Source organism: Stenella coeruleoalba (assembly GCF_951394435.1).
Source record: "Stenella coeruleoalba genome assembly, chromosome: 4".
Classification (NCBI taxonomy): Eukaryota; Metazoa; Chordata; class Mammalia; order Artiodactyla; family Delphinidae; genus Stenella; species Stenella coeruleoalba.
Window position 1 is genome coordinate 33820565 of NC_137149.1, and position 144179 is coordinate 33964743.

The 144179-nt window shown below is 37.5% G+C and overlaps 1 protein-coding gene and 1 pseudogene across 5 annotated transcripts; both read left to right on the forward strand.

Moving 5' to 3' along the window:
- Positions 1-8678: 8678 nt before the first annotated feature.
- Positions 8679-93764, forward strand: PPA2 (inorganic pyrophosphatase 2). Of its 4 annotated transcripts, XM_079919484.1 has the most exons (13): positions 8774-8905; positions 9542-9732; positions 24904-24968; positions 28874-28918; positions 33229-33282; positions 34731-34850; positions 42279-42365; positions 49547-49673; positions 69611-69738; positions 71355-71440; positions 79186-79255; positions 92463-92499; positions 93563-93764. In XM_079919484.1, the coding sequence occupies exons 2-13, from the start codon at positions 9606-9608 to the stop codon at positions 93589-93591; spliced, it is 975 nt and encodes a 324-aa protein (XP_079775610.1). In that variant the 5' UTR covers positions 8774-8905; positions 9542-9605; the 3' UTR covers positions 93592-93764. The 4 variants fall into 4 exon arrangements, with proteins under 4 accessions (XP_079775609.1, XP_079775608.1, XP_079775610.1 ...); XM_079919482.1 differs by lacking the exon at positions 9542-9732 and having other exon boundaries at positions 8680-8905; XM_079919485.1 differs by lacking the exon at positions 28874-28918.
- On the forward strand, positions 13267-15828 carry LOC307185590 (26S proteasome regulatory subunit 8-like; annotated as a pseudogene). Its single transcript has one exon. The product of its transcript is annotated as a 26S proteasome regulatory subunit 8-like (transcript).
- Positions 93765-144179: the final 50415 nt, after the last annotated feature.

Consider the following 144179-nt stretch of genomic DNA (forward strand, 5'->3'; position numbering starts at 1 on the left):
GTGTTAAACGATGGCTTTCTTTAGTAAATGATGAAGAGAAGAATTTTCCCCAGAGAATTCTTCCTCAAATTAACACCATAAAGTTTCCTAATACTTGTAGTTACCCATTGGGAGAATCCAGCATATAGTTCTAAGGGCCCTTTTGCCAATGGCTTTCCTTAACTCTGGCAACAGATTTATTCGTAACTGCCAACAAGTTATGTGCATCCTGATTTGAGAAAACCGGCAAACGTATTAAGCATTTTTAGAATACGAAATGTTTACTCAAAATGAAATATTGACACTTGTTATTTTGTAAATTACATTTTAGAGTGTTACCTAGTTTATCTTGCATTCAGAAAAGTAAGTAAGGCATTTTATTAAATAAGTTTTCACTTATTGTTAATCATTTAAATCCTCATCTTTCATTCCCTACAATTTACTGAAGTATTAAAGAATCAGAATTAAGAGTGTGTTATAGCAATAAGAAGAAATAATAGGTAAACCAGGTTAAAGTTCTTTAAAGATTTTCAATATGCATTTCTGAAGGTAATATTTATTACATAATATTTAATTATTTCTAATTTAGCCCAACGATGGGCTTGCATCATTGACATCCCCTGCAATTGTCAGGCAGCAAGTCTCAATTCTAGGAGTTTACAAGTTGGAGAGTAAAGACAAATACACACGAAACCATTAAATAACATTGCCAGAGTTTATATTGATAAAACACGCCAGAGGTTCTTGAATAGAGGATTGATTCTATAAACTGATGGTTTAGGAAAACGTTTAGAATAGCACGCAGGAGGAACCAGAATAGGAAGGAAAAGACAAGGGGTGTCTAGATATTGACAATGACGCAAATATCAGGTGATAAGGACCCAGACGTTCCTCCTGGCAGTGGATATAGAAAGGAATGTTGGATTCGAAAAAATTTACAAAATTTGATGCCTGATTGGAAGTCATGGAATAATGAGAGAAGAGTCAAAAAAAATCACTCAATTTTCTCTACAGAAGAACAACAACAGCAACAAAAGAAAACAACATGTGATGTTATTCTCAGATAAAAGGAAAGAAAAGTGGGAGATTAACTTGGAGATAAAATGATAAATTTGCCTTGGGACATGTTGAGTTTGAAACAGTGCAGACAGCTCTTATTGAAGATGGAATGCTTTTCACTGGTTGGATTCTCTGAAGAGCAGACTTTGAGATCAAGTGTGGTATGTACAGTGTTTACTAGGTTGCACCCTTGGGACTGGTACGTGGAAGTGAAGGCAAGAAAGTGATACTGGGTAGAGGGAGAAGTTGAGCTGTGATGCAGGCCCAGCAACAAGTTCAGCTGACCCTGCAGGACACCCTAGAGCATAAAAGGCCAGTTAGATTCGCCCAGTGTAGGGTCAAAATCATCGAGCTTTATAACCCCAATGATTGGATGGGCTTCCCTGGAGAGGGGCATGACTTGGACAAAGCAGCTAAGGCTGTTCCTGGAGAGGCTGACAGCCAAAGCAAATAGCCCTTCATTAAAGGGGGCACATCCCAGTAACTCCCACAATTACAAAACTGTGGTGGAGATGAGAGTTGGAGCTAAAGCAAAGTTAGTTAATTAGTGAATCCAGTTCTGTTTCTGCTTCTAACATTGGTAAACGTAACACAAAATCTACCATGGTTGTAGTTGTCATTTTCTGAAATGCTGGATTATCCTAGCAGGAAATAAAAGAATTTTAGAATTGTGGAGTAGTCATTCATGTGTTGACTTTTATAAAAGCACATATGTCTCTAAAATGAATGATTATCCTTACCTACAACATAATAAATAAGCAAATTTAAAAACTGCTAATTACCGTTGCTCATGCTTGCTAGCCAATAGCTAGCTTCGGGGGCTGGGCCATGAAATACAGCAGTAGTCAATAAAAGGAATGAGAATTTTAAAACAATTCTGAACATTTCCTAACTTATCTGTTTAGGGACACATAGACTGTGATATTTCACTGGTTTTTGAATACTTTATCTAAAGGGGTAACTTTAAAAATATTTTTATGTTACCAAATGTTTAAATTTTTGTCATATTAATGACAAATAAATGTTCACATATATTTCTAAATATTATCTAGAGTACATGTTCATCCACTATTTGTCAGCCACACTTTTTCCTTCTAAATACATGTCAAAGTTCTGTATCATTTCTCACTTAAATACTATTATTCTATTGAGAGACAAGGTTATCACCATGACAACACAGAAACTTTGTGGAGCAGAGCTGCCATACTTATCTAGTATACATACCTTTGGATCTTTACATGAGAGAGAAATAAGCATCTATTTTATTTAAGCCACTAATATTCTTGTTTCGGTTTTTGTTTTCTGGTTCTCCCAGCTGAACTTTATTCTAATCTTAATTTTTTTCTTCTTGCATAAGAAAATATTTTAGGGTAAGTTTTGACTAACTTAAGGCCCCCTCTTTACTACCTATACAATTTTATTCAAAAATGCTGTAAAAATGTTACATGACCTATCATTATGATGTATTTAAAGTAAGAAGTTATTTGTACTTGAAAGAAAAAAAATGTAATATGTTCAACTCTAAAAACCGACTAAGATAATACTAAAAGGGAAGTTAAGTTGAAATCTTAAGCAGACCGGCAGAAAATCTTTGCAAAACACACATCTAATATATGACTGGTATCTAAAATATGCAAAGAACTCTAAAACCTCAACAATAAGAAAATAAGCAACCCCATTAAAAAATGTGGAAAAGATCTGAACAGATGCCTGACCAAAGATATACAGATGGCAAATAAGCATATGAAAAGATGTTCAAAGTTCATATGTCATTAGGGTATTGCAAATTAAAACAACAATGAGATACCACTGCACACCTATTAGAATGGCTAAACTTCAAAGCACGGACAGCAACAAATTCTCCAAGAATGGAAAGCAACAGGAACTCTCATGAATTGCTGATGGGAGTGGAAAATGCTAAAGCCACTTTGGAAGACAGTTTGGTGGTTTCTTATAAGACTAAACTACTATTACCATATGATTCAGCAATCATGCTTCTTGGTACTTACCAAATGAATGAAAAACATGTCCACACAAAAACCTGCACATGGATGTTTATAACAACTTTATCCAAAATTTCCAAAACTGAGAAGCAACCAAGATGTCCTTTAGCAGGTGAATGAACAAATAAATGGACTATTACTCAGTGCTCAAATGGAAAAGAGCCATCAAGGCATGAAAAGACATGGAGGAACCTTAATTGCATATTCCTAAGTGAAAGAAGTCAATCTGAAAGGCTACATACTGTATATTCCAACTATATGAATTCAGGAAAAGATAAAACTGTGGAGAGAATAAAAAGATGAGTGGTTGCCTTGGTTTGGGGATGGGGGAGGGTTGAATAGGATACCAGTCCTTTATTAGATGTGTGTTTTGCAAAGATTTTCTACCAGTCTACTTAAGATTTCTAAATAGAATAATAGTATTTAAGTGAGAAATGATACAGAACTTTGACATGTATTTAGAAGGAAAAAGTGTGGCTGACAAATAGTGGATGAACATGAACTCTAGATAATATCTAGAAATATTTGTGAACATTTATTTGTCATTAATATGACAAAAATTTAAACATTTGGTAACATAAAAATATTTTTAAAGTTACCCCTTTAGATAAAGTATTCAAAAACCAGTGAAATATCACAGTCTATGTGTCCCTAAACAGATAAGTTAGGAAATGTTCAGAATTGTTTTAAAATTCTCATTCCTTTTATTGACTACTGCTGTATTTCATGGCCCAGCCCCCGAAGCTAGCTATTGGCTAGCAAGCATGAGCAACGGTAATTAGCAGTTTTTAAATTTGCTTATTTATTATGTTGTAGGTAAGGATAATCATTCATTTTAGAGACATATGTGCTTTTATAAAAGTCAACACATGAATGACTACTCCACAATTCTAAAATTCTTTTATTTCCTGCTAGGATAATCCAGCATTTCAGAAAATGACAACTACAACCATGGTAGATTTTGTGTTACGTTTACCAGTGTTAGAAGCAGAAACAGAACTGGATTCACTAATTAACTAACTTTGCTTTAGCTCCAACTCTCATCTCCACCACAGTTTTGTAATTGTGGGAGTTACTGGGATGTGCCCCCTTTAATGAAGGGCTATTTGCTTTGGCTGTCAGCCTCTCCAGGAACAGCCTTAGCTGCTTTGTCCAAGTCATGCCCCTCTCCAGGGAAGCCCATCCAATCATTGGGGTTATAAAGCTCGATGATTTTGACCCTACACTGGGCGAATCTAACTGGCCTTTTATGCTCTAGGGTGTCCTGCAGGGTCAGCTGAACTTGTTGCTGGGCCTGCATCACAGCTCAACTTCTCCCTCTACCCAGTATCACTTTCTTGCCTTCACTTCCACGTACCAGTCCCAAGGGTGCAACCTAGTAAACACTGTACATACCACACTTGATCTCAAAGTCTGCTCTTCAGAGAATCCAACCAGTGAAAAGCATTCCATCTTCAATAAGAGCTGTCTGCACTGTTTCAAACTCAACATGTCCCAAGGCAAATTTATCATTTTATCTCCAAGTTAATCTCCCACTTTTCTTTCCTTTTATCTGAGAATAACATCACATGTTGTTTTCTTTTGTTGCTGTTGTTGTTCTTCTGTAGAGAAAATTGAGTGATTTTTTTTGACTCTTCTCTCATTATTCCATGACTTCCAATCAGGCATCAAATTTTGTAAATTTTTTCGAATCCAACATTCCTTTCTATATCCACTGCCAGGAGGAACGTCTGGGTCCTTATCACCTGATATTTGCGTCATTGTCAATATCTAGACACCCCTTGTCTTTTCCTTCCTATTCTGGTTCCTCCTGCGTGCTATTCTAAACGTTTTCCTAAACCATCAGTTTATAGAATCAATCCTCTATTCAAGAACCTCTGGCGTGTTTTATCAATATAAACTCTGGCAATGTTATTTAATGGTTTCGTGTGTATTTGTCTTTACTCTCCAACTTGTAAACTCCTAGAATTGAGACTTGCTGCCTGACAATTGCAGGGGATGTCAATGATGCAAGCCCATCGTTGGGCTAAATTAGAAATAATTAAATATTATGTAATAAATATTACCTTCAGAAATGCATATTGAAAATCTTTAAAGAACTTTAACCTGGTTTACCTATTATTTCTTCTTATTGCTATAACACACTCTTAATTCTGATTCTTTAATACTTCAGTAAATTGTAGGGAATGAAAGATGAGGATTTAAATGATTAACAATAAGTGAAAACTTATTTAATAAAATGCCTTACTTACTTTTCTGAATGCAAGATAAACTAGGTAACACTCTAAAATGTAATTTACAAAATAACAAGTGTCAATATTTCATTTTGAGTAAACATTTCGTATTCTAAAAATGCTTAATACGTTTGCCGGTTTTCTCAAATCAGGATGCACATAACTTGTTGGCAGTTATGAATAAATCTGTTGCCAGAGTTAAGGAAAGCCATTGGCAAAAGGGCCCTTAGAACTATATGCTGGATTCTCCCAATGGGTAACTACAAGTATTAGGAAACTTTATGGTGTTAATTTGAGGAAGAATTCTCTGGGGAAAATTCTTCTCTTCATCATTTACTAAAGAAAGCCATCGTTTAACACTACTCAGCCATAAAAAAGAATGACATTTTGCCATTTGCAACAACATGGATGGACTTGGAGGGCATTACGCTAAGTGAAATAAGTCAGACAGAGAAAGACAAATACTGTATGATATCACTTATACGTGGAGTCTAAAATATACAACAAACTAGTGAATATAGCAAAAAAGAAACTCACAGATCTAGAAAACAAATTTGTCGTTACCAGCGGGAAGGGGGAAGGCGGGAAGGGCATGTTAGGGGTAGGGGATTAGGCGATGCAAACTACTATGTATAAAATAAATAAGCTACAAGGATGTATTGTACAACACAGGTAATATAGCCAATAGTTCATAATAACTACAAATGGACTATATCCTTTAAAGATTGTGAATCACTATGTTGTACAACTGAAAATTATATAATATTGCACATCAACTATACCTCAATTTTTTTATTTTCAAAAAGAAAGTCATTGTGTTTAATGCTATGGAGCAATAATATGTCTAAGAATCAGACACCTGGAATGTTTGGTCTCATTCTAAGAATATATAGATCATTAGAAATTAGCCCACAACTTTATCTTAATAGGATTTTGTCTTGTTGAAACATCTGAATTTCAAAGGTTAAAAGAACAATTAAGCTTTTTTTCTACGTCAGGAAACAATAAAATGATACAACCATCATGGTATATGCACAAAAGAAATTTCCCTCTTTTTTATGGGAGAGTCTGCCTTATAGTTTGTAGCCTAATCAGGTTGACACATTACAAAGCCACTACTGTTGACAAAAACATCTTAGGATCTACGATCTAAGGAGGGAGTCTAACTAACTAGTGATGATATCTCCTAGAGATCTTTTTGGGAACTTGGGTAGACCAGTCTCCTAATTTTAACTGTCATGAAATAATTGGAGATGCTGAAAGAACTCAGGTGCCCCACAATGTGAACCTTGTTCACAACTGGAGTAGAAATATGTAAACCTTTCACCGACATTTCCAGGCAATTTGGATATAGGAAAAGAAAATGACATTTATGGCAGACTGCTGGTTATTCTCCAATATTCAGTTTCCATTTTTTCTGTAGTAGTATGGTTCCTAATTTTCATCTGGGCTTATGACCACCCTGAAAAAAGACTGCTAGTTTATAGTTAGTTCTGGACAGTCAACTAAGTGCTGCTCAATGGGACGCAAGTATATGTGGTGTATGCAATTTCTGGGATGTGTTGTTAAGAGAAGGATACATCCTTCTTTTATTTCTTCTTTCTTGCTAGGTAGATTGAAGATGCCATGCTTGGAGCTGTAGCAGTCACTTTGAACTGTGAAGGTTACCTCAGCAATGGAAATCGAATACATCAGAGCAACAGGATAGAAATAAGGTGGCTCCCTCATACAGGAAAGCCCTGTATCACTTACCTCCAGACATTGGTGTTGATCAAAATCCTGACCACTGCCTAGGTAGGTGTAAGTACTATCCTCTCTAAATAAAGTTACATGATGACTATAGAGTCATCTTGGTAAGATTTCTGCTTTCAGATTTTTGTGAGTAAAAGCTTGTTTCCACCAATTGTTAAAAATCTTGTCTATCTTGTTAACATTAATAACCAGAGGATGTTGTTTGTAGCCATGGAACAGAGAGAGGTTAACTAGTTTGAATTGGATCAGATCTTGTAACTGTGACTTAATTACTATAAATTAATTGACATAATTTACATAAAGATGTTTGTCTTCTCTTGCAAGGGCCAGAATTTTAAGTTAGAATTATATTTTTCATGAATTTGTGTATTCATTGTGCTTTTAACATTTCATTTATTAGTTACTTTTTATTACCGTAGTTTATTATTTTAAAAATGGCTTCTCTTTTAATTAAAACTCTTTCACTTAGATTTTGCAAAGATCATAAGTGAACTTTTTTGCCACTTCTTGTAAAATTGCTACTCTTCTCTTTTTATTTTTCAATCTATTTTTAATTAAAACATGTATTGAGGTATTGTTTCAGGTGTACAACATAAACTTACTACTCTTCTTGCTTGCACTTTTACAGATGAAACAACTGAAATATTTGATTTTCTTTAAAAGTTTTAATTTCTAATTAAAAAGTGTCTTATTTAATGCTCTCTTCTGGATTCTCTCATTCTGATTTGTTATGAGAATTGACCTTCATATTTGACAAGGAGGTCATTGATGACCCTGTGAAGGTGGAGGAAGCCGTTTGGAGTGAGATGAGGGAAGAATATGAAAAAGTGGAGATAGTGCCTGTAGAAGATGTTTTCATAAGTGTGTCGGAAAAGCCGATAAGTAGAATTTCATAGGCTCATGAGAAAGATCTGGTAGAGAAGGAGTTCCAGGAACAATTTAACTCAACACAAAGGAGCCATTATCTACGCAAGCCATGATGGATGTTCCATTCTTCAAAAATCTCAAGTGCTTGGCACGTAGACAATCCAGTGGGCCGGTCAGGGTGAAATGGGGAATAAGATAAGCTCACAAACATATAGGCACAGTACCCAGTGCCATTGTAGGAATGAAAATGTAAGAAAAAGGAAGGATAAATCACCTCTACTTGGGTTAAACAGAAAAAGGCTTCATGGAGGAGAAGGCATTTGAGGAAGTTACCGTTTTTTGGCTCTATAAGTCACGTCAAGGTCAATTCCTCACAAGGAGGCCTGATCATTATGTCTCAAAGTGATGTTTTCACGTGCGTGCATGCTTTTCTCCTACATTGGACAGGATCTAGAGCAGTGCTTGGCACAGAGTAACCATTCAATATTAAATCACTATAATAAAAACAATATTATGATAGTAAATACTGTCTGGATGAGTAAAGGAGTGAATGCATGTATGCATTAATAAGTGGCAGTGAGCTCCTCAGGGGCGGTGGACCTTATTTTGATTATCTCTGAACCCCGATCTCGCTGCGTGTACCGTGTGTATTACTGGCAGTTCACCGGGCGCTCTAATTTCAAAGAGCAGTCTCCAGGGCCAGCCTGGCTGGGGCGGGTTCCAAGCCCCGGGCCGGGAGCGACGACTCCGGGCGGTAGGGGGCGCCGGCGTGCGGCTGGGCCGGTCCCCCGGCACCACCCGCGCGAAACCGGACCCGGGTCTACGCCATGCGCGTGCGGCTACCACTGCTGCGCACCAGCTGGGCCTGGCGCTTGGGCGCCCCGGCTGCCGCTGCCGCCGCCCGCCTGCCGCGGGGAGCGAGCGCAGGGCCCGGGCCGCGCCGCGCCATGGCTTTTTACCGCACAGAGGAGCGCGGCCAGCCCCACTCTCCCGGTTACCGCCTCTTTTTCAGTAAGTAGCTCGAGGGGGTCCCACCGCGCGCCGCGCCGGAGGCTCGGGATGGGAGCGCGGCCTCCATCCCCTTCCTCTTTCGGGCCCGCCGCGATCGCCGCGCGGTTCTGGTCACTTTCCCGCACGCGGGGGCCAGCGCCGAGCCATGGGAGCTGACAGAGATGGGGGCGGCGGACTAAGTCCCCAAACGCGGAGCGCGAGACGCAGGGCGGCCGGCTGGGCCGCGCCCGGGTCACCCTGGGCGCGGCCAACCGCCCTCCCCGAGCCGCGGGCGGAGCGCGCGTGGGAGTGCGCCCGGTCACCTGGCCGGGTCGGCAGCCGTTAGCCCAGCCCGCGTCACTGTTCTGGGTTCGCGTTAGCTCCCAACGCGAGGAGCAGAGTCCACTGTTTAGCCGACCTCCCTTACCCTCCCCCTCCCCTCCCGTCCCCCTCCCCTCCCCTCCCCGTCCCCTCCCCTCCCCTCCCCGTCCCCTCCCCTCCCCGTCCCCTCCCCTCCCCTCCCCGTCCCCTCCCCTCCCCTCCCCGTCCCCTCCTTTCCCCTCCCCTCCCCCTCCCAGTGAATGTAACAAAACTCCTGCTGAGGGCCGCCCATGAGGCGGGACTTCGGAGATGACAGGTCCAGTGGTTCTTTTTCAGGGCAGGGACTCTGATGAAGGGCCTCCCAGCAGCGTGAATTTATACTCACGAGTTTGCACCTTGAATGCGATCCACGATCAAGAGCCTCGCTGGTTGCAAAGTAGCTCATTCAACTCCGCAAATTGAGCAAACCCAGAGGGCGAAGCGACTTGGGGCACTGACCTGGCCGACTAAGATGGGAAAACACCCAGGTCTCCATTATTCTCATTTTTCTTTGCATCCTGATATTTCACTGTGTAGGTTAGCTATGATGTGAAATAGCCAGGTTGGTTGAGTTGCTTTCATGCCTCACTGATTTCAGAGCCCCGAGGGGAGTAGTACCTTTTTTTCTGTAAAGTCGACCTTGCCTTATCGCCCACCTGTTAGGAACACCAGCTCTAGAGAATTTCAGATCTCAGCTCGAATCCTGGATTCTTTAGCTCTTAGCTCTGGGACCCTGGACGAGTTTCCTAACTTGCTGAGCCTTAGTTCTTCTCATCTGTAAAATAGGGCTGTAAGACTTACATGGCATAGTGTATGCAAATGATTAGTCACCAGGTCTAGAATATAAATTCTATTGTTAATAATACTTGTGATCATTATTGATACCTGTAATTTATAAAATGTTTATATGTATGCTATCTGAGCTTAGGGTCGAGGAGTATTTTATGGAAGAGAAAGCTGAATTTGAATAGTTTTGTGGTTATAATGCAGTTGATACTAAAATTCCCATTTTCTTCAGAATTGACTCCATATTCTTTTCCATCCTAATTTGGTCAAGACTGATCAGGTAGAAGGGGACCATTAACAAGAAGACCCAAATTTCTGAATGGATTGTTCCAAAAGGTTACAAAGCAATGGTTTGAGGAACAACTTTCCATAGAAACAGTGTTACAAAATGGCAGTTAGGTTTTTAAGTAGATAAAAGCTGTCTAACTCATAAAATGGTGAAAGTAATACAGTAATAAATGATTGACCAAAAAGTCAATAAATATTTATAAAATGTGCTGGACACTGTTAGATGTGGCACTGAGGAAATTTTAGTTATGGGCCCTGACCTCAAGAGATTGGTGATATCAATATAATTAATTAAGGAAAGTATAAAAACACTAAAAAATTCAAATAAAATTATTTGAATGTTGGCTGAGAAAAAATAGTCTTGAGGCTCCTAGAGCATATGGTGTAACCCACTGAGCACTGACTTTGGCATGGGGAGTCCTAGGCCTTGGTTCTCACTCTGCTGTAACTCACTGTGTGCTGATTGGCCAGGTGATGGCTTCATTTCTTACATGTTCAGTTTCTTTAGCTGTAAAATGAAGCAGTTGACCTACCAGTGATCTTAAAGGTCCTTCTTAGTGATGATAGTCCTTGGAGACATTGGATGAATAATAGATACTCTTAACATTATGTATTGGGGCCGGGCCTCTGTTAGGTATTTTTGAGGCTATATTGGCCTCTCGCTGTGGTTTGTTTCTTTAGCTGCAAGTGTATTTCAGACTCACGATTTTCTTTAACTGGAATGCCACAAATAAAATACATATATATTTTTTTCACTCAGTTGGAACAAATGACAGAAAAGAAGAAAAAAGGTTTTACTGAGGTAAATGGGCAAAAATTGGAAGAAAGGAGAATGTGGTTTGGGGGAGGGGCCAGGTGGTGAGATAGTCATTGGAAGGTATTGTTGGGTTGAACAATTCCTGAACTAAACGCCAGATGGCATCCTTGGCCCAAGACTGTTTACTGCCTGCTGGAAGGGGTAGGACAAAGTGAAAGGAAGCCCCTTTAGGATTAAGGGGTAAGGGGTAACAATGAACAATTTGCTCTTTATAAAGGTGGTCACAAATTGTATATTTTATACTCTGGCAGTATCTATGTGCAGTAGTATGGTGCAGTTCGCTCCCTTCAAAGAAAAACATGAATATAGCACTACTTGGCTGAAAAGTATTATTTAGCATTATTACAGTGGAATCATTTCCCACATTTCCAAATATATCCCAAGCCTCTGAAATATGAGTGCAGTTGGGAGGTAGACTTTTTGGCATTTCATTTCTGTAAATGGTTCTCTTTACCATCATTCAGAAGAATTAGAATAAATGATAGATGCAGTACTTTTCTTTTCCTTTTAATTGGTGTTGAACTTTGTGGGAACAGTATTGAAGTGGGACAGGGTGACAGAGGAGAAAAAACATCCTGGTGGGAATCATGAGGCGTCCTGGCCCTGTAATGAACTTTTTGTGTGGCGTTGCATGAGTAATTGAACCTCTCTGTACCTCATTTTATTAAACCACGGAAAGAGGAGATTGGACTTGATCATTTCCAAACTGCTTAGTTGAGCACAAACATCCCATGGTATGTTACTAGGCTTTCTTTAAAGGAAGAGCTTCATGGTTTAATAAATTAGCAAAACACTTCTCATTTTATCACCGTGGGGAGTCACAATGTGCATATTAAAGTTGTTGGAAATTCTTATGTAAAGTAACTTGTCCCAACTTTTGAATCCAAGAGCCCCTGTTTCTCAGAACATTTGTTGACATCTAAGTAACTCTAGAGTTTGATGGAATTCTATTTGAGAAGCATTGGGTTCTACACTAATAGTCAAAACAGTTAGGTTGTAGCCCTGGCTTGACTAGTTTAGGCATCGCTTGACATCCCCTAGCTCTGTTTCTCCATCTGTAAAACGGGGATAGCACTGATGATTTTATAGAATTGCTGTGGCAGTTAAATGAGACCATGTTTGTAAAGACTATCACTGTCTCACACATGGCACATGGTTAATGTTTAATATGAATTATTTCTTTTTCCCTTTTGACTTTAAGACCAAAATTCTTGTTACGTTTTGTGAAGGATGAGAACAATGGGATATGGATAGAATTGCATACTTAGAGTAAGTCCTGATTTATTAATTCCAAGTCTTACAGTTTTCATGGGTACCAACTTGCAGTCTTTTGAATTAGTTGTGAAATCATAACGAAGTAAGACTTGTTCATATGGGACCAAAGACATAGCACTGCATGCCAATATTCTTTGGTAGTCTACATGTTTTTGTTTTGTTAATAACTTGAAAATTCATTATTTTCGATTTTTTAACTTTTCCTAAAGGATGAGGAGAAGCTACACTTTTCATAGTTTGGATTTTTTTTTTTACTATGGGATAGGTGACTGGTTCACTTAGAGAAATAGTGCTGTAGATAATTCAGATTGCTTTTATTTAGTGTGAGAACGAATCATGCAGTTCTTTAACAATGAATTTATCATTTTAGTAAGACTGTGCTTATGTTGAAGTTACTGTATGTTTTGTTTTTTACGTATGTCGTTTGAATAGAAGGAGGGACCTGCCATTGAATGTACCACACATTAGGACTTAATAAAATTTACTGAGTTACATGAAACGTGTGTTTGAGTCTTAAATATGAGTTCCTGTAACTTTTTTTTTTTATTTGGCCCATATCATAAAACTTGAATTGACACAGTAGATGATAATAGTTATTGTGTGGATATAGAAATGTTAGTTATATTTACTTGGTTTTTGTCATTGCTACAGCTTCCAATAAGAATCTCTATAAATGCTTTTAGTAATGATACGTAATAGTATGTTGGTACTTAGCATACATGTAACTATTTGATGTGTATAACATATATAATCAGGTATAAGTTTTGCAGTCCATTCAGTTTCCTCACTTGCTAATACAAGTAATAAACTTTCATCCTGATACAACTTGCTGTTATAAGAGAAAAACATATAGATTACTTACAAAATGATAGAATAAAATCTCATTTTAGTCCAGTCGAAGGGAAAGTTTTGACACTGTTTGGCAATGTCTAATGTATATTGATGGGCCGGATAGAATTCATTAGCTTATGCCCAGTAGGTGTGTAGTCTGATTTTTGACAAAGTGAAATACCAAAACGAGATGGTAGGGTGACTACAGTTGTTTGTCTTATCTCCCTCCTCATAAATATCCTATTAAAGTGATAGTAGGTGGATAAAAAAGGATAACCCTGAAACAACAAATAAGAAGGAGCCATCAGAGCCGGTGATTTCAAGATATTTATAAAGGAAGAAAAGCAGATGGAGATGTGGTTATTGATGAAGCGGCATGGAGGCAGTCCCAGCTGAAGTCTGTGTGCTGAGGGGGCTGTAGTTTTGGAAGAAGCTGAACTGCTTTGCAGAACCTTAGAGAGTTTGTGGACATGTTGATGTCAGATTGGAGAGAGAGTAAGAGACATGTGGAGCCTGACACAAGGGGGAGCAGTTTACGTTTTATCATGGAATAGCACACAGATGTTTACCATGCAGGCCTGGGGCTTAGGCGATGTGCTGGTTCCTTCTGCAGAAATTGAAGAAGGTGTTTGGAGGTCAGTAGCCCAACCTGATGGTGTCGCTGCTCAGCGGAGCTCTGGGCTCTGTGACATTTAGGGAACGCCCCAGTGTCACAGCCAGCTTCTTACCCACACGTCTCCGAGGGAAGCTGGCCGTTCAACAAGCCTTGCTGCATGCACATCAGTCTTTTCTAGCCTCTTATTAAATATAAGCCAAATTGTCAGGGATCACTTTCAGCCAGGGTTTCATCCTCTGTCTGCCAAACTGCTTTGCCAAAAGGTGTCCTCGGCCTGGTGCCATGGCGGCTCTGATGCCCGCGGTCTGCGCGGAAGAGGGAAGATGGCGCTTGATGGACCAGAACAGATGGAGCTGGAAGAGGGGAAGGCAGGCAGTGGACTCCGCCAATATTATCTGTCCAAGATTGAAGAACTCCAGCTGATTGTGAATGATAAGAGCCAAAATCTCTGGAGGCTGCAGGGCCAGAGGAATGAGATTAATGCAAAAGTTCGCCTGTTGCAGGAAGAGCTACAGCTGCTGCAGGAAAAGGGCTCCTATGTGGGGGAGATAGTCGGGACCATGGATAAGAAGAAAGTGTTGGTTAAGGTACATCCTGAGGGCAAGTTTGTCGTCGACGTGGACAAGAACATCGACATCAGTGATGTGACACCCAGTTGCTGGGTGGCTCTCAGAAATGACAGCTACACTCTGCACAAGATCCTACCCAACAAGGTAGACCCACTGGTGTCACTGATGATGGTGGAAAAGGTGCCAGATTCAACTTAAGAGATGATTGGTGGACAAGCAGATCAAGGAGATCAAAGAAGTGATCGAGCTGCCCGTTAAGCATCCTGAACTCTTTGAAATGCCGGGCATCGATCGCGCAGCCCAAGGGAGTGCTGCCGTAGGGACCCGCAGGCACTGGGAAGACACTGTTGGCCCGGGCTGTGACTCATCATACAGACTATACCTTCATTCGTGTCTCTGGCTGTGAATTGGTATGGAAATTCATTGCGGAAGGAGCAAGAATGGTGAGGGAGCTGTTTGTTATGGCCCGAGAACATGCTCCATCTATCACCTTCATGGATGAAATTGACTCCATCGGCTCCTCACGGCTGGAGGGAGGCTCCGGAGAGGACAGTGAAGTCCAGCGCACGAAGCTGGAGCTGCTCAACCAGCTGGATGGCTTCGAGGCCACCAAGAATATCAAGGTCATCATGGCGACTAATAGGATTGATATCCTGGGCTCGGCACTGCAACGCCCAGGGTGCATCTACAGAAAAATTGAATTCCCACCCCCAACGAGGAGGCCCGGCTGGATATTTTGAAGATCCGTTCTTGGAAAATGAACCTGACCCGGGGGATCAACCTGAGAAAAATTGCTGAGCTCATGCCAGGAGCGTCAGGGGCTGAAGTGAAGGGTGTGTGCACTGAAGCCAGCTTGTACTCACTACGGGAGTGGTGAGTCCATGTCACCCAGGAGGACTTTGAGATGGCAGTAGCCAAGGTCATGCAGAAGGAGAGTGAGCAAAGCATGTCCATCAGGAAGCTATGGAAGTGAGGCAGATACCCTTTGTGTGGATCCCTCAAAGCTCTGTAGGACAGGAAAAGAAAAAAAAAGGTGACCTCCATGTGGCAAATTTAATGATCAATTTAAAATTCTCATCTCATGTGAATTCTCAACAGTATTTTCACAATGAAGCCCTCTTTCTTCCTTGAAATGTTTTCTTTTTCCTTCTGGGACGGTGCTTTTATCTTCTTTTGATGGCTTCTCCTTCAGCAGTCTCCCTTGCTGGATCCTCTGATCTGAACTCTAACCTTTGAAACGGCTCAGGACTCTGTTCTTAGCCCACTTATCTATCGTTCTCTCTCTAGAGCAGGGGTTGGCAAGCCCTTTCTGAAAAGGGCCAGATAGTAAATAGTTCAGGCTTTGCAAAACCTGTGGTTTCTTACAACTACTTATCTCTGCGTTGCAGGGCAAAAGCAACCAGAGAGTAAAAGTATGGGTATGGCTTTTGTTCCAACAAAAGGTTATTTACAAAAATAACAACAGGCCATGTGCTGGCTTTGGCCCATGCTCTGGAGTTTCTGTTGTTGTTTTTGCTGTAGATGATCCCATCCAGTCCTGTAGCTTGAGATACCATCTATGCCTCCCAGATGTGTAACATTAGCTCTAGTCTCTTCTTGAGCTCAAGATTTACAGATGCAGTAAATGTACTCTGTATTTCCACTGAAACGTCTAAGAAGCATCTAAAGGTTAACGTATACAAGACAGAGCTCCTGGTCCCCTACCCCCACCCAACTATTTCTTTCTGTCTTCTCACCTATAAGCAGTAACTTAGGAATCACTGTTGTGGCCACCACTACTCTTAGCCCATATCTAGTTCATTAGTTTCTCCCTTCAGTCCAGCTTTTTTTTTTTTTTTTGCGATATTCGGGCCTCTCACTGTCGTGGCCTCTCCCGTTGCGGAGCACAGGCTCCGGACGCGCAGGCCCAGTGGCCATGGCTCATGGGCCCAGCCGCTCTGCGGCACGCGGGATCTTCCCGGACCGGGACACGAACCCATGTCCCCTGCATTGGCAGGCGGACTCTCAACCACTGCGCCACCAGGGAAACCCCAGTCCAGCTTTTGAAATGTATGCAGAAGACAATTCTCTCCACTCCCACCCTTGCCACTATATCCATGTCACCATTGTCTTTCACTTGACCAATTGCAGTAGCCTCCTGATTCTTCACCTTGCCTCCACCATTGTCCCCTGAAGTCTGCTTTCCACCAGAAGTCATCTTGATTCTTTAAGATGTACATCTGATCATGCCAGGTTCTGCTCCTCGTATACAAGTTCCTGTGTGGCCTGATACTGGGCTTCCCCTCTGAATTCATTGCTTACCACTCTTCCTTTTGATCACTGTGCTCCAGCCATCCTGGCCTCCTGACTGTTTCTCAGACACGCCGTGCATATTCTTGCCTCTGAGCTTGCTCTGCATGCAGTGTTCCTGTCTAGATGTCTGCTTGACTCACGTCCTCACTTCATTCAGCTCTGTGCTGAAGTGTTACCTATCAGAGAGATCTTCCCTGGCATTTCCATATTTCTCTCTTTCCCTCCTTTCTTGCCCTGTACCTGCTAGAGTTAAAAACATCTTCATTGCTCCTATGCATCGCCTCCCCCACCGGAGTATAAGTTCCGTAAAAGCAAGGAATTTGTATACCTAGTACCTAAAACAGTGCTTGGGATACTGTATGTGTTCAGTAAATATTTACTGAATGAATGATTTTAAGAAAACCTCTTAAGCTAAATGGGAAAAAAAGAAAGTAGAAAGAGAACTTGAATTTTTCAAAGTCGCATGGGTGTCCTCTGAGATTTCAGAAGCGATGGCGCCCATTAAGAAGGAAGAGGAGGCTGTGAAGAAAAGGCAATCAAAGAACAAGAACTCTTGGAAATTAAAATTGTGATGTTAAGACAAAGATGTCAGTGGATGGTGTAGTGGGTTGAATGGTGTTCTGTTGTTCTAAGCCACCAGGTGTGTGCTAATTTGGTATAGCAGTCCTAGAAGGCTGATACAGAGGAGTTAGAACATAAGGTAAATAAATCTACCAGAAAGTAAACAAAATGTCTGAGACAGCAAAAAAATGAGGAAGAAAGAAGAGACATAGAGATTTAATCTAGGAAGCCTAACATTTGGCTAATATGAGTTCCAGAAAAAAAAGAACAGACAAAACGAAGAAGAATTTTCCAAGGAATAGTGGAAGAGATCTAAGAATTTAAGTACCCAAGTGTTCTGAGTCCCAGACACTTTCTTGTGAAATCTCTGAAAACTGACGCTTTTATAAAGAAGACGCTAAAAGTCCCTGGGGTTGGGGTCGGGGGTGGGGAGGGAGAACAGGTCACCTGCAGAGGACTGAGAATCAAACTGGTATCTGACTGACCCAGCAGCGCTGAAAGCTCAGCAACTGGACTAATGCCTTTGAAGTTCTGAGAAAATGATTTTCCTCCTAGAATTTACCCAGGCAACCATTAATCTAGGGTAAAGATTGAATCAAGACGTTTCAGACGTTTAAGGACTTGGGAAATTTACCTCCCATGCATCCTTTCTTACACAACACAAGTTAGGGATATGCTTCTGCAAAACATGTAAGTAAACCAAAAAAGGTGAATGCATGGGATCCAGAAAACAGATCTAAGCTGGAAACCAACAAAGCAGAGTCTAAGGGTGCCAAGAAAGCTTCCAATCCAGATTGCAACAGGAAGAATGAGATTTCCAAAGGGAGCCGCTTGGGTAGAGAGAGAATTCCATAGTTTTTATGGAAGCTGTGAGACCTTTGAATAATTGATAGATATGATTATGACTGACAATGGAAGGAAGAAAATTAGAAGCACAAGTCATAGAAGCTGAACAAGAAAGGAAATTTATTTATGACATTCTACCTGGCCAAAAATCAACACACAGTGTTTCTTAAACTTGCCTGGCTATATGAATTATTTGGGGGTGCTTGCTAATAATACAGATATCCAGATTTCTCTCCTTAAGATTTTGATTAGATATGGGGGTCCAGCGATCTGTTTAACAAGTAATTCAGATTTTTCTTAATCTTAGGAAATATACTAACAGGAAAAGCATAGAAAACTCAGTGTGATTATAGAACATTTTATGAGCCTTGAAAAAATAAAAGTGCAGAAGATAAAATTAGAAGAGAGAAGGATGAAGAAAGAGAGGTAAAAAGCCAGTTAGCTGAGTCAAGAAATACTGTATATGTTTGGTGGAGCAAGGACTAAAGCTGTGAAGTATTAAGATTGGCCAATAGAGAATTTAAAGGGAAAGGTTGGGGTCAAATTAACTAAACTTACCTCTCAGAGCTGAAATCAGTAGACAATATTCTAAAATTGTAAATTAAAAACTAACCATATAAATATATTATTTAGGGAGATGAAGATAACATCTAGATCTAAAGTAAGTTAAGGAGGCCTAGGTGGGTGGCTCTAGAGTGGAGCTGGATTGGAGAGAGGTGGGGACTTTTTTTAACCATGCACATGCATTGCTTTGTTTAAATAACAACAAAATAGATATTTATAAAAGTAAATTGGCAACGACTTGGTTTCAATTGTAAAGAAGCAACCAGTCTGAGATATAGATAATGAAGTTCAAACTTAAGATTTATTGCTAGTTTTCTCTGAGGCTCTAAGAAAGGGCTGTTTCTAATCTGTGCTTCAGTTGTATCTTTACAGGGTGATTACCACAGTGCTTGCTGCATGTACCGTGTCTGTCTGTCTATGCCTCATAGGTATAATATGGATTACCCTGTTCATTTTATAGTTGATCAGGATAGGTAGTACAGGTTTCTCCACTATCCAGAAAGGGAGCAGTCCTGTGAAACCATTCGTAAGCTGAAATGGCATAAAGCAAAGAAGCAATACCTTAGGATACATCTTGCTAATGAATGCACAAAATAAATGGAGAGAAAGCACAGGTGCTCACAGACACAGTTCAAAGCTATGGCAGCTTGCTGCTGAGATGATGAGTGTATAGTTCCCAGGGAAGGAGCTTGGCTGGCCACTCTCACTGCTCAGGGGTGCTCGCTGCCTCTATAAGAGCTGCTGGAAAACACACCGAGTGCTGTTTTCGATTTTTGCCTTTTTTTGTAAAAGTGAAAATCCTCTTAGGATTTCTTTCTGTTAGCAAAAACAGGTACTAATGTAGGTCTTTTGTAAAAGTGAAGTGGCATAGAGCAAACTTTTCAAAAAGCAGGGGATACCTGTACCTATCTTTAAATCCACCTTTAGAGAATCTTAATACCCTTTAAGTGGAGCCTAATAGTATACTTATATCACTGACTCTAGAAAACTTTTAATGGGTTCTCAGCCTGCCTTTGTGTGTTAGGTCAATGGTTAGCTCTCTAATTGTGCCAAGAGGACTCCTTTATTTTTTAAATTTACAGGATGATGCTGATCCTGATAACATGTAGTACTCGCCCTGTCTTATCTGTGGGCATTGCTCACATTTTAGCACTTTTGTATTCTGGCATCTAGTATGTTGCCTTTTACATAGTACTAAATCGTATCTTGCTTAATTGAAGAAAATTGAGAAAATTAAGTTTCAGAGAAATCGAGTGGCTTAATCAGGCTCAGCAAATAACGTGGCAGATTCTTGGCCTCTGTGTTCGTTGCTCCTGTGCAAATTTATTGGCATGTTGCTCATCAAAGCATTATGATTATCAGATATCTAAGGCCCTATTTTATTTTCCCAGAAATTATTCTTTTTTTCTTTATTATTATGTTTTTATTTAAACTATTTCATGATCCAAATGGCTTCTAGTAGGTTTGGTTATCTGAGTCAGACCACTCACTTACATTTATATATTTTTTACCTTCCAAAATGGCAGTTAGAAAACAATTTTAATGTATATATTGGCATTACCTTAGTGTTTGAATATATTTAGATCCCAATTTAAAGAAAGAGATATCGCATGCTTCTCACAGATCTTTAGATTTTAGTGATCACAGCCTGGTCTAGTCCTGTTTTTCCTCATACTTGAGTAGCATGTGCTCCTCTTAACATCTTAATAAGTTTGTTGGGGCTTGTCCCCAGTTAAGGAGAGCTTTAGGGAAACTTAACACAAAATCAGTGTGCCAAAGGTATCATTTACCCTTAATTACAAAGGCAGCCTAGCTATTCTGTCAAGTTTCCTGTACTTCATTAATTTTAATAACAAACTTTCCTGGTTTGTACAACTTCCTGAATTCTTAGAGCTGCGATTATTGTTAATTTCCATCACAATGATAGGTTCCAAATGTAACAACTGAAGTAATATGCTAAAGGATTACATCTTTCTTCTCTTCAAAATTCTACCTTATCTTTGTGACTTAAAGTGGAGAAAAGGATCACAGATGGTTGATTGTTATTTGGAATAAGTGTTTCTATTTATATGTTAATATACTATATTTTTCTTAATTGCCATCTTTTTTTTATTTGCTCCGTATATACTTATTTTAAAAATTACATAGGATAAAATTCACTCTTCTTTTTGGTGAACAGTTCTGAGTTTTAGTAGAAATATAGATTCATTTAAATATCATCACAATCATGATACAGAACAGTCTATCACTCCCCAAAATTTCCTGTGGCCCCTCTTTCAAGTCAACTCCACCCTCTACCCTCATCCTCTGGCAACCACTGGTCTGGTCTTTATCCCTATAGTTTTGCCTTTTCCAGATGTCATCTAAATGGAATTGTTTGAGTCTAGCTTCTTTCACTTAGCACGTTACATTTTAGATTTTTTCATTTTCTTGTGTGTATCAATAGTTCACTCCTTTTTATTATGGACTAATATACTATTCTGTAAAGTGCCATTGTGTGGGTGTAACAGTTTGTTTATCCATTTACCAGTTGGACATTGGGGTTACTTCCAGTTTTTGTGGTTATTGAGTAAAGCCACTATAAACATACACTTAGAAGATTTTGTGCAAACATAAGGTTTCATTTTTTCCTGGTTAAGTACTTAATAGTAGGATTTCTGGGTCATATGTTTAACTTTATAAGAAACTGCCAAACTCTTTTCCAAAGTTGCTGTACCATTTTCATTTCCTGCCACTACATTTTATTTTAATAAAAAATATGTAAATGTGACCCACTTAAGTACCCTTGTTATTTATAGAAAAGTAAATAATCAAGCAACAAACTGATAATTTTGTTCTTTCTGTTCTTGTGTTGCTCATAGAAGACTTTAAAATCAGGCACAGAATTTGAAATTTGATGTGGTATGCAAAAGAGAAGTTTTTTTTTTTCGAGATGCATCCTTTTTAACTGATGGAAAAGAGCTTTACAGATCATAGTGAGTTTTATACCCTTTGCCACTTGTGTGCTTTTTCTCATCTTTATCCTACTTTGTGCACCGGGGTCCTTCATGAGTTAGCTTGTTGCTAGGGTGGGAAGAGAAAAATTACATTAACAGCTTGTACAGAAAAATGAAATAGTAATAGAGGTATTTGCTCAGCAAATATTTACTGAATGCCTACTAAGTGCTGGAAACTTTTCTGGATGCTGGGGATCCAGTAGAGAGCATAACAGAGCAAACAGCAACAAACAACAACAACAACAATCTTCAAGAACTTTAGTCTATTGATAAGTGCTAAGGAAAACTCACACAGCATGAGAAGAGGAAATAAAATTTTGGTGGAGTGGAGGCCATTATTAAGTTATATACTTCTAATTTTATTGGACTGAAGCCATGGCTTGCTTTTCGTTTTTTTATTTAAATAAACTTTATTTTGGAATAGTTTTAGATCTGGCAAGGTTGCAACAGTAGTACAGAATTCCAGTATATCTCTTACCACGTTTTCCCTAACGTTAACATCTTTCATTACCACTGTACATTTGTCAAAGCTAAGAAACCAACATTGGTACATACTATTAACTCAACTCCACGTTTTATTTGGGTGTCACTGGTTTTTCTACTAATGTCATTTTTCTGTCCCATGATCCAATTCAGGGTACCACATTGCATTTAGTCATTATATTTCCTTAGTCTCCTCTAATCTGACAACTTCTCAGTCGTTCCTTGTTTTTTGTTTTCTAATGACCTTGAAATTTATGAACAGTATTGGTTAGGTATTTTGTAGAATGTCCCTCAGTTTGGGTGTGTCTGATGTCTTTCTCACGATGAGACTGGAGTTCTGGGTTTGGGGGAAGTGTACGACAGAAGTGAAGTACCCTTCTCATCATGGCATATCAGGAGGTACATGCTATGAACATGACTGGTGATATTAACCTTGATCACTTGGTTAAGGGTACTGCTTGTCAAGCGTTCTCCACTGAAATGTTTTCCCCTTCCATACTCTATTCTTTGGAAGTGAGCCACTAAGTCCAGTCCACAATTGGGGGGACAGGGTAAGCTTTACTTCTTGGAGGGGAGGACGTCTACATATATTGTTTAGAATTTTTCTGAAAGTAAGACTTGTCTCTTACCCCTCATTTATTTATTTATACAATCATTTATTTGTATTACTGTGGACTCACCTATATTTATTGTATACTTTGGGTTATGATTCAATACAGGCATACCTTATTTTATTGCACTTTGTTGTACTTCAAAGATACTGTGTTATTTACAAATAGTTTTGTGGCAACACTGTGTTGTACAAGTCTGTTGGTGCCAATTCCCAGCGACATTTGCTCATTCGGTGTCTCTGTGTCACATTTTCATAGTTCTTGCAATATTTGTTATGGTGATATGTGATCAATGATCTTTGGTTTTACCAGTACGACTCACTGAAGGCTCAGATGATGGTTGGTGTTTTTTTAGCAATAAAGTATTTTTTAATTAAGGTATATATATTGTTTTTTAAGATATAATATTGTTGCACACTTAGAAGACTACAGTGTAATAATGTAAGCATAACTTTTATATGCACTGTGAAACCAAAAATTTGTGTGACTTGCTTCATTGTGATATTCACTTTGTTACAGTGGTCTGAAACCAAGCCCACAGTATCTCCAAGGTTTGCCCATACCCATTATTTATTTTGTCACTCAACTTGTTCCAGCTTTGGCCTTTGGGAACTCTTTCAGGTTGGCTCCATTTCCCTTTGACATACCTCCAGCCTTTTGTTTTGAGCACTTGGTTGGTTTCTGGTAGTACAGGATATTCCAGGCTCATCTTGTATATTCTTTGCCCCAGGCTTAGAATCATCCCATTCTTCAAGAAGCCCTAGTTCTTTTCATTGGAGAATGGTATTTAGAAGCCAAGATTTGGGTGCTAGGTATACTCATTGCTACTGGAGTGTCAGCCAGTCCTCATTTTATTTATTAAGATATTTTTAAAGTCTGAATTTGAAAATTATACCAAAGAAGTAGCAGGCCAGAAGTAGAACATACCCTGACTTAAGAAATTGCAAAGTGAAAATTTTCTATGGCTGTATTAAGCCCAGCTTTTAGAAACATTCATTCCAGCAAAAGTATGCATTGGGTTATTGTATTTTGTTTAAATAATATATACTTTTAAAGGTATTTTATATATACATTTCAGTATGCAATGAGGATAAAATAGTTTCTGTTACTGAAATTTTTGTTTTAAGCTCACCTTAATATTAGCATCCTTATCACTTTGAGTGGAACAAATGATTCGTTTCTTTTAATTTGGTAGGACCTTTAATCCTTTGTTCATGTAAATTGTAGGTGGAAATTAGGAATTCTATTGCTAGGTTTCTCTTGGGAAAATTGACATCAGTTTTAGTCCATTTCACTTATTAATCAGTCTCTTTTCGAAAGTAAGATTTTTCATATTCGGGGTTTTCGTCTAATTTAGACATATTTTGCTTTGGATGTTTAAGCCACAGGAATAAGTAAATGGTTTCAGCAACTCAAATATGGTTGATTTGGTGTGTACAGCAGTCCCACTTGTCTGTGGTTTTGCTTTTCACAGTTTCAATTACCCTTGGTCATATGTGGTCTGAAAATATTAAATGGAAAATTCCAGAAGTAAATGTTTCATAAGTTTTAAATTGTGTGCCACACTATTCTGAGTAGTGTGATGAAATCTGGTGCTGTTCTGTTTTGTCCTGCCTTGTCCCTGTCCTGGGCATGAGTCATACCTTTGTCCAGCCTTAGTAGATATCTCGGTTGTCAGACCCACTGCCCAGGCACCACAGAGCTTGTGTTCAGGTAACCCTTATTTTCCTTAATAATGGCTCCAAAGCGCAAGAATAGTGATGCTGGCAATTCGGATATTCTCTTACTGTGCCTAATTTATAAATTAAACTTTATCATAGGTATGTGTGTATAGGAAAAAAAAAAAAACATATGTAGGGTTACTATCCACAGCTTCAGGCATCCATTGGGGTCTTAGAATGTATCCCCCGAAGATAAGGGGGGACTACTGTTTTTCTCTTTTGTAATCAGATTGGAGCAAGTTTTAAAAGTTGAATTAAACTTTAAATTGGGAGTTAAAGTTAATTTTGAAAAAAAACATTAAAAACGTGTTTAAAATTTAAAAGTGGGTAAGAGTATAATTGCTCTAAAGAACAAGATAGACCATTGCTTTAATTCTGTGTTTTTGTTTATTTTCCTTTGCAGAGAATGTAGCTGGTCACTACATTTCCCCCTTTCATGATATTCCTCTGAAGGCGGACTCTGAAGAGGTATTGTTTTAACTTGTTTGGGGCATGAAAATATGTACTTCTCGTATCACCATAAAATGCTTTTTGGAAGCATCTTGAAAGGAAAGAATGTGGTCGGAAGCTGAGAAGGGCAACAGAGTTATCATAACAGGATTATAAGCCTCCTTCGTGAATTAGAATTTGGATAAGAATAGGATTCTTCCAGGAGGACTTGAGGAGAAAGAGATGTTAGTCGATAAAGCTTAGAATTTGGTCAGAAATAAAGATTTAAGGTATAGAATTTAAGAGGTTAACAAGAAGCTTATTTTAAGTAGTAGTAACAGTAGTAGTAGAAGTAATAACATTTGTGAATTATTTTGTTTGCTAGCCACCATGTGAACATATGACATTTTATTTAATCCTTATGAGTTGCTATTATCATCTCTAAGGACACCGGAGCCGAAGGCATGTTATTGACTTGTCTAAGGTCACGCAGCTGGTAAGTGCCAGAACCAGGTTTTGAACTAGCATTTCTGACCACAGAGTTCATGCTCTTTAACTACTCTACGAGACAGATGCTAGAAAGATAAAGTTGGGAAGATTGTAGTCTTTGAATAGTTATTCTTTTAGAACCTAAAATTACTTGACAGGTGTGAGGGTGGAAGGGATGTAAGTCAGGTCAGAGGGAGATCTTCTGCTGAAGGTGGAACTAAGAGGGGCTCGGAATATTGGAACCTTCCGAGGACTCTCCTGACTAGCTGGTGAGATGGCATAATTGGCAGTGGATGTTAGTAGTCACCATGACGTTGGAAGTTCTTTTCTTGAAATCTGAGTAGTTACAATAATTGGCTGACTTCATCTGTTAAGTAAGTTAACCAGGACTATGTTCCTGGTTGAGATTATATGGGGCTAGTTAGTGGGGTGGGGTTTTCTAGAACTGTGGGGAGATGAGTGTGAGGGCAGAGGCCAGTGAAGAAGTGGGAAGCTGCTTCAGATGCAAGGCTGGTTTGACCTTTTTGTTGTTACCTCAGGGACTGAATTTCAGGCATCATCCAAAGGTTCTGGAACTCTGGAGTAGGACTTACGCTGCCTTGCAGCCCTTCACAGGGCTGGACTGTCCATAACAGTGGCAGCGGGGAGAATAATAGCAAAGATTTATTGAGCGTTTGTAGTGCTTAGGCAAGCACTGTGCCCAGAGCTTGACTTGCATTATTTCAAAATGTGCCGGGCTACTATTATCATCCTTATTTTGTTAATGAGGTTAAGTACCTTGCTCATGGTCACAAATCTAGTTTGCTGTGGAGGTGAGATTTGAACTTAGGTGCTCTAACTCCACAGACTGTATCTTTTTTTTTTTTTAAACATTTCTTCAGGCTTTATTTTAAATGATAGCAGGTTTGAGGTCAAGAAGACAATAGGTGATGGTGACTTGATATAGTAAAAAAAAAAAAAGCGAAAGGAAAGGTATTTTATTCTAAACTGTTATTTACAAACACATTTAAAACTATAGTCATTTCCTATAATGTCTATAGAATTTTCTATAAATAATTTTCCCAGAAAGAGCGAGGAAAAGGATGCTCGGCAACAGGGGTACCCTTTTCTACAAAGCCTGTGTCTTAACTGCTCTTGTGTAATTCTTCTAGCTCATTACTTCCGAGGAGTATTCAGCTACAGGACAAGGAGTCATGTAATCTGGAGAGAGAAAGAAACCAATGAGAGGGCAGAAAGAACTCCACAGTACTGTGTGTGTGTGTGAATGTGTGTATGTGTATGTGTGTGTGTCCATGTGTTTTGTTTTGTCGTGGCCAGTGAGCTGTCCAACCTAGATATCTCACGTCTCCCAAAAATTCTCTTTGATTTTGGCCAAAAGTGCGTGCATTCATCTATTTATTTACTCATAGACTTATTCATTCAGTAAACAGTTATTGCATGCTTATTAGGAGCCTGACAGTATTCCAAGCACTAGAGTTGCAGTGGTAAATAAGGTGAATATAGTTCCTACTCAGCCGGAGGAGACTAACAACCTGAAAATAAACAAGTCAATCCGATAATGTTATGTGCTCAAAAACTAGAATAGGGTAAGGAGGGTAGGAGTGACTGGTGGGTGCTGCTTCAGGTGTACTGTAACAAAATCTTTATACCTGATCACAGTAACAATGATAATAATAATATTTGGAGGAATCATGTAGTAGGTAGGGGTGGAGGTGGAACAAAGAGTGGGCTTTAAACATCCCAGTGGGCATAATATTCTGCCTAAGGAGGATGGGTTTTGGGGAACATGAGATTTGGGGTTATGAAAAATTGAGGATAGGGCAGGACAAAGTATAACAGGCTATACTGGTGAATTCTGGGCCTTTTGGAGACTGGTACACACAGTGGTTATGTAAATAGGTTTCCCTGGTTCCCAGTCCTAATGGGTAGAATGGTTGCACCTTATACTTTGGGTGGTGGTATTTTAGGAACAGGAATAATGTTTCCGGGCCGGCTTGGAATAATTGTTTTGCTGTTAGTTTTTGTTTCCTCCACTAGTTGTTTTGGTGTGTAAAAGTTACATATAATGTGTGAGCATTTGTGAATGGCATAATTTTTCTTCTCAACCCACCATACACTCTTAATTTAAAAGTGCTTGATGGAGGCATAGTAATCACACCTTGGTGGAAATCACAGGCAGGAGGTGCAGCCGAGTACTTTCATGGCTTGTTAGTCATACTCCCTGAAGTTTCATTCCAATAATGAAATGACTGTTTTAAGCATAGTCACTGGAAGCTGCCAGTCTTTCCTTAAAGACTGAACAGAGCCTTTGCTTGTTTTATAAAAACTAGGAAAGTATACTTGAAAGAGATGTAGCTTTTCTGATAATTTGTTTTGTGAAACACTTTGATGCTCATGCACTGGGGATGCAAATGCTGAGAGAAAAATGAAGTGGGCATTTGGTGGATTCTCTGTTGAATCAGGTTCCTGGAAGCCTCTGTAGTGGAGTGTTTATTCAATAGGCATATTTTCATTGCTCTGCAGTCAATGCAGCTGTATTCTTTCGTGAAATACCACAATCATAAATACTTTCTTTTTTAAATTGAAGTATAGTTAATTTACAGTGATTCAGGTGTACAGCAAAGTGATTCAGTTTTATATGTATACACACACACAAACACACAATATATATATATTCTTTTTCAGATTCTGTTCCATTATAGGTTATTACAAGATATTGAATATAGTTCCCTGTGCTATAGAGTAGGTCCTTGTTGGTTATCTATTTTATGTATAGTAGTGTGTATCTGTTAATCCCAAATTCCCAATTTATCCCTCCTCCTCTTTCCCTTGTGGTAGCCATAAGTTTGTTTTCTATCACTGTGAGTCTACTTCTGTTTTGTAAATAAGTTCTTTTGTATCATTTTTTTAGATGCCACATGTAAGTGATACCATATGGTATTTGTCTCTCTCTGTCTGTCTGTCTTCACTTAGTATCATGATCTCTTGTTCCATCCATGTTGTTGCAAATGGTATTATTTCATTCTTTTTTATGGCTGAGTAACATTCCATTATATGTATATACCACATCTTCTTTATCCATTCATCTGTTGATGAACATTTAGGTTGCTTCCATGTCTTGGCTATTGTAAATAGTGCCGCTATGAACATTGGGGTACATGTATCTTTTCGAATTAGAGTTTTTGTCTTTTCTGTATATATGCCCAGGAATAGGATTGCTGGATCGTATGGCAGCTCTATTTTTAGTTTTTTAAGGCACCTCCATACTGTCCTCCATATTGGCTGCATCAATTTACATTCCCACCAACAGTGTAGGAGGGTTCCCATTTTTCCACACTCTCTCTAGCATTTATTATTTGTAGGCTTTATGATGATGGCCATTCTGACCAGTGTGAGGTGGTACCTCATTGTATTTTTGAATTGAATTTCTCTGATAACCATCTTTTCTTTTATAGGAAAATGGCATTCCTACAAAGAGAGCACGAAATGATGAATATGAGGTATATCTAAAGGTTTTTATTTGTGTGTCTCACATTGTCTTTTAAAGACCTTGATGATAGTTTGCATTTGTAAAATGATTCTGAATTATTCTCCCTTGCAAAACTTTTGTGTGCATTCTGATGTTTTTCTGCTTCTAGTAACTCTTTAAGGCAGCTAGGGACAATATTACCATTTTACTTTTTTTCCCTTGTGGTAAAATATACATAACATAACACTTAGCATTTTATTTATTGTACACTTTTTAAGTATACTTTAAGTGACATTAAGTACTTTAGCATGTTGTGCAACCATCACCACCATCCATCTCCAGAACTTTTTCATCCTCCCAGACTGAAACTCTGTACCCATTACGCAAAAGCTCTCCATTCCCGCTTCCATGCAGCCCCTAACCACTATTCTACTTTCTGTTTATGAATCTGACTATTCTAGGATCCAGGAACAACTCTTTTGGGGGTAGAGAAGAAAAAAAAAAAGTTATACCAACTATATGCTAAAATAAATACATTCTAAATCAATCTTTCAAGTATGTGACTGTCAAGCTTTTAATATTTCTGGGCTTAGGATCAGCACATTTGACATATTTCTTGACTTACGATCATCCCATTTCTTGCTGTTGATAGCTTTATATCTTGCTGTTTCCAGGCAGCTTTTCCTGCCACTTCCTTAGCCTTCTTTTCCCTTTCCAACCTTACTGCTATCTAGTCTCTCATCTGGCTGAAACTTATGACCCCAGCCTTTGAATCCACTTCCAAACATAGCTGTGGGGCTGTTGAATTCCTGTCACCTTTGCCTGCCCTCCATCTTGTATTTTCCTAAACTGGCGTTTGTCAAAATGGTCCTAAGCCATCTGCATTGGAACTGCTTAGGGCCCTTGTTAAAATTTCTGATTCCTGGTGCATTCCATATCTACTAAATGAGAATCTCTGCTTGCTGGGGACTGGCTAGTCTACATGTTTAACAAGTGTTCCAGGGCATCCTATGCACCTGAAGTTTGAGAACCATTGCTCTAGATGTTGGGTGAATAGACATTCAGGGGCTCAAGTCTTTATAGATTCCTAGAGACTTCAAATGTTAAACTGGAAACAGTTGTTTCAGTGGGAGAAATGTATTCTGAGTACACACAGCCAACTTAACATTTAATTCTTAGTTACATAGTTTGTATGTCAGAGACTACCTGATTTGAGGGTTTTTTTGTATTTTGTTTTTTTAAATTCTCTCGTATTTCCCCCACCCCCTAGGCCCTGGCAACCACTTTTCTACTCTCTTTATATGAATTCGGCTTTAAAAAATTTTTAAGATCCCACATATAAGTGATGCCATGCAGTATTTGTCTTTCTCCTTCTGGCTTATTTCAGTGAGCATAATACCTTCCAGGTTCATCCCTCCTGTCACAAAGGGCAAGATTTCCTTCTCATGGTTGAATAATATTCCCTTGTATGTATACAACATCTTTATTCATTCATTTGTTGACAGGCATTTAGGTTGTTTCCGTGTCTTGACTATTGTGAATAATGCTGTAATGGGCACAGGAGTGTAAATAGCTGCTCAGTATCCTGTTTTCATTTTTTTTTTTGGATATATATCCCAAAGTGGGATTTCTGGGTTATATGGTAGTTCTATTTTCAAGTTTTTGAGGAACCTCCATACTGTTTTCCATTGAGGCTGCACCAATTTACATTCCCACTAACAGTGCACAAGGGTTCCCTTTTCTCCACATCCTTGCCAATACTTGTTATTTCTTGTCTTTTTGATGATAGTCATTCTAACAGGCAATGAGCATCTATCTCATAGTGGTTTTGATTTGCATTTCCCTGATGGTTAGTGATGCTGGCCATCTGTATGTCTTCTTTGGAAAAGTGTCTATTCAAGACCTGTGTCCATTTTTTAATCGGATTGGTTTTTTGCTGTTGAGTTACATGATTTCTTTATGTATTTTGTATATTAACCCCTTAACAGATTTACGACTTATTTTCTTCCATTCCATTGGTTGCCTTTTCATTTTGTTGATGGTTTTCTTTGCTGTGCAGGATTTTTAGTTTAATGTATTCCCATTTATTTATTTTTGCTTTTGTTGCCTTTGCTTTTAGTGTCAAATCCAAAGTTTATTTGATATTTTAAGAGAAAGAGGATAGAAGGGTGATTTCCTCTCATTTTTGTCCCCAAGTATATAAAATCTACTGACTGCTTTTTCATCTTTTTTTTCCCCCCTGCAATAAAAATAGAAGGGAATAATAGAAAGAAAAGAACTGAAGGAGGAAGTAAATGCCCCTGACCCATACTCAACTTTCTGAATTTGAAATGTGTCCCCTTGTATCTTTGTGATTTTCTAATAAATTGCAGCAGCCATTTTTGGTTTGTAATTAACACTAATCCTAGGATAACCAGACTAACATTGGCTTTAAAAAATTACAGGTCGTATGCATTTTAGCCAGAGAGAAGAAAAACAGGCTGGAAATACACTCCTAGTGATCAGAAACAAATGATGAGGGAGAGTGTAGTTTGTAGGCGTAAAATTCAAACCTGATCCATTGTTCTTTTGGTGTAATTCAAGTCTCCGTGAGTGCTTTTGGTAGGTGTCCTTGTGTAAAAGGATTGTCACTAGCTTTGTCTTCTCTGTCACCTCTGAGTATTCATCTGCATGCATTTGTTCTCTTATAGCCAGACTTTCAGGGATGAATAAATTATGTGAACATCTGTCATTTCCTTAGGTTTTTCTTTTTAACAGCTACTTCAGACATATTTAAACAGGTGCTGGGGTACCTCATGAAAGAGCATAGAAAATGAAACATAACAGCAGGCCTGTGTATAAGGTTGCTAAGATAGGTATGAGACATACTTCTAAGGAGCAATTGTTGAGAATTCATTCTCAGATTTGTTCCTTATCTCGTTATGAGTATGCAGTTTTGTCACTGGTAAACTTTAGTCTTATCTAGAAGAACTTAAAAACCATCATTATTTTTGTGGCTTGATTTATATTTAATTGTATAAATGGCATTCTTTGAATTAATAGCATTCATGTTTCACTAAGGAAGCTCCAGATATTGTTTACCAGTGCTTTAAACCAGAGGTTCTCAACTCTGGCTGCATATGAAAATTGCTTGGAATGCTTTTAAAAATAAGCAGTGCCCTGGCTCCACCTGCGAACCATTGAATTCAAATATGTAGGAGATGGGGCTCTAAAAATCTTTTTCTTTTTTTTTTTACTCGGTTACAGCTCTCCAGGTGATTTTGCTGTGTGACACAGTTGAGAATAAGTATATTTAATCACTGCTTCTCAAATGATCTGTGGTGAAGGACAGTTTTTTTGTTTACTTCTAATCTGTTGTGAACTGATACTTTAAAAAAATACAATCAAAATGAATTATTAGAAAAGTGTAATTCAAGTGCCAAATTTTTATTATTAGGTTCAACAGTCATAAAAAGTACTCTGTCAGATTGTTATAAATGTTTCTAAATGAACCAGTAACAGTCAGATTACAGATTAGCCCTGGTCCATGACCACACTTGGAGTAGGACTGTTTTAAACCATTGCTTTGATAAGTTGTTGGTTACTGATATCAGAATGGCATACAAGTCAACTTTACCTGTAAGACTTTCTCTTTGTGAGGCCGTTACTGTAGGAAATTATTTTTACCCATCACTGATGTAGAGTCTCCTTTGTTTTAAGTACTCTGCAAAGTTCAGAAATGCTAAAAAGAAGCAGTGGTCCTTTTATAACTTTAGGGAACCAGAGATCACTAGATATGCAAGCTAAGCTTTAAAACTCTTTGTAAGCTTTACAACTACCTATACCGGTAGCCTTAATTTTATATTATATCATAATAACTTGGATTTAAATATTGTTTTATAATTTTAAAAATACTTCATAATTGTCTGTATTTTCATTTAAAATATGTAATTCATCTTCACAACAACCTTGTGTGGGGTGAGGAAGGAGATTATCACACTTACTTTGTAGACTGGAAAAGTGACACATTCAGCTCTCACTCCTATTTTAGCTGGAAAATAAAAGTTTCCTGGCTCCATTCTGGTTCTTTCACTACCCTGCAAAGGTATTTCCAGAAATGTAGCAACTCCTAACACTGTACAGTAGTGGGCAAGTGACACGATCAGGTTTAAATTCTGTTGTGTTTTAAACAACTTCTATAATTTTTTAGAAGGAATTTAAGGCATAGGCAGACATATGATGCAGACGCTTGACATTTTTTGTGGGAAAAAGACTAAAGCATTCTCATGCAGGAGATAAGTGAAAAGATAAAGGAAGGCAAAATTTTAAATGTTTTTTCTTTGTTGTTTTTTTAAATTGCAGAATTTGTTTAATATGGTTGTAGAAGTACCTCGGTGGACAAATGCTAAAATGGAGGTATGGATATATCCTATTAATATCAAATGGAAATGATAATAATGATATAAAAACTTGGTTTCAAGTTGTTTGCCATAATATTTTGAAATTGGGATGGTTGACAAACTTCTTTATAATTAAAGCAATGGAAAACATTCTTGTGAACTTATTTTGAATCTAATTTCAAAAAGGAAAATATTATTCAAAGCTGAATTTATACTTTAAAGAAAATGTTTTCCATTTTTGCCTCCCTAGTTTGTTATACACGTATTTATTTAATTTTCCTTGACTCCTCTGTCTTTGAAAATGACAAATATTTTCAAGATTTTCTTAAATAGATTCTGAGATGTATTTTGTTCATAGACACAACTGAAACATATTATCTGGGGCTGATGATAATTTTGGTTTCTAAGGACTTAATTTTCCTTTAGATTTTATTTTAGTCTACTAGGAATGAAAGCATTTTGCTGGCCAACTTGGTTTCTGAGCACTTTCTAAGAGCATCTGCTGTTCCCCTGGTTAGCTTTTTTTTTTTTTTTTTTTTAAGTTTTTCCATGAGACATGAACCTATCAAGAACTTCCCTTTTGCTTTTCAGAATTTTATGATTTCATCTTCAGTTAGGTAAGATCCCTTATAGTTCCGAATGAAATTTGATTTATGGTACTTAGTTTGTTTAGTTATTTAAGCCTTCTCCTACAACTTTGGATGTGATGGCAAGTATTATTTCAAGTGTTTAAGGATTGTTATGTCAGTATATATTTCTGAGATTTTATATTTGGAGGATTGTCAGTAACTTCACCAAGTCCTGGTAGTATTTTGTTGTTGTTGTTAATATTTTAATAGGAAAAAGTAAAGATATTAGATTCTTCTTTTGTTCTTGCTTTAAATACAATGTTTTATCATTCTGGCTACTCTCTACCTCACTTGGGTATAGGATCAAGATTCTGTGAGATTCTGCCTAATTTAAGCGGTGTTTATTCATTCAAACATGGCTTCAGTTATTTTTTATTTACTTTATAGGATAGTTTTTTTTTTCTTTTTGCATGGCAATTTGGATATGTTTGATTGAAAGGTAACTTTGAAATGAAATCACTTGGTGAAAATCTTTAGGTTAACTTTATTATAAGATTGATGGTAGAAAGTCCGAGATTAGTAACAAAGAGGAAGTTGATTAATCCTTATCCTCTTGCCGTTTCAATAAGCTTTCTTATTTGTGTTAGAAATAATGAGTTCATAAGTAATAGAGTGCCTAAAAATATAGTCTGATGTTTCTTTTCCAGACAGTTTTTTTTAATACAGAACAGTAAATTAGAAACAAGAACTGGCTTAATTTATTTTAAAGTGTCTTTGATCAGTAAGTTGGATTATGAATACTTAGTCTGATAATGGCAGATTTAAAAAATACTATTTGAATATAGGATTAATCGTTTCTTATTCCCCACCCCTCTTTTTTCCATGACCTGCTTAGATTGCCACGGAGGAGCCATTGAATCCCATTAAGCAAGATGTAAAGGATGGCAAGCTTCGCTACGTGGCAAATATCTTTCCTCACAAGGGTTATATATGGAATTACGGTGCCCTCCCTCAGGTAACATTTTTGTTATAATGGTAAAACTTCTCTGTCTTCTGAAAAAATTGCCTTGTAAATCCTGTGAACTACTAGAATTTAAATTGGTTCTGAGGACATGTCAGTGTGAGAGATTTGTGAATATAAATTTTTTTAATGTGGAGTTTTGTTGTATCAGTAAATTTTTTTTTCAAAGTATATATATGTCTGTACTCAAGTTCTTAGAGTTAGGTATATAGAACAATCACATTTGGCATTTTGAATGTTATTTCTTTTTCTGGGCTTGGCTATTAAGAGTCGTGAAAAATGTTTTATCTCCTTTATCTGCAGTCATTTCTTTGGATATGACAAGTTATGCTTTTATATGCATTCATATATGACAGCATGAATTTTGTTTTTAAATTTTAACAGATGAACCTTTTAAATTGTTACCTCTTTCAGAACTCATTGTGAATTGAGTAAAGCAACTTAATTATATACTATTATGAATTTATAATTTTTAAGTGGGAAGCAATGGAAACAATGACTAAGTAATGGTAAAGCAGCATTCCTATTAGAGAGTAACACTATTTGCTTTTCTTCCTTTCTTCTCCCTTTTTGTTTTCTTCTCATGTTTCCTCACTCCTGGGAAGTGGTAACTCCTTCCAGATAATTTAGTGAGTAAAACTCAGAATATGCAGATTCAGAAGTCTAGGTTTGGGGACACAGAGAAGCATCTGCCTTTATGTTTATAAAAGCCATTAGAGCATCTGTCTATCTGAATATTTAATTTTGATTATTTAAATTTTATTTATTAATTTTAATATTTTGCATGAAATTCCAAGATGCTTTTTGGAAATTATCTGAGAAAAGGAGGTCTTGCTTTATCCAACTCAGAAAAACAGCTGCCCATGTAGAATAAACATTCACAGGAAAAGAAAAAAGAAAAATGTTTTCTAAAGAGTCAGGCTGTCTTTGATGCAGTTAGACCACCCAAGTAGATACATTCTTGGTTAAAACAGGCATTTCTAACATGGTGTGCTAAGAATGAGGATGTCTGTTGAAACCAAGAAGGCAGGTTCTCTGACTCCCCAGGTGCCTAAGTAGAGACCCTGTTTGACCTAGCAGTGAAAGAGCAAGAATATTTTTGTTAAGCTTGGGGGATAGGTCTGTACGAGAAGACATAGATGAGGGGAAGGCCAAAGAAGCCGTTGAATTAGAGAAAGACAAAAACAGAGCCATAAAAAGTATGTATTTGTTTATTTCATTAAACATTTATTAAGGATTTATGTGCTATGCTGTGTATTAGGTGTTGGGAAAACAAAGAAAAATGAGAGATACGTATAAGGTCAAGGCAGCATAATCGGTGACTAAGAATGTTGATTTTGGAGCCAGCTTGCCACTTCCTAGTAATGTGACCTTGGGCAAGTTCCTTTGTCTTTCGGTACCTCACCCTCTTTATATGTAAAATAGAGATGATAAAGTACCTACTGCACATGGTCCTGTTGAGGGTAAATGAGTTATTGCACGTTTATGTTAGAATAGCGCCTAATAGATAGTGATCCCATTATTATTACTGTTGGTACTTTTATTATTATATGGTCTTTATATAGACTCTTGGGGGTGGGGTGATCATCAACCAACTAGTGGTTACAGTGGAGCATAATAGATGCTACTAACTCATCTTTTGTAGTTTATCTATTTAAAGTCCTGACAAATTTTTGTGCTCCTCTACATGTGTTTGAATGTGCAAGATGCTCTTGCTGCTATTATATTGGTCTGTTAGGTGCAGTGGTTCTTATATTAGAGCAGAGTTCGACTGCCGCTGGCTCTTTGCCCCCTGCCTTCACCACTGCCTACCAAGATTTCATACTCCACCTAGTATCCAAAATACCATTTTGCCCATAAGAGAACCTTTTAATGGTCTCTTGTTGCTAAAAGGATAAAATAAAAAGTTCCTAATATGGCTCCCCAACCCTTCATGATGTGGCCCTGCTTCTCCAGCCTCGTTTTGCAGCCTTCGTCTTTCCTCACTTCCATCCCACCACAGCAGCTTCTTCAGTGTTTCGAGTGTCCCTTGGCGTTTCCACACCAGCCCTTCCTTCACAGAGCTGTTTATTCATTCTGTACACATTTTTTGAGTATCTAACGTTTGCCAGGCCATGTTCTAAGTACTGGAGGTAAAGCAGTGATAAAAGGGACAAAAATTCTTCTGGGACTTGTATTCTGGGCAGAGAGACAGACAAAAAAAAAAGTAAAAATGTACAGTACATCAGATAGTGGTAAGCGTGTTAGAGAAAAATAAATCAGGGAATGGGGCTGGGGTGTGTTGGGATTGTTGCGGCTTACACAGGGAGAAGGCCTCAGTGAGGTGGTATTATCTGGGGGGAGACCTGAAGAAAATGGGAAGGTGTTTATCTTAGTAAAGACCTGAGGAAGTGAGGGCCATCTAGGGCCATCTAGGGGAATTCATCAAGAAACAAGTATAAAGGTCCCGAGGTAGAAGGAGGCTTCTAGTGCCTGAGTAACAGAAAGGAGGCCAGTGTGCCTAGAATGGAAGTGAGGAAGAGGAAATCGACCTGTATTCTCTCTGCTGTTTTCAACCAGAGATCTTTAGTATCTTTTTATACCCAAACTGACGTTGTAGTGTGTGTGTGTATGTGTGTGAGAGTCTTCAGCAGAAGAATGTACTATAGACTGCGTAGAGGTGAAACACCAAACAAAAATAGCTACATAGATTCATGTTTATAAAAAGTTGAAATTAGGCCAGTTGATGGGCAAGGTACCATACCCAGTATCTCTTTGCTTCAGGTTGATGTTAAGACAGAGTGAGCCTGTTAAAATGCAAGCCAGCCCCCGGTTCCATTTATGTTTTTGGTCTCGTGTCTAGCTTCTCTTCCTGCTCTCTCACCTCCACACTGGCCTTCTCACGACTGCTCTATGCTCCAGGCACACTCCTGCCTCAGGCCATCACACTTACTGTGTCCTCCAGCCCGGGACACTCTCTCCCAGTGGTCACATGTCCTGCCTTCTTAAATGTTTGCTGGTCGGTTACCTCCTTCACGGTGTCTGCCCAGAACATCCTTTACAGCTTTAACCCATGTACTCCCATTCCTCCTTCCATACTTGTTTTTTTTTTCCCTTTTCCATTACACCTACCAACTTCTAACATGCTACATAATTTAGTTATTTAGTATGTTTATTTTTAATATCTTTTAGCTAGAATGCAGTCTCCATAAGGGCAGGGATTCTGTCTGTTTTGTTCACTGATGTCTTCCAACTGCCCAGCTTAGTGTCTGGCACCAAGTAGGTGATCAGTAAATATTTGGGGATGAATGAATCCATGAATGCACGGTGTATGTTGCATTTGCTTCGTAGGCATGTGTGGGTAATTGGATTTTGCTGTTCTCTTACGATTTGTCTTGTAACAGCCGGAAGTTTGTCCAGAGCGGTTACCAAGCCAACCACGCTTGGAAGAACATTTAAGCAGCAGAATACTGTTGAAGTAGCAGCCTCTCCATTTAGCTTGTAATCCGTCTGTGTGCCCTCATTTCAGACCTTCATCTGCCTAGACTGTTTAACCTTAATAACTTCCCTTGCAACAGCAATAATGCCTTCCTCAGAGTTTGAGTTTGGACTGGGCAAGAATCATCTTTGTCTTCCCCCTTATTGTGCATATTTCCCACATATTATTCAAGTGTAATAACTTTCTGTGTAAATATTTAGAGGACCTGTCTGAATAATGTTAAAGGACTAGAATCACTAACTTCAAGATTTCTTCAGTCTTAATGTAATATCATCGTATTTATTACTTTGAACTTCATTATAAATTTGGTTCAGTGACCCCAAGTTTCATTTAGTACTGCTTCTTAGCTTTATAATGTGGGACCAGTGACTAAATGTCTCTAGGCCTATTTGTTCATCTGTATCGTCCTGCCACCTACCCCACAAGGTTATTGTGGATATTGAATGAGATGATCAAAGCAAGTGTAGCCCCGTAGTGAGTGTTCAATAGTATTATCTCGATGATGACACTGTTGCCACTGATTGATATTAGCGGCTAATAGTAAATAGCTTTTGCTCCAGATTGAAGCTGGTGAACTTCAGGTAGCGGTTGAGTAGATCTTACTTCCTTTGACTTGATTATAGGAATTCTGATTGATCAGGAAGTAGTTCTCAAGAAGCATCTGTATACCCAGCTCTGTACCATTCAGTGATTTTTTTGAAGAGACTGAAGTACAAGATCATGGTGATTACAGATGTATTGGTTAATATTTATAAGATTGTAAGGTAATGATCTCAAAACCTTCATGAGGGTGAGTAAGGTTTGTTTTAGGCTAGATCAATAATCTATGTATTCTGATTTTTTTTCATAGCTTTATAGCCATCCTTTATATGAGTTTAGCATTATTTGTATTCTTCTTGATAGGTTTTTAAACTCTTTTTAAAGCTTTTCGTGGGTCCCTGCTAAAATTTTTCTATATACTTAACATATATACGTATATACTACTAAGTATATGCCTATGAGTCAGATTGCTAAGTTCTGAGTTACACACCTATTTACTTTACTAGGTATTCACAAGTTGTTTACAAAAGAAGTTGTGATAATATATACTCCTACCAGTAGTAGTAGGGTTCCAGGTTTCTTACATCATTACCAGTATTTAGCATTATCAGATTTTTAAGTTTTTGAAATAGCATCTCATTTTGGTTTTAATTTGTATTTCTCTGATCAGACTGGGTATCTTTTCATATATTTGTAAGTCATTCACGTTTCCTCTTTGAATTACCTGTTCCTGTCTTTGACCCATTTTGTATTGCATTGCTCTTTTTCTTATTTAACTGTAGAAGTTATCTCTAAATTCTGGATCTAATCTTTTGTCACTTTTGTGAAACAATTATTAAGATTTGGAATTTCCTCTTCTGGATATTTCTTTTCTAGCCTGACTGTGCTTTTCTAGTTGTTTCTCTGCCTAGTTAGATACTTAAAGCTACATTCGAGGGCATAAAGTTTTAAATTTGTCAAGATTTCCTCTCCTAGTGATTGTTTGAAATTATACTGTATTTTCAAGTTAAGTTAGAAGTCATTTAGTATGACTCTCTTTTTGTAGTAAAAAACTGAGCCCTGAAGGTATAGAGTGTTAAAGGCAGGACTAGAGATAGAAAGAACTCGTATGGTCTTTTTTTCTGGTGAGGGAAATCATGAACCACTCACTCGCCCTAAAATTGACAGCATTGTTATAGCTTAAGAATTTTGCCTGTATGTACTTGTTTTCTCAAGAGAAGGAACTAAATTGATAGGTAATGTTGAAAGTGGAGTTTCTGAAGGGAATGTAGACCAATGAACCAATCAACAAACAGAAACACTCACAAAAACCAAATGGAATACCACTTATATGAAGACAGTTTTTGTGTCAGTACCAGAAAGGACTTTTGTAAATATTAAATCCGACCAAAATGGGCTAAGTTATCTCATGAATTTGTGAGCTTCCTGTTCACTGGTAGTATTTATGTAGATTATGAATGACCACTAACAACCATAGAATTCGGGGCTGGGATGTATCTAGCAATTGTCTTATTTAAGCCATTCTTTTTGTAGGTGAGGAAACTGAGGTCTGGATGTTTTGGCCAAGGTAGTTTGTGGCTAAAGTAGGACTAGAATCTAGGTATCTTCCTTCAGGCCGGAGTGACTTCTAGCTTATCACGTTTGTTCCCTTCTGAGAGTGGGAGTGAGGTTAAGGAAGGTTCAAGAAAGGATTCCTGCATTAGGAAGGAAGAACCTCTCAGATATTTTCTGATTCTGCCTCTGGGTTTTCTAATTCCACTTATACTTCACTTCCATCTTGGCTTCTCCAGCACATTAAGATTAATTTTGTAGCATTTGTGACAAATGCTACACCATTTATCAGCATGGTGTTCTTCAGGGTGTTGACTGTGTCCTGTTGGTTTCTGTTCCTAACTCCTGGTCAAGAGTAGGTAATCAATAAATATTAACTCAATGAATGGATGCCTGGTAATAGAAAACAAGAAACAGTAAGGTCACCGTAGGAAAATATACTTAGGAGATTCTGAGAGTAAGAGAACTTAAAAGAAGAGAGTCATGAATAAGGTTATATCTGAAAGTAATTGCCATTCAATTACCAAATATTTGTTATCAAAATCTGGGCATCATAACATAATTTTTAATAGCATGTGTTCTAATCTCATTGCCACCATTTAGAATCTGAGCTTGGCAAATTTAAACTCTGTGCTGTAGTTTACTTATCTGTACAATGGGGTTAATAGTGGTACATTCTTCATGGGATACATGTATGTATATGTGTGTGTATATCACTGGGAAGGTATCTCTCACCTATAACCAATATGTAAACTTAACAGTTATTTTTATTATCCTTATATTTTATTAGTAATGCTAGTATTGGGGGTAGTGAAATGTTAGTCGTGGTTTACTGATTTTGCTTTCTGGTAAGGATGGGTCAGTTTATTCCTGAATATGCTATAATTATGATCAGAAGGGAAATACTAGAGTTTATCTAGGGTTTAGCTGTGAATAGGGTTCATTTTAAATTATCTACATAAAATTAGAGGAGCCAGTCTTGGATAATCTGAAGTTCTAGGTAACATTCTTGAGATGACACAGTCTCTGCACATCTTATAAATCTGAGAGAAATAATTTCAGGGAACTTCTACAGTTCCGCTTAGAATCAGCTGATTATGGAGCTTTTGGGGAAGGATGGTGCCTAAGGGATATTGAAGCTTGATAACAAATTTCCGTTATGCTGTTCATTTATAAAAATACTCAATGTGTATAGTTTATAGCCAACAGGGTATAATCTTTTCAGTAAACTAAAGAGTTGACACCTTTTCCTGGTTTTGTCAAACTTTCGAGATTTGATGACAAATGTAGAGGATTTTTAAAATGGAATGAAATGGGACAAAAATGGGTTTTTCTTTCGTAGATACTTGTTCTTTGGTTTATGAAGGGAAAACTGGGTTTGTTCTAGTAGAAGTTACTTAGAGTATAGGAAGTTTATTTTCAAACCTGGAAAGCCAGACCCAATGCTGTTCCATGTCAAAGGAAGCAGTGAGTAGTGGAAGCAGCAGTCCAGACAGTTAGTGGAAACAAGGGCACAGACAACGGGAACACCTGAACTGAAGCTCTAAATAAAAGTGAGCATGATTTTAGACACTGACTAAACTTGGAGGAAGAGTGTATTTGTAAATACCACCCACTTTCAGATGTGATTATACAGACAAATGAAAGACAGAAGGGAGGAAATAGTATGAATCTGTTTTAATTATTATGATGCTTAGGGATGTGCTGGCATGTTGGCATTGAGCCTATTTAATTTCTGAGAATTTTCCCCTCGGATTATGGCTATCTGTAAAACTTCATGGACATGTGGAAAGATTAAGATACATTATAGAGAGTATTAACCCATATTCCACCCCCGCCCTTCTGTTTTTTAGACTTGGGAAGATCCCCATCGAAAAGATAAGAGCACAGACTGCTGTGGAGATAATGATCCTATTGATGTTTGTGAAATAGGCTCAAAGGTTTGTTGCATAGACTGTTATTCTAACATATGTTCAACTTTATTCATGCCATAAAATTTCAGTTCTCTTTGGAAGGCACCGATTCTTCAACTCTTCAAAGTTCTAGCCTATTCATCCCTCTGATGTCAGTTCTTTTTTGTATCTTTACTTCCTTCTCTTAAACTAGGGGTTGGTAAACTACAGCTGGTGGCCGGTCAGATCCAGCTCGCCACCTGTTTTTATAAATGACACAGCTCCAGCCGTTCATTTACATATGGTCTACGGCTGCTTTTGCACCACAGCCGCAGTTGAGGAGTGTAGCAGAGACCGTACAGGCTGCGATGTCTAAATATTTGCTATCTGACCTTTTACAGAATAAGTTTGCTGAGTCCTGTCTTCATCGTCCTTGCCCATTATCCAGACAGGAAGTTCAACACTGATGAAAGCCAGCTGGTACTCTTTTTTTTTGTGCCTGTTTCCAGGGTGCAGGGTCCCACTGGGGACAAACAAAACCTGAGCTTTCATAGGTTACTGCTACCCATAGAATACTGTGTGTCTTTGCACACATTCTTCCTTTCTCCTATTTTCTACTGCATTTATTGCCAATATTTATTGTTCTCTGCAGACATTAAACTCCTTGTACTTTGTTCTCACTCCCAGCAGAACATGTTGTCTTTAATTTTGTAGAGCTCGTAGAAACCAGCATGTAGGAACCCCCTAACTTTCCCCGTTAGAGTACCAGACACCTGTGCCTGCAGACACTCCTTCTTCCCTTCCTTCTGTTACTCTGAGACCAGGGCTTCCCCCTGTGCTCTAGATCCTGTCCCTTCTTGCCTCTTGAGTGACACTATTTTCTTAGCTCTTCTCTGTCCTGTATTTACAACTTCTCTTTCTTTATTGGCTTCCTCCCATATGCCTGTTCTCTTTTTCCTTTTCATAGGAAGACTCGTAAAAATAGTCAACACTGACCTCTATCTCCTCCTTCCCGCTTAATCTTCAACCTATTTCAAAATTGTTTCCGTCCCCCCATTATTTCAGTGAAACTGCTCTTACTAAGGTTACTGGTAACTTTCTTTTAGCCAAATCCAACTGGCCTGTTTCACAGGTTTTGTCTAACTTGAATTTACCTTAGTATTTTATACTTTCACCTCATCTTCCTTCTTCAAACAGTCTCTTTGCTTGGCTTTGATTATATCATAGTATCTTGGATATCCTCCAATTCTCATTCCTCCTGGGTTTCTTTTGCAAGCTCCTTTCTGCTGCCTGCTCCTTAAGCATTGCTTCGCTTGAGGGTTGTGCCCTGGTTCACCTCTTCTTCACTTGGTGTCGCGACTCCCTTGGTGATCCAGTCCCAAGCGTTCATGGTCTTGCTCTCAAATTAATGTCCAGCTCAGACCTATGTTCTCAACTACTACACCTACACTTGAGTGTCTCCCAGGCACCTCAAACTCATTGTGTCCGAAACTGAATTCATTGTTTCCTCCTGTCCACATGAAGGACGTCTCTCCTCCTTCCCTCCTCACCTCCAGGTTCTTGAGCCAGAAACTGACGGGACATCCTTGATCGTCCTTTGCTTCTCTTTATCCTATTAGTCACGAAATACTGATTCTATTGTTCTAAATGGCCTTTAAATCTCTTTCTTTCCATTATCACTGCAGCCAGCTTTGTCTAGTCCTCAATTATATTGCACTTGAATTATTCCTACTACTGACCAGTTTCCTTGCCGAGTCTTATTTTCCCTCCCGATTCCAGATTCTTTTCCGGCTCTACTCTTTTTGAGTCCCTGTCCCCTCCTTTTCTGACTTCCTCTCCTGCCACTGTTCGTCTGCAGCTGTACCAAACTTCCAATTCCTATAATGTATCTGCCGTCACTCGTGTACAGGCCTTCACACAAGCTGTTCCCTTTATGTAGAATGGAATATTCTCTTCCTTCACTTCATTTGACTTCCCCCTTCTTTTCACTTTACCCCCCCCTGCTCTTCCTTCGGATCTCAGCTGTAATATCACTTCCTCTCAGAAGTCTCCCTTTGCCCTCTGTACACTAACATACTTGCTCTCTGGTCTGTGCTTCCTCAGTACCAGTAGTGCTGTGTTTTTGGTCTAATTGTCTCCTCCGAGATGGCAGTGAGCTCTGTGAGGATGGGACTCACCGTTACAGCGTGTAACTCAGTGCCTGGCACAGGGCGTATGCTTAATGTAAGACGTTCCAAATGCAATCATTACTTGAGTCATATTCTTCTAGCTGAGGTTAAATCGGTTTTCTCTGGAAACTCATATTAGCACTTTTAGGCTTCCAGAATGTTATTCAGTGAATAGTGTCCTCTGATTCTTTGTCACTTTGTTTATTTACTGTGTTCTTCTGTTACTCTTCTTTTTTCTTTCTCGTCTTCTTCCTCATTCTCCTTTCTTATTCCTCCTCCTTTCCTCCTCTTCTTCAGCCTCTTCTTTGACTTTCTATTCCTTCTCTTTTTGCTTTTTCTCCTTCTATTCTTCTACTTCCTTCTTTTTTTCTTCCTTGTACTTTTATTCTCTTCCACCACCCTGCCCTTCCCCCACCCCTCCCCCGGCGGCTTTTCCTTCCCTCTGTCTCTTACTCCTTTCCTGCAGGGGAGATTCCCATCCAACTTAGATTTCTAGTTTACACCTAGATAAGGACAAATAGGGGCTAGAGTTCATGCTTGTGTTACTCTATAATTCCTTTATCTCTCCAGCAGAAATATGGCCAAATTGTTTGCTTTATTTCAAATTTAAGCTATAGTTTACAAATTTATTTTTTGGCCTTTTTTCTCCAGAGGGGGTAGGTAGTGAAGTGTGTATGAAATGAATAGATTAGAAGGAAGAATATAAATATTTCAATGAGTACCTCCTTTGTTCCAGATGCTATGCTATATACTTTGGGTCAGTTTCCTGTGTCTTATTTTATGATAAGAAGAGTCACTAAATTAAATAACATTACATCGATGGAAAGGTTATATAGTAGAAAACCCTAATTCTTTTTATTTTATTGAAGCATAGTTGATTTACAATATTTTGTGTTAATTTCTGCTGTACAGCAAAGTGATTCAGCTATACATATATATACATTCTTTTTCATATTCTTTTCCATTATGGTTTATCACATATATTGAATATAGTTCCCAATGCTATGCAGTAGGACCTTGTTGTTTATCCATTCTATATATAATAGCTTACATCTGCTAATCCCCAAATCCCTATCCATCCTTCCCTACCACCCCTACCCCTTGGCAACCACAAGTATGTTCTCTGTCTGTGAGTCTGTTTCTGTTTCGTAGGTAAGTTCATTTGTGTCATATTTTAGATCCCACATATAACAGATCGTATGGTATTTGTCTTTCTCTTTCTGACTTACTTCATTTAGTATGATAATCTCTAAGTCCATCCATGTTGTTGCAAATGGCATTATTTTGTTCTTTTTTTATGGCTGAGTAATATTCCATTGTATATATGTGCCACATCTTCTTTATCCATTCATCTGTCAGTAGACATTTTGGTTGCTTCCATGTCTTGGCTATTGTAAATAGTGCTGCCATGAACATAAGGGTGCATGTGTCTTTTGGAAATTACAGTTTCGTCTGGGTATATGCCCAGGAGTGGGATTGCTGGATCATGTGGCAACTCTATTTTTAGCTTTTTGAGGAACCTGTGTACTGTTTTCCATAGTAGCTGCATCAACGAACATTCCCACCAACAATGTAGGAAGGTTCCTTAGAAAACTCTTACTCTGAAGGTGTAATCCTTGGGGCCACTCAGTTTATATTAAGTGCAGATTATTAAGTTAATTTAAATCCTTGTGCCAGATATTAAGTGTAAGCAAAAAGATTAAATGAAAGTATCTTATTTTCACTGATGTAAAAATTTGTCAGTGAGCACGTAATTAATGAGATTGGTAACTGGAAATCATGAAGATCTCGGTACCTGATAAACTGATTTGACTTAGTAACACTAAGTCATTATTGACAAAACAAGGAAATCTAAGAAAACTTGATATACAGGCTTTTAAATAAACGTATCAAAGTCACTAAATATGTGGAATAAAATTAAAGGTTTTAAATGTAAGTGATTTGTAACAAGGTATACATCATTAATCTTGAAAGCATACTTTTGTATACAGAGAGCAGTCCCTGGTTGACAGCCAGCAAATTTAGGGGGACCTCAGTCCTACAATTGCAAAGAATTGCATTTAAATGGGTTCTTTCTTAGAACCTTCAGATCAGAGCCTAGCCTGGCCAACACCTTGATTTTGGCCTTGTCAGGCCATGAGCAGAGAATCTAGCTGTGTTGTGCCTAAACTCCTGACCCATGGAAACTGTGAGATAATGTACATTATTTTAAGCCTTTTGATTTATAATAACTTGTTACACTACAGTAAAAACCTAATACACAGGATAACAGGCTTTAAGCAGTTTTACTTTCCATAGTTTTTTATATTGATTGGGTCCAGTTGAAGTTTTACCCCTCATTCTTCAAATTCTAAATCAGCACAGAAGTTTTGTTGTAGACCACTATTACATTCTGCCCATTCCAGGTTCCCAGGAGTTAGCAGTTGACAAGTGTGAGCAGATAAGTACAGGTAGAGCCCAGAGAGAAAAAATATTAATATCTGTGGAAGACCTCTTGTGTTCTAGTTCATGCATCTGTTGTTTCCTTTGCTCTTTATCTTTACATCAAGGAGTAAGTCATGTGATCTCCATTTTACTGTGGAGAAACCAAGTCCTAAAATATTGTGTGAAGTAGTTGGCCTCAGTCACCTCTAGGAATGGTGGAGGAAGAATTTGACCCCGTATATTTGTGACTTAAAAATCCTACCTTTGAAGTATTTTTATAATAGCTAGAAAAGTCTGTAATAACCCTAGTCTGATTCTGCCTGAAATCTTTGAGGCATACCTACATTCTTGTTTCATAGTGTCGACTCATTTTTGAAACATGGTCAACTGTATGATTCCCAAGGAATTAGTATCAGAATCTTCTGTGTACATTAATTTCCTCGCAGGGTAGACTGAGAGTTTTATAATGGAACTGAGGCAATAGGATTTATCTTATATCCAAAGCAATTTATTCTTTTAGTTAATGAGGCCCGAAAAAATATTTAGTAAACATGAAGTAACTACTTAATTGCATTTAAACAATAGGCCTTTGTTGGGACTACAGCTCCTTTATCTTGCTTCGGGCTATGCCTGGCTAGTCCTTAAATCATCTATAAGGAACATCATAGAAGAAAGCCTCTTTTAACACCACATATGTAAATGGACAAAGGAAAAGGAGCAGAGTCCTGGAAGTTGTTAATAGACTTAGAATCACAGATACAGAAATTTTTAAGTTAAGTTCTTTGAGAAGTGTTATTCATTTGGTATCTAACATTATGTGTTCTGCAAAATTTGTTGAATTGCTTTAGACTGAATTGAATTGTGGGGTATTCAGAAGAATTTTACCATCTGTTTTTAAGCATCTTATCCTGAGTTTTTGGTTTGATTGAGAGAATTTCCTTTCCAGTTTTTAAAGTGTTATTGCAAGGCAGTGGTTTGTCTAATCCCTTTCTGTTGCTTATGAGATCAGAGGGCATTTATCATTCTGATGAAATTTGGTAATGCCCAGACATGCTTCCTGCTTGCCCTTGTAACCATAAAAGTCTCAAATCTGCTCTTACGTTGTATGAAATTTCAAAGTAAATTAATTCTTGTGAATAAAAATAAAACAATTTAGAAGGTGCCTTTAAAAACTATATATGATTCCCAGTAATTCTGATAAACACCCCTGTCACCAAAGTCTGCTGCAGGCTCCTCAGCTTTGGCACTATTGACATTTTGGGTGGATGATACTGTAATAGGAGACTGTCCTGTGCAGCATCCCTGGCCTCTTCCCCGCTAATGTGCTAATAATACCCCCCCACTTGTGACAACCCCAAATGTCCCCAGCATTGCCACATGTCCTCTAGAGGGCAAAATTGCCTCTGGCTGAGAAGCAGGGATGCAGTTCATCACTGAGTTAACCAATGGAGCCACCTTTCATTGATGATTATGTGATAACTTTGAACATTTTTGTTTTATAAAGGACCTCCTGGCATGAGGTGTGTAAGTCTCCCCAACAAGATTGTAAACCTTTAAGAAAGGGGATGCTTTCTTTTTGTATACATAGTGTCTAATGTAGTGCTGGGCACTAAATAGAGCCCAAACATGTGAGAGTCTGGCTAATATAATTGTGCATATTCTCCTAAAAGTGGTATTTCAGTTTAGTTTATACAGTCACATTAATCTGTTGGATAAACTAATTTCACTTTCATGCAGATTTCTATTAAGATTTCAGATTCATTTTGCAAATGTTCTGAAAGGATTTATTTGACTTTCTGGTTTAAGATCTGTTGTTTTCTCTCAAATAATTTCAAGATACAACAGTGACTTTCCTTTGCATACCTTGATTTCCAGATGTAAAGCTGAATTTTGAAACATGAAGGAATTATTCTGAAGCATGTGTTCAGATTTCAGCTTACAGTGAAATTCTATAGCCGACTAAACCTTTAAAAATAAAAGGCTATAGAAAGAATGCATGCATATAAACTTGGCATTGGCAACTTGAGGGAACCACTGAAATAACTTTCTTTAGTACAAGGAACATCTGCTTCAACATCATGCTGTTTCTTGGTTTCACTTAAAATCTTTTTAAAGCATTTTATGAAACCTGCTTTGTCTCTGTCTTTAACATTTTAATAATTCTTTCATTGTCATTCATTATCTTAAGGCTGTATTCAGATATGATAAAAATTTACTTTTCACTAGTAACTGATAAATATAGTTTGCAAAAAAGGTACTATAAAGCAGTTTCAAAGGATTCTCATGTCTTTTTACCCCCAAGTTTCAAAGGATTCTCATGTCTTTTTACCCCCAAGCAGCAGAAGCCAGATTTATATTATAACATGATATACATGACTTTATTTTCTGCTTATTAGTATGAGTTTCTAGGCCTAGTACATTAAATTTTAAGATCTATAAATAATTTCAGTTTCCAGAAAGGGATCAAGACATCTGTTCTAAGAAGGATATCATAAAAGGCTTTAGGACTGTGTTTACAATAATTTTAATTATTAAGTTTCAGTCTATAGTGCTTTTAATCTTTCATATAGATTTTTATGATATATGAGTAAATTTCTCCAAAGCCTGGCAAATGCTGAATTTCTTTCCTCTTTAAAGGTTCTTTCTCGTGGAGATGTTGTTCATGTGAAGATCCTTGGAATTTTGGCTCTTATTGATCAGGGTGAAACAGATTGGAAATTAATTGCTATCAATGTGAATGATCCTGAAGCCTCGAAGTTTCATGGTAAGTCTGTAACTTTCCAGAAACAGAAGTAAATCAGTGTGTCATTGGAATTCTTAGAATTTAAAAGAGGCTCATGTAGAACACAGTGTATATTTTGGGAGTTAAACGTATACGTTTTGTTTTCTAATTCTCTCTCCATGGACTATAAAGGGCAATTCAATATGATTGTGTCTGAGTTATGTCGTACTGATGGGAGGAGCAAGAGAACGAAAAGGAGTGCAGACAGACAGACGATACTTCAGATTAAGAAAGTACAATCTATGGGTTCCCTTCCCCCTCACCTCCTTCCCTCCCGCCCTTCATTCTTTTCTTTCTTAAGTCTCTCTTTTATTCACTTGAGTAACAGGAAAAATAAAAAAACAAAAAGGGGAGTGTTCATCAAAGACATAAGCTGTCTTTGCGGTACCCGGGCCTCTCACTGTTGTGGCCTCTCCCCTTGCGGAGCACAGGCTCCGGACGTGCAGGTTCAGCGGCCATGGCTCACGGGCCCAGCCGCTCCGCGGCATGTGGGATCTTCCCGGACCGGGGCACGAACCCGTGTCCCCTGCATCGGCAGGCGGACTCTCAACCACTGCACCACCAGCGAAGCCCCATAAGCTGGTTTTATACCTAGTTTTTGTTCTGTCTTGTACAGGTGAAGGGAAAGATAACGGCCCTCTAACAAAATTTTGATGTCCCAGAAATTTAAGTTCCAGAAGTTTGGTATGATAAAGAGTTAACTTTCTTTGGTGTCGGACGGACTTCAGTTTGCGTTCTGGCTGTGCTACTTTCTACTTGAGTGACTTTGGATAGATCATTTAACCTTTCTGAATTTCAGTTTGCTCATCTAATAATGTAGGTAATTATACCTACTTGTGAGCTTGTTGGCAGTATAAGAGATGATTTACTTAAGCATCTGGCTGTCATATGAAGTGTTGGGTATATGGCCACTATTATTATTCTCTGACCAATTTTTTCCCCTAGTTTTCTAACCTTTTTCCTTTCAGTTTCATCCTTATTTGGGATCCTGGTCTTTTCTAGACCTCAATTCTTATCTCAATTTGAAAATATACCATTTCTGAATTGACTGAAACTCATTAACACTTACATTTTAAACTGTCTTAATTTATGTGCATTTAAAACCTTTTCTTCACCATGGAGCAGGAAGGAGAAGTACAGAGAGGGAAGCTCCTGATGCAGAAAACATACTTTGCAGACTTTCTAGTTTTTACACAGAGCTGCACTAGCAAGAGGGATGTGTAAAAGCTGTTCTTAGGGATTTTTTTCCATTATAATTGTGCATGCTCAATTTAACATAAGCATTACCACTGACCAACATTGCTTTTTGAAATGCACCAAAATATAAGCATGGCTGCATTTAATAAAGGAAGTGTTTTCTTAAAAAAAACAAAAAAACAAAAAACTTTTCTTGCACATGGAACAACAAGAGAGATTTTATGCCATTCTTGCTTGTAATTGAGAAAGGGAGGGGTCTGATCGGGTGAAGTACATATAACCTCAAGGTCAAAACTAAAACATGAAAACTACAATTAAAATATGAGACTCAAGCCCATAAACCATATGTTTTTCTTATCTATTTCATTATTTTGCACTGGATTTCTTTATTATTGTATTTCTCACATATATATGTATGCACGTATATATGTATACATATGTAACAAGAGTAAATCAATACCCAATTTAAAAGTTTTTTAATACATAAGCTGCTCCTCAGATGAGAACTGATAATATAATGATACAACAGCCAGCAAAAGCAAACTGTTCAACTAATTCATTTGTGATGTGGCACACTAAAGTCACGAAACTCTACTGAGGGATGTCCCTTTAAACTGGAGAGGCTGAGAGTCTAAGGAAACTAGTCTTCAGCTCAGTACTGTTGGAGATGTGATTTAACACCTCAGATTCCCTAACATATGTCAAACACTGGTTGCTTGTCCTAGTACATATTATTATTCTTAATTTAGAAGAATCTCAAAGGATTTAAATAAATTGCCTAGGGACTTCCCTGGTGTCACAGTGGTTAAGAATCCACCTGCCAGTGCAGGGGACATGGGTTCGATCCCTGGTCCGGGAAGATCCCATGTGCCGCGGAGCAGCTAAGCCCGTGCGCCACAACTAACTGAGCCTGCGCTCTAGAGCCCGCAAGCCACGACTACTGAAGCCCGCGCGCCCAGAGCCTGTGCTCCGCAAGAAGAGAAGCCACCACCATGAGAAGCCCGCGTACCGCGAAGAAGAGTAGCCCCTGCTCGCCGCAACCAGAGAAAGCCTGTGCAGCAACGAAGACCCAACGCAGCCAAAAATAAATAAATTTTAAAATAAATAAATAAATAACTTGTCTAAGTTTGCACATTTAGTAAATAGTGGAACCATGATTTGAACTCATTTCAGTCTGATGAGAAAGTCCATTGTCCCATCTACCATGCTGTACTGCACAACTCATATTTGTGTAATTTACAGTATTTGTAACTAGCAGTATTGAAACCAGATTACACAGTATAAAGTACCTTACTCCTACAGTTTCCTAAGGGTTAGAATGAAAAAATATAACTGTATTTTCACTTTTTTTCTGTTTATACCCCAAATGGAGACGGCTTGCACTTTGGGCATCCTCTTCTAAATTCTTGTTGTGTATGCTTATACAGAGAGACATGCAGAAATACTGAAACCATGACATGCAGAAATATTGAAGCTTATTTTGGTTGAGATGAAATTATCAGACTAGAATAATTAAAATTATTGTTTTGAAAGGCAAAAAGTACTTTTTTTTCATTACACTAAAAGGGAACACATACATTATCTTCATCTTAAGAAATACAGCAGTGCTTCTTTATAATAACTTTTTTAAATCTTAAAAGACTAGATGAGTAATTATTGACATATTTTGCTCTGAAATGGTAGCTGACATTGTGCTTTGTGTTTATTTCCAGAATGAATAAGGTATACAGGGGAAAATGGATTATTTAAGGATATTTGCATATTATTTACACTGAGTAGTGCCAATACTTAAGTACTCTTATATATCTAGATTTTGTAAGATAAGGTCTGTAGTTTTAAGAGTTATAAGTGTTTTCTTTTGTGACTTCTCATTTCTTTTACCTCCACGTTACTGTACATACTCCACATATTCCACGTTTCTTCTCTCCTCTTTTATTCGATAGAGACCCAAGAAAAAGAATAGATGTAGGTGCAAATTGAAAGGCTGAAGAGTCTGCAGTATAAATTTTTTTTTTTAATCCTAAATCATGGAATACTAGGTAACCCTATGTAGCAGCTTTTATTTTTCATTGAAACTGAAGTTTGGTTTATATTTATCATATCTAACATCATCCAGCTCTCCTCTGAAACGATTTCAGACAAAAGACAGAGTTTCTGTTGTCCTGCTGCTCAAGCAAATATTAATGGACAGAAATCATTCCTAACCTTACTTTTTTTCTTCACTACTTAGCCTGGTGTGTTGTTTGTGTTTTCATTAGCACCTGTAAAGGGGGGAATTGGAGGGGATGAGAACTGAAAGATGCTCACTAATCACAGGGGTTGAAAGCTTCCTAAATGTGTGAAGGAAATTTTACAAAATTAGTTTCTATGAAAAGTTTGGTGCTATTCTCTATCTACTATAAATCTTTAAAAATTAATCAACAGTATTTAATCTGAAACCAAGCAACTTTTAAACGTTTTATTGTGTCCCTCCCACGTGTACCTTCTGAAATCACAAACAGAAGACTTTGGATGGCATTTTTTTAATTATAAAAAATAGTCATATATTTGGAAATAAAAACTCAGAAGTATAAAAAGCGTATATAAAATGAAAAGTAATGTTCTCCTTCCTACTTTTTCATCCCCAGCCCCCTAGTCTTACTTCTCATATCTTCTTCCCCATATGTTTTTAGTTCTCAAGTGGTTGCTTCTGTTCTGTAATCAGTGTGCTCACACCTCTGTTTCTTTTCCCTGTTAACTAAAGTTGCTGCTTTCAAAGATTAGGAATTTAACATCTTATACATCTCTCAATTTTGTTACCATATTTCTTCTTCTGTTATCTTAATAACTCTAGGTATTACACTTTGAGCTGTATTTATTGCTTCATTAATTTTGAACGGTAACTCGTGGCTGCCCAGTGTAAAACCAGGGCATTCAGGTTTCTGTACTTCTTTCCTTCTCTGCCCCTTACAACCCAGCTTCCCTCAGCTACACTATGAGTTCTACAGTGTAAACATTTGTAATGCGTAGGTTCTGCTCTTTCACCATAACTGTTTTTCATGTTTTGTCTCTTGAATCTGAAAGTTGAAAACTAATAAATAACATTTACAGTATTTATGTAACTATCATTCACTTCATTTATCATACTGTTTATCGAATGACTGGTTTTAGACAGGCTGTACCCTTGAGCCTGCTGCATAGCTATTATCATGGGGTTTCTTTTCATTGCCTTTCTGGGTTATTAGTTCATTGCCTTTCTGGGTTATTAGTTCTATTCTTCCTTAGATTCTTTGATGCCCTCTACTTTACTTTCCTTTTTCATTGTTGGCTGGTGTACATTTTCCAAAAAGTTTTACAGAAAATGCATGGGAGATTGATTTCATACGTGCCAGAGTCCATACATGTCAGAAATGGTTTGTTTTGGTGGTCAACTTCTCCTTAAATAACTTTAAAATATCGAATGCAGTAACTTTAAATATAAATTACTGTATATCAGTTGAAATTTCTATCACAACGGGGTGATTTTTTTAACAGTTTAAACATTTGTCATCTATACTTGACATTTTTATTCAATGGGAAGAAGAATTAACATGTAGGGAAGGGTAACTATCTGGACATTCTTTAAAATTCTGTAGTTTTCTGAGGATGTGTGTAATACAGAAATTTATAGAGAAATTTTTTTTATTATTTCCTATATATAATTGTTATTTAGACATTTAAAAAATAAGTCCCTTCTATTAATTTCTACTACCTTAAGAAAAAGAAGCTGTTTTTGACATGGTCAGTACCTGTTTCTTCTTTTCTGAAAACAAAAAAGTGTGTTTTAATTTATAGACAGTATGTTTTATCTATCTATCTATTTTTTGGTGTATTCAGACACATTTGTATTTCTGTAAGGAAGTTCTGGGGTTGTGGGGTTTTTTTAAGCAATTTTTATTACTCTTTAATTTTTATACATGTAGTTCTAGATGTATCATGCTTGAAGCATGATACCAATATTTTAAAATTTATTTATTTATTTTTGGTTGTGTTGGGTCCTTGTTGCTGTGTGCAGGCTTTCTCTAGTTGCGTGAGCGGGGGCTACTCTTCCTTGCTGTGAGCGAGCTTCTCATTGAGGTGGCTTCTCTTGTTGCAGAGCACAGGCTCTAGGCACGCGGGCTCAGCGGTTGTGGCACGTGGGCTCAGTAGTTGTGGTGCGTGGGCTGTAGGGTACACGGGCTCAGTAGTTGTGGCTCGCGGGCTCTAGAGTGCAGGCTCACTCGTTGTGGTGCATGGGCTTAGTTGCTCCGCGGCATGTGGGATCTTCCTGCACCAGGGCTCGAACCCGTGTCCCCTGCATTGGCGGTTGCATTCTTAACCACTGCGCCACCAGGGAAGCCCTGTGGTTGTTTTATTTGTTAGGAAATAACTTCTTTGATCCTAATGAACATGTACAGACTTTGGTAGACTGTAATATCCTGTTTTAATGTTTATAGTTTTTTAAACTTTGACTTGACTGAACTCAAACTAGCCATTGCATCAGAGAATACATTTCAGCTGGAAGGAAACTGTGGTTGCTGGCTATATTTCTGTAATTTTAACATTATTATTTAAATATTCAAGTTTTGCCTTCTGAAAGTTGAGTAGCAACTTTGAAAATCTAAAAAATGTCTAAACAGCATTTGAAAACAAATTCCTCATACGCCCTGATAGAAAATTGGTCACTTTGGCTGGCTCATTAACACTTGGTGAGCACTAAGACCATTTAATGCACTGTAATTAGGTTCCAGCCCCTAATGCTCTTAATGGTACCTTAATGACCTGAAAGAGTTAATAAGACTCCCAGGGCACCTAAATTGTTACTAGAGAATGCCTTGGCTGTTAGGGATAATAGCGCTTGGTTCTGAAATAACCAAGTTCAGAGCTTTTTAAGAAGATGGAAATGCTAGGGCATATGTAATTTCTCTCTTGGTTAAACTAACCACCTTCTATAATATCGAGCTTCAGATATTCACCAAACAGATGTCTGAGCCTCTTCAGGACCACCAACGATGCCTAAGGTCCTTATGTCAGGAGAAGTAATGTCATGAGGTAATTGAAGCCTAGAAGCTATGTCAACTTGCAGAGCAATAAAGATTTCTTTTGATTGGTATTAAATAAATGAAAACTCTTGTCTGATGTCCTGTAATAAATATTGCCTGTGCAGTGATGTTAAAGTTTTCAAAAATTGAAAATCAGAACAATTATATTGATGTAGATACATTCTGGGATGAATAAATTACATGAGTAATAAGGGAATTATTTTAAATGAGGCAGTTGGGACTTTTTCAAAGGCCAGCATCGCACTTGTCCTGAAACTATCAGAATTTATATGTATTTCATATTTGTAGAATTTCAACTTACATTTAAAGAAATTTGAAAGTCAAATAAAACTATGTAGTTTCTTTTATTTTCTTTCAAGGCAGGAACAAACACATGGAAACCAAATCTATTTGACTTAAATTTTCATGTGCTAAATAAACAATTCTAGTGCCCCTGCAATTATTATTTTAAAAATAAGCCAAATTAATAAGGTATTTAATTTCCTTACTTCCTAAAACACAAGTTAACCTTATCATTTAGGGAAAAAATAGGGCACAGCATATTAATCTTAAGGGAAAATATTCACATTAACCTTTGTAACCGGAAAGAATGGTGTTCTCTTTGCTTTCCTTTGCGTGTATTCTTTGGCACAGAAAGGGGCCGGCATGTCACCATTGTCGTCCTAAAAGCTGTAACATTTCTGGAACAATTACTGTATGTCGAGGAACTATGCTGAGTGCTTCTTTTGGAATATCTGTTGAATGTTTACCTAAGTTCAAGCAAGATGTGCTAGTGTTCCCTTTTTTGTTTCAGACTGGGAACCTGAGGCACTGGTGGTTGGGGGTGGGCATTGGTCAGTGACTTCCCTAAAGGCTGTGGGAGCCACTGCATCGCATTGATGCTCGGAAAAGTGTTTGTGGCCTTGGACTGTCTTGCTTTCTGAGAGCGCTGACCACTTGCTCTTCAATAGTTGAGGCATCAGTGGGATAATTAAGATTAGAAGTCCTAGTAAAAGATGGCTCTTTTGATCTTCATTCCTTTGATTTCATTAATAGGTATGGCTAAATAGGCGTGGGTGGGTAGGGATGGGATGTGGGAGGAGGCAATTGAGGAACGGGGACAAATCAAGTAAAATGTACTATAATTAAGAATAGAATTAAATTACTGGGAATCATTTGCCTCTTTTTTTAAAAAAATTAATTTATTTATTTATGGCTGTGTTGGGTCTTCGTTTCTGTGCATGGGCTTTCTCTAGTTGTGGCAAGCGGGGGCCACTCTTCATCACAGTGCGTGGGCCTCTCACTATCGTGGCCTCTGTTGTTGCGGAGCACAGGCTCCAGACGCGCAGGCTCAGTAATTGTGGCTCACGGGCCCAGTTGCTCCGCATCATGTGGGATCCTCCCGGACCAGGGCTCGAACCCGTGTCCCCTGCATTGGCAGGCAAGCTTTCAATCACTGCGCCACCAGGGAAGCCCCATTTGCCTCATTTTTGAACCTTGACCTCTTCCAGTGTTTTTTCAGGCTTCAGTCATATTCCTACGATGTGAAGAGTAGGGGAGGCCTAAATTCTAAAATCCTCTCTTGTATGTATTAGTTATCTGACCTTGGGAAAGTCACATAACCTCCTTTTTTTTTTTTTAATTTCCTTTTTCCCTCCAGCACATGTTCCCAATACACGAATAAGCTTTTTCTTTTTTTTTTTTACAAATGTATTTATTTTTTATTTTTTTATCATTTATTTATTTATTTTTGGCTGAGTTGGGTCTTTGTTACTGCACGCGGGCTGTCTCTAGTTGCTGCGCACGGGCTTCTCATTGTGGTGGCTTCTCTTGTTGCAGAGCACAGGCTCTAGGGCGTGCGGGCTTCAGTAGTTGTGGCTCGCGGGCTCAGTAGTTGTGGCTCGCAGGCTCTAGAGTGCAGGCTTAGCAGTTGTGGCTCACGGGCTTAATTGCTCCGCGGCATGTGGGATCTTCCCGGACCGGGGATTGAACCTGTGTCCCCTGCATTGGCAGGCGGATTCTTAACCACTGCGCCACCAGGGAAGTCCCTCACATAACCTCTTGAAGCTTTCTTCATTTCTAAAATTGTGGGATTGATCTTCTAATCAGTAAATGACCCCTAGAGCTTTTCTTCTCTAACTTTTGGTTGTTTTAGGAATATTTCAATCCATTATTTAGACAGGCTAAAGCCTGTCTTCTTCTAAAATAGAAAGACCTAAATTATCTTCAGAGTTAGTGCTGAATGAAACGCAGTTTAAGTTAAAGATCATGAGATAGGTTTCTTGGGGACATTGGCACGTTTTTAGGTACTTTAGGGAAGCTGTTAAGTGGTGGAGCTGAAACTTCAGTGAAAGTCTGGCTGACCCAAAGCCTTAGCTTTTAGCTACATGGTTATGTGGTTCTAGTTAAAATTAGATTAGAAAACCATTTGAATTTCTGTGTTACAAGGCACCTGGATGGTTTTCATTTTACTGGTCATGTAAAATTTCTTGTGAAATGGTAAAAAATATTTATATTTTGGGAAAGAAATCTACCAAGTCTTTTCCAAGAAGTTTTTCTGATACAATACAAATAGGCTTCTATCTTTGTTTGGTTTTAACTTATTTTGAAGTATATTTCCATTTTTCATGATGTTAACATATATTTTTAGTAGAGATGTTGATAAGAGTAGAATTTGTGGAAAAGGAGAATAGAGAAAGAAAAGGCAACTAAAATGAAGGATACTATTCATTAGTCTGTGTGCTATTAAGCATAGATATGCAGAACAGCGTGGAAAACATGAGAACCTTTTAGGGATCCCACGTAAGTGTAGCTATTAAAACACTTCTCTGAGCTGGAACCTCTATTTGTGATGATACAGTAAATATTATGGAAGAGAACTGTTACTTCTTGTGAATGTTTATAAAATGTCATTAAAAACGTATGTTCTCACTTCCCACAGACTTTGTTTGGAGGCTGGTCTTGCACACATTTAGCTCTGTGAGAGCAGCATCTACAGCATTGGAACGAGAGCTTTGTGCATTTGTGTCACTTCCTTTGGTGGCATCCCTTAGAATTGGAAACTCCTTTTTTACTTTCTTTTTTACTCTCTTTGGACAGAATTTCAAACATGAGCACATTTTCTAGTATCTTTTTTTTTCTTTTAAATAATATGGGCAAGGAGATATGGCACTACATTTGTGTTACTATTTTTTATCTAAAAATAAAAACAGAAATCCTCAGCTGATTATATGCTTTCCTTACTTCCTGTTGTGGTCTGGTGGAGATAATGCCAGTGAAAACAGCATTTTCATTTTTTTTTTTTCCCTCTGGATCATTTTCATGGAAGTACAGGTGGTTCTCTATATGGGGATGTGGATAGGAAGTTAATGATGTGACTGTATATATAGTTTGATAAATATCCCTGGGTGACCCTGATGGGTTCCTCCAAGTTGAGAACCATTCTGTTAATCTATTCTTCTTTGCTGGTTGGATAATCCAGTCTTGGAACTAGAATAATTGATAACAATTTTGATATATGTTCAGTTAGGAGATGTAATCACCTAATCAAATTTGATGATGTTCTTCTCCCCACACATACCCCTGCCACCCCATATTTAAAGGTAGCGCAGGTGACCCTTGAACAACGCGGTGGTTAGGGGCACCAACCTGGCACAGTCAGAAATCCACATGTAACTTTACAGTTGGCCCTCCATATCTGCAGTGCAGGCATCCTCAGATTCAGCCATCCATGGATCACTAGTACTGCAGTACACACATTGAAACGAATCCAGGTATAAGTGGACCTGCACAGTTCAAACCCATGTTGTTCAAGGGTCAACTCTATATTGAGGTTACTCTATTCCCTTTAAGATCTTGAGCCAATTACTTAACCTCATGGAGTCCCAGTTTCCTAATTTACATAAAGGAAATAAATAATGCCTAATTTACAGGTTTTGAAGCTTCAATGACATACTATTACTGAGCCTTTAAAAGGTTTTTTTTGGCCAATCTAATAGATGAAAATGGTATTTTGTTTTAATTTTACATTTTTCTGCTTAATGCTTGGATGGAGCATCTTTTTCATATATTTATTGACTAGTTGTATCTTCCCTTCTGTGAATCGCCTATGCATGGTGCCCTCCATTTTTCTATTGAGTTGACGTATTCTTTTGATATTTGGGAGTTGCTTAGATATTTTGGATATTCTTTATTATTTAGGTTGCAAATATTTTCTCCCTATCTTCAAAGAAGCTGTGTTGCCTTTTGTCTTACAGGCATTTTAAATTCTGACGTATTGCATTTTGTTAATCATTTTTATATGTGACTTTAGCATTTTGATTCTTATGTAAGGATTTCTTACCCCATAGTCACAAAGTTGTTTTTCCTTATTTTTTTTTATTCTTTTATGTTTTAATTATTTTACACTTGGATCTTTAATCCATGTGGAATTTATTTTTTCCATATAAATAATTTTTTCATCACCTCTTAACAGAAAAATCTTTTCTCTTCCCCCTTTTTTGAAATGTCTCCTTTATTGTATATTGCATTCTTATTTATACAGATAGTCTGCTTCTGGATTCTCTTTGGTGTCAGTGATCTATTTCTGTGCTAGTGCCACATTATTTTAATTACAACAGCCTCATAATAAAACATATAGAAGGCAAATCCTCCTTTTGTTCTACATTTTCCAAGTTGTTTGGTTTTTTCCTAATGCATATATTCTTCTGGGCAAATTTTTGGAATTAATTGTCAGGAATTTCTGCTCTCTTTAAAATATTAACTTTTGCAATAATGAGCATGATATGTTTATATATTTCTCCAGTTATTCAGGTTTTCTTGTTTATCTTTTAGAAAACTGATGTAGATTTACTAATGAAGGTCTTACATTTTATATTCGGTTTGTTTCTAGGTATTTAATGTTTCCACTACAAAAGCTTTGTTCAGTGTCTGGCATGTTATAGGTGCTTGGTAATTTTTTTTAAATTGATGAATAAATGAATGTATGCATATATATATTGATAAAAACTGAATGTTTTGAGCAAAGTTTGAAAATACCTTCAAAATAGTGCATTTTCACTTATTTTAAAGTGAGAAAACATTTGTACTTAAATTTTTGGCATTTTTAACAATTGTAGTTATGTTTCTTTGGAGTTACCTGTACATTGCTAAGGACAGGTATTTTTTGGTATTTGCAGTGCTGTAGGGATTCATGCATATTGTGTGTGATCAGTGTAGTTTGTTCTATTTTGTCGCTGAATAGTTTCCATTGTGTAGATACACTGCAGTTTATCCATCCACCTGTTGACAGAAATTTGGGTTTTGAGTTTGGGGCTAATACAATAAAGCTGCTATGAACATTCAAATATATAGGTCTTTGTGTGAACCTATGTTTTCATTTCTCTTGAGGAAATACCTGAGAATAGGGTTATAGGTCAGTGGGTAATTATATGCTTAACATTGTAAGAAACTGTCAAACTTTACTAAAGTGACTTTATATACCATTTTGCATTTCCACCAGCAAGTTGTATGAGAGATCCAGTTGGTCCCAGAACCTCCATCCATTGTGCTTTGGTTTCATATTGTCTTAAACAATAAAATACCTTTTAAAAAAATTAAGAGGAAAAACACACACACACATATGTATTCTATTATATTTACCCATGTTTTGCCATTTTTTTACCCATATATTTTATTACTTCCTGAAGATCTGTAGTTTCCATCTGGTGTTATTTCCCTTCAACTTTAGCATTTTTTGTAGTGCAGTCCTTTTGGCGATGAATTCTCTCCATTTTCATTGATCTGTCTTTTCTTGTCTTTTCTTGCCTTTGTTTTGGAAGTATACTTTCACTGGATATAGAATTTTGAGTTACAGGGTTTTTTTGTAAAGATTTTCCATTTTCTTTTGGCCTGCATTGTTTTTGATAAGTCAACAGTGTGTTGTTAACTTAGTGTATAATATATTGTTTTTATTAGACTGTTTTAAAGGTTTTCTCCTCATTTTTGGATTTCAGCAATTTTTCTGTGATATGCTAAGGTGGTCTTTCCTTTATATTTATTTGTCCTCCTTAGGATATCCTGAACTTTGCAGATCTGTAAGTTCATGTTTTTGCCACATTTGGGAGATTATTTACCATTATATTTTCACATTGTTTTCAGGCCATATTTTCTACCTTCATTCTGAGACTCATAACATATTTTAGACCACTTTAAAAATTATTATTATATAAATTTCAGGTGTACATCATTATAATTTGACATCTGTATTCACTACAAAGTGATCACCATGACTAGTCCAGTTGCCATCCACCACCAAACCATTGACCCTCTTCCCCACTTCAGTCACCCCTCAACCCCTTCCCCTCTGGTAACCGTTAACCTAATCTCTGTATCTATGAGTTTGTTTTTGTTTTATTTGTTTGTTTTGTTTTGTTTAGATTCCACATGTCAGTGAAATTGTACAGTATTTGTCTTTCTCCCTCTGACTTATTTACTTAGCATAATACCTTTGAGGTCCATCCATGTTGTTGCAAATGGCAGGATTTCATTCATTTTTATTTCCAAGTAGTATTATGTTTATGTTTATGTATGACATCTTTATCCATTCATCTGTTGATGGACACTTGAGTTGTTTCCATATCTTGGCTATTGTAAATAATGCTGCAGTGAACGTAGGGGTGTATATGTCTCTTCAAATTAGTGTTTTCATATTTTTTGGGTAAATACCCATAAGTGGATTAGCTAGATCATATGGCTTTTCTATTCTTAATTTTTTCAGAACTCTCCATATTGTTTTCCATAGTGCCTACACCAAATTACAGTCCTACCAACGGTGCACAATGGCTCCCTTTTCTCTACATTCTCTCCAACATTTGTTATTTCTTGTCTTTTTGAGAATAGCCATTCTAACAGGTGTGAGGTGATATCTCATTGTGGCTTTGATTTGCATTTCCCTGATAATTAGTGATGTTGAACATGTTTTCATGTGCCTGTTGACCATCTGTATGTCTTCTTTGGGAAAATGTCTATTCAGATCCTCTGTCCAGTTTTGAATTGGGTTTGTTGTTGTTGTTGAGTTTTATGAGTTCTTGATATATTTTGGATATTAGCCCATTATCAGATGTATGACTAGCAAATATCTTCTCCCATTCATTAGGTTGCCTTTTCATTTTGATGATGGTTTCCTTTGCTGCACAAAAAAGCTTTTTAGTTTGATGTAGTCCCATTTATTTATTTTTGCTTTTGTTTCCCTTGCCTTTGGAGTTAAATCCACAAAAACATCATTAAGGCTGATGTCAGTGAGGTTACAGCCTATGTTTTCCTCTAGGAAGTTTAAGATTTCAGATGTTATATTCAAGTATTTAATCCATTTCGAGTTAATTTTTGTGTATGCTGTATTTAGACCACTCTTAATTGTCTCACAGGTCACTGAAACTCTCATGTCTTTTCAGTCTTTCTTCCTTACTGTTCTTTAGACTCCATGATTTCTATTGATCTGACTTCTACTTACCTGATTTCTGCCATATCCAAGTTCTGCTATTAAATTCATGATTTTTCATTTCAGATACTCCCTCATTTGTTTTTTTTTGTTGTTGTTTTTGATAGTTTCATAGTTTTTATTCCTCAACTGAGATTTCCACATGTTCATGCATTGTGACCATATTTTCCTGAACGTCCTTGAACATATTCATAATAACTACTTTAAAACCCTTGTTTGTAGGGGTCCTCTCAGGATTGATTTCTTTTGATTTTCTTTTGTACCAAGAAGTTATTTATTAATAAGTAAGAGTGCGTTTTTCCTTTATTGTTTGTTTTTAATATCCAATATTTAATTATATCAAAAGTTGGGGGGACTTGGCATGGTTCTTTCTGGGTAGGCAAGAGAGTAATTTAAAATATTTAATATTAATTAATTAGAATATTAATATATATTATTAATATATAATATAATAATATCAATAAATATCTTAAAGGTATTTATTATAGAATGTGTTAAGATTTTCTCATGATTAAAATTTCTTATTTTTTTTTGTTTTTGGTAAATAATTACTTTTAAAGTTCATTGTGTCTTTGATAAGTCTCCAGAGTAAAAATATGTCATAGGTTAGATTTGTCTCTCTCTCTCTCTCTCTTTCTCTCTCATATTGTTCATGGGCTGTATGTATAAAATGAGCCTTATCAACTGAATTTTTTACCTCATTTACATCATTACTGTTTGCTTATTTGGCAAAAATAGAGTATTAAAGTGTGTTTAAGTCTGAAATCTGGGTAAAATGGAAGTCTTGACAAATACCTGTGATTAGAAGCTACTCCTGGCATAAGAGAATGTATTTTTTTATAATAAATATTAGAAAGAAAGTCAATTATCAAACCTTTTTTTTTCTTAATAGATTACAGTTTGTGATATTCAGTTACGTTTTAGAAACAAGTGAATTGGTTTATACTGAAAAGAAACTTGATTACATGTTGAAAGGTATACAGTATCTCTAAAGAAAGAAAAAGATAAGTCATAAAGATTGCTTTTAAAAAGTGAAAAGTGTTATGATCCTCTCACATCTACAGAGATAAAGTGGTAGGTTTTGACTAAGATATTTTAGCTTAATTTCTCTGCTTTTATAAATTTCTAAATCAAAATTAGTTAAGACAAACTAAATTAAAATGGAGAGCTCTGGATTTTGAAAAGCCAAATTGAACTTTAAATTTTGTTATATTGCATCATTATTTTCTGTTTTGCTTTTTACCTGGCATTTAATAAAGAAATTTACAAAATTTCCAGTGGTTTTATATAGAACTATGGTTATTTATAAATCATGTATTTTTAGTTTTAATATAAAAATTCCCTTAAGGAGACTGTATATAATCTTTGTTAATTAAACTTTCAAATTTGGAAGCAGCTCTTTTATAAAGTAAATCATGGCTGTACACTATTTGTCAGAAGTTATGACACCTTTTATGAAACTAAAAAAATAGGGTAATATATATTAGGTGACTGCATTTAGTTGTATTATAATTTAAACTGCTACTTAATGTTACAGACTAGTCCTTTTTAGCTCTTTGATACTTTAAATTTTACGTAAGTCTGATCTTTACTGGGTTTTGTTGTTTTTAATTTTTTCTTTAACTGGTAATTCGTCTCAGTTCTGCTTTCTAATAATATCCAAAACTGACCATTTGTCACCACGTCCATACAACTACAATAATCAAAGCCCTCATCACATTTCGCCTCATATTGGATTTCCTGCTTCCACTTCTTCCTCTCCACGGTCTTTTCCCTACACGGCAGCTAGAATTCTTCATGCAACACATACTCTGCCCAGAATCCTGTAGTGGCTTCTCATCGCAAAGCCAAGTCCCTAGTCTGGCCCTTAGACTCCTATGTGACTGCTTCTATAATCTCATCTCCTAATACTCTTACTTCATCCTGCTCTAAACGCAGGGTTTTCTTGTCTTCCTCAAACGTTTCATGCACACTTGTACCTCAGAGTATTGATTGGCACAGTCTTCCTCCCAGAACTCCTCTTCTGCCTATGTGAATGAGCTGCTCCCACACTTCATCTAAGAATTTACTAAAATACTTTTTGTCAGAGGCTGTCCCTGATCTCTCATATCTAAAATCCTCTTCCCCACCTCATTTGCAGATCAATCGACATGTTTAATTGTAAATTTTTACATCTTTATCTCATCTTTAACTGACCCAGGCCTACTTTGACAGCAGATTTTTTTTTTTTTTTTTTGCGGTACGCGGGCCTCTCACTGTTGTGGCCTCTCCCGTTGCGGAGCACAGGCTCCAGACGCGCAGGCTCAGTGGCCATGGCTCACGGGCCCAGCCGCTCCGTGGCATGTGGGATCTTCCCTGACTGGGGCACAAACCCGTGTCCCCTGCATCGGCAGGAGGACTCTTAACCACTGCGCAACCAGGGAAGCCCCGACAGCAGATATTTTTAGCAGTCTCTTTTATTGAATTCTTTTAAAAACATTCAAGTTACTTTCATAGAAACAAAATCTCATTTTTTTGTACTGATAAAGTCACTGCCTTATATAATTTTTATTAAATCTCATAATTATAACAACAGATGCAGTTGGCATGAATGTTTTGGGAATAAACATACCTGCTTGCTAAGGCTAAAACTTAACTGGTGGGAGCCAAGTGTGGGCTTCATTCTAGAGCTGTCTATAAGACTCAGCAGACAGACCACTGTGGACATCAGGCAGAATATTTACAGAAGTGGAGAGTGTTTGTTAATCGTCTGGCTAATTGATCAAGTAGATCTCGATTAAGAGAGTTTAATTGTAGTTAAAAACTGAAACTGAAATAAGCTTAGCTTGATTATATAAAAGAGCTCTTCTAGATTATTCTGACTTTTATTGTTGGATTAGTTCATCTTGAAAATAAATTATATAATTATCTCTAGTAGAAACTTTCGTATAAAATTAATTCCAAGAGTGGAAATAAATGACTACTAGAGAATCGCTGCTTTTCTTAAAATAACATATATTATAAAAAATATATCTAATGAAAAAATTCTGGAGTTAGGTAATAATGATGGTTGTGCAACATTGTGGAGGTACTTAATGCCCTTGAATCAAACACTTAAAAATGGTAAATTTTATGTTATGTATATTTTCCCGCAATAAAACCAAAATAAAAATACATCTACACATAAAAACTAATATAAATAAACCTGTGGCAAATTATTAATGTGCAATATAGAAGAAAAGTCAGAATTCATGGAATTAGAGGACTTGTATTTATATAATACTAGTTCTACCATGAATGAGTTGGCAACATTTTGACAAATCTTTTACATTTTCTTTTTTTAAAAATTAATTAATTAATTTTTGGCTGCATTGGGTCTTCGTTGCTGCACATGGGCTTTCTCAAGTTGCGGCGAGCAGGGACTACTCTTCGTTGTGGTGTGCGGGCTTCTCATTGCAGTGGCTTCTCTTGTTGCGAAGCATGAGCTCTAGGTGCGCGGGCTTCAATTGTGGCACGCAGGCTCAGTAGTTGTGGCTCACAGGCTCTAGAGCGCAGGTCAGTAGTTGTGACTGACCGGCTTAGTTGCTCCGTGGCTTGTGGGATCTTCCTGGACCAGGGCTTGAACCCATGTCACCTGCATCGGCAGGTGGATTCTTAACCACTGCGCCACCAGGGAAGTCCCTTTTACCTTTCCTTAGCTGTAGTTTTCTTAAGTTTAATGTGAATTTACTTACTCCTCACAACTCTCAGGAGTTTTATGAGGAAGAAATGAGGTTATTTATATAAAAATCTTTTATGAACTGTGTAAGTCAGTTTATAGACTTCAGGTGGAATTTTTCATATTTTTGGTAATTCATTGAACTGACTGTTGGTATTGCATATAAGGTTTTGGCTTGAGGCATTTGCTACTGAGGTTTTAAAAATATTTAAATTGCGTATTTAAAATGGTTTTTTTTTTGTGAAAATGCAGCTGTTTATTCCCCAGGGTTTAATTAATTGAGAATGGAAAAGTTTAGCTTATATTTGTAGAGTTACACTTCTTATTGGCATTGTTAAATGTTCAGGTTTTTTATTATTTATGTCTTTTCTTAACAGGTTCCCTTCATAACTTCTGAAGGGAAAACCTTGCCAGCTGAGGTAGATACTGGATAACTTAGTTTTTCCTTCCTTATTTGAAATCAGTGTGTTAAAAAGCAATTATCAAAAAAAAAAAAAGGTTTATGCAGTGGAACAGGAAATGGTAGACTGGGCAAATATAATGATGTCATAAATCAGATTTAAGTAATAGAAAATTATTTATTTTGGACATTGATTAAAGTGCATTTCTGGTTGCTCACCTTCAGTGGACTAAGAGATATTTTTTTCCTCTGAGTAAGAAAACAGTGAATTGGATGAACTCAGTTAATTTCAGAGATTTATTTTTGTAAAAATGAGATAAGATGTCAGAAGATGGTCAATAGAAAGTTCACTTTAGAAGGAAGCTCTTTTTATAAGGTAAAGAGGAAAAATAATCAGAATTTAATTAGCTGAAATCTTTATTGAATGTTCCATTTGGGGCGTAACAAAGAACTCTGTACCGAGGATACAGTGTATAATATTAAAAAGATGTGATCTTAATCTTTAGAATTCACTGTTTTAAACATCTTCCATCACTTACTTAACCTGTGTTCAGTTTCAAGTGATTCTTTTTTCTTAGTTAGTTGTAACATTTCTGCAGTTTGCTCCAGAATTACTTTAGATAGATGTGTGGCCCATTGACATATTTTAAAATTTTAGATTTGCGTGCCTTTAGGCCACATACTCAGTCTTTTATTTGCCATAGTCTCTGCCATTTCTACGGTCTCTGCCTTACCACACTTATTTCACTTATGTGAAACACCTGGCCTTTGGAGACATCTGTCACTCTTGCTAAACCTTTACCTAACAGGCACAAGGCAAGGATAAAAAGGAAAAGGATAATTCCTGTCTGTTCAACCCATGACTGCAAAGTTCTTACCTTTTCCTGTCATGCCTAGTGAGTGGGGATTCCCACAAGGCTTGCATGAGCATGTCTGAAACCAAGTGATCTTTAAATTATCCCTATGCTTGGTGTCATCTCCTGGTTTTAGTTATAGCTTTCTAATGCTCCAAGTGGTGCTAAGTCTGTTTGTCATTTGCCGTAATATACTGTGAATAAAGGACTATGCTAAATTTCCCTTAAGCCACAGTCTAGTGGAGAGTAAAGACTTCTAGTTTTATCCAGTTATTTCTCATACTTTTTGAAATGATATTTTTGGAAATGATACATTCGTTGGGGACCTCTTTGGGGGGAGGGGCCTATTACTAATACAGTAGTATTTCCAATTATATTTAAATGAATGTCTTCAAAATGTAATGGTTAAGGTGTTTACGTGGTAATAGAACTTAAAAGTAAATCCTATAAATCATTACTAATTTGAAATGAAAAACTCTGAACCATCCAGTTAACACTGTTTAAAATTGCCCTGACCACATTCTCTGTCTTCCTTACTCTGATTTATTTTTCTTCATCAGACTTTTCACTGCTTAAATTGTGTATTTGTGTCTTTGTTTGTTGTGTGTCTCTTCCTACTATGTAAGCATGTGAGCAGGGACTTGTTTCTGATTCCTGTTCTATTTCACTGCTTACAACAGTGTCGGATACATAATGAGAAACTTACTAAATATTTGGTCTAGGAGTGCATGAAACCCTTCTCATCCACCTGTAGTATGTTCTCTTCTGGGTGCTGCCCTCTCCATTCTACTGTCAGCATCCTTTGGCTTAGTACATATAAAACACGGATCCTGATGCTGTAACTCTCGCTACTCGAAGCCCCCCATTGTCCTCAGAATGACATCAGTCCTTAAGTATATCTCACTTAATCTTCTCACTTCAATACAATTTGTTGTCTATCTGCCTGTTGTTTTGTATGTTTGTTTTTTTGATTAAACCTTTGAGCTCCTTGAGGAAAAGAACTTTGTTGTCTTCATCGACTCATCCCCTACTCCTTACATGGTATCTGAAGGTGCTCAAGAAATGTTTGTAGAATGAAGGAGTAACATTTTACATGGGGAAGAAAAGGCAAGTCCGGAGGTGATACGGTACATGCTGACGAGTATGCAGCTAGTGAGCAGCAGGGTTGGACTGACTCCCTCACGCCAGTGCTCTGCCACTAATAGGAGTAGATTTTGATTTTTAACAAAAAGTATTTTTGTTTCTTCACTTACAGATATTGAAGATGTTAAGAAGTACAAACCTGGTTACTTAGAAGCTACGCTTAATTGGTTTAGATTTTATAAGATACCAGAGGGAAAACCAGAAAACCAGTTTGCTTTTAATGGAGAATTCAAGAACAAGGTGAAGTTCATAATCTTTATTTTAAAATATGCCTGTGATACCTGTACAATATTTCTTTCACTTTGGGGGATTTCATATGTGAACATTTGTATATAGTATGATAACAAAAGTGCTTTTTACTGACTTTCATATTTAAGGACATTATTTTATCATTTTTGGTTTTAAAAAAGTTTTAGGAGATCTCTCTAAGTAAATCAGTAAGGCTGATAAATACCTATATGCATCTGTTTATCTGTCAATAAATCCTTCGTCTCAGAAAATGAAGGATTTCCATGATCAGTCTAAGTCTGCACATTGTATATGAAGAAAAGCCTTCCATTTACTTACTCCAGAGAAGGGAAAGTTACTTACCATTAATGCAGATCCAAAGGGGCTTCCCTCCTAAGTGTTCATCCTACCATGGCTGAATTAAGCTGCTTAACAATTAAGACAGCACTTGAATTCTCTTACTGTCAGAGGATTTTTCTATTAGAAAACCACAAAGTTACCAGAAACTGGCTCTAATATGACACATATGGAGGAAATAGACCAAAGAGTTAAAGTCAAAAACATGGACTATGTCTTTTAAACTTATTGCCACTATATAAACTTCACATAATAAACCAACCTTTAAGTGGTACTAATAAATAAAGTATGTTTTGCAGGTAAAGTAAGCCATGGTCGTGAAAACTTTAAAATTATAATAAGTATTTTGTTATACAAGAGTTTATTGCTGAACCCAGTATTTTTTAAAAGTACATTAAAAGAACACTTAAGATCTTGAGGGCTTTGTCTAGGATTTTTAAATATAAAACTATTATTTTAGACTGTAATCTCTCACAAGGAAAATTAGGAACATTTGGGGGAAAAAATATAAAGAATTTTCTGCTTTGGAAAAATAAAGCAAGTTTTCCTTAGATGGTATCACTAGATCTATATCTATTGTTGATTTTGCATTTTTAGACGCTATATGAATTCATACTAAGAAAAAAAATTAGAAGATGTTGAGGTTTACTACCTTCAGACAGTGGATAATCTAAAACGACTATGCAGTTGGACTACTTACGCCTTTGATGAGGTGAAATTAATAGGTATATGCTTATTTACAAGCAAGATACTGATAGTAGGCTAACCGCTTTACATTCAACATCTTATTTATTCTTTCAACAACTCTATGATTTAAATCAGGGGTTGGCAAACTTTTTTGTGTAAAGGACCAGAAAGTAAATATTACAGACTTTGTAGGCCATATGGTCTCTGTCACAACTACTCAACTCTTCCATTGTAGCACTAATGCAGTCAGAGGCCATGCACAGATGAATGGGCATGACTGTGCTCAGTAAAAACTTTATTTACAAAAACACATGGTGAGCTGGATTTGGCCCACAGGCCCAAGTTTGCCAACCCTTGATTTAGATGATCTTCATTACATTTCATATTATAGATGAAGAAATTAATACAATGAGATGAAGTAATCTGCATAAAGTCACACAGCTGGTAAATAAGGATGTGAGAATTTATACTCAGGTTTGCCTGACTACAGAGCTCATGTTCTTAATAATTAACTGTCATACTATGACTAGTTCCATGTTAGTATAATGATGTGATTTCTGTGTCTGTTTTTGGTTTTTAACTAGGCTTTTGCTCTTGAAGTTATTAAATCTACTCATGAATGTTGGAAAGCATTGCTTATGGAGAAGTGTGCTGGAGGGGCTATAAATTGGTAAGGACTTGTCTTTTCTATGTAGAGTTATTTTATTTTATTACTAACTGGTACTAAAGAGCCATACGATACTGCTCAGATCTGATTTTTTTTTTAAGAGAATTGAAATGTTTTTTCATTTAAAAAATGTTTACAGAGAACCTATTTGGAAGACATTACCAAGTGCTGGGCACTATGAAATTAGGAATTGACATGACCCCTTTTCCCAAGGAATTTATAATTTAGTGCGGTATACTGTCAAGTAAAGAGGCATTTCATTATAATGCACTGTGAATATATGCAAAGGTGGATTTTCAGCGACTTTTCAACATGCAGACATATGATTAATTTATGTAATAAGTACCACATCATTTCTTGGTAAGAACCTTTAAAAGCCTTCTTATCCAACATGATCTGGGTCACCAGCTAATTGTTTAAGGGGAATCAAACAATAGTAATATATAACTCAAGCGTTTTAATTTTTACTTTAAAACATTTAAATGTACATTCATTTATCAATCTGTGGATATAGGGCTAAGACATTTTCTGTATAGATTACATATAGATTATATATAGCCTAACAATATATAACAGAAAGTAAAGATCAAATCCTGTAATCTTTAAACTCCTTACACTTAAAAACCCTTATAAATTTTTAGGATTCTTTTTTTCTAACCTTTTACAGTTGTCTTACCACACCTAATTTGATACCAAGTTTTTATAGTGATTCACCTTTATGGAGGCTTTTTAGAGCCTCGATAGTGTGTACAGCCTCAGTGGTTTTAGAGCCTACTTGGTGTTCATAGAAACAGTTCTCTTTCCATACTCCCTTCATTGATGGGCATAATTACAGCTTTAATTATGAAATTGTAATACCAAAGACCACTGACATAAAAAAAGTTTGGAAACAAAAACAACTGACTCTTGGTAAGCCTAACTAGGAAGCAAAAGTACACAGTCTTTCTGGAGAGCAGAGTCCTACCCATCTTCATTGTCCTCTTTGAATCAGGAGAAAGTGGGAAGCCATTTACTCTTCAGCAAATACTGATTGAGGGTCTACTGCCAAGTACTGTGCTGATGGGACGGTTGCTGCCGTGAATACAATAAATAGAGTCCCTGTCCTTCTGGGGCATAAAGTCTGGGCATCAAGAGAGACATTAAAGAAATCATTAGAATAAAGTAATATGGAGTAAAGAATTAGGCAGTCTCAAGGAATATTTTATCCAAGTCATCAGAGGCTCATCTTGGAAATGCTTGGGCATTATAGCTTCCGATTCTGTTTCTCCTGAGTCTAGAGTAACACTGTGGACTCCATCTTCTCCTCCCATTTTTCTTACCTCTTATGTATTGATAGAATACTCTGTTTTTTCAGCATAGTCTTAAAATTTAGGTAATTATTTCTAACATAAATAGTACAACTTACTAACAAGAAAACTGGGTGTAATGAAATGTCATCTAGCCCTCACTATCCTAGTAACTAATAGACTGAATTCTTCTTTATGGTCAGATATTCTAAGTCAGATATTAATGTGGTGGGCTCCTCTAAAAAGAGGGGCCTCTGATTGTCCAAAGAGGTATTTGCTTGCTGTTTGCTTTCCTCTCCTTCCTAATGGTACTTTCAGAAAAGCTTTTGCCGTCTTTAACGGGACTTGTATGGTTCCCAGGTTTCCTGAGCTGCACAGCTAGAGAGCATCTCTGGTTAGATTTTCTATAGCTTGATAGCATTCCTTCTATGTTGATTCTAATTATCTTTACTGTGAAGGTAGCTTTATTTCTGTGCTCTGTGGAGTCATTTTGCTGTAGCCTCCTAGGTAATGATAAGGATTACATTAGCAATAAGAATTGACATTTATTGAACTCTAGTAGTTTTCAGGTTCTAAGAGTTTTATATGTATTATCTAATTAATATTCACCAGAACCCTATAAGATGTGTATCATTATTATATCCATTTTACATATGAGGAAATTGAGGCCACGTAGAGATTGTGACTTATCGAAGGTCTCACTGTGTGATGGATTTAAGCCAGACTTCAAACCTACTCTCTCAACAGCTTTACTCTTCCTCTGTGTTTTCAAAGAATACAACAAAATTAATTTTTTTAGCTTGAAAATTTTTAGGATATAAGTTTCTGGTTATAAATTTTACACATCTAGATAATTTCAAGTCAAAATATTCAGAATTTTAACTCATTTTTGTCCATATTTTCTTTATTTTTGTCACTACTTGATTTATAAAATATATTTATATTAATAAAATTTTTCTTTCCTTTGTCTTTACCTAATGAATTGCTTCTCTCTCTCAGTTCCTTACAGTGTACTCTGTTATTGATTACCAAACCATCCCCCCTTCCTTTTTAACCTGTTCTCCCCACACAAATCAGTTTAGGTCTGACCTGAAGACATTGTCACAGCAGTTCTCTCAAACAACGTATAGTACGGCACAATTACCCAGGGAAACCATTAGAAAATTCAAATGTGTTGTCCTTTTCTTTAAACCTGGCGAATTAGGATCTCTGAGGAGTAGGGTCTAAGCATCTGTATGTTTTAAAAGCTCCCTGGCTTCTGATGAGCTTCTCTGCTTAGAACCATTAAATCCAAACTTCTCTTAGAAGAACAAACAGGGCCTTCCAGGATTTGACACTTGCTACCCGTCCAGCCTCATTTTCCGTCACTTCTTGCCTCTTTTTTCATGTTCCAACAACTTAGAACCACTTGTCACTCCTCACAAACACCATGTTCTTATTGACCTCCGGGCCATACTCATTTTGTTTTCCTTTGCCATGATTTTCTTCTCACTTCTTGAAATGGCTGACTTACTTATCTTTTAGGACTTGGTTTTGACTTTGCTTTCTCTAGGAAACTTTCCCTCATCCTAGCCTTGTGCTTGCTAAGGTGCCATTACACTCTATTCCTTGCCCCCCTGTGTAGTCCTATCACTGCATTTATTAATTAACTGCTTGTTTTATGAGTTTATCTTCTCCTCTAGAGTATAAGTTCCTCAAAAGTAGATGAATAGGGCTTCCCTGGTGGTGCAGTGGTTGAGAGTCCGCCTGCCGATGCAGGGGACACGGGTTCGTGCCCCGGTCCGGGAGGATCCCATGAGCCATGGCCGCTGAGCCTGCGCGTCCGGAGCCTGTGCTCGCAACGGGAGAGGCCACAACAGTCAGAGGCCAGTGTACCGCAAAAAAAAAAAAAAAAAGTAGATGAATAAAGATGTTGTGTTCATCTTTATATTCCTTATCCCTGACATGTAGTAGTCACTCAATAAATACTTGTTGGAGTAATTGCTGAATAATATTTTCAAGCCAACAAATAGATGTTTCTTTTTAAATAAATTTATTTATTTATTTATTTATTTTTTGACTGCCTTGGGTCTTTGTTGCCGCGCGCGGGCTTTCTCTAGTTGTGACGAGTGGGGGCTACTCTTTGTTGCAGTGTGCGGGCTTCTCATTACAGTGGCTTCTCTTGTTGCGGAGCACGGGCTCTAGGCGCACGGGTTTCAGTAGTTGTGGCACACGGGCTCGGTAGTTGTGGTGCACAGGCTTAGTTGCTCCGCGGTACGTGGAATCTTCCTGGACCAGGGCTCGAACCCATGTCCCCTTCATTGGCAGGCGGATTCTTAACTCCTACTGTGCCACCTGGCAAGTCCCTAGATGTTGTTTTTTAAATCCAGTAGTGACTCTACTGTTTCCAGGAACCCTGCATTTATTAAATTACTTAATTGATAATCCTCTTTATCACAATAAGTTTTGTCATTGTTATTTTTATTCCTTTTCCCCACTGCTTAATGTTTACTCTGGAAGCTACGTATTTTTTTTAGCAGGGATAATTTTGTTATTTCTGTTTTTACCAAAAACAACTTTAAATTCCTTGTAGGAGAAATACAACTTCAACTCCTCTTCAACTCCTCTCACCCTTTCTTCATCATGGTTTATTTCAAATATATATATATTTTTCCATATATATATTCTTCCAAACTGTTTATGTCTTGAAGTTGTTTCCTTTACCTTTCTAGAGGAAGGTGTATCTGATCCATATATGGATAGCTCCAGTTCTTTTAGCTTTGTATAGATTTACTTCAAAGTCAGTTTTCTTTGACAAACTCTGGAGGTTATGGACCCAAATCATCATTCTTACCTCTTTAAATTTTCTCTCTCCTTTTCTCTTGAGTACTTTGCTTTAGAATGAAAAGCCTTGAGCAATCTGAATCCTGAGCACTGTCTTTGAGGATTCTCATGAGTGTGGGCCTTTGTCTGATTTGAAATTGTCTTGAAGAAAATAATCTTCTCTTTACTAAAATTTCATATTGCTGGCCCTGTAACTTGCATCTTTTAGGTATATGTTTATTATTTGCAGGTAATTTTCTATTTCTGTTTCTTTTTTTTTTTTTTTTTTTTGCGGTACGCGAGCCTCACACTGTTGTGGCCTCTCCCGTTGCGGAGCACAGGCTCCGGACGCGCAGGCTCAGCGGCCATGGCTCACGGGCCCAGCCGCTCCGCGGCATGTGGGATCTTCCCGGACCGGGGCACGAACCCGTGTCCCCTGCATTGGCAGGCGGACTCTCAGCCACTTCCCCACCAGGGAAGCCCCTGTTTCTTTTTATTTAATCACTTATTTTGCTCTTTATATAGCTATTAATATATCTTTATTATTTGTAAATGAAATTTGGTTTGTTGTGCATAGAAATTTTGGTATTGTTGATCTTTTGTTCTAATGTCGTATCTGCTTATTTTGATCATCAAGATTGTGTGTAGGGTACACAATGTTTATAAATTTAGAACAAAATATTTAATATCTTATTATAAAAAGGAAAGCAGCACATTCTTCCCAGTCAGTATTTTTAATCTCATTTATAGTAGGCACCATCACCTTTAAGTGGTTATACTGCTTCTCCTTTTGTATGCTATAGTCATAGTTTGAAAGCTAGAAAGAACCCTAAATATTACAATGTTCATGGGAGCTCCATGGTTCAACATTGTATCCCCAGCATCTAGAAATGTCCCTAACACATGGCATAAGAATAATTTTTTTGAATCGATAAATAATATGAGTCAGTGTTAACTATTTTTGTATAAGGGACAATTCAGATAAAATTAAAATGTTTCTTGATAACATGCCTTTTATTACACCTTCAAACATTCAAAGTAAAAATCACTTCCTTAAATCCTGAGGAAAGTATATTGCAACCCAGATTGCATTCTTTAATAACTAAAAGAATATTAGTGAGGAGGATGGCACTGTTTGTAGAAATAAAATGCTATAAAAAAGGGGGGGCTACTGGAGAAATAGTAATAAGGGGTTTTGTAATCTCTCCTCTTTTATATTTTATATATCATTCAAGAATCTCCTAAGTCCATTTGTATATACCTTTCATTTAATTCTTGAAACAGCCATACTAATAATTTGTCCAAGGTGAAAAATGGTAGAGCTTGTTGGCTTCCTAGATTCTAGCTGGTTACTTGTCAAGATATTTTATTGGGGATATTTTAAAAGTTACTCAGTTTTTTTAAATTCACAGAATATTTTAAAAGTTATTAGTTTTTGAAATTTACAGTGCTGGCTTTAATATTTTCTTTCTTTTCTAATATTTCTGCTGATGGTTTTGCTTTGTTGTGGAAATAGAGGATTACTTTAGAGATAGTTTATTAGATTTAACAGGTAAAAATAGAGAACACCCCCTTAAATCTAAATTTCAGATTTTAATGTAAATGTCTCGTGGCACGTACTTATACTAAAAAAAATAGTTTGCTTGGGACATACTTATACTAAAAAATAATTTGCTGTTTATCTGAAGTTCAAATTTAACTGGGTGTTCTATGTTTTATCTGACAACCCTATTTACAGGACTCCCTGTTCTCTCATCACCATTTTCCTAGAATTCCCAAGGAATGTTTCACTTTGGTGTAGTTTTAATGTTAAAAACATTGTGTGTAGCAGGGGCCCCCAACCCCCAGGCCACGGACCAGTACCTGTCCGTGGCCAGTTAGGAACTGGGCCGCACAGCAGGAGGTGAGCGGTGGGCGAGTGAGCGAAGCTTCATCTGTATTTACAGCCACTCCCCATCGCTCGCATTACTGTCTGAGCTCCGCCTCCTGTCAGCATTATGGTGAGTTGTATAATTATTTCATTATATATTACAAAGTAATAATAATAGAAATAAAGTGCACAATAAATGTAATGTGCTTGAATCATCCCCAAACCATCCACCCCCACCCCCCAACTCCAGTCCATGGAAAGATTGTCTTCCACAAAACTGGTCCCTGGTGCCAAACAAGGTTGGGGACCGCTGGTGTATAGCATATTTAGTATTATACACCATGTTTTCTTCAGAAGAGTAGCACTTAAGACTTTTCAGTATCTGTTTTTTTGCCTTGTTCCTTTTAAATTTAGTTTTGACTTTCTTTAGAGAAACATCTAACTTATAAAGCCTTACCTTTTTCAGTTTTTAGCTTACTTAAACGTGGAGTATGAAGGAGAGAGTATAACATAGTTTAGTCTTAAAGATGATAATGCCACCTTTCATCAAACATCATCACTTATGCCAAGAATGAAAACAAATTCCACATTTTGAGTCTGGATAGAGAGCAAAATGACCACTTTCATAATGCTGTGTACCCAGTGTCTGATTACGGGCAGATGTAGCTGAAAAGATAAATAAATAACTACAGATCTTTTTATCATATATATCCCAGCATATTTCACAAAGCCATTGCCAAAATAAATTTGATAATGTACATCCCTTAGAACCACTTGGAGAGCACACATGCGTGTGTGTGGGTGTGTGTGTGCATGTGTGTGTTTCATCTATTAATTATCTCCTTTAGAGATCTGCTAATCAATTATTTCTTCAATTCTGAAAAATTAATTTGGCTTTAATGCCCTTCTCTACTACCTTTTTCTATATCCATTTTAATCTGATTTCTTTGATGAAATTTTTAAAAATCAGACTTAATACATTTGAGGGGAATGATGCATTTGCTTTCATCTAGGAGGTAAGAAATACGTGGTGGGCAGCATGTTTGTGGAGATAGCATGCTAGTTCCCACTGTGTGGGAAGACTTTGGACTTTATAGAGCCTTTACTGTTCATGGGAGGAGCTGCTATCTATGCCTTGCTAAACTTACTTAGTTGTACAAAAACTGAGCTTTCATGTTCCTGTGGTTTCCTCTCACCACTGTTAGCTTAGTGTTCCGTACCTGTCTGAGAAAGAGATTCTACAGCATCTTTCAGCAGCCAATTACAGTGTTTATCACCTCACTTGGAGGAAAATTCTTCCTCGTGGTCGTTGTTCTATGGGTCAAATTTGTTTTTTCTTTTCTTCAGTAAAGGTGAAGAGTAGTGGAATAGCCTTTTATGTACCAGGAGATTATTTAAATTTGTATACTATCATTTGTTTTTGTTTTTTTTTTAATTCTGGAGGGTGCAATGCTATGGAGCACTTTATATTTATAACTTTGCCTGAAAGAATGTACAAGACCCCAGTTGTTCTAATTTATATTCATCCAGGTCCTTTTTCAGGGTATCTTAATCACATTTCTGCAGTGCTCTAGCATTCTGCATTAGAAGGTCTCTTGTCTCCTTTTGAGTGAGTGAGTGAGAGAGAGAGAGTGTGTGTGTATGTGTTATTATCCACTGAGATCCAAAGACTCAGCAACTGTTGGCTGGGATCATACACTCAAATGTAAAGCATTTGAGAGCTGGTTTTCTTTTTGGTAATTGCTCCTTTTTTATCCTGTTTAATAATAATATTCTCTTTTCCTTTCCAGCACAAATGTGCAGGTATGTGATAGCCCTTTCCATTGCTCTCAAGAGGAAGCAAGATCATTAGTTGAATCGGTAAGGAACAAATGTCCAAGGCATCCTTTATTCTTATAAATGTCATGGGGAAGTCTAGCAGAAATTCTGAAAAATCTAGCAGTGAAATGTATCAAGACTTTTGGGGAGCATAAAGTTTAAAAACAACATTAAAATTATTTTTTCATGCAGGGAATTTAGATTAAAAACCTTAAAACCTTTTAGTTGTATTTCTGTTTTCTAAAGTACATTAACCACTTAACTTGATTTCATATGATACTATTTTTCACCAATTTATTGTTGTGTGAATGCATTTGCCCTCCTCTGTACTGACCTGTTCCTATGAGTTATACACAATCCAGTGTCTAAATTGTGACTGGCTGCTGGCACAGGTGCATTTTGGCTCAAAAAAAATGAAATAAATACATCTCTTTTCCTTTTTTTTTTTTTTTTCCATTTAGTTTGGTTACCTCACAAGTTTTCCTTCTCTTAACTAAGAAGATACCCTCAGATTTTTACATGTCTTAGTGATAATACTGCCTGGAGGCAACTGAATTTATTAGCAAAGTAATGCTTGATTTGGAAACCACTAAATAAGGAAATTCACATTCAGATAATCAAGTAATGCTGCTGTGTAAAGTGTGTTCAGGAGTGATCTTAGGCTAGAAATCCCATTTATAAATTGAGGGGTTTGGTTTTTTTTTCCTCTTAATTATCGGATAGAAACTAGTGAATTTAGATCTTAAGGAGCAACAAAAATGTTTGCTCACAATGGCTGCTTTGGATTTTTTTCCATTAATTAATCAGTTATTTAATTATTGCCTGCTGCGTGTGGTTAGAATCTAGGTGCTGGGGATGCAGTATTAAAAGACACAAAAACCTCTTTCCTCGTATAGCTAACATTCTAGTTGGGGTGATGGATAATAAATACACAAGTGAAATATATAGTGTTTGTGAATGCGATAAATGCTATGATGAAAAATGAATGAGGGAAGAGGGGATAAAGTGCCAGGAGAGGGATGGGAGTTGTAGTGATTGAAAAGTAGTAGGGAACAGCCCCACTGAGGGGAGAACGGACCTGAGTCAAGATTTGTAGAAGGTAAGGGACTGAGCCAAGTGACTTGTAAAGGAAGAGAATTCCATGCTGCAGCCCAAAGGCCATGAGGCAAGTGGGTACCTGACATGTTCAAGAAATAACCGAGGAGCCACAGTGGCTGGTGGAGTAGAAAGAGTCTAAGGGAGAAAGGAGGAGATGAGATCAGAAATGCATGGATCTGGGGGTGAAAATGGAGGCAAATTATTATGAAAGACACTGTAAAATACCCTTAGAGACTATTTTAAGAATTTCATTTCTTATTCTGAATAAGAAGGAACCACTGAGGGAGTGATATGATCTGACTTAGATTTTAACAAGATCATTCTGGCTGCGTTGGTGCGAACGGGCTAGGGAAGCAAGGGAACATGCAGGGGAGCCATGACAGTAATGCAGGCTACAATATCGGTGTATTTTCTTCAAGTTTTCAGTTTTATATTTGTGTCATTACATTCTGAACTTAGTTCTCACCAATATTTATTATTAATTCTTTAAGAAAAAAATTAAGGAAAACAAATTAAAAACTTTATTCACGTAGTCTCCCACTAATCTCAGATTAAGACTATTTCATTCATTTTAGTTTGGGTTTTATAAATGATAGATATAATAGATACTTGTCTTAAAATTAGCTGTAAGAATAAAGTTTCAATCTTACATCGTTTTTAAAAAGTTTTTTCCTAGCGTATTAGTAGGAAAAGTCCTCTTGGAAAAAAATAATAATTGGAGAACATGGATATGATCTGGATAGTTTGATTTGGGAAACAAGATTAGAATTCAGAAACATTAACATCCAGCTTTAATTACATGGTTTGGTAGGTTTGTTGTGTTTCGTAATAATGAAGAAGGTGCTATACTGATTTTTCACTGAGGAAACTATGGTAGAAAATCAAAATGCAGAGAAAGCAGTCCCTCATCATCAGCTCTAGTGGAACTTACTGTATATGGGATTTCACCATTAAAAATTTGTAAATCAAAGAATTGCTCTATTAGCAGCTTCATTAGTGATTCAGAAGCTCAGATTAGGTAACAATTTCTCCTGAAAATTTTATCAACTTGTAATAATGAAATTCTTTGTAGTCAGAGCATTTTGACTTGGCATTTTATCTCTTCACAACCACATTGAGATGTTTGAATCAGCATTACTTAGGTATATATTCCCAGATCTCTCTATTTTGCTATATATTGAACGTTGCACTGACTTCAAAGTACTGTCAGCTTTCGTTTGTCCTTTGCTTGCTCAGAATAATTTAAGACATTAAAGTCATCTATCAAACTTGATCATATTCAGACCAGATCAATCCTGGGCCTGTATGGAAACAAATTATAACCCCAAGGTTTATTAGTGGACTTAGAATAAGTGAACTCATTCTAACAAGTTAATCAACTTAGGTAATATTATCTTAAGACAGATGTGTAGATGTTAAATGAATCTGGGGACTTCCCTGTGGTCCAGTGGTTAAGACTTTGCCTTCCAGTGCAGTGGGTGTGGGTTCGATCCCTGATCGGGGAGCTAAGATCCCACATGCCTCGTGGCCAAAAAACCCAAAAAAGTAAATAAAACAGAAGCAATATTGTATCAAATTCAATAAAGACTTTAAAAATGGTCCACATCAAAAAAATCTTTAAAAAATAAAAAAAAAAAATAGATAAATAAATGAGCCCGAAGTTATGCTTAAAACACGGCCAGATAGTAAAACAGGTTTTCACTTTCTAGATGTGTATTCACAGAATATGCAGAACGATCGTTAATTAGGTGAGATTTTAGGATCAAGTAATTGGTTTTGGTGAACATATACTTTTAAAGTATACAAAGAAAAGAAATGGACTAAACTCTTGAGGGATAAGGAGAACTGTTGCAGGAAGCATATACTGGTGAACATATATTGATCAAAATACAATTAAGTGTAGTAGCATTGAGGCCTCCCCCCAAAATCATTAAGTGGTCACCCAACAATATGTACAGATCAATTAAATTAGGAAAAATAGTGTCACCATAACCAAGAAAAAATAAAAGCCAACACCCTGATGACTATTATTTGGATGCATTTTAGAAACAAAAGAGAAAATATCTACAGAAGTAATTTATCAGACGTAGGTTAGAGATCTTCAGAAGGATAGCTGATCTGAGGAGGATAAGGAGAACTGAAATGGCCAGAAAGGTTACTGGATTTTGTTTATAAATACAGATGTTTGAATTATATGCAACCATGAAAGGCATGGCTGTGTCAAAAACAAGGTTTGCTACTTAGATCTGAACACACTAGGGATCCACAGAGGCAGTTGGTTACTCTGGGCTACAGTGTGTGGCCACCAGCAACAGGAGTAACTCTCAGTGGTAGTTCAACCACAGGACCACCCAATTACATTTTTTTGGGTAGTGTGTCTTTTTTATAGCCAAAAAGGTAGGACTCTTTCCCAGTTTTTGAAGACTGTATGACCAGAAGTTGGAGGTTTATTTCAGGGAACAAGGTTCAGAGCCTTTATAGGGAACAAGGAATGTATGTTTGTGTATGTGTGTGCACACATGAGTGTGCGTGTGTGCACACACATGTTTTCCTTTCAGATCTAATATCAGTTGATATTTAATGACAATTGATTCTGGGATTTAAGATGCTAGTTTTAGGATCCTTTACTGTATATAAAGTGTTATTTGGAAAATACATTGAGAAGATGGGAGCAAAATTTACAAGCTTTATCAATATATATAATTAGAGACTACGTTGTTTTTTCTAGTACATGTGGACACTTCCTAAAATTGAGTATATGTTAGGCCACAAAGAGTTGGAAAACAAATACCAAAGAGTTGAGGTGATGCAGACCACTTTCTTTGTCAACAGTATAACAAGGTTGCTAATCAGCTATAAAAATATTAAAAGAAAAAAACCCCAAATCTGTGTTGTTTGGAAACTAAAAATACATCTCAAGTCATGCCTCAAAAAAATGAATTATGAAAAATTATAAAATATTTAAAATTGAGTGACAACTAAATCACTCTATGTCAAAACTTGCATGATGCAGCAAAAATAATTTTTGAGGGAAATTGTACAGCAGAAATGAAGAAAGAAAATTGAGATGCTGAACATTCAACTCAAAAAGCACTCTGTTTTTTTCTATCTTTTTACATTATAAGAGAGAAAATTATAAAGAGTAGAGCAAATATTTAATGAAATGGAAAACAAGGAGATAATGAAAAGGATCAATTAAAATAAAAGCTGGCCAATCCAAAAATGGGCAGAAGACCTATATAGACATTTCTCCAAAGAAGATATACAGACTGCCAACAAACACATGAAAGAATGCTCAACATCATTAATCATTAGAGAAATGCAAATCAAAACTACAATGAGATATCATCTCACACCAGTCAGAATGGCCATCATCAAAAAATCTAGAAACAATAAATGCTGGAGAGGGTGTGGAGAAAAGGGAACACTCTTGCACTGCTGGTGGGAATGTGAATTGGTTCAGCCACTATGGAGAACAGTATGGAGGTTCCTTAAAAAGCTACAAATAGAACTACCATATGACCCAGCAATCCCACTACTGGGCATATACCCTGAGAAAACCAAAATTCAAAAAGAGTCATGTACCAAAATGTTCATTGCAGCTCTATTTACAATAGCCCGGAGATGGAAACAACCTAAGTGCCCATCATCGGATGAATGGATAAAGAAGATGTGGCACATATATACAATGGAATATTATTCAGCCATAAAAAGAAACGAAATTGAGCTGTTTGTAATGAGGTGGATAGACCTAGAGTCCGTCATACAGAGTGAAGTAAGTCAGAAAGAAAAAGACAAATACCGTATGCTAACACATATATATGGAATTTAAGAAAAAAAATGTCATGAAAAACCTAGGGGTAAAGCAGGAATAAAGACGCAGACCTCCTAGAGAATGGACTTGAGGTTATGGGGAGGGGGAAGGGTGAGCTGTGACAGGGCGAGAGAGAGTCATGGGCATATACACACTAACAAACGTAGTAAGGTAGATAGCTAGTTGGAAGCAGCCGCATGGCACAGGGAGATTGGCTTGGTGCTTTGTGACAGCCTGGAGGGGTGGGATAGGGAGGGAGGGAGACGCAAGAGGGAAGACATATGGGAACATATGTTTATGTATGACTGATTCACTTTGTTATAAAGCAGAAACTAACACACCATTGTAAAGCAATGATACCCCAATAAAGATGTTAAAAAAAAATAAAATAAAATAAAAGCTGGGTTTTCTTCTTTTAAGGCTAATAATATAGACAAACTTATTACAGGAAAGACAGTGAAATAGAGAAGCCATAAATAAAAATATCAAAAATTAAAATTAAGACATTATTACAGACACAGGAGATATATAAGTAATCAGAAAGGAATACTCGGGACTTCCCTGGTAGTCCAGTGGTTAAGACTCCATGCTTCCACTACAGGGGGGACAGGGGGCATGGGTTCGATCCCTTTTCAGGAACTAAGATCCCACGTGCCACGCGGTGTGGCCAAAAAAAAAAAGAGAAAGGAACATTCTAAATTGCTTTTGGCAATACCTTTCTAAACATAGATGAATTGACAATTTTTTAAAAATATAAATTACAATGTCAAATCAAGAATAAACAGAAAACCCAAATAGACTTATCAACAGTTTAAAGGAATACTTAATTATGAAAATGACAATTTCTCCCATATTAAGTAATGAAGTCAATCTATTTTTAATCAGAATTTCAATAGGGTTTTCACTGAACTTGGTAAGATAATCCTAAAATGTATATGGAATATTAAAGGGCCAGGAATAACCTAGAAAAGACTGACAAATTTAAAGTTTTTTTTCAAGCTGTAAACAATTAAAGATACCACAAAATAAGTCAAAAGATAAGCCATTGATTGGGAGAAGGTACTTGCATATAAGTGACAAAAGGATTAACAACTTATTCAAATCAACAAGAAAAAAATAACCAGTAGGAAAAAAAATGGGCAAAAGTATGAATGGGCAACTCACAAGAGAGAATATTTAAATTGCCAGTAAATATGTGAAAATCTGCTGTATTTCCCCAGTGATCAATGCAATCAAATTAAGACATAGTACAATTTCATAGTTATCAGATAGGCAAACGTTTACAAGTGTTTTTAAGCAAGTGGAGAAGGGAGACCACTCGTACTTGTTGATATACTTTATAGGAGTATAAATTAGTACAGCTACCTTGAAGAGCAATTACGTGATTTCTAGTATAGTTGAAGATGCTTATAACCCACTACTCTGAAGTTACCTTTCTAGATGTACATTCTACAGAGACACTAATACATAGTTTTTATGATCAGACATGGGAAAGTTGGAAACTGGACAAGTGTCTGTCAATAGAAAACTGGGTAAATAAACTGTAGTATATTTGTACAGTGGAATACGATACCACAGGTAAAATATGTGAATTAGAACTATATGACTCTACATGGATAAAACCTGAAAGTGCAGTATTGGGTGAAAAAAGCATTTGCAGCAGGATACAGTATGCATCATTTAAGTAAATTTTAAAACACCCAAAGCAGCACCATATATTTTTAATGAATACAAACAGATACGTTGCTGACATTTTAGAAACATAAATAAGAACAATAATCACCAGTTTCAGCATAGTGGTTAGGAGAAGTTACTTCTGAGAGGGAATAAAAATAAATAAGGTCTTTATTTTTGATGAGTTGGGAGAAAAAGAGACTTCACTTGTAACTTTTCTGAAATAACAATGTTAACTCTAAAAAAATCTAGAGAGTAGATATTTGTTATAATGGTCTCTTCATTTTCTGTGTGTTTGAAGTATTGATATTTCATAATTAAGAGAATTTGTATGCCCAGAAAAACAACACAGAAAATTAATGAAACCAAAAATTGACTCTTTGAGACCAGCAAAACTGATAAACCCTTTAGCCAGAATGTTCAGGAAAGAAAAGAGAGAAGACAAATCTTTAATGTCAGGAATGAGACAAGTGGCATCACTACTGTTTTAGGAGCTATTAGGAGAACAATAGAGAAATATTGTGAAAAAACTGTATACCAGTTAATTTCACAAGTTGGATGAAATGGGCAGATTCCTTGAAATACATAAACTACCAAAACTCACTGAAGAAGAAATAGACATAAACAACTTAAATTTGCACTTAAAAACCTTTCTGTAAATACAACTCTACAACTCTAGACCTCGTATCCCACTGCTTTTATTAAGCATTGTACTGAAGCTTCTAGCCGTGCAGGAAGGCATTAAAAAGAAGGAAAAGGCATCCAGGTTATAAAGGAAGATGGCATGAATGTCTATATTAAATATTCCATAAAATCTAAAGATACTAGAATAAGTGATTTTAGCAAGGTTGCAAGATATAAGCTCAATATACATTAGCAATTGTATTTTTATAAGGAACAAAAATTAGTGAAAAATAAATACATTATTTATAATTGCTTCAAAAATATGAAACACTTAGGAATAAATCTGGAAAAAAAATGTGAAGAACCTGTACCCTGAAAACTGTAAAACATTGCCCATAGATATCAGAGAACTAAATAAATGGGAAGATGTATCATGTTCGTGGGTTGGAAGACTCAATATTGTTATGATGTCAATTCTCAAATTGATCTATAGATCAATTAGAATACCAACTTTGTTCTTTATAGACGTTTTATACAGCTACAGTAATCAAAATAGTATAGTAATGGTATAAAACTAGAGAAAGATCAGTTAAAACAAATCCAGAAATAGACCTGCATATATGTGGACAACTGATTTTCAAAGTAATAAGTTTTCAACAAATAGCGCCTGAACAGTTGGTTATTCCGTACGGGGGCAGTTAACATCAGTATATACTGTGGCCACCTCTTTCATCCCTAAACTTTACCAGCAATCTCATAAACGCATGTTGGCGTTTACATAACCAGGCGAAGGACTTGAGGTGAATCCATCATCAAAAGCGTCTGATGTGAGTCTGAGGCATTGTTATCGCTTAAAAGCAATAGCACTTAAAAAAATTCACACCAAAGCCATAGTAACATTTTTTTAGAGGCCCACAACAAAGATAATCAATAAAGCAGCTAGTTTAGAAGTGCACACTTTGGGGTTCTGTGCTCTAATGGGAAACTACCAACTAATGAATATTTTTAAATAGTTTCAAATATGAAAAGTAATGACCAGAAGAATAATGTTACAGCTCATTATAGTTGTTGGATAGGACTTTTAACAGCATGCTTCTCAGATCGTTTCCTTTGGGCATGTACTTCATCTCTGCTTAAAGCTATTGATGACATCAAGAATAGTTTCCTTGCACATCTCAGAACAAGATGACAATCCTTGGCTTCTGGTTTTTTAAATCAAGCCAACTCAAAACTAAGTTCTGAAATCACTCTGTCTGGGGTGCCGTCTTATTACCAGGGTTGCTTGGACCTCTTGGACTGCCTAGGCAAGAGACCCTTCCCTCTGTGGGCACTCACTTTACATCTCCATCAAAGAGGACTGTGTTTCCCTTTAGAGTGGAACCTTTCTGTGGATGTGATTTTTCTAATGAGGTCATGCTACAATATTTATGCCATACAGATTTGTTTTATTTGTGACTCTGAAAATGAACATCTTTGTGGCAGTTTACTATTAAAAAATTTAAATAATGTATTTTCTTGGTAAATCAGGATCTGATTCTAGTATATCTCCCTCTTCCTTTCCCTTTCTTTCCTCTTAAAAGCTTCACTGCATTACCACTCAAAGATGAACAAAGGAGATGAAAGTAAAATAATTTTTTTCAGCTACTAGCCAATTGTATACATTCTTGAAAGGAAGAGGAAGTAGATTAAACTAACATAAACCTAAAATACTCTTACAGGGACTTCCCTGATGGTCCAGTGGTTAAGACTTCACACTCCCAGAGCAGGGGGCTGGGGTTCAACCCCTGGTCGGGGAACTAGATCCCACGTGCCGCAACGAAGACCCAGTGCAGCCAAATAAATAAACAAAAAAATGTTAAAAAAAAAACAAAAACAAAAAAACTCTTACATTTTGTTTATGGATAACTAAGAATTGGTCACGTTTTGTTGATTTATAAAGCAGAAATCAGAAAAGAAATGTGAAAATAAAATGAATATAGATGAGGGAGATTAAGAGGTACAAACTTCGTTACAAAATAGATGAATCATGGGGATGAAGTGTACAGCAAGGGGAATATAGTCAATAATACTGTAAAATCTTTGTATGGTGACAGATGGTAACTAGATTAATCATGGTGATTATTTTGTAACGCATAGAAATGCCGAATCACTATATTGTGCACCAGGAACTAACCTAGTGTGGTAGGTCATTTATACTGCAACAAACAAACACACTCAGAAAAAGAGATCAGATTTGCTGTTACCAGAGCGGTGGGTGGGGGGAGGAAGAATTGAATGAAGGCAGTCAAAAGGTGCAAACTCCCAGTCATGAGATAAGTAACTACTAGAGATACACAGTAGAGTAGGATAAATAGCATTCATGCCACTGTATTTTACATGTGAGAGTTGTTAAGAGAGTAAAGCCTGAGTGCTCATCACAAGGAAAAATGTGTTTTCTGTTTCTTTAATTTTGTATCTATATGAGATGATGGCTGTTCACTAAACATATTGAGGTCATCATTTCATGATGTAAGTTAAATCATTATGCTGTACACCCTAAACTTATACAGTGCTGTATGTCAATTATATCTCAGTAAAACTGGAAGAAGAAGAAAAATGAATATAGAGTAACTGCCTTATGAACCATGGAAACATAATGTAGGGAGAGAATACCCAAGGTAATTTAATTCAACTAAAACCCTACTGCACCTGAATGAAAAATCAGGAACTTTTTTCTCTTTAATTTTGAATCCTTATAATAAAGTAAAAGAACATCAATCTTCATATCATGTAGTAAAGCAAGCTTTTATGTTGGTTGAGTGTGTCATGTTTGTTAATTAATTTGAACACATGTAACCTGCAGGTGAAAATGCTTATAGGGACCTGGTGGGGTTATCTGAAGGAGTACAAAACAGTTGTTTAATAGTTCATATTCATTTAAAATACAGTTTCTACATGAGTAGGGACAGAAAAGAGTAAGCCTTCTTTGGTTGATAAAAGAGGAATACTTTGGTAATAAGAACACTAGATTTGTTTGAAAGAAATTAAAGATATGAATATTCATGAGAAGTATTTTTGGAGTGGGAGAGGAAAGGAGATAGCATTTTTAGAATGAGAGTATAAAGTAATACAATTTCCTGGAGAATTTATCTTAGATGAGTAGAGGGTGCCCACATTCATCCCCTACTGAGAAATTAGGAGAAGTAAGTAACTGAAAATCCTTCTGTTTCTTACAAGGAAAATGTAATGATGGTGACTTCTGAGAGTGAGGGTTGGGATTGGGTCACTTTAAAATGCTGCTCTGTGCATTTCTTTGTTCTTCCATTTTCTGTAAGCAAGTGTAATGTTTAAGAATCAGGAAGTCATTGACAGTAGGTGAAGAGTTAAATAGCTGATGTGTATCATGAACCCATTGTTGTTTTCAAATTTAAATGTTGGTCTCTTTTGACATATGTTAATATGGAAAAGTGTAAAAAACAAAAAAAAAACTTCCAGACTTTCATAGTTATTTTATCTCTGTTAGATTTACCTGTGATGTTTGTTTTCTTTTATATGAGGCTTTGTACAGTCTGAATATATTCTACCAACCAAGAAATAGATTTTAGGAATAAAGAAATAAAGCATTCTGGGAATCATTTTTAAAATAAAATGTAATGATAAATGTTTTAGCTAGAGTAGTTTGTCCATTTCTTTTCTGTAATGCTTTTTAGGTTAATGAGAAGCTGCTCGATTATTCTATTTCATATATCACACATTTTCTTCCCCTGAAATGTTTGACAGCTCCAGCAAGAAGCAGCTGCTAATTTTAAGCAGGAAACCTAAACAGCTACCTTTCCAACGAACTCTGTAATAGGCGTCCTGCACAATTTAAAGAGCATAAGAATTTCAAAGAATAAGCAAGTTATTCTGTTTTATAGTCTATATAGAAAAACAGAGCCATTAAATCCCAAAGGCCTAATCTCAGTTTTTATGTTGTAGTGTTACTTTCACACCCAGAATGATTTAAGTTCTGCCATCCTCAAAACCAACCATGGTTAAGAATTTTCTCTTTGCTAGGAAGCTGAATAGAATTTTCTTTCGGTTTTTTTTTTTTTTGAAAGTACTTGGAAAAATCTCAAGGATGTTTTACATAAAATTTGTACAGAGGTCTTCTTTATTTACATTGTTATATCATCATTTTGTATGATAGAAAATAAAACAAAGCATATTTGATTAACCTTTTTCTTAAAGAGTAGAAGGAAAACTAACTTTAACCCATTTATGATTCAGGGGAATGTATTAGCCAGTGTTTTTTTCAGAGAAACAATCAATAAGAGATACATATGAAGAAATTGTTAAGGCTTAGTGATTCCAAAATCTGCAGAAGGGGATGGCCGGCTGGAGACCCAGGAAAGCCAGGGATTCAGATGAAGTCCAAAGGCGGTCTGCTGGAGAATTCCCTCATGCTTGGGGAGGCTGGTCTTTTTGTCCTGTTCAGGCCTTCAGCTGATTGAATGGGGCCCACTCACATTATGGAGGGCAGTCTACTTTACCCAGAGTTCATCAGTTTAAAAGTTAATCTCAGCCAAAACCAACCTCCAAGTTGGCACATTAACTATCATAGAGAATCTTTTAATATTGCTGACATTTATATTTTCCTGCTGAGTTGTTCTTCAGGACTGTCCTTAGACCTAAGGAGGGCCCTGCTTTGGGTCTTTCCTTTTAGAGGGTCCTGCTTTGGCCCTCATCCAATCACGTCCCTCCTCACAGGGCAAGACCGAGGGACCAAAGTTGTGCGTTCACCAGGAGCCCAAGCCCCCATTCTAGACCACCTTTTAGTTACTCAAGTCCCTGGAATTCCTTACCCAGATAGCTGCAAGCCTGTTTCCAGGGCCTACGTGGGCATCTCCCCCCAAGTGTACGTTCGTGACTGTGTGGACTCCGCTCACCATTACTTCTACAGCGGCCTGTGGGTGGCTGTTAGGAGGCAGGGGATACCTAGATGTGTGAGCTACCCTTGTGCACGTGAGGCCCTCAACACAGAATGGAGCCTGGGGTAGCAGAAGCAGGGTGGGATGAAGGCCATGTGCCTCTTTTCCGTACTTTGCCATGTTCAGGCAGTCTCTAAGGTGTCCAGAATGCTAAACGAGAGCTTCCAAGCCAGTGCAAAGGTATATTTATCAAGATAGTAGGATGCAACAGTTTTTATAGTCACTTTGTTAGCTTGATTTATAACCTTTAAATACTCAGGTGTATGATATATGGGTCTCCATTTGTACATTTGCCCCAGACCTCAAATATCAGAGGCAGATCTTTCCCACTAAGGCTGAGCAAATTCAGAGAATTAGAAGTTGATTATTAAATTTGAAATCTGAAAAGTGTGTTATAAAATCAGGGTGGTGGTTATACCTCAGGGAGAAGAGGTTATGATTGGGGAAGTGCCTGGCATGTTCCATTTCTCGACTTGGGTGTTGGTTACATAGATGCTTATTCTGGTTATCTTGGGCTTTGTGCATTCTCTGTGGAGAATGGATCTCTCTTTAAATTTCTTTTTAAACCTTTAAAAATGTATTGTTCTTAATTAGGAAGAAATCTTATATCTCAGAAAAACTTTTCAATCTTGTCTACCACAGGTTATGTCTTTTCTAGGAATCTTGGCCCAGTCATCAAAATAGAAAAATTAATTTAAACACTTTAGAAGACAGCTAAATACATTATATAATGTCTCTCTGTGTGTTGTACCTACGTCCATGTGTGTGCATGTATCTATGAATATGTGTTTTGGATTTTTGTTCTCAAGGTCTCAGCCAAAGAAGAAACTGAAAGAAAACCCCTCTCCTCTCTTCACATTCTCAGTAGTTCCCATGGGTTAATGACAGAAAATTTTTTCAAGAATGTTTTTTTTTCTTATTTGACTCTTAAGTCTGTGGTTTGTTTATCTGAAAGAACAGGCAATAACAATAAAAGGCAAAGAGGAGTATTCCCTTTGTTCTATAATTTCATGTTAAAAGAAAACCATTCTGGATATAGTTTCCACATCTAAACGTTCATTATAACAGAGACTCTATTCTTATCTTTCAGGTGTCATTTTCACTGAATAAAGGAAGTAATGAAGAAGGTATGGTATATGCTGGTTCTTGAGGAGCTAGATATGTAAATGTATTCATTTACAGTAGTGGAGACCCCAAAAAATACAATAGATTAATTTAAAAATTATATAAACTAAGTAAAGTACTTTTTTAGTCATTATAATTTTCAGATGAAATCAATTATTTCCTAATTTCAGAAAATAAGGAACATGTTTATTACTTTTAGGCTAGAAAGTAGTTTGATTGTGCAGTGACGGTTGGTGAAGTACTGAGGTTCCAGCTAGTCCTGATAAATTTTAAGCCTCCAAATGTCTGCATTTAGGAGACTTTATTTATTATCTATCATCATTTTAATGAATCACTCATTTTAACTAAAGATCTTAAAATCAAAATTTATAGTAGGATTAAAAATAGCATTTTTTTAAATTACCATTATTTGAAGCTGTTTTGAGAAACAAGTAAAAATGTTCTGTAGTAAAAATTTCAAAATACAAGCATGTGCGTGTATCATTTGCCTTTTAAAATATTGCAAGGCTTTTTTGCCTTTTTGTTTTAATATGAAACTTCAGAAGAATATTCAACTTGCAAGTTTGGAGGAAAAATGAGAACTATTTACTATGAATCGAGTTGTAAGATGTTTAGAAAGGAGCAAATGTATAGACATGATTTCGTGGGAAAGCAAACGATATTCCTTATATGGGAAACTAACAGATTGTTTCTTTGCAATACTATCCCATTTGGGGTATTTGACAGTCAGATTTTACAGTACAGGGTTTTCCTAGACCTTTCATGCCGTAGCTAGGACACTAGCTTCAGTACTATTCGATAAAGACTAAAGTGACCCAGTAAGATGTAGGAAATAAGGTGGGAAGGCTCTAGAATATAAGACCTTAGCCAAATGAGAGAACTTAGGCTGAGAGTTTAAAGGTGAGTGGCTTTAAATATAGAAATGTGTCATACTGAGTTCTGATTGTTTTTATCTGCCTAAATCTTTCCGAAAGGTCTAAATTAAATTTGTCTTATCCTCCTTTCCTCCCCACCTCCCTCTCCACCCCTTCCCTAACACCCTGCTTCCCCCATTTTTAAACACAGATCAAGTATGGCACTTCCTTGGCAAGTGATGAGAACATTTGAAGTTCTGCCATCAGGATTCCAGTCTCTAAAAACTCCAAGACTCCATCTCCCCCAAGTGCTAGAAACAAGCAGATCTATGAGAATTTGCTAACTTCCTTTTGAAACTTTTTTTTTTTTCAAACTTTTTGAGATATGCAAAGTGTAAATAAACATTGAAATTTTTGAATTAGTCTCCTTTGGATATTTATTGATGTGGAAAGATGTTGTTGAATTTCATAGCAAAAATTTAGAAGCATTGAGTTTCACCAGTTGCAATTTGCATGCCTGAAGGAACCCAATGATTTTATTAACTTTTTTTTTTTTTTTTTTTGCGGTACGCGGGCCTCTCACTGTTGTGGCCTCTCCTGTTGCGGAGCACAGGCTCCGGACGCACAGGCTCAGCGGCCATGGCTCACGGGCCCAGCCGCTCTGCGGCATGTGGGATCTTCCCGGACCGGGTCACGAACCCGCGTCCCCTGCATCGGCAGGCGGACTCTCAACCACTGCGCCACCAGGGAAGCCCTATTAACTTTTATTTCTGTGAGTTAATATAAAAATGATAAATTTAGTAAGTTAATAAGATTTTTATAGATACTATTGCTCTCATTTTCGTACCATATTATGTTTTTTGCGTCCATTGCTGGTGGAGACTTCATTTAGGCAACCTTTGTCCTCTTAATAGTCCTGTGTAAGTGTGTTTACATTTATTCAGGCTCTTTCCTACCATTTATTTTGTACGTCCTAAACTCCATTTGATTCTCATCAGGTCCTCTTAGTTTTACTTCTCATCTCTATGGTGATCACTCCCAAGTCTACATAAGAAGCCCAGGTCTCTCTCCTGGGGTCTGTCTAGTGGACATCTCTTTAAATGCCTTGAATCCGTCTTGTCCAGAACTGAACTCATCATCTTCCCTTTTTCTTGAACAGCGGAATTAACATTCTCCTAGTTCCCCTGTCAGACCCTTGAAGCCATATTGAATCTCCCTTCTCCTCTCTTTACTCATGAAGGTCATCTAAATGTTTCTTTGCCCCCTCCATTCCTTTGCACCCTTACTATGCAGGTTTTCCCCCTTATTTCTCCCAGACTCTTGTAACAGCCTCCTAGCTCTTCTCCATGCCTCCAGATCCCTCCCTCTGCCTCGTTCCCATTGCTCCAGCCCAATTTCATGCCCTCTTGCCTCCTAACCAAGTTGATATCCTACCTCTGGCTTTCCTTCCTGCACATCATCTTCCACATTTCCAAATAGTTATGTTCCTAAAGCATGGATAGTGCCGTGTTAGATTTTTCTCAAAATGCCTTCAATGGCTTTTCATATTCTTGAGAACAGAAATCAGGAATGCCGTCTTTCAGCCATATCATGTTACCCCTTCTCCAAGCACATCTTGTGTTTTGCACATTCCTAGTACTGTGCTTCTGTGGCCAGTTCTGTTCATATATTTTTTCTCCCCTTTTCTTTCTATTATCATAATGCACACATTGCATTTACATAATATGTTTTGTGGTTTACGAAGCACTGCTATAATAGCATTTCTTGAGCGTCTATTGCATGTTGGGCAGTGTTTTAGACGTCGTGCATGCATATACCCTATAAGGTGGAAATTGCCCACTTCACGTTGAGGCTTTGAGAAGTTTAATAACTTGCCAGAGGTCACAGAGATAGTAAGTTTCAGAGCCAGAATTAGGACTCATGACTACACGGCTCTAAATGCTATGGTTTTTTCACCCTGCTATGCATGCTGCTTCCCTCCTCCGGCCACCTTGTGATGTGGGCAAAGCTCAGAGCATGCCTATTTTACAGATGAGGAAACAGGCACAGAGTTTGTCATTAGCCCAAGTGAAATAGTAATGTTCACTTGAGATGTCTTTGGGAATGTGTGAACCTCTTTGAGGGACATCAAAGAATGTAAGGAGAGAATCTATTTTTAATTTTATATATTGATAGCTTAAGCTGTGAAAACAATAAAACTTATAGCAAGATATGAAATAGAGAACAACTATTATTTCAATTCCGTTGGCCCTTGAACAACGTGGGTTTGAACTGTGTGGGTCCATTTATATGCAGGCTTTTGTCAATGATAAATACTGCAGCACTGCACGATCTGCTCTGCTACTTGGTTTAATGCGTGGATGCGAACCACAGGTACGGAGGAACCGCATATACAGAGGACGAACTGTGAGTCATACACAAATTTTCGACTTTGGGGAGGGTCTGCACTAAACAATAAGCAAATTATCAAAGGATGGCTTAACGGTTTATGGCATGTGGCATATTAATCTCCTGTGAGTTGGAGAAGAAGCCATGTCTGGTGGGCCTCGTGTGGGGTAACTCACACCTCGTAGATGGCTCCCCTCCTCCTAGCAGTCAGTGATACTTAGATGCTACCTAGTTAGTGAGCCTTGCTCACTACGGTACAGTTAGTCACAGTTGTCTTCATAGTATATGATTTTACATAGTTATAATCTTAAATACATCATTTTGAATTTTAACTCATAAGCATCTTTCTACATTGCTACGTAGTCATCAGTATTATTATGGTGACAATTATATTTCAGGGCTTCCCTGGTGGCTCAGTGGTTGAGAGTCCGCCTGCCGATGCAGGGGACACAGGTTCGTTCCCCAGTCCGGGAAGATCCCACATGCCACGGAGCGGCTGGGCCCGTGAGCCATGGCCGCTGAGCCTGTGCGTCCGGAGCCTGTGCTCCGCAACGGGAGAGGCCACAGCAGTGAGAGGCCCGCGTATCGCAAAACAAAAACAAAAACAATTGTATTTCAGCATCTATTTCATAATTGTTTCAGAATGTCTTCCAGACTAGCTAATCTGATCTTTGCTAGCTCATTCCCATGGAACAATTAACTGGAACACATACTTACAAAGGAAAAGTCCTGCGAAAGAATAAAAATGAATCTTTGTTAAAAATCGCCTAAAACAAACTAGGAAACCAAAAGTGATCCATGGATGGGATTTTAGGTAACACCCACAGCTAGGTCCCATGGATATGAAAAATCAAAGGGGTAGACTGTCCAAGATTTATTTTTGCTCAAATGTCCTGTCTGAAATTTTTGTGAGCTTTTCTATATTTTTCACATACAGACCAAATCATTTCTTGCATGATACATTTAGTATCACTCCGTTGTTCTGCAGAAGAAACACACTGAATTTCATAAAATGCAGTTCTCCATCAAGGACTACATGCATTTTTAGCAGTTTGTGTACTCACTGATAGCAACATTTGATGATTTATTCCCAGGAGGGGGTTCACTGCCTTGTCATGACTAAAGATGTTTCTTGTGACCGCTGCTTAATCTTTATTACTTACTGCTTGATTATACAGTGGATCACATCTTTAAGTTCTGGGTCAGGTATGTTCTTTTCATCCTTCTTTCTATATTCTGTCCAAAGTGATATCAGTGTTTGCCGGTGGGGTCTATGAAACACCTGCTCCAGAATCACTTAGAATGCTTCTTAACATACAGATTTCTGGCTTTCCCTAAAATCTACTAACTCAGAATTTCCGGGCTTGGGGCCATAAACTTGTTTTCCTCCCACCCCCATAAAGTTTTAAAACCATTGGTTTAGATAGTTGAGGGGTAGATCCTATTGAGAATTTCTTCATGTTAATATTCTGTTTGCGGTTATCTTCCCCCTTAAAAGAGAAGAAAGAAAACCAGATGTCTGCCTTTGTAGTGGACTTGTATATAATATTATCACTACTTCCTGTTAGAAAAAAAATGAAAGGCAATAAAAGTTATATGAAGTTTAGTGTTAAATATTAAAACTGTTCTTCTGCATTTCAAATCAGAGAAAAATGTACACCTGATGAGAATCACTTGTGATTTCTAAGTTATCAAACGTACTAGGTAAAGTGAGCCCATAATAATTGGTCACCCCCGCAGACCCACCCCTGGCTTCTGTCTTCCTAAGGCACCTTGAGAGAGAAGTGGCTGCTTCTCACGCGACAGCCTCGAGGTGTCGAAACAATGAAGAGATGGCTCTACTCCGACGGGGTGGGGAAGACAGCAGTGAAAGCAGAAGATGGAAGAGCTCTGAGGAACGTGTGAGCCCTTGTCACGCACAGGCCAGGGTCTCTGTGGCTGACCTGACCTTTACCCTACTTAGATCACCTGTTGGGAACAAACTCCACTTCACAGATCATTCCCCACCTAAAAAGGAGCCAGGAACCCAGTGCAGCCAGGACAGAGGCATAAGCTCTTCTTTCCTTCAGTCAAAAATATTCATTGAGCTCTCTTATGTCAGGCCAAACAATGCAGCTGTCAGTCCTTTCCTGAAGACCAGGACTCTCAAGGTATCCTGGTACCCCAAGAGGGAAGCTGCCGGTGCTTCATCTTCTCTGTTCAGATTCCCCAATGCAGAGAGGGGTCTTTCCCCTTTTTAAAGTACCTGGTTGCAAAGGGTTGAATCACGCAGAAAGATTAAGAAGTTTGACTACATCAGTCTAGAATGCATTCCATTACCATGATTTTAATCAGCCAACCCTCTGTTTTTAGACATGCTTCCTCCTTTTTGCTATTTTAAACTTCATTCATTCAACAGTTATTTACTGACTGCGTGTGTGTAAGTGCCAGGTACTAGTCCAAGTTTTTAGGATACATCAGTGCAAAACTGACAAAAATCTCTGCCCTTGTGGACCTCGTATTTTGTGTGGGGAAGACAGATCATAGACATTGTAAGTAATTTCTGTAGTACGTAGGAGAGAGAGCAGGGAAAGGGGAAATCAGCAATCCCGCTTTTATTCAGGGGTAGGAACGTGAATTGGAGTTTTAAACTGCGTAGGTCAAGACAGGCCTCTTGGGAAGATGACAGCTGGGCAAAAGGTTGAGAGAAGCAGAGTGGGACCTCATGGGTCTCTGGGGGAAGAGAACTGAGGCAAAGGAAATACTCAGAACAAAGGCCCTAAGGTAGGAGTATGACCAGTTTGGAGGAACAGCAAGGAGCCTGTGTGGCTGGAGGGGAAAGAGCGAAAGAAGCGTGACAGAGAGGAGGTCCCAGAGGCAGAAGGGAGGGCATAGGTGGCCTTGTCAGCCAACCTAAGGCTTGGCCTTATACCTTGGTCAAGTGAGGGTATAAGGGAGGGTGCTGAGCAGAGGGCTGCGGTGATGAAAATAGATTGTGCTGGGGCTGAGTGTGCGGGGGGGACAGTGTAGGGCAAGGATGGAAACAGGAAGATTCCTTATGAGGTTTCCACAGTCATCAGATAAACTGTCAGAGTTTTTCCTTCTTTGAGATCATTTTCTCAGTACAAATTCCATAAGAGGGCATCACAGAATAAGAACATTTTATGGCCAAATAAATTCCAATTATATTGCCACCCGTAATATGTGAGACTTAGTTTCTTCTTTCCTATCCTTCCTAGGATAGGATATTTTGTTGTTATTACTATAATAGTTAATTATATATATACATAACAGTTAATTGTATTATTAACTGTTTCCCTACATTTTTACTAGTTACAGTATCTTTTACGAATGTTCTCTTTATTTTCTTTGCCTCTTTATCTACTGGATCTTGATGTTTTTATCAATTTATATAATATCCTTATTTTCAGATGCAAAATTTGGATCCTGGAGGCTGAATCCAAGTTTAAAGAGATTAGCCCACATTCAAAACTCGAAACCTGGGCCCTAAAAATATTCACGCAGAGCTAACCAGGGATGCATGGGGTAGTTCTACTAATTTTCCTGGTTTGAGGCAGGACTAGCTATAGGACTATCCTTGTTATGCTCCCTTATTCCTGCTTCCTGTTCTCTGCTAAAAGTAGAAAATGAAAGATACATTTTTTAAAGTTAACACCTTAAATGAAAAATGGATAAAATAGTACAACCAGTACAGTTTTAAAAGAAATCATGGAAGAATGCCAAACAATGAGTTTATCCAATTAAAGCGGCTAAAACTGGATGGTAGATGTGCGTCTGTGGTCCTTGACTAGGAGGATTTAGCAGTTGGCAAGATCAGGGATTACCATCCTAAAGCAAGGGTTCTCACCATCCGGGGAGTAGAACATGAATACTAGGATTCAGGCCAGAAGAGCACTGCTATGCACGGGTGGACAAAAACAGCTCAGCCCCCAGTGAAATCTGCAAGTAGACTTTGCTGTTCTTTCCTGCCTAAACAAACAGCAAGGCAGGCAGAGCCCCGTGCTCGGGGCCCTCCTTGTGCCGGAGATGCCTGCAGGCTTGCAGTGAGTGATGCAGGCAGGTGTGGAGCAGAACTCGGGCTGTCGGCTCCAAGACTGATGCCCTTTCCACTGTATCTCATTGCTTCTTGCACTCTTCCTTATCCTCCAAGTTCAGCTCAAATGCTGCCTTGTCTGTGAAACCTTTCCCACTCTTCACGTTGAAATCAATCATTTTCTCCTCGGGGAGAGGGTATAGCACTATTGATTTATTCCTCCATTACAGAATTTTGGTCACTACAGCTTATATTAGAATTGTTCATATCGCCTCTACTACTGGATTATAAACTCACTGAGAGCGGAGACCGTGTCATGACAATTTTAGCATGATTGTTTTACACATTAACAATTCATGTTGGTTGTATTAAATTGATACTACATCCTGTGAGAAAGACAGATATTCTTTGTATTTTACTTATTACATTAACTGAAGTTTAGAGGTTCCTGGAAATCACAGGACTTCTGCATCTGAAGACAGTGTCCTATCACTGCATGGGAAGCATTTTGAGGGTATCTCTGCTCTATTCCAAAGCCATGTAAGATCTTCGAAATATAAGAATCTATTCCTTTTAGGGATATCCAAAAGAGGAGTTTTAACATATCTAGCCTACATACCAGTACTTTTAATTTAACTTACTTTATTTTTAATGTGTATGGACCTGATCACTGTACTCAGAAAACTCCTCACAAATCTTAAGGAATAAAATTAAGTATTAAATGTCTTTTTTTCTTTTTTTTTGCAAGCTGCGTAATTCTTGCTTCTTAAAATTCTACTCATCGTTGATATTTTTCTTGAAAACGCTTCTATTTTACTGGGTTGTTTTTTGTTTGTTTGCTGTGGAGCCCTCAAATGAATATAGTGAACATCTCTCTAGTGTAAAAAAACAAAACAACAAAAAACTGATACTTCACTTGTTATGAATTCCATATACTTTTTAATGCAGCCTAGAATATTTTGTGCTTTCCAAAGAAATGATTAGTGTTACCCATTTTTATGTTCCCAAGTGAATCTAAAGGATATCCAGGAAGTAAGATTCTCTGGGAAGGATATTATCTATTATTTGTATTTAAGGCATCTTGAGAGTTCTTACATGAGATTCCTCCGATGTCCTAGGGGAAAAAAGTTCAATTTATATAAAAAACAATACCTTAATTGTGAAAATACTAAGGCTGATCATCACATGTTTACTGCTGCTCTTTTATGGAGTACGAGGCAAAAATAAATGTGGAATAGTTCAAAATAAAAATAGACTCAGTGCTCAAAGGCCAAAATTCTTGTCCCACAGTGGCTTCTTCATGGGTTTTTGGTTTAATTATTGATAATAACTTCCATGTTTGAAACTTGATCTTCTGAACTTGAAAGTAGACGTAACATATTTTGGTTTTCAGATTAGGAACACCACAAGAAGCACCAGGATAGAAAACCTGAATAATCTCAAGAGTGGTAGAACAAATAAGATGAATATGCAGTGAGAAAGGAGAAAAATGTAATCCATGTTGATCTAATATAAATAGTTCAGTTGATAAACTCATTGAAAAAAAAAAAAAAACCCTAAAACTCCACTTACTCTAAAATACTGTATTTCAGGGAATATTTTCTCACAGAAAAGTTAGCTTTTCCTACTCTTCCCACAATATCAAATGTCACTCCTCTGATTTCTCCTTTTATTTCATTTTTAAGAACAATTTGAAGATTTTAGAAGTTCTTGGTAGCCTTTCAAACTATAATTTGATTTTTACCAGTATCCACCCCAGCCTCGATCCTTCTGCCCCTTAAAAGTCCTATAAATATAATTTACAGTAGTATTCGTATTATCTATAGAATATACCTAACCACTTACAAATAGATTTTCTGTAATTCAGAAATCAACCAAAAGCACAATAGGTATTGCTTTTCTGAATCTGAAGGGGGATTTAGAATATAGAACGTTTTGAACTGGAAAGAACCTTGCATGTAAGTTGAGGCAAGGAGGGCCCAGAGAGGTTAATTGCTAAAGCCACGCAGCTACTGAGTAAGGGAGACTGACCTGAAACTAGATCTTCTGAATCCAAACTTGTTGTTTTGTTTTTGCTTTTGTTTTTTGTCATGCTTTCCTGTGTACTTTGTGGTCTTTAGAGTAGAAAGGTAATTTTTGCCCCCTTTCTGTGGTATGCATTGGAAAATAATTGTGTGACTGTGGAAATGAAGATACTGTCAACTGAAAAAAAACAAAAAGCTCAATGTGCGAGTTGTGAGTTAAGTTTTGTCTGGAGCAAAATGAGGACTATAGCCCAAGAGACAGCATTTCAGATGGCTCTGGGAAATTGCTCCAAAGAGGCAGGGGGGAAGGTCAGCATTATCTATGATTTTAGTGAAGGGGAGGGTACGTGCAGTCAAGCACACATGTTGGCAGAGCCTTGCTGCTAGCCGCGAGGAGCAGATGTCACCGTTAATGATTTTGCTGCTTTTCTAGATACGAGGAGATGCAAGAACTGGGCTCATAAAATCTTCTCCTGAAACTACCTAACTCTCTGAAGACCTGTTCTGCCAGTTCTTCCCAGAGCACAGAGGGCCTCATTCCTGATCTCCACCCTGAACTCCTCTCAGGGGGTGTTGAAGGTCAGTGGCTGCAGCAGCTCATGATTTGATCCTTGTAGAGGTAGATGGCAGGTGCCAATTTGTAGTTGGCAATATGCATCATTGTGCAATTCTTTGGTGTAAATTTTTCCCCAACTATTAGCTCTTTAAAGTGTTTATGGTTATAATACAAAACAGTATTCTTTATATGGAGATTTCCTTTTTGTAATAGAACTTCTTGGCAGGCTCTCCATCCACAATTTGATATTTACCACTGCCCAACCTGGTCATATTTCTTGTAAGTATAACTATGAATTAAAGATCAAATGTAAGTCCTAGAATACAGTGTATGGCTTAACATTTTACTTGTGATTGACTTACAACAACTTTTTTGGGCAAAATTGTGTTTAACTTTTGTGTGCGGGTCTGACAATATACTTTTTGCTCATCTTTGGCGTGTTTCCATGCTGCGGCTCTCAGCATCCCATGCTGGGAACAGGAAGGAGATGAATGCAAATCTGTGGCTGTCTTCCCCTTAATGCTTATGTTAGACAATGAAAATGTGGATCAATCTTAAGTTTTTCATGACGTGTTAGTATGTTGAGCAAGTGGGAAGAACACAAACCAGCTATGCTATTAAAAATACTGTCTTTGTATTTGCTAGCATCTGTTTGGGTGGATGTTTTCCCCGTGGTGGAAAACAAAAAGTGCAACAAATTAGGTTTGCCACTCCTTAGTGCTTTTTTCCAATGTGCACTGAATGAAAGATTTAAAACAGAGACAGAATTCCAGAGAAAACAGGTGGTGTGAGAGCTGGACTTGATGTTGGCCAAATCCTCTGTGGCAGGGATTCACCCTCTCTAAGCAACTGTCCATCCCATGAAAGCTTTTTGCAATTGATTACAAGGAACATATTATGTGAGGAGTGTTGAGAGTTGGCCTCAGGATTGGACACTTGGGAGGACTGTGACAAAGGATTATGTGCTGATACCTATGTGTACATGAAAAATTATCCATTTTATAATGTAATTTCCAGTTAGATTAGTACTTATTTCTTGGGAAAAGGAGGTACTGTTTATACTCAGATGGCATTTGGCTTTCTACCTTCTTTTCTCCCCTTGGAGGGACGATCTAACCGGCAAACATGATTATACTTGACTGTGTATGTGCATCCATGAGTAGGGTTTAGGCAGTGCCTCTTGGAGAAAAAAGGGAGAAAAAATGAGTCTTTGTTTATGGTCTTCACAAGCGGAAATTTGGCAATTGCTTTACATAGGACATAAATCTTTGATGATAGGATCAGTGTAAAAATTCTGTTCCCAAGAAAATGGTTCACAAAAACAATTATCTTGGCTTCCCTGGTGGCGCAGTGGTTGAGAGTCCGCCTGCCAATGCAGGGGACACGGGTTCGTGCCCCGGTCCGGGAAGATCCCACATGCCGCAGAGCGGCTGGGCCCGTGAGCCATGGCCGCTGAGCCTGCGCGTCCGGAGCCTGTGCTCCGCAACGGGAGAGGCCACAACAGTGAGAGGCCCGCGTACCACAAAAAAACAAACAAACAAAAAAAAATCTTCCTGTAATTTGTGAAAATAGGAGTACAACAACTTCACATACAAAGAAATAAGGTTATCATCAGGTGATGGGTGCCCCTGTGGCTTTGTACTGTCACAGAGAATATGGTCAGTTTCTTGCTGGCTATTGGCATGGGGCCTCTCCAACATGGCAGCCTGCTTCATCAAAGTGCCCAAGCCAAGAAGGAAATAGAGTCTCCCAGCAAGATGGCAGTCACAATATTCCATGAGCTAATCATGGGAGTGACATTGCATCATCATGCTGTAGTCTGTTGGTTAGAAGTAAGTCACCAGGTTTAGCCTACACGTGAGGGAAGGGACTAAACATAAGAGTGGATACCAGGAGGCAAGGATTATTAGGTACCATTTTAAAGTCTGCCTACCATAAGTAGTGGAAATTCAACATTGGACAATAGAAGGTTGTGTGTGAAGGGAGATCAATATTGCCTGTTCCAAGGGAAATGGACTTGCACAAGATTTGTGAGGTTTACCTGAGTCACATTTCCAGAAAAGTGGTGTTCTAGAAAATTGAGGCACAGTATGGGGAAAACTTTCCCCTAGAAATAGTAACAGAAGTCTTAAGGTGAGGGACATCCAGTCAAGGAGAAGGTGACATCCATAGCTTAGGCCCACAATCAGTAGTTATGTTCATCAGAAGCATTTTATGCTTTGGAATTTTTGTAGGTGTCTAGTGAGTCATGAAAAACACAGAAGATACAAAGGAATGCATGATTTAAAGGGAAAATAAAACAAGCTAATACACTTAACTGCTAAAAAACAAAACAAACTGAACAACTACAGAGATTTTAAAATACAGCTGTCAAGGAACGTAACCCTGGAAGCGCTGATAGTGTGGGTTTCTCACACGTGACTCCAGATTCCCAGGGGAGTTTCAGAACCCTGGGCAGCTGAGGGGGAAGGGAAGTGCCAGGGCTGTTCGTGTGGATGCACAAAGTGACTAGAGAGGAATTTGCAGGATAGGAGGTATCAGGGATATTAAGTAACAAACATGTTTCAGAAGCAATCAGATAGTATGGCCTGGTTGTTAAAAGCTCTGAAATCAAACAGAAACTTGCTTCCTAGGGCCATTACTTGGTTCGCTGTGTGATCTTGGGCAAGTTACTTAATTTTTTTGAGCCTCTGTCTCCTTTTTCTATGAAATGGTTTTATCAATAGCATCTACCTCATGGGTTTAAGAATTAAATGCAATAATGTAGATGCCATTTAGTGGCACACAGTAAATGCCCACTAAATACTAACTATTACTATTATATAAATTGATGACTGCACACAGAAGAGAAAGAGTTGAGAAAGGATGATACAAGGTTTCGGCTAAGGATGCCGAAAGAATGCTGGTACCATGCACTCACCCAGAGTAAAGGTTGAGGTGAGGGTGTCATATCATTTGGGTGGGGTATGATGAGTTTGGGGCTTGTTAAATTTGAGGTGGCAGCATGTGACGATATTGAGCAAATCTTTATGTGCTCAGGTAAGAGGTTAAATCTGGAGGTGACGATTAGAGCTAACATGTTCTTACGACCACTTAGTCATAGCCGATCAACCCTAGGTGAGCACTTGACCCTTTCCCTTGACTGGACCCACAGTCAAAATTGATTTATTCAAGACCCAAGCCTAAAGCTGAGCCAATCAAGATCCTTTCTTAGAGATTTGGGACTGAGACATTACAGCCCAGTCTTCCTGGTCTCTGCAATGAAAGAGATGTAAATTCAGTCTGCACAAAGGAAAATGAGATAGAAAAAGAAAACAAAATAGGCAAAAGAAACAAAAAAGCCACATGTTTTGAGTCCCTAATACCAGGTGTTCCTGAGGCTCAGCTTCATTGTTGCCTGGGATCCTTAAATATATTTTACATTTTTATGCTAGTTCAAGTTAGGTTTCTAATATTTGCTACTCCCACCAATCCCAAGAAGCCACATGTAGGTGATAATTGCAGGTATTTATAGTGAATGAACTCCCTGAGGAAATGGGAAGAAACCATGAAGGGAACAGTAACGGTGCAGTGCAAGAAATGAGTGCAAAGCTAACCTAGTATTGTGGTAGCCACGGGAACCAGGGCAGGAATGGGGAGGGATAGATGGACAGCCTCATCAAAGGCTACAGAGTGGTCAAGGAGAATGAGATTGGAGGAGTGCTCACTGACCTTAGTTTTTAATTTTAAGTTTTTAATTAAAATTTAATTTTTTTGAGTTACCACTGGTAACTTTAAAGATGTCTACCATTCTCAACAGATTATCTATAATGAAATCTCTAAGTTCAAACCTTTTTGAAGCTCGGCAAATAATGTTTCCTCCTTTATAAATCTTCTTAGCACACATGTTGAGTATGTCCGTATTTAATTTAGAATTGTTGGGTAAATGGATTGACTGAATTAAATCTACGTTGGTTATGGTTCAAAATGATCTGATCTTTAATGGCAAGGTTACTGATTAGGGCTGAGTTACTTAGTCTTGAGCTTAGGAATCAGCTCAGAAACAGCTGACAGTGACATCACTGTGGCCACTATAAAAGGCAGGAGAAGAGGGGTATTTCAGCCTGCTTCAGGATGGAGAGCTTCACGGAAGGGAGCAGTCCCCAGGTGGAAGAAATTATGACCCAGAAGAGTGGAGCTGATCAGAGACAGGCTTCTCTGAGAATCAAGAAAGACTCAGCACAGGTGCATTGAGTACACTGGCGCTTTTGGCAACTGAGTAACCGAGGAGCAAATTTTCTACCTTTTTAAACACTGAGACTTGACTTAAAATAAGTGTGAATCCCCTTATACACGTAAGGCCAAGGGATGATCAGCTTAAGCACATTGAGAAACATAGGATACCTCTTTTTTTCCTCCTTTTGTTTTTCGTGCTATTATGTGGTTCTATGTCTGTGTGTTTGACCAGGAGGTTAACTGATTTGTTTTGAAAAGTGTGTGTGTGTGTGTGTGTGTGTGTGTGTGTGTGAGTGTGTTAGGATAATTAGTAGGGCTTTGCTTGCCCATATTTACATTTCTACAGGCCTAAGTCACTGTGTTTTTTCCACTAGCCGAAAGAGGCACACAAGCCTTCTAGCAACACTGAGTGATGGTCTAGATGGGAAAAATTCAAGGATGTCCACTAATAGTTCCAGAGGTATCTCAGATCTCTCTGAGTCTTAGCTGTGGGCAGAAGGGAGAAAGCTCCATCTTAGATTTCTCTGTAACACATCTGGGACCTATCTGGACAGAAGACAGGGGCACACAACTTTAAGTGCGCATGGAAATTATGAGTTACCATTGGAACTGCATGTCTCCTACTGACCTGCATTGCCCTCGGGACAAAAGGCCTCATTGCCTTCATCCCCAGCTTCTTTATCTGTTGTTTTGGGACCCTAAATTAAGTATGAAGAAAACTCCCAAAATCCTTTGCCAAGGAAGTGATGGGTGCATATTTACCCCCTACCAGGCAAATGAAAAGCTGATAATATCCTGGAATCGGCTCTCCTGCTTTCAGTTGGGTTTTTGCTTGCATATGGTCAGTGCTTGTCAGCACTCATGTTAAGGGGGGTGACCCTGAGCTTGTCACCTAAAAGCTAAGTAGTTACCAGATTGAGAATTGTTTAAAGAAGTAACTGAAAAAACTAGAAGTTTTTACCATCTAACACAGGTGATGTGGCCTCTCAAATGATAGTTTTACAAATTAGCAGTACAGAAAAGTGCTTCCTGACAAGTTAGGTGAAGGGAAACTAAATACAAAGTAGCATCTGTTATGATTAAAACTAGGTAAAAAGTATCCATGTGTACAAACAGAACACATTTTTTGTACTTTTTTTTTTTTTACGTAGACAAACTGAGGACGGTGATTTACTAGAGTGGTGGGCATCTGGATGATTTTTTAAAATTCTTGTTGACGTTATAATATTATGTGTGTAACAAATTTAAAGTAACCAAATTTGATGGATTTGTAGCAAGTGATGGTTTTCTGCTTGAACAACAATAAAAACGTCTTAACCTAAACCATGCACGTAATCACTGAATCAAAGAGTGGCAGAAATCCAGATTCTTGCGAGCCAAGCAGTTATATGGGGTGATAGAGTGGGGAGGCCTCTCATCCCAGGAAGGGAGCAGAGGGAGCTCAGAAAGGGTTATAGGATCCCTTAGGTGAGATTTCTTTCTCCATAAAGGACGGCTAATAGCTAAACTCTGAAGCCGGGCTGTGCAGAAGTTACACAAGTAACTCTGGGTTCATGGCTAGTTAAGAAGAGAAAAAATATATGTCAATGTCTTCTGGGGAATAGTCCACGAAGCTAAACAATAAGGATGTCTAGTGGTGATAAATTGTGCATAGAAAATTGACCAGACCAGAAAACGAAACCTTTTCTTGAGAAGAGATGGGTCTAACTTACTGGAGATATATATGTTCTGCAAAAGCAATTAGAATTAGAGTGCTTGAGAGATGGCCAATTCAGCTAGAAAGCAGGAAGTTTCACTTCCCTTGACTTAATGATGTAGATGAAAATATGGGCCCTCTATGCCTGTCCGTCTCCAATGAGCATTTGTTTTTGCATATTAAACTTTAAGAAGACACAGCAATAACTCCTGAAATCACAAAGATTCTAGCTTAGTAGATTCAGATTCAGATTCAGTCCACAATGTATGCTGAAATGGTTAGATCTAAATTAATCTAGTGGTGAAAAGCACAAACTTTGGAACATGGACTTAGGCTTGAATTCCACTTTTTACTATCTGCATCATCATGGGCAACATCTTGCTTAAACTCTCTGAGTCTCAACAAAATGGGGATAAGAATACTCTCTTAGAGACCACTGTGTTGCATGGAATGAAATCTACTCAAGGTAATTTAAGAAAGGAGAAATAATTGTAAGGATCCAGGCTGTCTCATGAACCAAAGACAGGACAGGAAGTATGGCGGGCCTCATAAGCAAGTGAATCCAGGAACTGAAACATACCCAGGCACCACGGGAGTTCTGAGTCAGTCAGTCTCTCTCAAGACCAAACAGTCTTCATCTGCATCATTCTTCATTCTCCCCAAAGACTTGCAAATGGATCCAGCATGGCCTCTCCATCAGACATTTATCTGTTCCAGTGTTCAACAGAGACCAACCTGGTTTATCTATATCCAACTGCAAATTTCTAACAGTATGAATTAGATTGGCACAGTCTACCTACTGTCAGGTGTTGGGCTCTGGTCTAGTCCAGTGTGACCTAGTGGATCAGGATCTTGTCATATGAAAACCAACCCCTTCCTGAAATGTGATGATAAGTGTGTAGGAGTAAAGAGAAAATGATAGAATCTCTAGAAATGAAACTTGAGGATCAAATGAGATAATGTATGTGAAGGATATAGAACAGTGCCTGACAAGTAGCTCAATAAATGGAGTCTGTGAAATAAACACAGCTGATAGGCAAGGGCCGTAAAATCTCCTCCACTTAATCTTTGAAATCGTATTTTGCTGCACCTGTCATCAGAGAAGGAAGCTCACAGAATCATTAATTATGTGAGATCTATGAAAAGTTTCTTTCTTGACCAAAGTGGCCACTATGAGAAAGAGCTGCCCGAGCAGCTGGTGTTATTGTGATCAAGTTCTTCCAGCCTGGTGAATGTTCACATCCCACCTCCCATCTCTGTGGTCTCATTTGAGTTTCCCATATATGTTTACTAGAAGTATATGGCTACTTAAAAGCTACCTGGCAGAATGACTAAATCTTTCCTTGAGTTTATGTAAAAGACATGTAGCCACTGACTAAATTTTTTGTTAAATTGTTTTCTCCTCCCACATTGATTTTGATGAAATTATAGAGCATCTGAGGCAAGACATTGGGCCCAAATGAAAGCTCCTTGCTTTAACACTGAAATGGTATTTACCTTTCACAAGCACCTCTTCTCTGACTCTGAGAAAAGTATCCCCCATGAAGAAACAAGCATTCAGTCTCCCAGATAGCCAAGCTCAGCTGAAACACAAGCTCCTACCTGAGATGTGCTATTTCATTCCTGGTTAAATCAGGTTGCCTCTTTTTAGAATTTAAATAACCCCTTCAGTTAAAGAAACATTATGAAATGGGTATGAATGCACTTTTTCTTCTGCACCTGCAGCAGTTGTTTTGTCCAGAGGTGGTGCTATTTATAAAAGAAAAATTATCCCAATAAACTTGAGTTCTGTACTTGTTATTGTATATCAGGGAACTTTTTGAAAAATTCAAAACCCAAACACACTGAATAGTTTCTCTTTGAAATGATTTGAATTTATTATTGTACCAAATTAAAGCAATGCCTTTCCTTGCAGGTTTTAGAAACCAAAAAATATAATTAAATGAAGAAAAAAGTTAACTTCTCTCTGAAAGATATTTTAATGATTTCATACTCGTGGAAGACATTACTTAATACATTTCCTCCTTTTCTCACTAGCAGCTTTCACACTTTACCTTTCAGGGCTAAATTCTGCTTTAGTCTAAGGTCGGTATTTATTTCAGAAACAAGGGTACCAGTGCAGTTGTCAGGAAATGTCTCAAAGAAAACCATGATGCACAAGTTATGAGAAATGTACATCTTGCACATGTCAGTGAAGTGGCTGTGGCCACCTCTGGTTTTAGGCTGCAGAATCTCGGGCGGGGAGAAGTCCAGTCTTCAACCTGGTTTAGGATCACATCAGGAACCTGTATTTGTCCTGCCTGGATCCAGTCTACACTGGTGCAGACTTCCTAAAATTGCCCGAGATAGCTTTCATAAGATGGACTTAGAGGTCCCTCCACTGCTGAGGAGTAAAGATAATATGGTTTCATGGTGGATACATCACATCTCACTGACATGTTCAGGATTACACAAACATTGTGTAGGATATCAGAGGTCACCCTGGTTATTAAATGGATAGCATTGGATAGAGATAGAGTGAAGGTACCAGACGTTAATCCTGATGCTGGAGGATACTGCCCTGGGCCTTGCCTAAGTGGCCCACTACCTTATCAACTCACACTTTTTTCCTGAGCCTGACTTGTGTATCCAGCTCCCTCTGAGACATCTCCAACTGGAAAAAGCACAAAGCCCCGCATGTCCAGAAATTGAACACATGGTTTTTTTCTTCCAAAACCATACATCTTCCATTGGTGAACAGGTTCCAGCCTCCATCCACTTGCCCAAGCTAGAAATCCAGGGGCTACTCTTTGAAATTCCTCTCCACTCACCTCCATAACTAGTTTCACTCAGTCATGTCAACTCTGCCTCCCAGTAAGTCTTTGATTTTGTGGTTTGTACTACTCTTGGGTTCCTTTTAAAGTCCATCAATTACAGTATTTTCTTCTCAATTGAAGTGATGATTACTTTCCTAAAAGTGGGCCATTAAAAAAAATACAAATGAATTTTTTGTAAGAAAAACAACAGCATCAGAATTATATATTCAAGTCATTAAGATAGTATAGTTATGCTGGAGTAATATGAATAATAAAAACAATTTATAGAAAAATGAATATATAAAGTGTTTTTTCATGAAAAAGAACGTTAATGACAATGACCAAACAAAATTAACTGATTTAAGCTCAGTCCTCCTCAAAGGCTAATGTGCTTACAAATCACCTGGTGATCTTGTTAAAATGCAGATTCTGATTCAGTTGGTCTGGGGTAGGGCCTGAGATTCTGTGTCTTACAAGCTCCAAAATGATGCTGCTGCTGCTGTTCAGAAGCCCATATTTTCAGTAGCAAGACCTTAGCTGTACCACTCTCAGTTATGTTCATTTGTATCTTAAGGAATTCTTGCCCCAAATCATCTCTGTCTTACTGAGGGCTGTTTCAAACTTGGCTTTTAAATATTAACAACATTGTTCTGATGCTTTTCCTCTGGTGAAGCAGCTCCTCAGAGAGATGACCCATTCACATTTTTTCATTGTATGTGATAACCTCTGTTTTTATACCAGGTGTAAAGGCTTCCATTTGCATGAATCCCAGTGACATTAAATGTCATTTGACAGACACATAAACTCTTAGAAGATTACAAAATAAGAAACAAGACCAGCATTAGATAAATACATGTGTTTATAGAACATGGACCTAAAAACACCTCAATAGCAACTGAGAAATCACTTCACATCATCCTTAGCCACTCTCAGCATGAGAACTTGTATTGCCAGCAAAAGTCTCCAAAAATGTTGTAGGGCAATATAAACCATGTTATCTTGAAAATAACACATGAGTATTTTGCCTAAAACAATTTTGAACTTTTTCATCACTTTATTCTGAAAATGTAAGGAGATATTTTAGGAGTTGCAAAATTTGATATTTTCTGGAGACAAAATTTTTATATTTTTTTACACAAATAAGATCATGCTATATATTCAATTCACTTTCTCCACTTAACAATGATCTTGGGCATCCTTATTTACTGGTACACTATATTATTTTTAACATATGCTTTTTGATGCCGGTGTATCAAAACCCTTATTTTTGTTCATTTGCATGTATTCTGAAATTGAATTTAAAATCTGTCTGGCCTGAGGTAGAGGTTCATACCCATTAACTGAAAAAAATTAATTAGTTGCATGACTTTAGATTAAATTGTTTTTCTAAACACTTTCTGAATGCTTCCTCTGTCCCAGATACTGTACCAACTGCTTTACAAGCATTATTTCATTACACCCTGGGGCAAAATTTAATGGAAGGTGTTGTGAACCTAATACATAGATGTGAGTCACTGCTTCTATCCCCAAACCTATTCTGCTTTCATCCTCAGCTTCGTGATTTCTTATTTGTCCTAGCAGATGCAGTAACAAAAACAAAACTTTATTTTTTATGAAATATGATTCTGTAAGAACTTTATACTTACTAGTTATTGCTAATGAGTAGATAGAGGTGAAGAAAAAGAGAAAATAGTCTAAGAAAATCATTTGGATAAAGAGTAGAATGTCATATTTGGCAGTGGTTCAGATAAACTAACTTTATCATTGTGAAAGGATTGCTATGGGCATTCCAGTTTGAGTGCAGAAACTGCTCAACTGGAAGGGAAAGATTCAATAAAAAATTAAAAGTCAGAATGGTATTTAGACTGGCACAGGACAAGAATCTTGAAATGGAAATGGAAAGTTATTTGGGAGAAAGCCAGGCACTTCTGTAGACACCGCCATATTCATTCATTGGGAATTTGCAGGGACAATTTCTTTGTGAATGTCAAAGACCTGCTGTAGTGAATCTTTTGAATTGGCCTATTTCTCTCTGTCCCCTTGAGTACTAACCTAGTTCAAAGCCTTTGTGATTCCTCATCTGGACTATTGCAGTAGACTCCGATTTGGTCTCACTGCCTCCAATCTTGCTGCTCACCCCTGCCCCAGCCCAACTAGTATTCCACACTGGCAACAGAATCACCTTTGTAAAATGCAGATCTGACTCTGTCATTCCTCTCCAAACCCTTCAGTGATCCTCCATCAAGTACAGAGTAAAGTCTCTGCAGCCCATTTGGTGTACAAGTTCCCCACAGCCTGGCCTTTCTTTTCTCTTCACTCCCTCTACTCTAGTCCTTGACTCTATGCTCCTGAAATACCATGCTACACTTAGGTCCCCAAATATATGTGGCTACTTCATCCTTTGTGGGCCATTGCCTACACCACCCTTTTCACCTGGAATCACTAGGCACCGTGGAAACAGTAAGCATCATGAGTACAGGGACCATCTGTCTTACTCTCAGAACCTGGCACAGACTTCCAATCTGTATGAAATAAATCCCCCTTTATTTCTTCTATCTCCTCTCTGTTACTACCACAGCTGGCACACATCACAGGCAATGTGTCTTCCCCCACTAGGAGTGAAGGGGTTGAACCTTGTAACTGAAGACAGTTATTCATCTCTGTGGGATAACTATTTAGCACAGGGCCTAACAGGGCTCAGTAATTGTTGTTTTTTTTATTATTCCGAATTATTTATTTTATTCCGGATTGAGTCGGAGGTTTGTTACATATGAGGTTAACCTGGAGGAGATTTATCCTTAATTAGGATGAACAATTGAGGCAAAATCTCTTCTCAAGTTTTCCTGATCTCATCAAGTGGCTTCTCCGTGTTTTCTCATGTTCATGGATGATTTCTGACTTTAAGACATTTTAGTTTGCTTAACTGATGCTTCTTTAGTAATATTTAAGTCTTCTGGGTCTACTTTCCTCATTGTCACCTACTTTGTGAGCCACTGGGGTAGGAAATATGTCTGAGTGACTTAATCTCACACACACACTGAAAACGCACCTTTTGAGTAATGGATTGAGGCGAGAGTCTTCATAAATGGAGCCTCTCGCTGGTTATTTCCACACAAATCCTGTAATGGTAATAAGGTGTATAGGAGGCAGGTGGGAAGAAAGACGCACCGGGAAGGGGCAGAGGAAGCGTGTGTCAGCTATTCCAATCCTCATCGTACTTTCTGCGTGGACAGCACATCACATTTGGCTGGGGCTGAAAAGCAAAATCCTATGTTTAATGAGCCAGTCAAATGCCTGGAGCACCAGTGGGCTTGGGGAGGCTTGACTTTTCACTAAGCTAAAAGCTGGTAATTGAGCCTGTGCGCCAGCTGAGACATGGAGGTTCCTGCTGAAAGAGCTGTGGCTTTCACATTTTTTTTCTTTCTCCCCTCTCACGTGCAGCCAGCTTCTGATGAGGACTCCAATTCTCCCGGGAGTCCTATCACGTAAATTATTTTGATTAACCCTTACTCTGAGAGTCTCAGTTTACTGACATGCCACATGAATGGCAATGCTCCTTTGTAAATGCCTGAGGGGGGAAGTGATAAACCAGGTCTAATGCCAGGGGATGAGGTTGAGCCTTCTTTGTTGTTTGTTTTGTTTTTTTTAAGCTTGAAATAGAATTGTAATGGTTTCTCCTTCACCAACGCACAAGGAAGAGGAAAAGTGTAGCACCAAAGACCATTTTATATAATTTTAGGCTCATCTTCCCCCTTCAGGTGATAAGTTTAGCTGTGAGATTGCCTTAGTGGGGATATTTTTTAAAACACTGCTTGATCATGTCTTTAAACAATTTTCATCATATATCTGGACCCTCATTCCCATAGTTCTCGTTGTGTGCGTCCTGAATTAGAGTTGATTCTTCTGGGAGTTTTACAGGAATGCTTTCTTGAGCTTTTGAGGCTGGTGGTAGAGAGATGTTTTGGGCATTTAAGAAACTTAAAACCCAACAAAACAAACATTATTGTCTTAGTCCATTCAGACTGCTATGAACGTATACCACGGGCTGGTGGCTTATAAACAACAGAAATTTATTTCTGAGTTCTGGAGTCTTGGGTAGTCAAAGATCAAGACGCCTGCAGATTCAGCAACTATTGAGAGCTTGATTCCTGGTTCATAGATGACTGTCTTCTTAATGTCCTCATATTAGGGGTCTCTTTTATCCCATTCGTGAGGGCTCCACCCTCTTGACCTAATCACATCCCAAAGGTCCCACCTCCAAAACCCATCACATTAGACATTAGGGATTAATATATGAATTTGAGGGGACAAAAACCTCCAGTCTCGAGCAATTATGATAGATTAGTTCAACTAGTCACTAGCCATTATGAAAAGCTAGTTCAATTACATTTGTGGACATAGAAGGCTAGTAATGTGATAACTTTTGAGCTTGATCCAGAACCTGGATCCTATGTTGTGAGATATGATAAAAGAAATCAAATGGGTGTGGCAGGAGGTGGTGGTGGTGGGATGAGTTGGGAGATTGGGACTGACATGTATACACTAATATGTATAAAATAGATAACTGATAAGAACCTGCTGTATAAAAAAATGAAATAAAATTCAATAATATATATATAACCTGACATTATTCTACATTCAGTGAGATTCATCTTTTGAAATATCCAATAATATAATGGCTTGACATAGGAAAGTGGATACTTAATGTAGTGTAAATGAATATAATTATAACTTGGTCAAACAGCCAATGAAATAACAACAACAAGGAGAAAGAAACAAGAAATCAGTTATATGACCGAAGTCTCCTGAGATTCTGGTAGATTGTTTTCAAGGTGTATAAAATGAAGTTCAAGGAAACATTTTATAATGAGTCATCTGTCAAGTTTAATATATAACTGTGATTGCACACCCCCAAATTTTACGGACAGTAGGCAAATTTAAGTGAAGATGGGCCATTACAACTTAGGTAAGTGTATTTTATTATAGGCTAGAGCAGCTATGTCAATCTTGTGCCATTTCATTTGCAAAGAGGTTTTATGCCACATTCTTCTTTCACTTAAAAACGTCTGTAGAGCATTTAATATAGTTATGTAAGATAAAAGGGTTTGTTTAGCATATTTTCATCAGGAAATAATTCCCCTCTGGCCTACATTTTTCAGACTGTATGTACACACTATTGGAAAACGAACTTAAAAACTCATTTTCTAGAGCCAGCTTTTGTTTTCTCTTGCCCCTGGTACCCCATTTCTCCTGCATAAACTTCACTTGAGAGTTAGAATTGAGATTTCAGGAGAAGTTAGAAGAAATGAAAAAATTGCAGATCAAGGAGGCAAATAATGCTTACGAGATGAGTGGAGGCTGCAAAATTCTTGTCAGATCCTCCTAACTATCCAGAGTTAGAGGAGTTTCTAGGCTCCTGTATGGAGTTCCTCATGTGTTCTCAATTACACATTATCCTCTGTGATTAAGAACTTTTCCCCTTAAACTAGACTGTTTTTCAGGAAGATACATACAAAAAAACTCTTTTGTTTAGGGAGGCAAAAATTTCATTCATATCCATTAAAAATTAAATTGATACATATGTATAACTGAATCACTTTGCTGTACACCTAAAACACAACATTGTAAATCAACTATACTTCAATTTAAAAATAAAAAATAAAAAGGGGTTAAAAAATAGTCTTATCATCATTGAATATAACTGGAATCAGTAATAGTTGATGTAATTAACATAATCATTTATTATAAAAAAATTTATTAAAGTAATTTCCTCCCAGAGATTCACTTTAAAACTGAGAACAGATTTCACTGGCTTAACTTTAAATTTTGAAATCAAAACATGTGCTTGCTTTATTTTTTTTCATAAATTAGAAAAAATCTTTATTGGAGTATAATTGCTTTACACTGTTGTGTTAGTTACTGCTGTATAACAAAGTGAATCAGCTATATGTATACATATATCCCCATATCCCCACCCTCTTGCATCTTCCTCCCATCCTCCCTATCTCACCCCTCCAGGTGGTCACAGGCAGCAAGCTGATCTCGCCATGTGATGCAGCTGCTTCCCACTAGCTATCTATTTTACATTGGTAGTGTATAAATGTTAATGCTTCTCTCTTACTTCATCCCAGCTTTCCCTTCCCCCTCCTCGTGTCCTCAAGTCCATTCTCTACATCTGCATCTTTATTCCTGTCCTGGCCCTAGGTTCTTCAGAACCTTTTTTTTTTTTTTTTTTAGATTCCATATATATGTGTTAGCATACAGTATTTGTTTTTCTCTTTCTGACTTACTTCACTCTGTATGACAGACTCTAGGTCCACCCACCTCACTACAAATAACTCAATTTCATTTCTTTTTATGGCTGAGTAATATTCAATTGTATATATGTGCCACATCTTCTTTATCCATTCATCTGTCGATGGACACTTAGATTGCTTCCATGTCCTGGCTATTGTAAATAGTGTTGCAATGAACATTGTGGTACATGACTCTTTTTGAATTATGGTTTTTTCAGGGTATATGCCCAGTAGAGGGATTGCTGGGTCATATGGTAGTTCTATTTTTAGTTTTTTAAGGAAACTCCATACTGTTCTCCATAGTGGCTGTATCAGTTTACATTCCCACCAACAGTACAAGAGGATTCCCTTTTCTCCACACCCACTCTAGCATTTACTGCTTGTAGATTTTTTGATGATGGCCATTCTGACTGGTGTGAGGTGATATGAAAGTAGAACACTCCCTAACACCATATACAAAAATAAGCTCAAAATGGATTAAAGGCCTAAATGTAAGGCCAGACACTATAAAACTCTTAGAGGAAAACATAGGCAGAACACTCTATGACATAAATCACAGCAGGATCCTTTTTGACCCACCTCCTAGAGAAATGGAAATAAAAACAAAAATAAACACATGGGACCTAATGAAACTTAAAAGCTTTTGCACAGCAAAGGAAACCATAAAAAAGATGAAAAGACAGCCCTCAGAATGGAAGAAAATATTTGCAAATGAAGCAACTGACAAAGGATTAATCTCCAAAATATACAAGCAGCTCACGCAGCTCAATATCAAGAAAACAACCCAATCCAAAAGTGGGCAGAAGACCTAAACAGACATTTCTCCAAAGAAGATATACAGATTGCCAACAAACACATGAAAGGATGCTCAACATCACTAATCATTAGAGAAATGCAAATGAAAACCATGTGCTTTAAACCTAACACTTGTCACACTTGTCACAATTGTTCTCAAACGTAAGTGTGTATGAATCAGAATCAGCTGACGGGCTTGCTAAAACACAGATTGCTGGGCCCCATTCCGAGAGTTCCTGATTCAGCAAATCTGGGGTGAGGCCAGAGAATTTGAATTTCTAAAAGTTCCCAGGTATAATAGGCAGAATTCTAAAGCTGTCTCACCTGTAATCCCATGCCCTGGTTACTCAATCAAACACCAATCTAGAAACCCCTGTGAAGGGACTTTGCTGATGGAATTCAGGTTACTAATCAACTGATTATAAGATAGGAGATTATCCTGGAGTATGTGGGTGGGCCTAACGTAATCACATGAGCCCTTAAAATAGAAGGAGAGGTCAGATCAGAGAGAGTTGAAGCGTAAGAAACACTCACTCCACCCTTCCTAGCTTTGAAGACGGAGGAAGGAGGCTGCAAGTCAAGGTTGTGGTTGGCCTCTAGAAACTGAGAACAGCCCCAAACAGCTCAAGGAAACAGGGGCTTTGATCCTACAAGGAACTGAATTCTCACAGCAACCTGAATAAGCTTGAAAGCAGATTCATCCCCAGAGCTTCTAGAGAAAGCGCAGCCTTCATGACACCTTGATTTGTTTGCCTTGTGAGACTCTAAGCGGAGAACCACTTGAGCCACGCTGAGCCCAGACATCTGACCTACAAAAACTGTGAGATAATACATTTGTGTTATTTTAATTATTAAATTTGTGGTAACAAATTACAGTGGCAATAGAAAATTAATACACATGGTAATACTGATGCTGCTGGTCCCAGGAACACAATTTGAGAATCATTGGTTCATCTTTTGTATTAACAATTTAGAGACTTCTGAAAAAGTTAAATCACTTTCCTTGTTTTCCTTATTTCAGAGAATAGGTACAAAGCGGAGGGCTGCTATTTTATTATTTAAACTGAAAATAACATTTTAAATGTTTAGGAGAGTGCTTAGCCTTTGCTGAGTGTTCAAAAAAGAGTAGCTATAATAATAACTTTTATTAGTGGGTAGCATTTATTAAAATGCTCTATGCCAGGCACTGTGCTAATTATTTACTACAAATTTACCGGATTTATCCTCATATTAACTCTGAAGCAGCATCATTGTTCTCATTTTATAGATGTGCAAACTGAGGCTAAGAGGAAACTTGCCCAGAATCAGGCAGTCAGAAAAACATGGGGGTGAGATGTGAACCCAGACGGTATGACTCTAGAACCTAAACTTTTAATTGCTATTGAGTTCTTATATGTTATTTCACATCGGCTTATGTCTTCATGTCTTGTTTGCCACTTGAACTAAGCATCCTTACATAGTTTTACAAAACAATAAAACTTAAGCTATATGCTTTTGTCTTTATTAAACTTGGCTAACTAACATAATAAAGCATATCTATATCATTTATTCAGCCAGTATCTATTAAACACATATTATATACCAGGTACTGGGCTGGGCTTGAGTTTACAAATTTGTGAGTGGTTTCTACCCCTGTTGAACTTACAATATTAAAATCAGCAGTCATTAAAGTACTAAGAGAAACACTATAGCACCATTCTTAGTAAAATCAGAAATAATACAGTGATGCTATGATCAATATTATTTGGCATGATTCATGTAGTGCTAGCAATGCAACTAACCTTGCCAGGTTGAGAAAATAAAAATATAGGCTATCCAGTTACTTGTGAATTTCAGAAAAACAAAAATTTTTTTTAGGTTTGGTATATCTTAAATATTGCATGGGAAATACTTAAAGAGTTATCTGTTATTTAAATGAACAAAAAATTTTTGATCTTTTATTTTATCTGGTTACCTTAAATACAGTTTTGGTGCCAGAACATCACAGACAAGACTGATGTCAAGGGGTTTACTGCCTATGTTTTCTTCTAGAAGTTTTATGGATTTAGGTCTTATGTTGAAGTTTTAACCCATTTTCAGTTGATTTTTGTGTATGGTGTAAGGTAGTAGTCCAGTTTCATTCTTTGCCTGTGGCTGTCCAGTTTTCCCAACACCATATTTTGAAGAGACTAACATTTCCCCATTGTATATTCTGGACTCCTTTGTTGTAAATTTATTGACCATATATGTGTGAGTTTATTTCTGGGCTTTCTATTCTTTTCCATTGATCTATGTGTCTGTTTTTATGGCAATACCATACTGTTTCGATTACTATAGTTTTGTAACATAGATAGATTGAAATCAGGAAGTGTAATGCCTCCAGCTTTATTCTTCTCTCTCAAGATTGCTTTGGCTATTTGTGTCTTTTGTGGTTTCATACAAATTTAAGGATTATTTATTCTATTCCTGTGAAAAATGCCATTGGAATTTTGATAGGGTTTGAGTGAATCTGTATATTGTTTTGAGTTGTATGGACATTTTAATATTCTTCCAGTCTATAAGCACGGAATATCTTTCCATTTATTTGTGTCTTCTTTAATTTCTTTCATTATGTCTTATAGTTTTGGTGTACAGGTCTATCATCTCCTATCTCCATGGTTAAATTTATTCCTAGGTATTTTATTATTTTTGATGCAATTGTAAATGGCAGTTTTTTTCCTTGATTTTGTTTTTGGTAATTTGTTATTGGTGTATAGAAACGCAACAGATTGTATATGTTGATTTTTGTATCCTGCAGCTTTACTGAATTTTTATATTATTTCCAACAGTGTTTTGGTGGAGTCTTTAGGGTTTTCTATATATAATATCATGTTATGTGCAAATAATGACAGTTTAACTTCTCCTTTCCAATTTGGATGCCTTTTATCTATTTTTCTTGCCTAATTGCTCTGGCTTGAACTTCCAATACTATGTTAAATAAAAGTGGCTAGTGGACATCCTTGTCTTATTCCTGATTTTAGAAGAAAAGCTTTCAGTTTTTCACTGTTGAGTATGATGTTAGCTGTGGGTTTGTTGTGTGTTGTTTCATGTAGGGGATGAACTTTATTGTTCAACCTTGCACTAGCTCTTGGTTGTCTCTCAAATCTTTTGATTGTCGAAGAAGTCTTCTTTGTTCTTCGTGGCTCCCAGTAGTTGAGGGTGTGCCAAGACCTGACAGTGTCCCAGATGAAGGAGCTCTGTCAGAATCTAGATGCAGGCTGATTGGAAGCTGGACCCTCAGGCCAGACTGAGGCCTGCTGATTGGAGACCAGACCCTCAGCTTTTAGAGTATGCAAATATACCTCTTTCAGGTGTGACTGGGAGATGGGTGTTTCTGTCTGCTCCTTCTGCATTGAGCCCCGGGAGGGAGGCAGGGGGAGATAGCCAGTTAATAACTGTTGTTTTTGTTTGCTACTGTTGTGTTGAAACTGTGAAACCAAGCCCCACTGGCAATCATCCAGGTGATCAGGAGTGCATCCCCTGGGTGGCAGCCATAAAAAGCAGGTCGCCAGTCATGTGCACAAGCTCCTTTCCAGTAGAATGCTGGCAATCTTAAGTGAGGTAGTGGGAGAGCATGAATATGGTGCCTGCCAGCATTGGCAGTCTTTGGAGAGTATTACAGTCACCCCTAGATGTGTGTTAAATTAGAAGCCTGCCCCTAGGGGCTTCTAAAGCTTTTAAGATGAGCAAATAGGCCTGTGTCAGAGAATGACTTGGCCTATTTCATTCTGCTGCTTCTATGCTGGCCCTAGGGAGATAACTACACTAGGTTCATGCAAGCATTTTAAGGTCCGTTTTGCAGATAACTATAGCCTTGTGGACCTTGTGGACTCAGGCCCCATTGGCTTTCAAGGGTTGATGTTTTGGGACCCCATCTCTCAGGGTGAAGTTGGGTCACCAGATATGGGGTCCAAACGCTTCGCTCCATGGGGAGAAGCTGGGATTTGTGAGTTCCCTCCTGGTTGTGTGTTGCCATGTTGGATGTGAGGTTTACAGATTGTGTCTTAGCCTCTCCTTCCTATTTTATATGGGTTTTTTCTTGTTCACCCAATGTGTAGGAGTCAGTTAGTTTCTGGATCTCTTTTGGAGGATTTTGTTCTGTGCATAGCCGTAGATTTGGTGTGTCATTGGAGGAGGTGAGTTCAGGGGCCTCCTAAATCACCCTCTTGAACCAGAACCAATAATACTACTTAAATTAACACTCAACAATGAAAAGTAAAGAGCAAAGTTACCAAGAAGAGTATGGAATAATATGAAGGAAACTGTAAAATGTAAGGGGCATAAAAAATTCTTGAAAAAAATGTATAGTTATGTGTAATATGTTCAGATGTCATTTCTCCTTAAATAGTATATTTAATGCAATTGTAATTAAAATACTAGTGGCATGAGGGGTGGGAAGTGAGATGGGGAACTTTGAGAAGTGAATCTAAGGTTTTCTTGACAGGTAAAAGTGTAACAATAGCTTAATTCTGCCTAAAGGGATTAAAAGTTATGAAGGTGTGGCCAAAAATTTTGGTGTAAGAGAGCTGGTTTAGTAAATAGTCTCTTAAATAGAATTAAGCTCAGGAATTGTTTGTGTAACTTCTCCTGAATAGGGATGTAAGTTCCAAGTATAAAAGGATTGTGGTATCGCATGGTGAAGCCCCAGCATGGACAGGAGACTGTCACTGGGCTATATGCCCCCTGCCACTGACATATTGGGGTGTGGGCAAAGGAAGCCACGTTAAGATATGAAACATTTGCCTCAGCTTTGTACAGCTACCTCACTTTCACCAAACTGGGTAAATAAATCAAGAAGTGTGTGTGTATGTGTGTATATCATGTACTCTTCCTGTTAACCTGTGGCCCACCTGACTTTCTACAAGGGTGCAAGTCAATATTCACTTATTTTGAAGAGGAGAAGGCATGACACCAAGACAAAAACCCATAAGCCAAAAGATTTTTAGATTTGACTTTACAAAAAATAAAACTTATACTTAGACGTTTATAAAAGAGTTTCTTTGAACCTAACAGACAAAATGCCAATATTCTTACAATGCCAAATAACTTTTCAATTTTATACAAATAACATGACACATATTAGAAACATAGGTATTTACAAAAAAGCAATAGAAATGGCCAATAAGCCTATAAAAATTACAAACAGTTTTTAAGATTCTATGTTTTAAAACCTATGAGCCTCATGTGGTTTGGGGTAGATAATTGGCAAGAGGTAATGAACATTATCATAAATTGTGGTGAAAATGTGTCAAGAGTTGGGAAGCATCTGAAATTTTACCCTATGGGCAAAACCAACAGGTTAGGCTGTCACAGTTCATGGATGCCTAGGTCAGAGACAAAAGACTTTATTACTCAAGCAGTAACAATAGCTAGAATAGCAGCATCTTTTTTTGCCTCTCCTGTTGCGGAGCACAGGCTCCGGACGCGCAGGCTCAGCGGCCATGGCTCACGGACCTAGCCACTCCGCGGCACGTGGGATCTTCCCGGACCGGGGCACGAACCCGTGTCCCCTGCAACGGCATGTGGACTCTCAACCACTGCGCCACCAGGGAAGCCCCCAGAGATAATTTTTTAAATTTTTAGTTAGTATTTTGGGGTAGGTATAAAAGCAAATGCAATCTCACTTATCAAGTTAAGGCAAGTTATTTTTTAGTCATTGTATAGAAGAGGCTTGTTTTCATGAGTTGTATCATTAGGAATTGTGCCTTATTCAAAGAAGTGTTTCCATTATGATTGGTGTTGGCTTAATTTTGACACCCTGTCTTTTGTATTTCATTTTGATATATTAACCCCTTATAGTTCATCACATTTATTTTATAGCAGACCAGTGATGCATTTGTGGCCCATTACTGACAAGGAAACATGTGTAACCCAGATGTTATCTGGGGCTTCTATTTCCTAAAGGTCCAGGTGAATTTTGTTCAAACCCTCAATATCCTAGTTTTTCTGACTACTGAATTCTCCACAGAATTTCTGTGACTTGCCACATTTATCTTATAATGGTCATTCCTACACATCATCAATCCTAGCATATTCATACCATTATAATCCAGCCTCAACGAGCCAATTGAAGACCTTTGCCATTTCATTTTATTTTCCATGAAAAAAATCCCATCAGTGATGATTTTGCAGGTTTAGTAACATGATTGAAGACTTGGGGTGTTGTAAGGAGAGATCACATCACACAGCCTTCAGCCAGTTTGCTTGCCCCACTTGTCAGATCTTGCCACCTTCTAAATGCCTGTGTCCCTAATAAAACACCCTTCTCATGATTTGCAGACCCCTGGAAAGTATAATCTAGTCCTATTCGTTTGAATCCTTCTTTTACAGAGAACATTCTTTTCAGGTTTTTCTGCCTACCTCTGACACCTGGGAATTATGCAGAATAGACATTTTTCCATTCACTGTATTGATGACATGGAAAAGTAATGTTACTGACGCTCATGCAACAAATCAGCGGCAGAGATGATACGCTCACTCAACAAACAGGGGTTTATTAGATATCCTCCAAGTACCCAATACTGTGCTAAGTACTGAGGACACAGAGACATAGTAATTAGGTAAATGTTTTTAAAAGTCTTTTCCAATTGCAGAGACATGGATGGACCTAGAGACTGTCATACAGAGTGAAGTCAGAAAGAAAAACAAATACCGTTATTTTAATGCATATATGTGGAATTTAGAAAAATGGTACAGATGAACCAATTTGCAAAGCAGAAATAGAGACACAGACATAGAGAACAAACATAATGGACACCAAGGGGGGCTGGAGGTCGGATGGATTGGGAGATTGGGATTGACATATGTACACTACTATGTATGAAGTAGATGGCTGGTGAGGGCCTACTGTATAGCACAGGGGGGGAAAAAAAGAAGATATAATCTATTTGCAGGACATATATTAGGTTAACCTTAAAAGTGTATTTCAATATACATTAGGTGCAGACAAGTACTGTTTGATTCTACTTATACAAGGTACCTAGAATAGTCAAATTCATAGTGTCAGAAACTACGTTGGTAGATGCCAGTGGCCAGTGGGTGGGGAGGGGGAATGGGGAGTTAGTGTTCAATGGGGACAGAGTTTCCATTTAGGAAGGTGAAAAATTTGGGAGATGGATGACGGTGAGTGTTGCACAACAATGTGAATGCACTTAGTGCCACTTAGTTCCATTCAACTGTACAGTGAAATGTACATAAAATAGTATGTTTTATATTATGTGACTTTTACCACAGTGAAAAAAACATTAAAAAAAAGTCTTTTCCATATGAAGAAAAACACATTATAAAGTTAAAGAATTTGACAACTAGGAAGGCTCTTGGAGGTCAGCTGTTTGAACTCTTCATCATTACACAGATGAAAAACTAAGGAATACAATTGCCCAACTGATTGATGGCAGAGCTGGGAATGGTACCTGTGTCTTCAGTCTCTTAGTCTAGTTCTTTATCCTGGATATCTTGGATATGGAGGATGTTGACCGAGTAAGGGGCAGGTGAGATGTGTTAGAAAAACATGGTGGGGGGGATGTAAGAAATATACAGGGAAGGAAGGAATGAAACAAGCAGGGCATCCTGATGAGAAAAAGTACAAGAGGACATACCAAGTCCCAGGACAGTAGTGGGCTCATGCAGATAGGAGTGGTTCGTGAGCAGACTGAAGTTATGTAGCAAAGGGAATGACACAGTTGTATATGCATTAGTAGGTGGGATAGGAGAGAAAAATGTAAAACCAGTGCTTCCTTTTACTTTTTTTAACATCTTTATTGGAGTATAATTGCTTTACAATGTTGTGTTAGTTTTTCCTGTATAACAAAGTGAATCAGCTCTTTATGTACATATATCCCCATATCCCCTCCCTCTTGTGCCTCCCTCCCACCCTCCTTATCCCACCCCTCTAGGTGGTCACAAAGCACCGAGCTGATCTCCCTGTGCTGTGCAGCTGCTTCCCACTAGCTATTTTACATTTGGTAGTGTATACATGTCAACGCTACTCTCTCACTTTGTCCCAGCTTACCCTTCCTCCCACCACCGTGTCCTCAAGTCCATTCTATACATCTGTGTCCTTATTCCTATCCTGTCCCTAGGTTCATCAGAACCATTTTTTTTTAGATTCCATATATATGTGTTAGCATACAGTATTTGTTTTTCTCTTTCTGACTTACATCACTCTGTATGACAGACACTGGGTCCATCCACCTCACTACAAATAACTCAATTTCGTTTCTTTTTATGGCTGAAAAATATTCCATTTTATATATGTGCCACATCTTCTTTATCAATTCATTTGTCGATGGACACTTAGATTGCTTCCATATCCTGACTATTGTAAATAGTGCTGCAATGAACATTTTGGTACATGATTCATTTTGAATTATAGTTTGCTCTGGCTATATACCCAGTAGTGGGATTGCTGGGTTGTGTAGTAGTTCTATTTTTAGTTTTTTAAGGAACCTCCATACTGTTCTCCATAGTGGCTGTATCAATTTATATTCCCACCAACAGTGAAAGAGGGTTTCCTTTTCTCCACACACTCTCCAGCATTTGTTGTTTGTAGGTTTTTTGATGATGGCCATTCTGACCAGTGTGAGGTGATATCTCATTGTGGCTTTGATTTGCATTTCTCAAATGATTAGTGATGTTGAGCATCCTTTCATGTGTTTGTTGGCAATCTGTATATCTTCTTTGGAGAAATGTCTATTTAGGTCTTCTGCCCATTCTGAATGGGGTTTTTTGTTTTTTTGATATTGAGCTGCATGAGCTGCTTGTATGTTTTGGAGATTAATCCTTTGTCATTGCTTTGTTTGGAAACATTTTCTCCCATTCTGAGGGTTGTCTTTCTGTCTTGTTTATGGTTTCCTTTGCTGTGCAAAAACTTTTAAATTTCATTAGGTCCCATTTATTTTTGTTTTTACTTCCATTTCTCTAGGAGATGGGTCAGAAAGGATCTTGCTGTGATTGATGGCATAGAGTGTTCTGCCTATGTTTTCCTCTAAGAGTTTTATAGTGTCTGGCCTTACATTTAATCCATTTTGAGTTTATTTTTGTGTATGGTGTTAGGAAGTGTTCTAATTTCACTCTTTTACATATAGCTGTCCAGTTTTCCCAGCACCACTTGTTGAAGAGGCTGTCTTTTCTCCATTGTATATTCTTGCTTCCTTTATCAAAGGTAAGGTTACCATATGTGCCTGATTTTATCTCTGGGCTTTCTATCCTGTTCCATTGATCTATATTTCTGTTTTTGTGCCAGTACCATACTGTCTTGATTACTGTAGCTTTGTAGTATAATCTGAAGTCAGGGAGCCTGATTCATCCAGCTCCATTTTTCTTTCTCAAGATTGCTTTGGCTATTTGGGGTCTTGTGTGTTTCCATACAAATTGTAAAAGTTTTGTTCTAGTTCTGTGAAAAATGCTAGTGGTAGTTTGATAGGAATTGCATTGAATCTGTAGATTGCTTTGGGTAGTATAGTCATTTTCACAATGTTGATTCTTCCAATCCAAGAACATGGTATATCTCTTCATCTGTTTGTGTCATCTTTGATTTCTTTCATCAGTGTCTTATAGTTTTCTGAGTACTGGCCTTTTACCTCCTTAGGTAGGTTTATTCCTAGGTATTTTATTCTTTTTGTTACAGTGATAAATGGGAGTGTTTCCTAATTTCTCTTTCATATTTTTCATCGTTAGTGTATAGGAATGCAAGAGATTTCTGTGCATTAGTTTTCTATCCTGCTACTTTACCAAATTCATTGCTTAGCTCTAGTAGTTTTCTGGTAGCATCTTTAGGATTCTCTATGTATAGTATCATGTCATCTGCTAACAGTGACAGTTTTACTTCTTCTTTTCTGATTTGGATTACTTTTATTTCTTTTCTTCTCTGATTGCCATGGCTAAAACTTCCAAAACTATGTTAAATAATAGTGGTGAGAGTGGGCACCCTTGTTTTGTTCCTGATCTTAGAGGAAATGGTTTCAGTTTTTCACCATTGAGAATGTTGTTGGCTGTGGTTTGTCATATATGGCCTTTATTATGTTGAGGTAACTTCCTTCTATGCCCACTTTCTGGAGAGTTTTTATTATAAATGGGTGTTGAATTTTGTCAAAAACTTTTTATGCATCGATTGAAGTGATCATATGGTTTTTCTCCATCAATTTGTTAATATGGTGTATCCCATTGATTGATTTGTGTATATTGAAGAATCCTTGCATTCCTGGGATAAACCCCACTTGATCATGCTGTATGATCCTTTTATTATGCTGTTGGATTCTGTTTGCTAGTATTTTGTTGAGGATTTTTTGCATCTATGTTCATCAGTGATTTTGGCCTGTAGTTTTATTTTTTTGTGACACCTTATTCTGGTTTTGGTATCAGGGTGATGGTGGCCTTGTAGAATGAGTTTAGGAGTGTTCCTTCCTCTGCTATATTTTGGAAGAGTTAGAGAAGGATAGGTGTTAGCTCTTCTCTAAATGTTTGGTAGAATTCACCTGTGAAGCCATCTGGTCCTGGGCTTTTGTTTGTTGGCAGATATTTAATCACAGTCTCAATTTCAATGATTGTGATTGGTCTGTTCATATTTTCTCTTTCTTCCTGGTTCAGTCTTGGAAGGTGGTACTTTTTTAAAAATTTGTTCATTTCTTCAAGGTTGTCCATTTTATTGGCAAATAGTTGCTTGTAGTAGTTTCTCATGATCCTGTGCATTTCTACAGTGTCAGTTGTTACTTCTCCTTTTTCATTTCTAATTCTGTTGATATGAGTCTTCTCCCTTTTTCTTGATGAGTCTGGCTAATGGTTTATCAATTTTGTTTATCTTCTCAAAGAACAAACTTTTAGTTTTATTGATCTTTGCTATTGTTTCCTTCATTTCTTTTTCATTTATTTTTAATCCGATATTTATGATTTCTTTCCTTCCACTAACTTTGGGGGTTTTCTTCTTCTTTTTTCTCTAATTGCTTTAGGTGTAAAGTTAGGTTGTTTATTTGTGATTTTTCTTGTTTGTTGAGGTAGTATTGTATTGCTATAAACTTCCCTCTTAGAACTGCTTTTGCAGCATCCTGTAGGTTTTGGGTTGTCATGTTTTCATTGTCATTTGTTTCTAGGTAGTTTTTGATTTCCTTTTTGATTTCTTCAGTGATCTCTTGGTTGTTTAGTAGCATATTGTTTTGCCTCCATGTGTTTGTATTTTTTACAGTTTTTTTTTTCCCTGTAATTGATATCTAGTCTCATAGCATTGTGTTCAGAAAAGATACTTGGTACGATTTCGATTTTCTTAAATTTATCGAGGCTTGATTTGTGACCCAAAATATGATCTGTCCTGGAGAATGGTGCATGTGCACTTGAGAAGAAAGTGTATTCTGTTGTTTTTGGATGGAATGTCCTGTAAATATTAAGTCCATCTGGTCTAATGTGTCATTTAAAGCTTGTGTTTCCTTATTTATTTTCATTAAAACCAGTGTTTCTTGAAGGTTGATAATGTTTCTTCTTGTTTTTTCAGACTGTCTGTTTGATCCCCAAATTTCCTCTTATGTAACTTTTCTTAATATGGGTTATGACAGTAGGAGCTTGTAAATTTTTGAGAAATCATGTTATTTTTGTGGGATTCCAAAGGGTTGAGAAAATGAACTGAATAATGCTTCTTTTTTTTTTTTTTTTTTTTTTGTGGTACACGGGCCTCTCACTGTTGTGGCCTCTCCCGTTGTGGAGCACAGGTGCTCTGGACGCGCAGGCTCAGCGGCCATGGCTCACAGGCCCAGTCGCTCCGCGGCATGTGGGATCCTCCCAGACCGGGGCACAAACCCGTGTCCCCTGCATCGGCAGGTGGACTCTCAACCACTTGCGCCACCAGGGAAGCCCAATAATGCTTTTTTAAAAATTATTTTTCTCGGGCTTCCCTGGTGGCATAGTGGTTGAGAGTCCGCCTGCCGATGCAGGGGACACGGGTTTGTGCCCCGGTCTGGGAGGATCCCACATGCCGCGGAGCGACTGGGCCTGTGAGCCATGGCCGCTGAGCCTGCGCGTCCAGAGCACCTGTGCTCCACAACGGGAGAGGCCACAACAGTGAGAGGCCCGTGTACCACAAAAAATAAATAAATAAATAAAAAATAAATTATTTTTCCCAAAAGCTTTGTTGGAATCACTGGGGTATACTGAATAGCTCCAAATGGTAAAATTAACAGTGATAATGTTAACCAAAGGACCTTAGATACATACACAAATACGTGATTTCTACAGTCCAAAAGCTACACAACATTAGAATGCTTGGAAGTGATAATGGAGAGAATGTTGGAAATACTACTGAAGACTTTTGTATGTTCTCTAGTGCGTTGAAAATGGAAGTACTCATTATGGTAAGGAATGCTTTTCCTTACCTCTCTGTTGTATAGTATTTTCTTTCTCAATCAGTACACAGTCTGACCTTACATGTGAATTGGTTAACTCAGCCAGGTAATGAATATTACCCTATATTTTTAAGTTTATTGCTTATAAGGGATAAAAACCCATTTAAGCTAGAGTAGAACATGAACATTTAAGAATAGAAAATGATATAGAGCAAGGTAATACAGAAACTAGAACTGAAAATTCAAGATGTGAGGTGCTTCCTCTGTGATTTAAGTCTGCAAGTTCATTTTTTTTTTTTTTTTTTTTTTTTTTTGTGGTACGTGGGCCTCTCACTGTTGTGGCCTCTCCCGTTGTGGAGCACAGGCTCCAGAAGCGCAGGCTCAGCAGCCATGGCTCATGGGCCCAGCTGCTCCACGGCATGTGGGCTCTTCCTGGACCGGGGCACAAACCCGTGTCCCCTGCACTGGCAGGCAGACTCTCAACCACTGTGCCACCAGAGAAGCCCTGCAAGTTCTTTTTATACCTGCTTCTGAACATCTTTTCCCAAACCTAAATGATTTTATCAACATGTGGCCCAATATGGCAGCCCCAACCCAATTCTACATGATCTTTCTTTTTATTCTTATACCCATTATCATATTATTGGAGCCCTGTGTGTCACAACTCAAATTCTTGAGAGGTAATCTGGTTTACTGTGCTCAGCTTACATCTTGGGTCCCTTTTTAAATTTTTTTAATTTATTTTTTATCTTTTGGCCACACTGTGTGGCATGTGGGATCTTAGTTCCCCAACCAGGAATCAAACCCTCAACCCCTGCAGTGGAAGCACAGAGTATCAACCACTGGACGACTAGGGAAATCCCTTGGTTCCCTTTTAAAAGGTGTCCACTGTTGGTCAACTTAGCTGTGGCTAGAGAGGAAGGGAGGAGTGATGAAAACCCCTTTCTCTAGCAAGGGAATATGGTTTGCTGTTTCTCGGGAAAGTCCATGTGCTTGACTCTGTATTGTATTATTTTTTTCACACTCATAGTTTTGAAGAGCAAACAAATCACACTTCCCAACTCGTTAAGCATTTCTCAGTAGTCTTTTGGTCTGGGATTAAGAGTTTCTTAGTGAGCACTTAATTTAGAATTAGGATTTGAGATCTCATCAGAGAAGGTGAGAAAAAGTTAAAAGCATGGGAATTGTGGGGCTTTGTTTCCTTAAGCTGTAAGTGGCAATAGCCACAATGCAGTACAGTTGTCTTTATGTCCCTGATTCTTTCACATGGCCTAAATTTAAAACAAAATCAGGGTAGGTTTTTAAAGAAATATGTATTTGATATGGTGAGAAACTACCCCTCCAAAATTAAAGCCAGTCTGAGAGAGTAAATAAAGTTGGGCTGCAGTGGAAGGATGTGTCAACTGGGGAGTGGGGATGAGGTTTTTTTTCTGGTCTGTAGGTTTTGATAAGTGGTGAAATCATAGAATTCCACTTGCTCTTTTCTGGAGATCTGAGAGCCTAATGCAAAGCATCAGTCATATCTCCAGTAATATCTGCAGAATTTGGTGGATTATAAAGGTGCATTTTATTGATTACATTATGAGAAATAGATTCAAAAGTTACCCAGACCTTTACCTCCAGGGTGCCTTCTGTAAACACAATGCAGGCTGGCTGTTCATCATTAAGGCTAAAACTGAGTAGCATGGAGTGCCCCTTTATAGCCCTGGTGAGAGGATCTTCAGAGAAGTAATTGTGGTCTCCTTCACTACCTTCATGTGGCCTCAGAGTGAGGAGTCTCATCATTCTTTCCCAGGCTGTGACAGCAAGAGCACTAATGCAGCTCTCTGTAATTTTGACTTCCCCGGTTCTTTAGATTGAATCAGCGCTCCCCCCGTTCATTAAATAAAACCATTTCCCACAGATGCTGAGCAGCTGTCCTCATCTGAAGATGCTCTGAGAAAAAGCAGAGGCTAGAAACCCTTCATTTCCTTTGTTCAAAATAATCAGACTTGTTCATTGAAAACAAAACTCACCCCTAGGAAGGAGGAGAGCAGGAACCATGGGTTAAGGAGTGAACCAGAGAGGGTACAGGAGTGTAATGGAGGAGCTTTGTCAGAAGCCCTCCTATGAAGACGATATTCTTAAGGGCATCTGGCTCCCTTGTACATGCTACAAATGGCTAATAAAGTGCTTTGGATCAAATAGATTTCTTAAAGAGATAGGACATAGGCATTATGGCTGTCAGAATTTAACCTGTCTGCCAAAAAGAAAAAAATTATCAGAGCTGTCTGGGCAGTTTCTGATGTGTCTTCACTACTGCCTATTGACTTATTTTGATCTGCTAATATTTTTATGGTTTCCCATGTAGAACCTCCATGTGTAGAGAATGAGGCAGAAATAGCATGAGAATATAATAAAAGAGAAGCATGTTATTCTTTCTATCAGGAAAAGCTTTAGTTTTGCCCTATGTTTCCTTAATCTTCTCCTTTAGTCTGGAAATAAAACACAGCAAGAGGAAAACAATGGGCAATGATGTCAATGTGTGCTTGGGTGGGGAAGATAGAACCCGTCTGAATCAAAGATGAGCTGCTCAGAGATCCAGTCTCCTGAACTACAGTGGACTGGTAGGTCTGTTACTTTGGGAATTTGATAGGCAAAATATAATAGTATATATGATTCGATTTTCTATTAAAAATTTTCAGCTCTAGCTGATCTAGATTTTAGGTTTTAATGGTCAAAGAAATATATTCAGTGCCTAAGTCCTGGATGTTTTTATTCCACTCAAAAGAAATAGGTTAGGCTTTTCTGGTGATTCTGCAATAATATATGAGAATCATTGCTGTAATGTGATCAACACATCTTTTACATTAAAATAAACCATCATCCAAGTTCCTAACAATGGAAATAGAGAACAGCTGATGAAAACAAGGTGGCCTATGCAAGCAAGCTATGAGGAATTATTTGTTTCTGTTGTCAAAAGCAAACTTTTCTGGACTTTTTTTTTTAATTGAAATATAGCAAAAATAAAGTTTGGCGGAAAGGTTGCTATCTTAAAAGTAGGAAAATAGCTAAGCTACATTATCTTAGCTGTGATGAGTTTTGGTAGTGACTGATGGGTACAAAACTGTCAGCTTCGTTTCTTCATGAACAAATTATCAGTCTAAACTGTGGAAGACAAAATTGTCAGCTACGTCTCTGGATGAGCAAAATTATGGGTTGCGTGCCTGGAAGGTGAAAATCCTTGGGAGTAAGAGAAAATTGTCAGATGCATATTTTCAAGACAGGATTGTTGGCCCTGTCAGTTAAATAACAGGTTACTATTATTTTACTGCTGAACTCTGAAATTTAGCATTTTTTTCCCTTTGCCATTCGAATTGACATAGTGAATGCCATCCAAATTGTCATGTGCCTTGGTACTTAGCAAGGACAGATGTGCCACATGTGCTTTGGTGTTATGGCTGGAAAAACAGATACATATGGACAACCAACCAGGTAGCATATAATAAAATGTTGCTTGTGTTAATGGAGAAGGAGCCATTCTGGATTCCTTTAATGGGTGCTTCAATTCAAAATGAAAGGCAGCTAGGTCAGCATGAGGTAGGACAAAGGCTCAGGGAGGGGGGCAGTCATTACTAGAGCACTATACTTAATGACATGGCTGGTGAAAGCCATTTTTTGTGCTAAGTCAATAATTCCCTTCTGAGTCATGTTGTTTGGCTCTGCGGTGTATGTGTGTCTTTGTGTGTGTGTGTGTGTGTGACAGACAGACAGACAGAGAGACAGACTATATTTCTACACTGACTCCCATTCAACTGGCAAGAGATGTTTCTGACAGAGGAAGTTAGCCTGAAGGGTAAAGAGCAAATAGATGAGAATGTCTTGTGTAAATCTATATAACAAGAGTTTTCCATTCATATTTGAGAAACTAGCCTGATAACACTGCCAGAATGAGGTAGATTAAACTCCACTACTGGAAGAATTTGAATTCCTTTCCCAACTACTGAAATGCTAACACTGGGTGCATTTTATTTTTTGAGACTAGATGGTATGCTTCAACTCTCTGGGAATCTCTGAGATAACCTCAGAAATTAGTCATCAATTTTATTTTCATTCTGTGGGCTTGTGATTGTGGTTATAAAAGGCAGGTCCAACTTTGGGTCTAAATTAAGGAATTTGAAGATGGATTCAGGATTCCCAAAGTTTTTTCTTTGGCAAAACTAATCCATTTATATGTATTGTGATACACTCTGGCTCACAAATTTTCAATGGCTTTCCAATGCCTACAAGATAAAGTAAATATGCCCTAGACTAGACTCCAACACCTAGGATTAACTTAATTTTTAGTTCTGACCTTGATTCTTCCTATTTGAGTGTCTTGAGATCTAGAGCAAGGATATCTTTATGTCTGATGTTATCAAAAAGAACTTACTCCTTTGTACTCTGAGCAGTTATTGACACTCTATACTACCAATTTGGCTCTGATTATATATTGCCTTTTATTGTTATTTATGTATTTCAATAATATTTTAAGGGCAAACTAAGTGTACTATATCTGATATTTGTAATATGATGGTAAATAAGACATGTGCCTAGTTTCTTGGCCATTGTAGTTCAATAAGGGAATCGGAGAAGAAACCAGGTGATTATAACAGGGGGCAGAAAGTGTTATGAGCGGGAAGCACAGGACACAATGATAGCAGACAGGAAGAACTCCTTTTCCAGACTTAGGGTTCAGAAGGAGAAGTATTCCTTGCGGAAGTGACATTTAGGCTGACACCTGAAGGAAGGGAAGGGTCAGCCAGACACACAGGTGAGAGATCTTAGTTCTTGCAAGGAAACCATGGCAGGGTCCTTTACTGAACAAGTAAACTGAGTTAGTGCTCCCTATACCTCTATGTTTCTCTTTATTCAAAGCAGGTTGGACTCTACTATGTGAGAAGGGGATGTGAGAGGTGGTTGGGGGTACATATCATGAAGGGTGTTGTAAGCCATCCCAAGCTGTTTGAACCTTGTCTTATAAGGAGCCATTAAAGAGAGGGGCATAAGGGGAGGGATAAGATCAAATTTGCATTTCAGAAACATCACTGTGGTTTCAGGGGGAAAAGATTGTAAGTTGGATAACTAAATAGTGTGGTTTGCTTGTTGTATTGTCCTGTCCATTTTAGCATTTGTCTTAGATTTTTCATCTTTTAACACATTAGGAACTTCACTTTATTACTTCTAGCTTCTACCATGGGCTCTTCTTATAGTGTTTGAGATGTATGTCAGTGAACATAATTCTCACCTTAACATGTGGGTGCGTCTGAGAGGCACCTCCCTTTCAAGGACACTATGCAAGACATTCATGATAATAACAGCCTAATAGACAACTACATCTAAGTTCTTTAGATCTCAAGTAGTTGTGGGAGAAGTGTATAAAACTGCTGATGTACCAACCAGTTGTGCCAGCTTGTGAGATGCAGGAAACCATCATGTCAGTGGAAAACAAGGGACAGTAGAAGTTAAATGTACATGAAATAATGAGCATAAAATAGAATTTGGGTGGTCTTGCTGTAGCACATAGAGAGAAGTCCCACTACAGTGGTTTTGCCATTTATTGTATGTCATAAATCTATAATTATTTATTTGATTTTATTATTTAATGACATTTTATTTAGCAATAAACCCTTTCAGCAGCCATAAGTTCAAAAAAATCAAAAGCACATGTTCAATGAGAAATTAAGTACTGAATATTGTCTCTTGAGAAAGTTGATGTTAATTGATCAACAGAATGATCAAACAAAATAATAGCACTAACCAAATAAAAACTAGAAGACAGAAATCCTTGAAAAATTGTCTATTTCAAAACTTAGTATTTATACGAAAACTGTGTTTAATTACAACAATTTAATGTGTGTGGGTACAGAAAGTGCATTTCCTTATGACTCTGAGAATATAATTTTTCATTCGATCAATTGACTGATCTGTTCATCTTCAATTCCAAGTTTTCTTTTTTTTTAATTGAAGTATAGTTGATTTACAATGTTGTGTTTCAAGTGTACATCAAAGTGATTCAGTTATACATATACATATATATATTCTTCTTCATATTCTTTTCCATTATGGTTTATTACAGGATATTGAATATAGTTCCCTGTGCTATACAGTAGGAACTTGTTTAGCAGATACAAACTACTATATATAAAATAGATAATCTCAAACACCTAATTCATCCCTCCCCTTCCCTTTTAGTAATCATAAGTTTGTTTTCTATGATGTGTGTGTCTGTTTCTGATTTCCAAGTTTTGTAATACACATACAAATACAAGTGATAACTATTTGCTCCATTAGCAGAAGAGAATTCCACAATCAGTGAAATGATGACGGTTTTGTATAATATTATCAGATGCCTAAAATAGAAAATCAGTTAATTCTAATAATTGTCCTTTAAAAAATATAATTCATGGAATCAAAGCAAACCTTTTGGATATTCATTTGGTTGGCATGATTGTGGCTGTTATTTTGCAAGTTTAGTTTAAAAAGAAGTTCAACTTTGCATAATAAATAAAAGTTTGGGTGAAACACAGACATGAGGTATAATTATTGTTTTCATACTCAATTAAGAAACTTATGGAGCTGAGTTCTACTTGGATTACTTCTAATGCATATATACTTTATAGCTGTAGCTAACTAAACAAGCTGTATTATTCTACTAATTAGATACATTTTTATATATTCAAAGTTACTGTAAATTTTTATGATGTTGGATACAGAAAACTTTTTTTTCATCGCAGAACTTACGTTTCTTCTCCTTGCTACTCATTACCAATTGGATTTTAGAAATGCCTGAGTTTTTGAAGAACTCTTTGTAAATCAACCTAATTGAATTACAGTGGTTCTAAACTTTTGGAGACAATTTATTTAACTTTTGATTGTATTTTGTTTAAAATAAATAGGGAATTTTAAATGCAAGTATTTAAAAATGGAGCAAACAAAATATAAGGTTTCAGCAAATCACAATTATTGGGGGGTGGGTAGAACTTAGAAACAGGAAGACATTTATTTTATCCCTGAAAAAGCAAAAGGAGCATGGACATAATGAGGACTCAACTGGAACATGATATTTCATTCTGAAGTTTCAAAAATTTTTTGCAATATTTCTATTTGTGGGAAGAATCTTTTAATGGAGCTCCTGTTTTTAAATGACTAAATTTATATTCCATATATCAAGATGGAAGGAAATGGAGGTTTATGATTTTCAGCATCTAAATTTAGTAAAACATTCAAAAGGATCATAGAAGCACCTTTTTGGCCAAATTTATTTAGTTTTTGCAAAAATATGTATCAAAGAAAGGCACTTTTCAGCGTGGCAAAAAGATAGTATCTGTGAAAATATTTAAGCTGAAATGTCTACAACTTCCATATGCAAAATTTAACATTGATCTGGGCTTACCAGGCACTGTAAAGAGTATTTTCTCAATGAAAATGTTAGGGACTACAGGGAAGAGTCAATTAAATGTATAAAAATCAAATTTGTTAACCATGACATGCAATTTTAAAGAAGATTTCAGGTAATTTTATAAGAAAAATTTTAATAAATTAGAAAAATAACATTCAGTATTAAAATAGATACAGCTAAGAAAGTATATTCACTTTGTTGTACAACAGAAACTAACACAGTATTGTGAAACAATTATACTCCAATAAAGATCTATAGAAAAAAAGAGTAAAAAAAGAAAGTGAATACAGCACATAAATATGTATAAGAATAATTATTCTACGAATGTGATTTTTAGTTTCAAATAACCCCATGTAAAGAATTTTTCTCTAATATACATGAATTTTTTTTAGAATTATATTTATTGTGGTAAAGAATTAACAAAATTTGCCATTTTAACCAGTGTCAATTCAGTGGCGTTAATTACATTAACAGTGTTATGTAACCATTGCCATTAACAGTGTTATGTAACCATTGCCACTATCTGTTTCCAAAACTTGTCATCAACCCAAACAGAAATTATGTACCCACTATTCCCTGTCGCTCCAGCCTCTGGTAACCTCTAATCTACTTTCTGTGTCTATGAATTTTGTCTGTTTATTTTATGCAAGTGGAATCATACAGTACTTGTCCTTTTGTATCCTGCTACTATCACTTAGCATAATGTTTTCAACTTTCATCAGTGTTGTAGCATGTATCAGAACTTCATTCCTTTCATACGTCTGAAGAATATTCCATTTTATGTATATACTACATTTTGTTTATCGTGCATCTGTTGATGGACCCTTGAATTTTTCCCACCTTTTGGCTATTATGAGTAATGGTGCAATGAACATTGGTATACAAGTATCTGTTTGAGTTACTGTTTTCATTTCTTCTAGATATACACCTAAGAGTAACATTGCTAGGCCACATGATCATCCTATGTTTAGTGTTTTGAGGAACTGTCAAACTGTTTTCCACAATGGCTGTGCCATTTTACATTCCTAAAAGGAACATAAATACGCACAAGGGCTTCAATTTCTCCAAATCCTCACCAGCACTTATTTTCTGTTTCTTACATTTATTGTTGTTTATTATTATCATCATCCTAGTAGGTATGAAGTAAGACCTCATTGAAATTTTGAGGAATTTTACTTATAAAGAGTTTTTGAAAAAATCTATCTTATCAGTTCACCAATATAATGACATATATTGAAATCAACTTGCCAACCAAATAAATATTTCAAGATATCATATATCAATTAAATAGAGGAGGGGCAAAACATAAAAGTAGGCAGACTGAAGGGCAGTTGTAGTCCAGGCAGTAGGTGATGAGGTCCTGAACTGGGGTAGTGGCAATATGAAGGAAATGAAGAGATTTAAGAAGTAGATATCAAAAGATATTAAGCAGGTAAGATGAATGGACTTGAAGGTTGATTTGATTTGAGGGATAGAAAGAAGAAAGAGTTAAGCACGATGCTCAGATTTCTCACTTGGATAACAGAGTGGACGGTGGAGCCATTTTCTAAGATATAAACCCCAGGAGGAGGAAGAGCAGGTGTTGAGGTGAAGGTGGATAAAGATGATAAGCTGGATATGTTGAGTCTGAGATGTCCATGGAGCATCCAAATAGAGATACTTATCCAGCAAGCAGTTGGAACTATGGGCCTGAAGTTCAGGAAAGAAACCTGGGCTGGTTGGGGAAAGTTTGGAATTACCTTTTTTTCTGTACTCTTATTTCTGTAACAAGATGATAAGATCCTTGAGGACATTTCAAATATTTCCTTGTTTTTCAGTCATACAGCAATTTTTAAAATGTAATTACGTTTTCTTTTTAAAAATTGCTCTATGACTGAAAAAAAAGAAATAAGAAGTTTAAGGTATACAGCATAACGATTTGACTTACATGTATCATGAAATGATTACAGTAAATTAGTGAACATCCATGATCTCATACAGATACAAAATAAAAGAAAAAGGAAAAAAATTTCCCTGTGATGAGAACTCTAAGGATTTATTCTCTTAACAACTTTCATATACAACAAGCAGCAGCGTTGGTTATATTAATCATATACATCCTATTCCTAGTACTTACTTGTCTTATAACTGGAAGTTTGTACCTTTTGACCACCTTTATTCAATCCCCTTCCCACCCTGCCTCTGGTAAACACAAATCTGATCTCTCTGCCTGTGAGTTAGTTTGTTTGTCGAGTATAATTGACTTACTACACAATGTTAGTTAGTGATTCAGTATTTCCATACATTACACAATGATCACCACAATTAGTCTAGTTATCATCTGTCACCATACAAAGATATTACAATAGTATTGACTACATTCCCTACACCGTACATTTCATACCGGTGACTCATTTATTTTGCAACTGGAACTCTGTATAATCTCTTACTTATTTTTTTCTTCCCTCCACCCTCTCCCATTTGGCAACACTTGTTTGTTCTTTGTATCTATTTCTGTTTTGTTATGTTTTTGCTTGTTTATTTTGTTTTATAGATTACACATATAAGTGAAATCATACAGTGTTTATCTTTTTCTGTCTGACTTATTTCACTTAGCATAACACTAGCTAGGTCCATCCATGTTGTCACAATGGCAAGATTTCATCTCTTTTATGACTGAGTAATATTCCATTGTATACATCATTTTTATCCATTCATCCGTTGATGGGCATTTGGTTGCTTCCATATCTTGGCTGTTGTAAATAATGCTGCAGTGAATATAGGGATGCATATATCTTTTCTAATTAGTATTTTTATTTTCTTTTGATAAATATCCAGGAGTGGAATTGCTGGATCATATGGTAGTTCTCTTAATTTTTTCAGGAATCTCCATACTGTTTTCCAAAGTGGCTGCACCAATTGACATTCCCACCAACAGTGCATAAGGGTTTCCTTTTCTCCACATCCTCACAACACTTGTTATTTATTGTCTTTTTTTGAGGTTAGCCATTCTGCTGACAGGTGGCAAAGAACACATACTACCTATGTTTTCTTCTAGAATTGTTGTGGCTTTAGGTCTTACATTTAAGTCTTTAATCCATTTGATTATATATATATAATATATATATATGGTGTGAGAAAGTAGAAAGTTTGGGGTTTTTTGCATATAGCTATCCAGTTTTCCCAATACCATATATTGAAGAGGCTGTCTTTTCCCCATTCCATATTCTTGCTTCCTTTGTCATAGATAACTGACCATATAAATGTGGGTTCATTTCTGGGCTATCTCTTCTGTTCCATTGATCTTTGTGTCTGTTTTTGTACCACACTATTTTGATCACTGTAGCTTTGTAGTATAGTTGAAAATCAGGGAGCATGATACCTTCAGCTTTGTTCTTCTTTCTCAAGGTTGTTTGTCTATTCAGGGTCTTTTGTGTTTCCATAAAAATTTCAGAATTATTTGTTCTAGCTTTGTGAAAAATATCATTGGTGTTTTGATAGGGATTGCATTGAATCTGTAGATTTCCTTTGGTAGTATGGTCATTTTAACAACATTGACTCTTCCAATCAGTGAGCACAGTATATCTTTCTATTTGCTTGTGTCATTTTCAGTTTTTCTTTAATGTCTTACAGTTTTCCTAGTACAGGTCTTTTCCCTCTTTAGTTAGATTTATTCCTAAGAATTTTATTTTTTGGATGCAGTTGTAAATAAGAGTCTTTTCTTAATTTCTCTTTCTGATAGTTTGTTAGTGTATAGAGACACAACAGATATCTACATTATTAATTTTGCATCCTGCAACTGTACTGAATTCATTGATGGGTTCTAGTAACTTTTTGGTAATGTCTTTAGGATTTTCTATATATAGTATCATGTCATCTGCATATAATGACAGTTTTACTTCTTTCAAATTTGGATTCCTTTTTTCTTTTTCTTGTCTGATTGCTGTTACTAGAACTTCCAAAATTATGTTGAAAAAAAGTGGTGAGAGCAGGAATCATTGACTTGGTACTGATTTAGAAGAAATGCTTTCAGCTTTTCAATATTGAGTATGATGTTGGCTGTAGGTTTGTCATATATGGCCTTTATTATGTTGAGGTACATTCCCTGTATACCCACTTTGTTGAAAGTTTTTTTCATAAATGGATGTTGAATTTTATCGAGGTTTTTTCTGCATCTGTTGAGGTGATTATATGATTTTTAATCTTCAATTTAAAGATTAATGTGGTGGATCACATTGATTGATCTGTGGATATTGAACTATCCTTGCATCCTTGGGATAAATCTCCTTTGATTATGGTGTATGATCCATTCTAAGTAATATTGAATTTGGTTTGTTAACATTTTGGTGAAGATTTTTGTATCTATGTTCATCAGTGATATTGGCTTGTAATTTTCTTTTTTTGTTCTATATTTGTCTGGTTTTGGTATCAGAGTGATGCTGGCCTTGTAGAATGAGTTTAGAAGCACCCCTTCATCTTCAATTTTTTGGGAATAATTTGAGAAAGTAGGCATTTATTTCCTTTAAATATTTGGTAGAATTTACCTTTGAAGCCATTTGTTCTTGGACTTTCATTTGATGGCAGTTTTTAAAATTATTGATTCAACTTCATTACTGATAATTGGTCTGATCATATTTTGTATTTCTTCCTGATTCAGTCTTGGGGGATTGTATGTTTCTAGGAATTAATCTATTTCTTCTAGATTTGTCCATTTTACTGGCATATAATTGTTCATAGTAATCTCTTATGATCCTTTATATTTCTGTGGTGTTGGTAGTAACTACTTTTTCATTTCTGATTTTATTTATTTGGGCCTTCTCTTTTTCTCCGACTCTAGCTACAGTTTTATCAATTTTGTTTATCTTATCAAAGAACCAGCTTAGTTTTAATGATATTTTCTTTACTTTTTCAGTCTATTTCATTTATTTCTGTTCTGCTCTTTGGGGGTCCTGGGGCTGGTGCCGGCATGTTGGTGGGTAGGGCTGGGGTCTTGGGAGACCTGGGGCTGGTTCTGTCTCGCTGGTGGTAGGCGCTGGGTCCTAGAGTGACTAGCTGTGAGCCCATGGGGGTCCCAGGGCAGCTGACTGTGGGGCCTGGATGATCCTGGGACTGGTGCTGACCAGCTGGGGGGCAGGTAAGCCCCCAGTGCTAATAGGCTAGAGGGAGGAATCCAAAATGGCACTTGCCAGCAACAGTGTCCTCATGGTAGAATAATGCTCCCCAAAATTGCTGCAACCAGTATCTATGTCCCCAGGGGAAGTCCCAGTTGCCTCCTGCCTCTCTGGGAGGCTCTCCAAGATCAAGTGAGTCTGACCCAGGCTCCTTTAAAATTACTGCCTCTGGGACTTCCCTGGTGGTCCAGTGATAAAGAATCTACCTTACAATGCAGGTGACACAGGTTCAATCCCTGGTCAGGGAACTAAGATCCCACTGCCATGAGGCAGCCAAGCACCATGCACCTTAACTACTGAGCTCACGTGTCTAAACTAGAGAGCCTGCATGCGGCAAACTACAGAGTCCACGCACTCTGGAACCCACATGCCACAACCACAGAGCCCACGCACCCTGCAGCCTGCGCAGCACAACTAGAGAAGAGAAAACCCTCACGTCATAACTAGGGAGGAGTCTGCATGCTGCAACTAAGACATGATGTAGCCAAAAATAAATAAATAATAAATAAATCTTTTAAAAAAATTACTGCCTCTGATCTAGGTCTTGGAGTGTTGGAGATTTTGCATGGATCCTTTAAGAGTGGAGTCTCTTTCCTACAGCCCTCCAGCTCCCCTGTGTGCAAACCCACTGACCTTCAGAGTCAGATGTTCTGGGGACTCACCTTACCAGTGCAGGTCCCCCTGGGTTGGGGAACCTGATGTGGGGCTTAGTCCCCTCACTCCTTGGGGAGAACTTCTGCAATTGTGATTATCCTCCCATTTGTGGGTCACCTACCTGGGGGTGTGGGTCTCAACTACACTGTGTCTCTGCCCCTCCTACCCTTCTTTATATCTTTAGTTGTGGAAAATCTTTCCTGCTAGTTTTTAGGTTGTTCTTGTCAATAGTTTCTCTGTAAATATTTGCAGTTTTGCTGTACCCATAGGAGATGGTAAGTTCAGGGTCTTCCTACTCTGCCATCTTGGCTACTCTCCAGTCATACAGCAAAGTTTAATGGAGAATCTTTTATACTTGAAGCATTGTACTAGGCTTAAGACAAATTAGTTAAAAGATGAATAGGGTGTAGTCCTTGTCCTCAGAGAATTTATAATCCAGTAAGGGCAAAGTAAAATGTAAAA

Bases quoted from the DNA above. Each gene is read 5' to 3' on its own strand.
- PPA2 (XM_079919482.1), top strand. From the start codon at position 8,722: ATGCGCGTGCGGCTACCACTGCTGCGCACCAGCTGGGCCTGGCGCTTG. The intron at 49,674-69,610 runs GTAAGTCTGTAA...CTTCACTTACAG, and splicing joins TGAAGCCTCGAAGTTTCATG to ATATTGAAGATGTTAAGAAG. The intron at 69,739-71,354 runs GTGAAGTTCATA...GTTTTTAACTAG, and splicing joins ATGGAGAATTCAAGAACAAG to GCTTTTGCTCTTGAAGTTAT.